Source organism: Vigna unguiculata, chromosome 2 (genome assembly GCF_004118075.2).
Source record: "Vigna unguiculata cultivar IT97K-499-35 chromosome 2, ASM411807v1, whole genome shotgun sequence".
NCBI classification, from domain to species: domain Eukaryota; kingdom Viridiplantae; phylum Streptophyta; class Magnoliopsida; order Fabales; family Fabaceae; genus Vigna; species Vigna unguiculata.
In genome coordinates, this window is record NC_040280.1 from 22484252 (window position 1) to 22611218 (window position 126967).

The window sequence follows — 126967 nt, forward strand, 5'->3', positions numbered from 1 at the left end:
AATTTATTGCAGATTTGATTTGTGGTCCTTGCTAGACAGTATGTTATAATTACTTATTTTTCCTTAATGATTGCAAAAAAAATCCTAAGGTAGGTTTACCTTGTTGTCTATTTTTGGTCCCAATCAGTCGAGATAGACTGTCTGATTTGGGTCTAATCATGACACATGAAGTGATATGCAATATTTTGGATGGTTGAAATGATGGAAACAGTGGGAGCTTTGATTATTACAAATTCTGGCCTATGGGAATTTCGTAAATGAGTTATTATATGGCCTTATTCAAAGGGATAAATATCACAAGAACAATAGTTACATTATGAATGAATATTACAATGGTAATAACTGTTACTGTTATCAAGAATTTCATAGGATTTCATTCTGCATGTTGGTTTCTTTGTTGGTTCTTGACATAGCAGACCCATACATATATGCAGTTATGGACCCATCCTAACTTGATGGATAGAATTTTGGCTTCTTCCCTACATGCTATTGTACTAATAGCGTAAGGTTCAAGACTCAGCCATTAAAATATCAACTAATAATTCATTATAGTTGATTTGAATCGAAATTATATTAGAGACTTTTTTTGATGCAGTTACATTATATTAGAGACTGAGTTGTTGATTCAAAGATTGCTTCTTTCAAGTTCCTATTCGTATAAACAATAAAAGGGTGATGGTTTTGTGACTTCATGCTGTTATATTTTGCACACATAGTCAAAAAGTAACTCTCTTGTATCTGTGATTGAGTTTTTTTAACAGAATGGAGAATCTGAGCCAAACCATTATCAGAATTTCTTGGTTCATAACACTTCAGTTAGAGCAAACCTTTCCTAAAATTCAGATCAGATGTCTGTAATGATCTGTTTTTGTGTTTATTTTCTTCTGCAGTAAAGAATTTTCATTTACTTTTCGATCAGAAAGCTGGACTTGATATGAATGGTACAATTATTGACCCCAACAAAAAATTACTAGAAAGTCAGCATAAATTTCGGAAAACCTCTATGAAAGTGTTTCAAATTTTGTCATGTTTAGTCCAAAGCTGACAATGTTTTTGACGTGCTATCTGTCCTTTGATGCTTGAGCCTAGAAACAAATAATGGAATATTTAAACTCCAATTTGAGCTTTGAGATATAATTTTAACCTGTCTTAAGTGGAAAACAGATATTGCGTGAGGTTTTTCTTGAGGATTATGCACATTATTGGTAAAACCTTTCACGGATATGTTGGTCACCAAGAGCGTCATAAAAAACTTGAATGTTGAAACGAAGATGTGGATGCTGTAACTATATCAATCAGAAAACTCACTTCTAAAAAATTTTTACATTGATTACTCTTCTATTCTTTTTCTTTTCGTGGTGGTGCTATACAAACATGTTACCACAGGAGCATGGTTTTGCAGTTGAGGGTATGATTGGCGATGAAAGAGAAATCTAGGTTGAAACGTGGTGATGAATTTTCATGCCCATGTAAGAATCAACTAGTAGGAACTTCTGACATTCTAGTGGCTATCATATAATACTCTATGAGCCACTATACATGTTTCAGCTTTTCAGTTTGCACCAATCAACTTGCTGATTCTGAAATACTCTGCAATGAAGGGCGCCAGGATTTTGACCTCACTACAGCAGGATTTGCTGAAGCCACCCTTGGCCTTTGTCTCTCTGCCCTCGTTCCCTGCAATTCATTACACTGTTCAGCATCGATGCAAATCAATGATGAGGATAAAAACTTCCAAAATCGGAGATAAAAGTTGTGTCTGCAGCTTAATTTCTAGTAAAATTATGTCTGTCATTGATCATTCATTCGCTTTTCACAGAGTTAAAACATCCAAGCCATGTTTTGCTAAGGATTGCATGACTAATGGCATAAATACATGCATAGTTTGTACAAAAAATATATATTATAGATAACAGTAGAGAGATTCAGCATCTATAGAACCTGTGCCATGTGGGTAGATAGATCAAAATGTTCAGTGGATTCACTATTGGGGTGGACTAAAGAAACAACCTACTAGAATATTCTTCATGGAATAACACTTAATTTAAAGGGAAAAGTGGAGAAGTAGTGTTGACATGAGACATACCTGGTGTGTGGAATCCCCTCCTGTGTGTGGCTCACTGGCTGAACTCTGCTTCTCCGGTTGTGCTGTGTGTGCCTTCTCAACTGTCTCAGCCTGTGGCTTCCTCGTCTTTGCATGCTTCTTTGCTTTCAAAACCTTCATAACCTCTAAAACCAGAAACAGAAGAAGTTCTTAGAATCACATGAAGTGATGAAACCACACAACACAAACACAGAAACCGACCCTTCATCACAAAGATCTGACAGCATCATATATATATATATATATATACCTTGAGTGGTGATGAGCCTGTAGGCATGGCCGAGGTTGAGAGTTTCATTAGGCCGGAGGAGCTTAACTCGGGTGAAACGCACCGTTTTCTGGTCTTGATTCTGGTCCTGTGGTGGCACAGGCAATGGTATTATCAAAGAGACATAGTGACCAGGGTTGGTCCTCATAACCTCACTTGCAGTGACTGGCCAATACAACCTCTCTATCTTCCCACAAGGGTGTTGGATCACAAGCACTGCAGCATCCACAGCTTGGCAATTTCCCATGTGTGAGAGTAGTTTGTGGCAAGAGAGATTGAAGAAGAAGAAGAAGAAGAAAATGGTAGAGATAAGGGAAAATGGATGAATGGATGAATGAATGAATGAAGAGAAGAAGGAAGTGAAGTAAGCAAAGGTCTCTATCTATACAGCTCCTTCTAGCACCCCACAAATATAGTAAAAACAGGTTCTAAGAAACTCTTGGCTCTTTAACCAGCCTCTTCCCAACTAACATGTTATTATTATTTATTATTATGTAGGGTGGTCAATTTAAGCCTAAGATATTTGGCCTTAAATTGCATAGGGGGGCATGACAAAAATATTGTGAAGGTTTTCGTTAATAATTGTGAATCTAGTAAGATAATGTTTGGACATAGTGGTTAATTATTTTAATATTGGGCAACCACTGATTGGCACCGGCACTGGCCTCTAGGAATGCTGCAAATGCCACGTGGAGAGATGAGAAGACGAAGAAAATTGGACGGATATGTTCGGCGATGTCGACGCGGTCAAGGATTAGATTTAAGGTAAGACAAATGCCTCTTACGTATTATCTATATGCTACTACTACATAACCAAAAATCAGAAAATACTAATAATTATTGTAACAATAAAATAAAAATATTATTGGGTACTCAAAGCGTGCGTTTGAACAAGATTCTTTTGAGTGGACGTTGGATAAAGGACACAGCACCATCTTATCCGGGTTTCAGAAACTCGCGTACCTTGTTTGTTTGGTTTCTATAAAATGTGAGCCAAAGAAGAGGTGAAGGTAGAAACTTCTAGGAATTAACATGTTTCAAATTTTCACTAATATTAAATGATATTGCCACATTGCACAACTTTTCTCGAATGCTTCTGAGTCCAATTCAAAGTGTAGCTAGCTTCAAAGTGACCTATAATAATTGATATTGGTTGATTGATGAATGTATAAAAAATATGAGTTTGTTCAAGCGAACTTTGCTTGGGTGCTTGCTAGGCCCTTGCAGCTTTATCCTTTGAGTGCTGTTGAAAGTGGGTTGGACCAAATCATTGTAAGCCATTTTGGTAATTTTTCAAAGTTTCAGTTTGAGATAAATAATTCTTTTCAGACGGCTGCAAGAGTCTTTGATCTCCAATGTGGAGAAACTTTAATTCAGGATGTGAAACGTGACTGGCCCCTAACTATTTTATGAACCATAAATGATAGATTTGAGAATCCTCTTTGATTCATGGAGCAAATTTTGTGCGTATCTTGAGTACTTTGACAACAAGGCACCAAAAGATGCTTTACAATCATAATTTCTCCCCATGATCCCAGTTACATGGCGATGAATACTCGTTAATTTTGAAATTACTAGAACTAATTCATATTTGCTTCTTACTGATTTAACATGGTTAAATATTTTCTGCACTTTCACTACTGCACATTAACCTTGCTTGGCCAACTGAAGCAAGCAAGTAACTATGACCTACGGGACCACCCCCTAGGAAGGGCCTCCATAGGTTGTCTTGTCTGGTTCTGTGTATGTGTATAACACCATATCACATATGGGGAAAAAGTGTTGACATGATATAATTAATTTGTATGTTTTGCTCAATAAATTGTCCATATCTTGGGATGAACAATGCCATGTTGAGCTAAGACAAGAGTGGTAATATTGGTGTAGATCCTTGACTCTTGTGAATCTGATATTGCTTAAACTATGATTGCCCCAAGGTTTGAAATTTTCTTGTTCTGATTCACATGTGTAAACATCTCTGCATAATGTCAGTGTGTGTAAGCCATGTGAGGTGCTGGGTGATTTTGGCTGAAATATTAAATGAGGAAAGGACTGTTTCTTGTTCAAACATGACTCTTGTAGGGGACTACACCTTTGCTATTATATAGTAAGAGTGTTAGCCCTATGTGGCCACCAATGTGGCCGCCATCAATTGTTATTTATTGGGGTCCGAATGCTCTTAATATTCTAATGTTAGGACATGTTTTAAATACAGTAGTTGATGGAATTCAATCTCAATAATGGTTCATATTTGCAACTTGTGGAGGGTACCATATTCAGGTTTTGTAGGGCTTTTCAACATTCTCTCTTTTATTTAAAACTTCCCACCATGCCTCTTATTTGTGGGGACTATTCCTTCTTTTGTTGCTGTGAAGGACATAAGCCAAGAGTTGCTTTCTCCACATTCTTCCCCCCATGATAAAAACAAAAACCAACCATCCAAAAAGCACTTAGTAATGAATTTATTATCTACGAGAAAAGTTCACTGAATCAAAATATCTGAGAGGGAGGAACTTAGGGGCAAAAGCATATGCCACCATGTTGTTTAGGAACAGTGAAGTACCCAACAATGTGCAGGGTTTTTGCAGTGCTTTGTCTCATACAAGTTCAGTATATTCTCATAAAGAAAATCTGCATGTGTCGTTGCATAACCTTTGGGGACACATTATAAAGATTGTGAAATGAAATCTGATATTTATACATTATATCTGTTTAGTGTCTCCAAATCATGTTTGGCTTTCCTTTTTCCTCTCTAAATTTTTTATTGATTCCAAAAAATCAAGGTGCAGGATACTGTCCTCTGTTCAAGGCTTCCTAAACATTGATCACATTGGTCTCACCATATCTGTTTCACACATTTCATCTGCTAACTGTTTGATATTTTATTCACAACATGTGGTTTGGTCATTAGTGTTTTGCCTTAACCAACAATTTATATCAAAAGGGTATGTGCTACGTGACACTCCGTTGTCCTTAAACCAAATGGTGCAACATTGCTTCATCGTAAGATTTTCTTTTCTCATCAATGTTAATATGAAACGTGACACGTGACATTGTTATGTTGTTCCTCATAAAAAAGATCCAAATCCTTGGTGAAAAGACTTGAAGAGAGAATCGGTTTTAATGCCAATGGGGATTTATGTTTGAAAGGGGACCTAACTTTTAGTGAAGAAAAAAATTAAAATATGGAAAATTTATTTTAGAATATGAATATTTTTATGGATTCATGCATGATTTTCTTAAATAACGACGGGAGCTAGTAGTAAATGATTCATTGTCATAAAGGGGTCAAACCTTAGGTTATGAGCTCGAGATAAAAACTTTAAAACAAGCCTTGTAATCATGAATAGGTTCTTTAAAGTTATGAACACACCCAATGGTCTTGTAGAAAGAAGGGGAAGGTTTTTTGGAGGGCCATGTCCATTTTGCAACAGCATTTTAATTAGCTCTTCCATAATGAATTGACCAATTCAAAGTACGGAATAATCATGCTTAACCTTAAAAGGCACCAATAACCAAAAACAAATTCTTCACTTTTAATTTTGAAGAGATTTTAGTGGAATTCAGCACCTATAAGGTGCTTGATGTAAAGCTAGATTTAATTGTATAGTTTATTATTATTATTTTATAAATTTTACCATTTAACTTTCATTATTTACTCATTTTACTGTCAAGTTTTCCAATTTTTATATATTTTAAAGATTCGTTAAATTTCTAACTAAGTAATCCACATGTCATAATTTAAATAAATAGGTCAGTTGTACTTTATTTGGAATTTGATACAAAAAAAATCGCTTGATACTTATACTCCAATTGAAATTCCGAATTGAAGAAACTTTAGTAATCCTTTTTTGCAAATTAGTTTATGTGTTTAAAATATAAAAGAAATATTTATTTTCTACATATGATGAACTTATTGATATTTGTTAAAACAGATTGAAGCAATGCTTATTACAAGTTAAAAGTCATATAAATAATTATTTATCTACAATTGACGCTGTAATTTAGACTAAACACTGGTAAAAGTTAAAATACAGCCTTTTATACTAGATTTTATATTTTTCCTACGAAATTAATTTTCTTGCATGTATTTCAATCAAAATTTTAATATATATATATATATATATATATATATATATATATATATATATATAGAGCATGATCCATTTCCCTTAATTCTCAAAACATAGATTTTCACACACACATATATATATATATATATATATATATATATATGAATGTGGCAATTAATCTCATATGGTGGTTGTACGTAACAATTTTGCTATTTGTTTAAATTATTTTTATTTTCATTTTCGTAGTAAAATATCAATTTAATTTTTTTATCTTTTTTATCTCAATTTTGTCTTTATTTTGAGTAATTTGATGCAATCAAGTCATTTATGTTAGTTGTGGAGTAACAGTAGTGTTAAAGGTGTCACGTGTCAGTTCCTAGATTTTTTATTTTTTATTTTTTTATTTATTTTATTAAAATTTTTAAAAAAATTTAAAAAAATTGGTCACATGTCAATCTAACGTCATGCAAGTTGTAGTAATAGTATGAAATGACAGTGACAGTGCTACGTGTCAATATTATGTCAGGTGTCACTTCCTCATTATCAATTTGGTTCCTGTATTTTTATTTTTATCTCAATTTAGTTGCAATTTTTGTAAAAATTGAGCAATTTTGTCACTCGCCAATTTGAAATCAAATTTAATTTTTATATAAATGTACACAAATACTCCTATCAAAATTGATATTTCTAGCAAATATTTTTAACAAGATTAAGTTTATTTAAATTTATATGTTACATTGAACTATATTTAATATTGTTTTAAAGTTGTTAATAGAAAATAATGCTAATAGAAAAAAATTCATAAATTATATTGATATTTTATTACATCATACTTTAATATTGTTTTTTTTATTTGAATATATATTTCAAATAATTGTATATTTTTAAATAGTGTAAAGTTCAATAATTTTTATACAAATGTTTGAGTTGGTGTAAAAATAAAAATTATATAAATTTAAAAAATAATTTTTAACTAGTTTATGTAACGATCCAAAACAAATAAATTTAATATTTGAAAACAATTTTAAGTAAAATTGAATGGGAAACACAAATTTAAATAAACTTAGTTTTGTTAAAAATATATAATAAAAAATCAATTTGAATAAAAATATCAAATTTAATAAAATTATTTGTATAACATTTATATAAAAATTAATTTTTGTTTCAATTGGGTGAGATACGGAATTACACAATTTTTACAAAAATTAAGACTAAATTGAGACAAAAATAAAAAAATACAGGGATCAAATTGAGAATGAAGAAATGACACCTGGCATAATAGTAACACGTGGCAGTGACAGTGTCACGTGACACGACGTCAGCTCGATACAGGAAAATTTTTAATGTTTAAAAATTCAAAAAAATTCAAAAATTTAAAAAAAAATCAAAAAATCTAGAAACTGACGCGTACCATCTTTTAATACTCTATACCAAGGATTTAATTGCATCAAATTCTCCGAAATAAAAATCAAATTAAGATAAAAAAAATAAAAGGACTAAATCGTATTTTGCTAAAAAATAAAGAAAAAATAAATAATTTAACCTGAAACTTAACTTTTTTTTTTCGTAAACATTTTATAAAATTTCATATTTATAGAAATGACAAGACTTCTCCCCAGGATTCCTGCACTTGGATGTGATTATGATTTAATATTGCAGTGGACAATTTACCTTTTTGATGGCTACATAACATGCATAGGTCAAAAACTAGTACCTATGATTAGAGTAAAAAAGTCATAAATATAACCAGATTTTTAATAACCAATAGTATTTTCTAAGTTTACTTCTTGTTTCATAAATTAAACCAGATTTTTAATAACCTAATTTATATTAAATATTTCCATGTGAAACTGTAAAATGTGGTTTACTTTTCATGATTTTTTTAATTAAAATAGTAAATTGAACGATCTGATTTATTATTACTAGTAAAAACTTCACATTTTTTATAATAATAAAAAATAATAAAATTATTATAAAATTAAAATAATTTTTATAATTTTATTGTAATTAGTAGCTTTTATTTATTTTGCAAGTAGTTCTATAATTAAAAAATAGTTGTTTAAAAAAATAGTCAAACAACAAAATAATTAAGTTTATAGAAATAGCTACAAAAAAGTAAAATTAATATAATAATTATTTTAACTAAAAATTGTTTATTTAAAAGACAAAATTGAAAGATGAAAATCAACACAAAAAACAAGACATCTTTATAAAGATATATATGTATAAATAAATGAGTAAAAATAAACGTTTTATTCATTAAAATATTTATTTTGTTCCCGCTATTTGATTTCTTTCTCGATATATATATTTCTAATATTTCAACTTTCATTTTAGTATTCAAAATTAATAAATTCACTTTAATTTGGTTAATGTATTATTTCTTCTCTTAATGCAAATGACACTAATATATCATTATTAAAAGTGAAGAGACGTGTAAAGAGGAAAGTAATAGCAACTAGAAAAGCATATTTTTCTTGTAGAACTACTCCAATGAATTCTACACCACAAATAAGAAATAAAAAAGTATTTTCATAAGTTAAATAAATTCATAGATACATAAATCATTTATGAAAATTCTCTTAAATACATTTATTTCTATTTCGAACGTAGGATTTAATATTTATTTAAACAATTTATTTCATTTGCAATTTTTTATATTGTTTATCCGTTCGGTTCTTTTATCGTTCTCTAGTTGTCCACAATTTCGGCTTGCTGGTTAAAGAAGTTCTAATGTTTAAATCAGCAATAATTCGATTGGTAATAACAATTAATATTGTAATAAATGTTAGAGAAAAAGTTTCAACAACCTTACACCTCTATTTATAGTTTTCTATGTAGACCTTTGACTATAATTAACATAATCAAGATCCAATTGCTTTTGAAACCTGATTAATGACCTGTTTAATCTTAACTGTCAATGAACCTGTTTATTTCTAATGGTCGAACATCGTTGTCTGACACATATCTACGTATATCCAGCATTGTAACTTGAACATCTGGCAAATCATTCGTGTAACGTTGTTGAGGCGGTTGGCCACTCGTTGACCTATATTTTTATATGATCAACAGTTGGACTCTAATGATCGGTATATTGTTCTCTTAGTGTCGCTAAGGTGGTTGGCTGCTCATTAGCATATTTTCATATGATCAATAATCGATCGTGACGATTGATGTATTGTTTGCTTGACGCCAATAGGACAGTCGATCACTCGCTGACACATATTTTCATTATTTCTGTAATGATTGACACGTCCAAAGAAAAATGACCGTGATAAACAAGATTTGTTATACAAGTACGTATCAATTCAAAGATAAACTAATTTAAAAAAAAAAAACTATTGTGTGCCGATCGACGATACAGCCAACTCATTTAGTATAACTCAACCTGGTTACTTTGAACGTCCATCAAGATTTAATTGGCCAAATAACCCATAGAGTATAATTTCCATTCTATTTTTAAAATATTATTTCCTTATTTATTGTTTCTCTGTGTTTCTTCTTTTATATCCAACAAAACGATAATAAGGGTGCTTTTAGTTTTATTTTATTTTTTTTTGTACTAATGTTACTGCTACAATACGACTATTCAACATGGATCTTGAAAGAGATATCACATTAATTTCAGAATCGATGTTGAAAGTTATCGTTGGAAATCGTGTTTGAATGTCGAATTGATTTGACAAGAGTTTACTTTGTATATTAATTATTTACATAACTCATGTTGAATTATGAAGAAAGTATGAATATAACCACCTTTTGTGACCACAGAACTGATTAAGAAAAAAAGAAGAAGAATTTTTGTGTAACTAAATTTTTCATTAGTTGGTAAATCTTCGGATAATATAACTTTTGACAAAGTGAAATATAAATGGTAATCTGGGTCAATCCTTTCTGAAAAAACACATCGTTGTTGGTTTGCTTGATTTTTCGAATCTACACAGTTCTATGACCATGTGCAAAGAACCATTGTTTGGTGTCTCAAACAAACATCAAAGATTCCATTAACCCACCACACGATTGATGTGATGCACTCGGTTGGTGAATAGTCTCACATGTTTTTCTAACAAGATTTTGAATAATAATATTAATGGGAGCACTGTTCCAATAATTAATGGATGAGAACAAAGCAACGTTTAACAAGACAAAAACTAGAAGCACTTTAGCGTAAAGTTGTGTTTGCCCTTTGATGTTTTATTCGACAAATTCATGCACGAATGGCAAAGATCGATCACTTTTCTTTTCCTTCACTTTTGCCAGTGATGATGATTTTAACTGTCTATTTGGTTCCTCACTAAGAAAGAGATAGGCACGAGGGAGTAAAACCATGTTAGAATTATTGGTGTGGCAAGAATATATAAAGTGATGCTAAAAAAGAGGTTGAAGAAGTGAGAAATCGACACCACGGTTTGTGGTGGTCACCTTGTCACCCACATCATTAGCTTAAATCAAATCCAGAATGGGTTTGTCACAGTTTGTGGGAACATTTTTAGGATCATAATGGGATAATTATGGGCATTTACACAAACATTTGTTGTTCGAGGGTCAATTTTTACGTCAAACCGGGTGACAAACTTTTGTCTTTTCCTTACCCTCCTTTTCTAATGAAATAGATTTGAGGAATCATATTACAAATCCTTCAGCGAAACTGCTTTCGGTAATTACTCACATCGTGTACCACCTTGCCAATTTCTGTTCTATTTTGATTAGCCACCACCTTGCCTTTCCAACTATATATCATAAACATTAATTCTTTAAAAAGATAAAGAATAATTTCGAGCTCTAATGGAGAATACATCAAAAATAAAATCAATTTAAAATATATAAAAAATGACAATTTTAACATTATAAATCAGTTTTGTAAACTAATTTAGTTTAAATTCATTTTTTAATATTAAAATATATCTTGAAGGTTTGTTAGATTTATCTTGTTATAAATTATTGGATCATTCATGAATATCTAATTATATCAAAATAATGAGTTAAGGTGGACTCACATTTTATTTCCACTATATTTATATTTCCTGTCAATCTTGTTTTGAAATTTTTTTATAAAAAATATTTATAAATTTTGTTATGAAAAAGTATTTACAAAAAATTGCTGCGAAATTTTTTACGAAATTATTATATAAAATATTTTTCACATCAAATTTTGTAAGAAATATTTATAAATTTTATAATTTTATAGGTAGTAATTACACACGAAGAAATTATCTACTAATTAAGATTTTTAAACAAAATAATAAAAAAAAATTCTTACAAATTTTGTCAACAAAATTATAAGAAAAAATCTCATGTAATATAAAAAATTTTAGTAGTGTTTTAAGGATTAATAATATTGTTTTTGTCACTATATTTTTAGTAAATAATTTAATATATTTTTTTCTATTTACGTTTTACTCTCTGTGATTCTTACATTTTTTTTAAAACGATTTAATATAGTATTTTTTATTATTATATCAATGTTAACATAGTTTAGAGATGATTAACTTGCATTTTTTGTGTGTGTTTATTATCTAACCTCGGAACAAAATGAAAGGATGAGAGAAAAAATAGAAAAAATATATATAAAAACCACCTTAAATTAAAATAAATATTAAATTATTCTAATTAATAAATGTATAGGAATTAAAATACTGTTAAGTCTGTTTTGATTTTAGAATTGGTACGAGAAATTAAAAGATGGAAAACTTTTGAGCATTAATTCTCTTAATAATGGATCTTGCTGTTTTCATGGATGGGATCTCTGGAGGCATAAATGCATCTCATATATGATGTTTTGGTATTCCATAAATGGTTCCGTACAAAAACATCTTCCACAGATAAAACATTGGTCATAGGATATTCCATACAAACACTCCCAGACATCTCAAATACTGACAAACAGATCAAACACACAACATTCATGCAATCCATCTCTCTGCCAGGATATTCAATTCATACATTCATTTATATATTAATTTAAAATCAAAACGTAAAAACATATGACCAAAATTTTATCACAAAAATATTATAATAAAAAAAATTCGTTTATAAATGTTACTGATGAGCTCTGATAACACAAAGCTTTCTTAGTTAACTGTTTTCTTTTTTCTTCTATATAAATATAGTTCCAGACTTTATTTAAATATCTTGTCCAATTTCATAATGTGTAAGTAAAAAGCGACAACGAATCACTTGTATATAGATAACCTGAAAATTTTTAATACCATTAATATGAATGTACTAATGTTAACAACAACAAAAAAAAAACATTCACTTCTTAATAATTATTTTATAATTTTACATTATTGTATCATTCTTGGTAAAAGTGGTAAAATATATTAGTTTGGCCCATTCAAAATGGAACATAAAAAGCTTGAATTCTTGACCAGTTTCATCAAAAGACGAGTCAATATGCTGATGGATAGTTCACCCTTTTTTTATTTTAATTTTTCTAAAATTTGTTTATAATATATATATATATATATATATATATATATATATATATATATATTAAAAACACAATTAATTATGTAAATATTTTGTAAGTTTTTGATTAACTTTGATATTTTTAATTACATAAATTAAAATATTATTAATTTATATTACATTATTTCATTATAATTAATGGTTAGAATTTAATTTGTTAATATTAATGATTTAGTTTATAATATTATTACATATTTACATCTTTAAATTATTTTATTTTAATTTATTATTAGAAAAAACAGTCTACCTAACCACCTTTAACAGATATAATGAATCATTTAAGTTATCTTTATTTTAATTTTTAGTTTTAAAAAAGCAGTCTGTTTAACCCACCTTTAACAAATATAATGAAACAAAGCGAATCGGTAGATTGAAAATATCAATCCAACTTATCAAATTTTAAGAGATATTCGGACTAACTTGGTGTCGAGGTGACTTTATCATCTTTATTTTCAATTATGCATCGTTAACGGTAGAAAATATAATTATTTTAATAGAAAATAACGTTTAATTATTGTAGTGTTGGTTGTTTGAACAATGGGCTAGTTATTGAACTTAGTAAAACAAGGGTGTTGAGAAGTACATCTAATCTAACATAGAAAAAAGGCTTAACATGGTCCAGTATTTATCATTGTATTTTACCCAGTTGAACTGGGCTTTGTAATTTACACCCAAATTTTCCTACAATTACTCCCAAAAATTCTAAATTTATGCCAAATCCTTGACCGAGGGTATTAAAGGAGCTTAAGTTCACAGTACAAGTATTTTTGTTGTGCTATGTTTATAAAAATTTGAAATAATTAAAATCTATGTATCTTAAACGAAATATTCAGTGAAAAATTATTTTCTTGTTACATGTGAATAAAGTAAAATAGAATGAATAGGTTCATATAATTCAAAGTGTAATATAACCATTCATTTTGAATCAATAATAATGCTCAGTTAGTTATGATGTAATAAATCAAATACAAAGTCATTACATTCTTACATGTAAGTTAAAAATAATTTATAGTTTAAATATTTCTCGAGAAAATCCAAGATAGTTTTGCATTTTGGTACAAACCAAATAGCACCGTATAGACAAACATGCGAGAAAATTTCATTCACAATATATAAAATCAATTTTGTATTTAATATGGGTCCCAATCTCGATATCAAACAAAAATAATAATAATCATTTTTTAATTATTATTTGGTTTTGGTTACTTTTATCGTTTTGATCTATGTTTTATTTTTACCTTTAGTTTGGAGAATGAGATGGTAAAAAATTTAAATTAAGGAGAAAGTGAAGAAAACGCATGTTACAACAGCTAAAACAATTAGCAGTAAAAAGAGAGTGTTGAATAGTGATGGGTTTATCAATAAAAAATTCACTAAGAAGAAACAAATTAATGAAATATGATTCAAATAATATAAGTAAATAATATTATTTTCGATTCTAAATCTTAAATAATAGTTTTATGAATTTTTTTATGTGATATTTAACATTTTTATTTCTGCTTACACTTAAATTTTCAATAAATAAATAATAATAAATTTAATATATAATATACATGAAAGATAATATTTAAGTGTATATATTAAGTCGTCTAATGTTAACTTTAAGACTTTTAATAATTTCTTAAGCTGATTTTGTATTACATTTAATGTAATTAATATAATATTTAATGTTATTATGTATTTGATAAATTAAATATGAATGATAAGAAAATAATAAATAAATGAAAGGTCGAACTTATCAATAAAAAATAAAGTTCATATTAATGTTTAAATCTATTATACTTGGTCAACCAAAGTCTGACAATAGTTATTAATAAAAATTAATTAATGTTTAAGTAAACTTAAGGACACTACACTACAAATAATGTGAGTCAAAATGTAAGTTTGGGTACAAATATTTACCCTACCGATACATATGCAATAATATTCATTTATAATCATTAAAATAAAATATGTAATGAAATATTAACTAGATATTCATTTGCGTTAAATGTAATAAATTTAATTTATTTCATCAGAATTTTCATTTGAATAATAATTTGTATATCTATAAAAAAATTTATTTAGAGCATTTACAATATCTGATTTCTTAACTTAAAATTTTGGAGGCTACAATAACATAAGTTTAAGAGCTATAAAAAATAACTTTAATATGAAAAAAAAAAACTAAAGTGTTTAACTAAATATTTCCATATTAAAAAACTTAACTTTTCCGTTATTTTCTCTAAATCAAATTAAAAGACAATTCTGTGTTTATGACTTTTAAGTTTATTTTCAAGTACAAGTTGAGTTAAATAAAGTAATTTAATGAAACAAGTTTCAAATATTCAACAGAGTAAAAACTGCACAAGATCAATATATTCTCTTTCATAAAGGCAACATCTATTTTTCTTTTAAAAGATAAAAATATAAATGCGTTTAAAATTATAATAAGTATGTTAAAAAATAAAGAAACAAATCCAAATTTTAGTACAATAGAGGTATATTTTAACCTTGATATTAGAATGAAGTAATTTATTTTTAAATGTATTTATTTTAAAAAACAAACTAATAGAAAAAACTCAGTATAAATATTTTATTCAGCTCACAAGATTCTCGAAATATTTTAACATGAAATTAATTTCTCCATATATAACAACACATGTAGACATTCACTCGATATTACACGGTATTTTGTATCATTTAAGATCATCAAATGTTTATCTAAACACTGTACTGTACTCAGTTTGAGTAATTACTCATTACACTCATTCAAAATGTTTCCTTTCCAAATGTCTCAGCATTCACATGCTGAGTGTCTCAGCATTCACATGCTGAGTGTCTCAGCGCTCAAGTTCAATGTTCTGCTTATGGATGAACAAAACTCAACAGCAATTTTTCAATGTCATAACAAATACTTGTTAATTCTGATTATGCTGCTTACAAGTTAACAAAACTCAAGAGCAACTTATTAATGTGATGACAAATACTTGGTAAGTCTGATTAGAAAGTTCATATTTGGTTACCCAAAACATCAAATAGAAAGAGCCTTATAGTGCTTGCTTTGAACTTTGAAGCATAACCACAAAATACCAAATTAAAAATCAATTAAAAGGTTAAGTCTTATACATAAAATGAGCCATTGAAGACAATAACTTTGCTATAATGGTCTGAAAAGTAAAACATATATGTCTTGAAAGAGAGCCTTTGAACTATGCACACCAGAACAGCAAAAAACCAAGTACAGTATGATAATGATGTTATGGCCTTTAGTTGGATATCAACACTTTCTGCATACTCCCAAGAACATTTGTACCTCAATGTTGTTTCTTTTGATGGCTACTGCTTTCAGCTTCTGCTTTCTTGGATGCCTTCAAGTTTCTGTACCCTGTGTCAGTTCCGAAAATCCTATACACAGAAAACAACAAAATTTTACACACCAACATCAGCGTTAAAAGTGAAACATACATCTGAAAAGAAAAGCTTGTTCAAGGAAATCATGTAAATGTGGGTTAGGCCATCTCAAATCTTAACCAAATTGTAGACAAATAATTAGAAAACAAAACATTATTTTTGTTTAAGGGTATGGATTACTCTTGTGCAAATAAAGTACAACTCATGCAACTTGATTGGCTAAGTAATAGAATATCTTCTATCTCCTATAACTTTATCTCTATTCTTATAACACCAAAAAGACTAATGCTTTCTTAACAAAATATGTGGAAGAAGACATACCAGTCCATGTATGTAAAGGTTGAGGAGTAGTTTCCAGATTTGGTGTACAGCAACCGGTGATGATAATCATGAAAATCAGCTCTGAAAATGAGGATGCAAAGTTTAACTATAAGAAGTATAATGGAATAAATCCAGTGCATGATGTCAAGGGAAAGGAGCATCACACTCACCCTCCATACAATGGAATGAAGTTTGAAAGACTCCATGGAAAATGGTAACCACAATGCACCTCAACTGTCTCCAGGACTCTCAAAATCATCCATGTCCAGAGAGTCATTAAGTGAGGACCAGTGAGAACAGGACCAATAATGGTAGCAAATCCAAGGAAAAGTATCTCAGCAGGATGAGCATATTCAGAAGTAAGTCCAAATGGTGTAGCATATCTTCACAACATGGAAAAAAAAAAAACCTCTTGGAACTGTGAGCAAAACCTTGAATGGAACAAATGAATATCAAAACCAGAATATGCAGACTACTTACTCATGGTGAACACTGTGCACACTTGTGTACAACCATTTTGTATGCAGTATCCTGTGTCCCCAGTAGAATACAAAATCCTCCAATATGAAGTAGAAGATTATTTGGGTTAAAATGATTTTCCTGCAAAACCAAAAACAAAATATTTTCATGTTTACTTACAAAAAATATATTAGAAATGTTCATATCAATAGCTTTCTGTCATGTAACTCCAAAATGTCTATATACTATTATTACTATTATTATTATGATCACTAAATCACTAAATGAATTCATGAAGTACCAAGATGGCAATGGAAGACTGATCTCCATACCCATGCGCTTAAGTAAAGGATAAGAAATGATCATAACAGGTAGATTGACACCAAAATGGTACAATATCAAACCAGTAATACATTTTTTCTGAGCTGCAGGGCTATTATTTTTTGCCTGCATGAAAGAAGCATTAGTAGTTATATATATTTAACAAACTGATCGCATGTGTGGAAGTGAATCAGGAATACCTATTTTCACATCAAAATGGACACTAGTAGTTCTAACTCCTACTTTTTTCAAATCAAAATAGTTCTAGCTTTTACATTTTTCACATTGAGGATGTGATTTATGGCTGTAGAAAGCTTTCCAATACACTATGAGATGGTTCGGCTTCAAATTGGTGGAAATACAAAAGAAAAAGATGAGACAAAAAAGTGTTATTATAAAACATAAAGAGCAAAGGGACCACATATTTTGAGGAAATGCTTTTTTTTTTTTCATTCTCTGTTTCAATAGTTAATTATACAACTATCTTCTTATTTTCAATTGGTTCTCAGTATTAATTTTATTACAAAAAAACAGCTGAATCCTGTACAATTATGCTGAACTCCGTACTTTTAGTACAAATTTATTAAAGCAAAACTCAGAGTCTTGTAATAAGAGTGAAAACAAAAAATGAAAAGAAAAGTGAAGAAACTCTAACTTTCTCCAAAGTAAATAATTAGATATATAAATATAACAGAAAAAATTGAGAAATGTTCTGTATGTAATGGCATTGGGGGAATTCAGTCCATGCAATAATTCAAACATAGCAGAAATCAATCTTGCATGTGCTGCAAGGGATTCTTTGAATCCTTTCCATTGAGGGCATAAAGACAAAGAAGAAAAGACATAAATGTGAATGGTCGGCCAGAGGGCATTTGGATCCTTTCCTGTTCTTGAACAACATATGATCCTGGTGAAGAGAAAAAAAAAAAAAAACTCATCTTTATCAAAAAAGGCCCACCTGGTAGGATCCACAGTGAAAATTGTATTTTTCTCTCAAACAAAATCACATCATGGTCAGGATCCAAAACCTTCAAAATCCTCATCATGCAGTACACAGAGACAAAGAAGATGAAGAGACATTGGGAAATCTGTTGCAACTCTCAAATAAAACCACATCAAGTGAATACAAAATTGATTTTCCAACCAATAAAAACAGCAAAGAAAAACAACATTTGATCCAGTGAAACATGTCCTGAAATCCAATTGTCAAAGACAGAAGAAGAATAAGGTGAAACCTGAATCTTATACTTGCTGAGCCACCCTGACCTCTCCAGCATCATATAAGGAAGTCCAGACAAAAAGAAAACACCTTCATGCAGAAAGAAAGTACCCACACAGGCCAGTTGAAATTCGCTGAAATGTGTGATCAAAAACTGCAATCACAAGAACATGCAAAGTGCCCAAGCATCAAACACCAGTTCAAAATTTGATTGTGAAACAAGATTGATAAAAGACCAACTTTTGAAGATAACTTGAAAAAGACACATTGTAAAAGCAATCAGAGATGAAACTGGAACAATGGGGTGAGATAGAACCTGCCAAGAAGATTGAACTAAGGAAGCCATGGATTATAGGAGGTACAAAACAACTTGAGAAATGTAAGAGAGTGAGAGAGTGTTTAGTGTGAAGACCAACACAAATAAAAACTAATATAAACCTGCAATGAGACAAACCAAACCAAGTGTGTTTTTCTAGGGGAGGGTCTTTCTTAAGCACCACTCTTATGACAAATGACAAATGTTCATGCATAATAAATTTTGTCCCACTTTTCAGTCTTTTAGTATGTAGTTTTATGATTTAAGTTTTATTTTAGTGCCAAAATTACCTTTTTTAAGAAAATTGTCATGCAGTAGTTTTATATAGTAAAAATATATAGTCATTTAACTATATTATGCAAAAATTATTTATTATATTTATAATTAATTAATTCAATGTAAAATATAAAATAATAGTTAACTTTGATTACATTTGAATATTTTTATAATTATAGCAACAGTAGTTAAAAAATAATGTGATTTATAAGGTTTTAAAAAAATATCATGTAATTTAAATAAAAAGATAATACAACACTTGTACTACTACCAACAATAATAAACATTTTATTTAATTAAAAAATAAATATAAAATTTCTATACTTTAAATGAAATGTGATATATTTTTAATTTATAAATTAATATTAAAGATAATTACATTTTGAAATATAAAAATCATGTTATACTTTATATTTTTATTAGTGTATAATTTATTAATAATATTATTAGTAAGAGTTTTAAAAATAATAAATTCTGAAAATAATAAAAAACTTAGAGCAAAAGCAAAAACTAATTACACTTTTTTTAATTTATTTTTCTCTTAATTCATCCATTTTATTCAAATTGAGAAAAAGTAAAACAAACTAAATTTTTTTATTATATTGAAATATATTGTTATGTCAATAGAATTAATTAATAATTAATAAATTTCTTTTAAATTTTATAATATTTTATCAAAACATAATAATACATTTATTTTATATTTTGTAACTATATTATTATATATGTATTTATAAATATTTAAAAAATAGAACTATAAATATGATAATAACTATAAAAGAATACAGCATAATTTTTATTTAAAAAATTATATTATTTTTTTAAATTACAATAATAATTTCAATTTTACATAAGCAAATAAAGACTTAAAACACTCCAAATTGGTACTATATTTAATATATTTATCCGTAAGAGTAATACTGTAAATTATTAAACATTTTTAATGACATTATGGCTAAAATAAATTAAGTAGTCTACTTGTTTTTTTATCTTTTATTTAGCAATGAAAATTTTCAATTTCCTTAATGACAAGTGTATATATAATTATAATTAACTTTGAGAAAATATAAATAAACATTAATTCTTGTCTGTTTAGATATGATTTGAGAATTTATATTCATTAATTTTTTTATTTATGTTGATTGATTTCATTATTAATTTAATATATTAAAGAGTGAATATCCTAAAATAATTAATTACATAAATTAACTAGTTATGTTTAATTAAGGTAGTACTAAAAAATGTATTTATATTGAATTGAAAGGAAAAAAAATAAATTAAAAATATTTATATTTATAAGATATTTAAAAATTACTTAATATTTTTAGTATAATTAAATTTGAAAGATAATATATAAAGTATACTATTTTTTTATAAAATATAAAAGATTTATACGTGAATTTTTTATTTTGTAATTTGATGATTAATTGATTTTATAGTAATATACTTTGTATTCAGATACTTACTTAATTCATTGGTTTTATATTAATATAGATTAATGGTTAACTCATATATTCTAAGTAAGTTTGAGCACTTGTTTTCCTTTTAAAAAGTATACACAATTTTTTATGTGATGTTTCACTTTAAATTATAATTATTCTATAAAAGATTCATAAGATCGCCAATTAATTTGTATTTAGTAGAAATTAACTTATGTTTAGTAGAAACTAACTTAGACGACTCTTTATGGTTTGATATAGATTAATGTGCATGGAATTGTTGGAGTTATATTAGTTATTTTGCGTTTCTCTTAAATGATCTTTAAAACATTGAAATGAAACTTAAATATGACAATAAAATTTGACAGTTTTTCCTTTTTTAATGTTTTACTTAAGACATTTTAAAGACAATTTATTGTTCCGAAACAAATAGATTACTATTGTACAAAAAGAAAAAAACAGACCTTAAATATAAAGCTTTAAAAACTTCAAAAATTCAAAGTAGATTACATGCGCTTATCTCAAAATTTAAATCATAATATTTTTAATATATCTATATCATTTTTATGCATTACTTTTTTACGTATATTATATAAATTAAGAATTTATAAATATATAAATATAGAAATCATGAATATTTAGGAAATAAAAATTAATTAAATATTTACAATTAAGATGATTACAATAAAAATAATACCACAAAATAATATACTTCAAATAATAGAATAATTTATAATACTTTTATATATAAACTATAATAAAATAATTTTTTTATTATAATAAAATATATAAGATCGAAATTAATTAAATGTCAGAATAATCAGGAAAGAAAAGAAAGGAGGAAGGGGTTCATATGCTATAATCCTAGTACTAAATTTCTTTTTGACTATGCTCATTTTGTTCGAATAGGTGTTATTACTAATTGAAAAAGACTTATTAATATTATATGTCTTTTCATCTCCCAAGAATCAATTTAGTGCATTATATATCTTCGTTCAAAGTATTTATTGCAATAAGATGGATAATAAATGTTATGTGAGATTTAATACAATAAGGATAGAAAAGAAACAAAATATGGAGAGCTTAATCCTCAAGTAACGAAACTAATAAAAGAAACTGAAAGAAAAAAAAAATATACAGTATTTTCTAACTGAATGTAATGATTACACATGTATTATAAATAGGAGTGGTGAATGAAAGGAGGAGGGGAAGCAGAGACAATAAGAACAAAAAATAGAAAAGGAATTTGTGAGTGCGAAAAGAGAAGAAGAAGGCAAAAACCTTCACAAAGTAACTACAAATTTTTTGGATATATCTTTCACAATAACTAATGAGATGTTCCGACTACTATATTAAAAAATTATTATTTGATAAAAAGATGAAATTAATTTTTTTTTGTACAATAAAATTTTCCTTTATAATACGCTAACAATAACATAACTTCATATATATATATATATATATATATATATATATATATATATATATATATATATATATATATATATATATATATATATCAATAGTTTACATTTGTGTAATTGTTCATGAAATATTACAAAAATATATATTTGTAAAATATTAAGAGTTCTAAATTAGAATAGAATATTATCTATATTTTTAATATCTCCTCAAGGTATTAATATACATTATTCACGAGTCAATCTTCAAAAGATCCATCAATAATATTCCGAACAACTTTCATGGATTTCCCTTTTACTCATGCAACTGGTACATATGAAAGAAAAAAATGAAAGGAGTGAGATCTTTATTAGTCTTAAATATCAATCTTAATAAACTCTAACAAATAATACAGACACTGAGAGCTTAAAATTGGACCTACAACCATAAAACTTGATCTTGTTTTACGAGACCTATGGATCCATATTCCACTTCTGATGATTCATTTTGAACATCAAAAGTTACTTTGGGAAGTGATTAGGTAGTTGAGTATTTCTCATAAAACATTGGTACAATCGTGATTATTTCTTTCTCCAGAATATTAGCCATTTATCAGCCCATAAAAGAGATATATACTCACTACCTAACATTGGCGATGTCGAGTAGGTATCAGATAGTCTCAAGTTTGACCTATGAATATCCTAATCCATCACGTTATTTTGAACTATCCAAATATTCACCTACTTGGTAAAACTTTCTTAGACCCCACCATGGTCCATGCCTTTCATCCCACAATGTACCAAACTGTGACTTCCCAAATACAAACGCTCTAACACTGGTTTAATATCAACTTATTGAAATCAGACTTAACTCTTACTTAATTGACATATAAAATGGGATGACTATTAAATCATGTCATTGTATAAACTATACACAAAGAATATAAAATAAAAATAATATATATATATATATATATGTGTAATTTTCTTCTATCCAAGCTCACTAAATAAAATAATATTTACTTTTACTTTATTTTTATTATTTTTTAATTATAAAATAATGATAAAATAAGAATCAAAGCCAGAACTTTAAATAAATAACTAGATAAGGATTAAAATGTTATAAATAAATATAATAACAAAAATATAAACTAAATAGGACAAGTGCGTAACTGAAGATATATTAAATGAAATAAATAAACATGGCCAGGGTGGGTAACTGGAGATAAATTAAATATTAACTAAATAAAAAAGACTAGTTCATAATTAGGGATAATTTAAATAAAATAAATGAACAAGATCAGTGCATAACTAGAGATGACTTAAATAAAATAAATAAACATGACTAGTACATAATTGTAGATAAATTATATAAAATAAATAAACAAGATGAGTGCATAAGTGGATATCGACTAATTAACTAAATAATATAAATATAAGAGGATAATAAATAAAAGTAAGTTAAATGGAAGTAAATAGAATAATATATGATTTAAAAATAAATAAAAGATTAATATAAAAGTAATTAGTTTATCAAGATTAATATAAAAAGAGTTTAACCTCACTCTCCCTTTACCTTATTGATTGAATGACACACTAATAATATTTAAAGATGACTAGGATCTCTTTGAATTTTTGCTCTAAACTTTCTTTCACTATTTTCTCTTTCTCTCTTTCCTTTCTTTCTCTTTATATATATATATATATATATATATATATATATATATATATATATATATATATATATATATATATATATATATATATATATATATATATATATATAAGCCACACATGTGCTTTTTTTTTCAAATCATCATTGCTTCCATTAATGAAAAAATAATGTTTATCTTTTTAGATTTTTTTTCTTTAATATTTTTTTCCTTCTTATCTTCTCCTTATCTTATCTATTTAGAAGGTTCTTTATTATTTTTAATACACACACTTATTTAATAATATTTTAATTAATATATTTGTACCTAATATTTTTTAATATATATATATAGTCATATTTTATTAGTTTTGTTTTCTTCTTATTGTTAATTTGAATAAGTAAAAACTACATCATGATAAAAATATATTTTTAATGTTTAAAATATATAATGATAAAATACGAAACATTAGTAAAAACACAAGATTTTCTAACTATTATATTTAAAATAAATAATACAGTTTATTAAAAGTAGGGATGCTACAACTAACGTAAGGGGATAGGACATTTATTACCTTATTCTTTTCATTATCTTTTCATCTATTTATAATTATTTTTATTTCTATATTTACCTAGTGAGGTGTCCCTAACTTCATTTTAATTTATATTTTACTTCCCATTTTTATTTATTTATTTATATTCATCTCCAGTTATGCACTAGTCCTATTTATTTAATTTATATTTACTCTCATTTATTTAGATTTATCTCGAGTCACGTACTGGTCCTCTTTATTTAGAAAATGTTTTATAACTAAATCCAGACAGCTAATTAGAGAGAGATAATCTCTTGATATTCTGTAACTAATTTATCGTTAATCTCTAGTTAAGCCCTCGCTAATTGAAATCATAAAATTTGATAACTTATAGCTAATTTGCAGTTACTTTCTCGTAATTTTGCTCTTATAAATTTGTAGATAATATTTGTCACAACACTACTCTCGCTAATGCGTAATTAATTTGTCACATTTTTGTTCTCACTAATCCGTAAATAATTTGTTACAATTCTATTCTTTCTTGCTAATTCGTAGTTAATTTCTTACAATTCTATTTTTTTTAATCCTTAGCTAATCGCTCACAAATATTATTTTGTTAATTACAACTACTTCATAGTTATTCACTCTCTAATACATGAATATATCAACAAAAAGTAGTATATCAACACAATTAAAATAGAAACAATGTTTTTTTATTCTTTTAGGCGCATCTTCATTCTTATTTATTTAAAGGAGACAACAATTCTCTCTTATAAAATTTCATTTGCACTTACATTTGTTTGTTTATAACTTCATTTGCGATTGCATTAATACTTGCATATCATTTTGTGTTTGCATTTGTGTAGCACCAAACACCTTATTAGATGTCAAATTAAAATTTTGCGTATCACATTGATCCAATGGTCTATATGAGTAATTTTTACCTTCTTCAATCTTCAAAATAGATATAATTGACTCAAAACATCCTTAGATAGTATCATTCGATCAATTTGATAACATTATAACTCGAATTTTAGAAATTTGCACATACAAAATAATCCCAAAGTCTCGATCAACATAGACCAAAAATGATCTCAATAAGATTTCATTAACATAATAATTACTCACCAATTATAAACAAAATAAGCCATTGCGTAACAAATCGCAAAACAACTGAGAAATCATTAAATTCAACCACTTCCACAAATCATAATAGATTACGACTTGACCAAAATAAAAATAATAGGCTTCCTTTACCTAGAGTAGGAGTAGAAACCCCTGACTCAAAGGTTACTCCTAAAACTCTAGTTCTTACGGGATACTCTAACTACACAAAGAAAAGTTCTATCAAATACAAGAACACGTCTTCATAATCACAAACAAACAAAGATTCACCTTAAGTTATTTTGAGTCACATGCATGTACCAAAGAGTCACATGCAACTCAAAACAATACACTAACTCAAAAAGAAGCAAAAAGTTAACTTACTCCCTTTTAAATTCTAACTAGTTGGATGTGTAGAGCTCTTTGCAGGGATTTCTCCTACAGTATCTGATCTTCTAACATATGAAGGATAGGGTAAAATATATAGAGACAAGGTAGAGAGAGATTTTAGAAAAAAGTTATAGAGAAACCATGGTTTTTATAGAATAAAATTCAATTAATAGAAAAATCTATTTGTATAACGTTTTAAATAATAAAATAATCAAGTGTTACCTTAGTACTAAAAAACTCATATTTCCTTTCAATTTTGTTTTGAAACTTTTTTCGTGGAAATTACTTACAAATTTTGTTGTAAAATAAATTGTAAGAAATTTCTACTAATTTTTTTGCAAAATATTTTGTATAAAATATTTTGTAAAAAATTTTGTAAGAAATACTAATGAATTTTATAATTTTATAAAAAGTAATTATTTACAAAGAAATTACTTGTCAATTAAAATTCTTAAAAAAATGACAAAAAAATAATTTTTTGCAAAATATTTTAATAAATGCAAGAAAAAATTCATGTAATATAAAAAAAATTTGTAATACCTCTTAAAAACTACTACTACTCTTTACTATTTTCTTAGTCTTTATACTAAAACATGTATGTAAAACACGAATTCTCGCGGTCAATATTAACTTACTTAAATAAAACACAGTCGAATAAATTGCTAAAATCAATATGAAATAAAATGAGAGAGTTAACAAAACAGAATATACAGCAAATGATAAGTTATCAAATAGAAAGAGTAATTATAAAAAAAAAAAAAAGAGTTATCAAATAGTCATTCCCTTTTCTTTATCTTCTTCTATCTCTTCTCTTCTTTAGTTTTATACAAATCGCAGCTTGTATTCACGTTTTTTCTTCCTTTTTTTTCCCTCTCCCTAAATCAATTATTCTATCAATGTTTTTGACTTCAATTCTGATCTTCATCTTCATAATCAGATTTTATATTGTAAATGATAGTGAGTTAAAGAGTAAATATATCTGATTGAATTTTAAAACATAGTAAATTTATTTTTCTTTATAATCTCTATTTTTTTTTATTAATTGCCATCAACTATTTGATGGAGAAATATTTGAGCTATTTTCAATCGTGTTTTGCCATTAATTGCTCCATCTAATATGTTTGGCAGCCTAACTTTTTAATCTATCAAATAATAACTTTAAGTGGCTTTCAAACAAGCCTTCCTCGCTTAAATTATAAGGTTAAAAATTTTTTTATTTTTTATTTTTTAATGTAAATTTGAAATTTTTTTCTTGTCCTTGATCCTTAAACATTAAAAATAAATAAATATTTTTTTTAATCCAATTATGTTAAATATTTTTTATATGTTAAACAAAATTTTAAATTGATATTTGAATTATTCCAATTCAAATATTAATCTATAATATCTTTTAACACTTACTTTTTTTTTCTGTATTCATTCAACTTTAAATTTAAGACAAAAATATATTAAAATTCAACAAGTTTATGGACACAAATATGTTTAAGTATCTTTGCAACATTTTTTTCCCTTCAATCTGACATTTTTCTCAGTTTTCAATGAGTCCAACAAAGAGTTTCACAATTTTACATTTCACCAGTAATTTGTTTATTAAATTATAATTATTTTATTTATAAATTAAGTAAAATATACAAATTAAGAGATTCATTTATACTTTTATTTTTCGAAATACTTTTTAATAATATAAGTACACAAAAAATGTTTAATGAATTTTTATATAATATTTATTTTGTAGGCGTGGTAAAGGTGAGGAATTTATATTTGGATTAATGGAAAGTTGAAAAATTGATATGAAATTAAAGTAGTGATTGAATTTGTTTGATTTGGTTACTTTAAGAGAATACAAATCAAAGAGAGATAGTGTAAGTAAATAAAATTGAATTAGAAAGAGTTTTTCAGAAACAAAAAGCGAAAAAAGATGAAAATTAGAAAGCTTGTGCGAGTAAAACAAAATGCAAGAATCCTACTTATATTAAATTTTTTTGTAGTGTTAAAAACACTATATGACGTTAAAAAAATACTAGATTTTAATTTATTTTATATTGTAAACATTTTTTAATTAAGAGAATATAAACAGTTACATTAAAAGTTTAGTATATTCTAATTTATTTTATATTTTTATGTAAAAAACCATAAGAACGTTAGCTTTAATAACCAACTGGTGCTTGATGATAAAAAGAAAATTATTGTTAATAATATAACATAACATATTACTATTTTAAATTAAAATAATTAAAATATTAATATAATTAGTTGTCTAAGCAGTAGTTTTTTTTTTTAATGAAAGGATGAGATATCAAATTTTGGGTTAAAAAAAAGCTCGAATGAGGTGGTCATGGGATCATTCACATCTATAGATCTTGTTGACCAACTTGCCTCCATTTCTCAAACCCACAATAACTTCAACACTCGCAGAAATTAAATTACAGCAACACTTATAACAATTATTTTAAAAAAATATACATTAATTGTTTATAAATTTTTGACAATATAAGAGCTTTTACTCTTCTAAATGTTTAAATAATATACTTTGTTTCTTAATAGTAGACAGCAAATGATTCAAATTGAAAGCTTGTCGTGAGTAAACAAAGCAAATGTGTTGCAGTAGTGCCCTTAACAAAACCCGCAGAAAGAAAGCTAATTAATTGTGCTCATTTGTTAAAAATAACAAAAAATTGTGTTCATTTTTCTCCGGAGTTGCTTTCACTCTGAGGAGTATACCCAAGCAAGCTAAGCAGCCACCAGTGCTCTTTCCTAGTATTTTAGTGAGAGGAAAAACTTTATCAGGCAAATGGCCTCATCACCTATTTCAATTGTGAGATAAAACATTCAAGACTAAAAGAATATCAACAAATCGATAAGAAGTAACAATTTATCCAGGATTGTCAGTGGATACCAGGTTATCTTCTCTGTCTCCATTGCCATTTACTCCATTCAATTCAAATGATTTTTATATCAAACAAACAACATTCATCTGCGTAAGGAGAAATTTGGGCATTATCAAGAATATTGGATCACCAATGGGAAACATCCCAAAATTGAAATCGCTGTCACTAATGAAGTTTTTTATAACAAGGCATGAATGTCCAGAAAAAGCCACCAGCACTTTGTAGACAAGACCAGCTAATACAATAATAACACAAGAACACATAAGGAATTGATAGGGCATTTTTCAAATATGCCCTGCAAATAAACTTTCTAATCATCCCCAGATATTCCCAAAAATTTTATTCTAATAGTTCTTTAGCTCACTACTGTCTTCAATTTGTGTGCTCTTCAATGCTTTCAACTTTCTGTAGCCTACATCAGTTCCAAATATCCTAATACGACAGCAAAAATGTCGTGTACCATCGTCAGTATGTCAGTTACCAAAATTTCAGGGCATTAGTGCATCACAATTTGTTAGCTAAGCCACTTTAGATTCTAACCATCATGAAACAAAAATAATTCTTTAAGAGCTACATGCTCAATACTTACCAGTCCATGTAAGTGAAAGTCGAAGAATAATTGCCAGACTTGGTGTACAGCAAACGGTGATGATAGTCGTGAAAATCAGCTCTGAAAGTGATGATACAAAGTTTAACAATAGGCAAAATAGCTGAATAAAGCAAATGGCTGGTGTGTAGTGCAGGAGAAAGAAAATTCCCACTCACCCCCCATACAACGGAAGGAAGTTCGAAAGACTCCATGGAAAATGATATCCACAATGAGCCTCAACTGTCTCGAGGACTCTCAGAACCATCCATAACCAGAGAGTTATCAAGTGGGGCCCGGTGATGGCAGGACCAAAAATGGTAGCAAACCCAAGGAAAAGTATCTCCGCAGGATGAGCATATTCAGAAGTAAGACCAAACGGTGTAGCATACCTTCACAATATTGCAAAACCCTATAGTAGTCTATGGATAAGAAATATAATAAAAGCTAAAATCCAATAACACAAAAATAAACTTACTCGTGATGGACACTGTGCACATGCTTGTATAGCCATTTTGTGTGCAATATTCTATGTCCCCAGTAGAATATAAAGTCCTCCAAAATGAAGTAAAAGATTATTTGAGTTAGAACTGTTTGCCTGCACAAAGAATCCAATCTTGGAAAATAAGCTTAATAGAAGCACATTCCAGACATATTTGCTTTTAAAGCTCCTAACACAGGACTCCTATGTTTAGAATAATGACAGTGCTCAAAAGAACCTGAATGTACCAGGACGGTAGGGGAAGACTACTCCGCATGCCCATGTATGTGAAGACGGGATATGAAAAAATCATAACAGGTAGATTGACACCAAAATGGTAAAGCAACAGGCGAACAATGCATTTCTCCTGAGCTGCAGGACTATTATTTTTTGCCTGCAAGAAAAGAAGATTAGTAACAGTAAATCTTACTCACTAATTGAACAAGGCCACAGGTACAGAAAAAAGGACCAAGAGAAAGAGGACTAATGAGAGTACTAAGTCCCATACAATAAAAGCAAGAAATTGATTGCATATAGAGACCAGGCAAAATTTAACTTCTGGTTTCTTTTCCTTAAATTATGCATATTTGCAGCTGATAAAAAAAATGTAGCTACATATTTAAAAGTGAAAATGGAAAAAAAATTATCATTTCTACCATTATCAGGGAGGTTCAATCAATACATCATCCAAATATAGCATGAACATGTCTAAGAAAATTATGTTACATATTTTGAATGAACATGTTTTGTATGAATCAGCCAATCCAACTGCGGGAGTCAACCCCAAAATGCATTGTTAGAACGTCAAAACATGTAAGACATACAAATAAGGAAAAAGAAATTGAAAACCGAAATCTCTAGGGACTTCTTCACTTGTAAAGACCTGGACAGCATTGTTCTGAGCACAAAGGAAACAATGTGAAGGGAATAATTGAAATGAATACAAGGTGCAAGGGAAGGAACACGTGTATCAAGTCAAAGCAAACAATAAACAATATCGGAGTAGTTTACTTCAGCCATGACTAATGCTCATTTTAAATAGAAAAGCAACAAAAGGCCATCTTGGAGAACAAAATGAAGAATCATCCAACACTGAGATAACAACAACCATCAACAAGAGCAGACCTGAATTTTGTAATTGCTCATCCACCCAGCCCTCTCAAGCCATATAAAGGGAAGTCCAGACAAGAAGAAAACACTCTCATGTAGAAAGAAACTTCCCAAACACGCCAGTTGAAAGTCACTGAAATGTGTGATCAAGTACTGCAGCACAAAGAGAGCGAGAGATTAAGAGAGAGAATGCTATTTCCCAAAAAGCGAAAAGGACCAGACATCAATTCTACTTTTGGTAAACAGTACAAACTATGTAACCATGCAATCTACAGGACAGCAGAGAGTCTAGAGCCAAAAGGCCAAAAAATCAACAATGCAAGAGAAATGACGTCCGTGAACATGCTAAATTATGTGTTCCAGCAAGGAAAGGTCCCTTCACTAACATTTGCTTTACACGCTAAATATTGAACATTGAAAAAATGCATTTTATATTCCAAACCTAACATGACAAGCAGGGGAATATTTCATAAGTATAAGCCGATTACCAAACTCTTTCAGTAATTAACACATACGCATCTAAAAATCAAACAGGGCACTGGATACGTCAACACAGTCCGCACAAACTCCAGGAATCTATTTCACGTGGCGATAACGAAGAGGCAACACAAATCAGGAGCAGTAAGTGAAAAGCATAATTTAAAAGATGAAATACTCTACAATGATCTACAGGAACAATTGAAGTTCCAAATACAGCAATGAGGCATCATTAGGCATAGTATCATGAACACAATCAATCAATAAATCAATCAATCAAGCAATAAAGCAACGTTTATGATTCCTAAATAAAGCCAATAATGTACATGCTCTCCTCATCTACATCAAGAAACAGAGAAGAAGCATGGATTAAATCAAAGGACGAATCCTTCGGTGGAATTGGAAAACTATCGGAAGCACAAAAAGCGGCGACAATTAAAGAGAATGAAAAGGGAGAACCTGCCAGCCAGATTCAAGAAGAGAAGCCATAGACGAGAGGCGATGAGAGAGAAAGCGAGAGAAAGCGAGAGATAGAGAGAGAAAGAGAGATTTGTGAGAAGGCAATGTCTGTGTGCGTGCTAGAAAGTGAAAGAGAGAGAGAGGGAGAGAGAGGGAGAGAGTGGGAAAGAGTGGATGCAGAGTTGCTTTGTGGTGTGTGAGGTTGCGGTGTGTGTATAAATGAGAAGAGAGAAAAAGGCCACAGAACAGAACCAAACAAGTGAAGACAGACTGTAATAACCAATAATCATGCCACCTTGTAAATTACATTTTTAATACTTTCTTTTTACACTTACACACTATTTATAAATTAGTTAATGTAAACATTAATTTTATCTTATTACAAAATTACACAGTATTTATAAATTAGTTAATGTAAACACTAATTTTATCTTATTAAAAAATTGATTTCATTTACCTATTTTTAAAAAAATGTTATAAAAGGTTTAAGAAAATTGTAATTGTGAGTTATGTTTTAAATTTGTAATAAAACAAATTATTTAATAAAAAAAATGAAATTATCAAAATATATGGACAGAAATTGAAAGAATGGTAGTTTAATATATCTTTATTGCCAATGACGAAGATAGTATGTGAAAAACATATCTTATTTCGGAAATATCTATATTAGTATGGGAAGTGAAAGTTTGACTATTGAACTTGTGTATTTTAGTTCAGTTATAATATGGTAGGAAAAAATAATTTTTTTTTCTTTATTAAGACATAAATATAATTATTTCTATTTCTCAATTGGATCTTATAAAGTTTAGTTTAAAGCTTATATATTTCTATTTCTCAATTGGATCTTATAAAGTTTAGTTTAAAGCTAATATTTAGATAAGTTGTCGAGATTAAAATTTATAGATAAATATGTGGGTTTATATATATATTTAAAGCTTGTTTTTGTTATTTATGTAGAAATATTATCTAATTTTAAATTTATAGTATGTGATTGATCGGTTTAAGGCTAAAATGAAAAAAGATTCATTAATATCATTAATATAAAAAATAATTATATAAGTAACCTTAAAAATTTATAAAAAGGAAATAGAAGGGTAATAAAGTTAACATTTTTAGACAGGCTTGATTAAATTAGTTATTATTTCTCTAATTTTATTATTTTTATCTTTCTTCAAAGTCTCAAGAACACTGAGAAAAAAAAATTAGAAAAAGTCAAAGACAATTTCTATAGGAGTGGAGGACACAAGAAAAGAAAATAGCATGAATGAAATGGTCAACAATTTATAGACCGTAGAATTAGGAGGATTATGGATAAAAGATTTGCAAAGTTTTAAGGAGATATTACTTGTAAAGTGGGAATAGAGATATGCAATAAAAAACGAAAGTTTGTGGTGTGAAAGAGTATAATAGAATTTAAATATGGAGATCGGAGAGAATTAAATCAACCCAAATATTAATGTGGAAGGATTTGAAAAAAACATTAGGGTTGCGGGTTCGAACATAGTTTGACAACAATATCACATGCAGTACATAGGAACGAAAACATTAACTAAATTCTGGCATATAGATGGAATACAAATACAAAATTATCCTTTGCTTAAAAGTAGGCTATAGAATACTTCAAATCTTAATATAACAACAATGTCAAATACTGGAATTTGGAATAATAGTGGAGGAGGGAATGACTTGAGTGAGAATTGCTTCAAGTTGAATTATTTAGGAATAAATTAATAAGGTATTTACCAAAAATACAATACCAAGACTATTGGATATAAAAAGGAGAAGACACAAATTTTTTAGTTACTATGGAGAATAAATTTCAACACCTAATGTAAAACACTTCATTTGATAATTATAGTACTAATCTAATAAATGGACAAGTCTCAAGACAGTTGAACATAATTATATCACACAAAATTTCATCTATTCTACATGCCTGGAATAATAATAATGGAAACATTCTTTGGAAAACCATGTGGATAATAATAAAGAGATACATATAGGACCATAGAAATAATGTGTTATTTGGGAATGCCATAATTGGTGGGAGAAAATATTCAAAATTGCTCAATTGAATGCCTGAACATTGATCAGAAACAAATATAAAAATGCTTTCTGACTGGTGTATTTATCCAATGACATGTATTATAAACATACAAAAGTGAAGGGTTGGATTGATGTGTTGCATTGATTTGATTTGATTCTAATATACAGAATTTATGGTGAAAGAGTATTGGTTGTTGCTGGTCTTTTATTTTTGATGTGCAGTATAAAAGGTTGTGGTCACACTCAACACATAAAATACAAGAAAGCAGAAAGATTTAAAATATCAATAGAGACAAAGAGAATGTTCAATTTTCTAATTCAATTTTTGTATATACTCAATTTTTAAGCTTTTTTAATAGAGTTATTTGGATAGACAAATGTAAGATTTTTTTGGATCAAATATCATCTTTATTTTTTATGTGTGGAGTTTTTTAAAGTACATTATTGTACTAATTTTTTTATATTCGGGTTGATGTGCCAAATACATATTTATATTTATAATAAAAAAAATTATAAGACAATTTTATTGAGTTACGTTAAGTACTAAAGTCAAATTCTAATAAATATTAAAAATAGTAACAATAAAATTATTTAAAACTCTTATAATAAAAATTCTATGAGAATTTAATTTTTTGAATAATTAGTAATTAAGAGAATAAATTTTTTATTTATTATAATTCAATTATTAAAACAAATTATAAATATATTGTTATCTTATCTCACAATTAATTCACCTGATAAAGTTTTTAATTTTATTAAAAATTAATATTTTGTAATGACATAAATTTATCATAAAACACTCCAAAATTATTCACAATATATCTGTCATTGAGAAAAAAATTTATAATGAAAAATATGATTTCATTATAAACAGTAAGGCCAAAATGTTTGGATGAAGGAGAGAAGGAGAAAAAATAAATGAAAGAAAGGAAGTGGAATGGAATACAGAGTTGCTTGGATTAAGAGCAAAAATGAGTAGAAAATTTGTAATAGATGTAATAAAATAAATTTTTAGTATATGTATAAACAATAATTTTTAAAATAAGTTTATAAAAATAATATGATATAAAAGTAATTTTCAAATATAAATTAGAGATATAATAAATTATAAGTTAAAATAGAAATTATTATTAAATTTGGTAAATAAAAAATAATAATTTAAAATAAAATAATTTTACAACTTATTAAAATTTAAATTAAATTTTTATTATTATTTTAATTAAATATTTAATTATAATTATTAATAAAATGTTAACATATAAATTGATTACAATTTTATTCATAATCAATTATATATAAATTCAACCACATTCCATTGATTTGTTCTAATTTTTAATGACTTGAACTCTCTTCCCTTTCCATATTTTCATGCTTAAAGTTGAATAAAAAAAAATAGAGTTTTGATATCTTAAGAATATAATGTAATAATCTTTCCAAGTAGTGAATTCTTATTGTTCAATTCTTTTTTTAATGTTACATTTTATTATTATTTTTCTTGTCTTAAATAAACCCGTTAGCCCATAGCATCTTGCATAACATGGCTTCATTTGGGCAAAGAGGAATAAGGAGTGTTTTTTTTCAAGAGAAAAGTATAATCATTTTGTTGTTACTTTTGTTATTATAAAATAAATTTTTCTATTAGTCAAAAGAGACATAAACATGACTCTACTGCATGCTTGAGTATTTGAACAAAAGTAAAATAAAGGGTTTAGTGTGGTTATATTGGACGCTTTAAAGAATTCTAAATAATGTTTTAACAATTATTAAACCTCATATTGCTTAACTTTTTTCCTCAAGACTATATTTGTTGAGTGAATTTATTTTATGTATAAATTTGATGGGATGAATTTATGGGTGCAGATGATGTTCTTATGCATTTATTTATGAGAGAACAAAGGAACAAATTTGCAGGATATCTTTAAAATCTCATCTCACAAAAATTGAAAAGATTGATAAATATTTAATATGTATTTTATATTACTGTTCATGATATATATATATATATATATATATATTAAATATAATATTAATAAAAATAATAGTGTACTAATTTTTACTATAAAATTAAAATAGTAATTTACATTTTAATTTATTAAAACTTTTTTTCATTATTATATTAATTATTTATAAATTTTTACATTTTTCATTCCTATCTATTAATTATTACATCTAAATCCCTTAAAAAATAATTACTAAACGAATTAATTCTCTCACTCTATCACTCCATCGTATCCATCTATTAGATGATAACACCTAGTGAATTTATTCTTCTTTCATTAAATTATCAATTCATTTAGGGTTATTAAATCAACATTAGATTTTGTGTCCTTCAGCTTGACAGTGACAGAGTGATAACTATTATTGATCAATATTATTATTTTATTAAAAAAAATATATAAATATTTTCTTAATTTTATTCAATTAGAGATAACGATAAAAAATAATAATTATGAAAAATACTTAAATAAAAGTAAATCATGTTTTAAATATTTAATACAGAACGAAATTTTTTAATAAAATTTTAATTAAAGATACACACATTAAAAATTCTTAAAATTTAATTAATTCTGAAAAAGTTAGTCAATTATTCAATTTTTTTCTTTTTAAGAGCGAGAATTTTGGTATAAGGTAATTGTCGTTATGAACCTTGTCTTAAGGTAGCTTTATATTGATTTTAATTAAAATAAATTATTTTAGATTAAATAAATAAATATTAAAATAATCTATTATCTTAACCAATTTAAAAATTAGTTTTTTATTAAATATGTTTTTGTCTTTAAATTAAATTATAAAATGTTTGTTCTTTATATTTCATGAAAAAATTGTAAAATATTATCTCAACAAAAACATTTAGAAGTTATATTATATAATTTACTATCGAAGTTTATTTATTATGTTAAAGACATTATAAATTTCTTTTATTGCCTACAAAAATACTCTACATTTCATTTGTTGGAGTAATGTTTTAAATGGTTTTTATTAAAAATAAAACACAATTTTTTATAATAATTTACAAAGTAAAAAATATATTTAATATTTTTAATTGAATAATATATGTGTGTCCTTTTGCCACCAATAAATATTCTCTAGTTTGTATCGACAACACAATGATTTGAAATTTTGTGACACATAAGCTCAGAATGACAGAGCATGCAGTGTGACAGTCACGGATGTACAGAAAAAATCTTAATAGTCTGAATGAGGAATCTTTTTATAAAGTTAATGAAATAAAACCTTTTTCATTTACAAATGCTAAAACAGGAGGCGATTTCATCCTCTTTCACCAACCTAATATATTCTCATCTGCTGGTTTGGTCATGTGTTCTTGAACATTAACTAAGCCAATTCAGTAATTTAATGTTCTTTCAATAATTAATTAATTAGGATATATAAGTTACAATACATCAGGTTGAATTAGCATACGTTGTGGTCTTGACCGGGTGTGACTTTAGTTTTAGACATTCTTTTCGTTCTAAGAGTCACGGATCTTTTATAATTATTTCAGGGGATAAGAATTTTATTTAGATGTATACATTTTTTTTGATAACGTATTTAAAAGTAATAGTTTAAATTATATATTAGTTTATATAAATATAAAAATTGAGATCTTATTTAATAATATATAAATATAAAAATATCAATAAGACATTTATAATCTTTTTGTAATTTTCAGTATGTTTTTTATAACTTTTATTTAAGAGTTATTTTATTTGTGTATTGTGAAATTAATGTTAGAATCATTCCCATAAAGAAGTTAAGCTATTTAAAAAAAATAATAAAGTTAGAATTAATTTACTTTATTTCTAATCTAAGTTTATCACATTGAAAAGCTCGTGATAAAAGAAAATTTTGCATTTGTCAAATTGATGCCAAATGGATGAAAGTAAAAATATATAATAACAAAATATATTAATTATATATTAATTTGTATAAGTATTAAAAAAAGTGGGGGGCCATCACCCCTCTGTTATGTAGAGAAAATCCGTCTTTGCATTTTAACCTCATACGGACAAAAAGAATTTATATACGGAAAAGATTAGGTTAAAATATCTTTTGTTCTACTTTTTGTTAAGTTTTATTAAATAATATTAATTTTGATTTTGTGTTCAAATAGGTTATAATTTTCGTCGATGTTATTCAATTGGGTTCTTTTTTGTTAACACCGTTTAAATATTATATGTCATAAATAGTGACTGTCACGTGTCACTTCGTAATTTTTTTGAATTTTTCTTTTGAATTTTTTTTTGAATTTCTTTTTGAATTTTCACGCGTCAACTCAGTAGCGTGTCATGTGTCAAAGTCAATGTTCTATATCCAATTTGGTCCCTATATTTGTTATTTTGGTTCAATTTAGTCCCAATTTTGTTTGAAATTGACCAATTTTGTCCCTATTGAAGATGTGACCAAATTTAATTTTTATATCAAAGTTACAATGATGTGAATTTTAATATATTATATAAAAATATTTAATAAAAAATGTGAATTTTAATATAAAAATTAAATTTGGTTTCGATTTGGAGAGGGACCAAATTGGTTCATGTTAACAAATATTAGAACTAAATTTAACAAAAATAACAAATATAGGGACCAAATTGAATATAGAACATTGACTTTGACACGTGGCACGTTGTTGGGTTGACATGTGGACATTTAAAAAATTTAAAAAAATTTAAAAAAATTCAAAGAATAAAAAAAAATTCAAAAAAATCACGAAGTGACACATGGCAGTCACTGTTTATGGTCGTTAATGATTTAAATAGTGTTAGCAAAAATTGACCCAATTGAACAAAATTGACAAAAATTAGGACCTATTTGAACACACAACCAAAATTAGAACTTATTTGACAAAAATTAACAAAAATTGGGACTAAAAAGATATTTTAACAAAAAGACTAAAATAGCAACAAAAGTCTGGTGAGAAGTTAAGATAGATAGCATTTGATCAAGCCCAACTTAAGTGGGTCACTCGGGTTGAGTTTGGCTCAAATTTTGTCCAAGTCAAACCATGGTTGATAGACATCATACCATGTTAAGTTGAATTGAGTCAGGTCCACAAAAGGTCGAGTGGAGTTGGATACATTTAGTGATGGAACTTGGACAAAAAATTGAGAGGTATTGAATTAGACTTTTTTACTTAAATTAGTTTTTTTAATTAAAAAAATCTTCATTTCGTCTACTCAAAATATACACATATGATAGCAGAATCCAAAAAGATATGACTATCATTCACTATCATATTATCATATATAAGGATAGTACGGGTAGTACCCCCTATCCTACTTGAAGAATAAATATTCGCCACGTACCTATCTCTATATTTGTGCCAAACAATTAGAAGAAATAAAAAATAAAAACCGTGTAGTAATTGAGGGTGACAATGTAGGTTTGGCCTAGCGGGTCAACCCATAGTTCTGCAAAAAAAAACACGGGACGGACTAGGATATTCAACCCGTTGGCCCACAGAAGCCCGCAACCCACGCAGGCCAACCCACATAAAATTAAAAAAAATTCATGAACGTTCCAAATTCTTGTATGACTAGAAAAAAAAGTATTATGTATTTTTGAATGTACTAGAATTTGAAGAATAAATCGTATATGTCAAAGTACGAATATGAATATTAAAAAAACAAAAGATGAGTCGCTTCGCAGACCCGCACTTATGCAGGACGAGCTAATCCGACTCGCATTTTACGGGCCAAGTGCGAGCCAAGCCTAAACGGATAGGACCAACCCGCATCATCAACCCTAGTAGTAATATATATATATATATATATATATATATATATATATATATATATATATAATATTACTTAATTAAGTATGAATATTTTAATAATTTAAACGAGGACAAATATTATGACAGGGACGAGGACAACGAATATGTATATCCCCATACTCGATTGAAAAAGTCGGAGATTTCCCATACCTATATCTGTGATGACAATTTTTTTTATATTTATTTATTTAATTATTATTATTTCTACAATATACTTATAAACATTTAGAGGTAAAATTATACATTGATACATAATTATACATAAAATATTCACATTTATATATATATATATATATATATATATATATATATATATATATATATATATATATATATATATATATATATATATATTTACAATATTTATGCATCTTATATCTACACTGCTTAGTACATCTTATATTTCCTATACTAGAAGGGGAAAAAATATTATTTATTTACAGTTTTTTCCCTCATATGCTGACTTTCAAACAGGTGGAGGGAAAATGTTATGGATATGGTTCACTTGGACTGTTGGAGGTAAATTAAAGGTAACTCCGATTTGTCATTCGATGACAATGGGCGCATTCGGAGCAGAGAGAAAAGTAATGGTAGAGTTTCCCATTTCCTGAAATGTTACAGAATGATTCAATGCATTGGTTTGCCATGCATTTCCCGAAAAAACAGCCACAATGTCGGCAAAGAAAGGACGATATGTTGGGAGCAACCATCTATGATATAGTTACAAATAAGGGTTGCACTTATTATGTACAACCTTATCACTCATATTTTTTTTAATAACGGTACAAACTAATAATTATGCTAAAATTTAACATATATACATATACAATGTTAATTCTTTATAACAGTGGAAACTTTGAAAATTATTTTTATAATTAAAATAATTGGTGCCTATTATTAAATGTGTAGTGTATATATATATATATATATATATATATATATATATATATATATATATATATATATATATATATAATGTTACTTTATCTTTGGATGTTACATACTCAATAAATACGGCGATTTTCTGTCGAAACGAAGATCGATTTAATCAATACCTATGAAGACGAGTTTATTTGTCATTCCTACTTTCTCACATTATTTTTTTAAATTTCGAAACAGTTCATTGAAAACATATGTATATTTTTTATTTTATTTATTCTGAATTAGGTAGTTTCAAATAAATTATAAAAATGCCAAAAAAAAAGAGATGAAAATAAATAACGAATAAAAATATTAAAAAATTAACACATGTATGTCTTATAAACAATTCGAGAAACTATTAAAAGAAATCGCACAAAGTAAAACGAATGTGTATTTAAGGATATAATAAGATGAAAAATACCTTAGACATCTAAGAACACTTTTCAAATATCAACATATATACTCAATGGTTGAGAAATAATTGTTTTAGCGAAACAAATGAGTTCTTCAAATGAAACAAAAATTAATAAAAATAAGTAAATAATTTTTTTTATATTACCTAGTAAATGAAATGTTTATGCTATTAAACACTTAAATTGAGAGTATTAAACATACTCATGTGAAAGAAAAATATACAATAAATAAAAATATTAAAAAATAATAGAAATATTCAAATATGAGATATAAATTTTTTTAATTGACATACATCATTTTAACATAATTACATAAATGTTATGATAAGATGAAAAATATATTGGAGATGCAAATAAGTTTCATGACAAACCAATTAATTAGAAGAAATAAAAAATTGAAAAAAAGAATTATATATATATATATATATATATATATATGATTACTTAATTAATTGTGAATATTTTAATAATTTAAATGATGACAGAAATATGGCGGAGACGGATATTATGGCGGAGATATGTACATCCCCATAACCATCCCCATATCCAATTGAAAAAGTCGGGGATTTCCCATACCCATATCCATACCCAGTCAATGCAGGGATTTTTCGGTCAAAACAGGGACGAATTCGGGCAATTCGCACGGGACAGGTTTATTTGTCGTCTCTACTCTTATATGATAATATTTAGCAACTTATATATTTAGTGAAAAATAAAATAATAATCTCGACTAACATTTAAATGTATGTGGTATATTACCAGTATCTAATACTTTGAAAGATAAATTCTAGATCCTTAAAGATTAAATATTATCATTTACTTAACATGAATTTTAAAGAAAAATAATAATTCAAAATTTTAGAAAGAGTATACATAAATTTTAAGAAAGATTAAAACTCAAACATTTATAGTTATGAAAATTACAATTTACTCATTTTATAAGATTGAAAATTAGCAATTTTAATGTTTAAAAGCGTCGATGATTTCAAACTCTTATACTTGGGAAAAAAAAATATTTAAATTCTACAATTTAAAACAATATATTTTAAAGTTACATATCCAAATAATATATTTAACTATAAAACATTTTATTTTTTTCTATAAAAATGAAGTACTCTCTGAAAAACCGTCTTCCAAACGTAACAACGTAATTTTATTTTTAAATACTCACACCTTTTTAAATACTTATACGTTTTTTCAACCACTTACTCTTTTTCAACACAACTATCAATATTTTTTATACCAAAAACAAGTTTGAAGAGTGGTTTTTTTAGACCGATGGAACATTTATTTTAGAACTAAAATGTTAAAAATTACTTATTTTATATTTTTATGTAAATTATTTCATAAAATAATTCCTCTTATTTTTCTTTTTAAGAATACGCAATTTTCTTAACACCACTAATGACCCAACGAAAGAAAAAAGCACTAATGTTTCATGATAGAATTAACTATTAGCTTCGCAAGAAAGAAGCCTGGGTTAAAAAGATGTTATTGCCGCTACATTGCTTATAGTTAAGAATGAAGAAATTGAAGATTTCTAAATTCGTTTTAGTTACCATGCAGTACCTACAATGAGTCATTGAAGGGTGCACAATTTTTTTACTTCATATTACTTCCTAGCAGCATGATCCAATCCAATCACACAGAGGGGAAGAACTTGTTTAGATTGAAAGGAAGTGAGTAAAACTCTTCACTTCTTGTATCAGTCTTGAACGAGCTGAATCTGTCCCACCAATGCATGCCTCTGTCTTTACGAGTTTGATTGTCTCTGTTGTGCAATGTGGCATCCAAGAACAGTGCCAATGAACCGGCAACAAATGCTTTTGATGAAAATGGGACATTGATCATGTCGTTGAACTGCAAAAAAGGAGATGACTTTAAGTTGGTAAGTACTATGATGTTTGAATAAAAATGCAAACTCAACAGTGAAAAATGAGAGAATGAGAGAAGCTGAATACCCATCTGGCATGGGTGTGCACTGGACCATAGTTCTTAAATGCTGTGTACTCGTTGAAGTATTGTGGTATAGAGAGGCCCATGAAAATAGAGAATCCCAAGATGAATTTAGTTCTGAAGCTGTTTAAATTGCAAAACTGAAGGAAACTGAGGCCTGCAGAACCTGTGTTGAAGGAAAAATATTTGATGATGATGATGATGATAATAGGAATTTGGATTCTCTGTTGGGTTTTTCTGTGTTATTTATCTGATAATAGCAAGTACTTAATGAAAATATGACAGAAAAACCAGATTCTTGAGTTGATCATACATACCCACATAGGCAAAGAAAAGGCAATATAAAGCTGCAACTATTGGTGCTGGGATTGAAGCAAACACAGCTCCAAATTTTCCTGTGCACTCACAAATACATTTAGTACTTACATTGGTTTATCAGGGAGAGAGAACATCAAAATTGCAAGCCTAACTAACCAAGTATGGAGAAAAAGATCATGAATCCTGCTGATATTTGAACAACCCTTCGGCTACCAACTCTTGTCAAAGCTAAGAGTCCAGCATTTTCTCTGGGAAAAAGCCAAGAATAATTCTTATAAGGATTCAGGAATAATATATATTCCTACAGTGAAAATGATACCTCCAGCACATGTAAGTTTGAATAAGAATCTTACACAGAAACTGATGATCCATTCCCTGTTCCGAATATGCCAGATAACAAAATTCCTACCCCCTAATTCATAAGAAGTAGCAACTAGTGATGATGGACAAACAATGAGAAAAAAGGTACATGAAAAATCTAGAGCAAACAGAAAACCAACAAGCCATGATCATGATACATGATAACATTCATTTTAAAACATGATTTTATAATTCATGTATTACATAAAGACAAGCTAACAAATTAGGCCGGGGGAAAATTTGGAATTCATAAACCGTGTTTACCTGCCAACCAACACCACGGCTAAGAACTGACGGTGGCAATGGAGTTGCACTTGCATACCTTGAAACAGCAATAAAAGCACCGGTTGACTGCAGAAAATTGAAATGCATGAGCAACCAACAAACATTATGTAAGTACGCAACATACTGCATAGCATGATTACATTAGTTTATTTTTTTGTTTATGCCAATTTGGATGAAGTGATGGCAAATTTCTTGAAGTAAAGCTCCTAATATCTTTGAATATCTACTTATGTTTTTACAATGTTAAACTGAGGATAGCAGATAGTCTAGAAGTCATTCAATTGTTAATTACAATAACAAAAAATATAAGTAGATTATTGAGAAAATGTGAAGGCATTGCTGTCTCAACATAAGTGCTATGAATATTATAAGATTAATGAGTCAAGTGCAACAGATTGCATGCAAAATAATTGCAGGAAAGTAGGCTAATCAAATCTAAACTACAGGCTTCTGCAGAAGGGTCAAAGTTTAAGATTTCCACTGCACTTGTTCAACAGCAACAAATGTAGTTCACATGCATAAAAATAAACGAACCTCTACTAGTGCAACAAATGAAGCAGCCATCGTAGCAAAAGCTTCCCCAGCATCAAATGTAGGAGCTCCCCATTGGAATGGATATGGGATTCTTATCCTGAATTTTTTATTTTAACAGCACCAAAACTTATGAGTTAGCCAAATTAAATCCATTTTTCCTCGTCATATTTACCCCAATAAGAAAACCTTAAAACAAGTCTCAAGCATTATCAGGGGATCCAAAATATAGAGCTAGATGAAGAAGAAACTGTTTATATTGTTAAAAATCACAACACCCTTACCAAGGTGCACCAGTTATAATGCCAGCACGATCAGTTCTGCAAGTATCCTGAGTTGCCTGTGGTACATGTTTATATGCTCCACCCACAGTTAGAAGATGAGCATAAATCCACACAATTGCTACTGAGAATATAACTGCAAATCGATCACAGATAGGCTTTTGTCCTTTCATCACATGAGGAATGTACTGGACAAAGGAACACCACCACTTTAGAATATAACACTTAAATTAGAGAAAACAAAGTAAAGCAAGAAATACCATAATTTCATCTTTGGTGTGTGTTAAGTACTCAAGGTTTTTTTAAATATGTTCCAAATGATGCAAGCTAATTTAACATCATGACAATTATAGATCACCTGTGAAAATACTAATAAGATTACAATTTCTGGCAGCCCAATCTCCACACATTTTGCAAGCTAGAATTCAAGAAGAAATAACCAAGAAAGTGTAAATCATACCAATTATATAATTCATAGATGAAGGAAAGAAATTAGAAATAGTTCTTGTTGCAAATATCAGTACCACAGGAAAGCCCAACTCATAAAGTCCAAAGCCTGACAGAGTAACCAGGGGAACTGCAGAGAGAGGGCTTAAGAACCTACAAAAGTACAGCAAATTGCTCACCAAAATTATTTGCAGAATGGAAAAATTCCTATCTATCAGTGTAATTGGAATTAATCATGATCACTAACTGGGAGTTATCAAATGAAGGAGGGATTAGTACACTTCTAAAAGAATTAGAGCTAGCCCTGGTCCCATACAAGTAAAATGGAAAAATCTTTTAACATCTGAAAGTATAGTATTGCATGGATAATCTCAAAAAGTTCAATGTGACCACAAGATGGAGGGAAAAACAATTCAAGGATCTAGACAGGAACCAACCTCACTACATTGCGCCAAAGTCCACTGAATCCAACAACAATTTGGAGGGTCGAAGCAACAATAAGCGCACCCTGCGTCCCACGCATTATCCTCTCAAATCTCTGCACATTTATCACTAATCAGATAAACATGGATGATTGATGACACAGCAAAAAGGGCATAACAGTGTACTGAACCAACCTCCTGAGGATTCAGAATGTCACTGTAGCGATTAGCCAAAATTATTGAAATGGTAGTAGGCACAAAGGTGTAGGATCCTCCAATAACTACAGGTAGACGAGTCCCAAACAGTGTTTGGAACAATGTGTTCACGCCAGCTACAAACAACAGAGTCTGGATCATTTTTGCTTTGTCTTCCTGTTGAAGCACAATTGAGAACTTAGTTAGACTCAGCAACCACACAACATCATTCAAAACCATTTACTTTTTACTCTTTCTTTCTTGTCAAGACTTACGTTTCCTCCTCCCATCTGAGTAACTAGAGAGCTTGGTATCAGAACAGTTGTGCCAAGCATCACCAGATAATGTTGAAAACCAAGCAGAATCGCCTCCGCTTCATTAACATCAAAATTAATCATCTCAATGACAATGAAGGCACACTCCATATCCCAGGAAACAAAAAGGTTTTAAAAAGTGTTTTTCCAAAATAATAAAATAAAAAGCCCCACCATCAACCTCATTAGCAATGTCCCCCCATAAAAAAATGAAGAAAAAAAAAAGATCAAGTTTTTACAAAACAAAAACAAAAAGGGTCAAAGAAACAGTGAACTCACGCCAAGGAGGAGGACTAGTGATGCAGTAAGAAACATTTGGAAGTTGATCTTTCACAGGGTGTGGCTGAAGCTCTTCCGGTTTGGGTGGTGGTGCAACTCCTGCCATGCTACTGCTGGAAAAAAAATTCACAACCAAAAGGAATAAAAAAAAGGCTCTAACAAAGTAACAAACTATACCAGTTAGCAGAAAACCAGAACTTTTTTCTCCCACAGACACACATATGCAAGATAATAAATGCTAATGGTGTGGAAAACAAGATGAACACTTTCCTCTAGGGAGTGGGGGAAATGCAGGAAAGGACAATGAACAAGTTCAGCGGTGACAGACACACCTTGTCAGAAACGTTATGCAATGCAGAAAATGCAGGGAGATTTCTTGGCCCAACAAATGCAGAATGTGGAAAAAAGCAAAATGAGTCAGACTCCTCCTTCACCCCTCCTAAAGCAACAACAACCAAAACCAAATTGCTCTCTCACCAAGTGACCATTGCTTTATATTTGTAATTATATTCCAATATTCTAATCTCAATTTTTTAAAAATTATTACTACTATTGCCAGTGTTTGCATTTAACAAGTGATGAAGTTTTGGAAAAAGCATAAGCAGCTTCCACCACCTTAACCTTTAATAACCCCTGATTTAATTTTTGTATTTATTGTTTGACCACAGCAGTTAATATTTTTTTGAAAGCTTTAACTAATTAATCAGAAACTCCTAAAAACAGTCTATCTCACGCGCTTCAGTAATATAATATAACCTTTTAAAGATGTTACTAGTCTAATCTTTTAATACCAATTTTCAACATTAAAAGCAAACTTTTATAATTTCATTCATTCAATGAACTGGGGCCAGTTCAGGAAGAAAAAAAAAAAAAACTCAACAAAACACGGTGAAAATATATATATTTTTGTACTGAGACTGTTACCACAAATTTTTATATATAATATGTATTTTTCATTAAATAAATTACATAAGAAATTTTCCCATTTGACCATACTTTTTGCTTCTCTCAGCCTATTGTACCATAGTTCTGACTAGTGACGCAAATGATCAAAAGCATTGTCTTTTTCCTTGACCCAGAATTTGAAACTTAAAGTTACTACTACCCTTTTGAAGAGAGTCATGAAAATTTTTAATTTTTATGAAAAAATATAAATAATTTAAGCTGAATTTTAACTTCTAAATGTAGATAAAGAAAGGGTGAAATGTTTTCTTTAAAAACTAAAAATGAACTGGAAGGTGCAGACTGAGTGTAAATTGTGACTTTTCATTGAGGTTGCAGGTTTTGTGCAACAGTTTAGTCCATTAATTTTTAGCATATTTTCAGATATTGGCACAGACCTCTCCGACATGTCTCTTTTGTTTGTTCATTGATGGTTTTTCATGTCACTTGCCTCTGAGTTGTCATTATTGGATGCTTTCCCTTCTTCTGCTCAATTAGGAAATCCTTTCTAATGTGACAGTGATCACACGCAGAATGCATCTGTGCCAACAAAAACGTACACAAAGTATAAAATCAGCATCATTCCAACCTCAATATTTGTCTCTCATATCAAATCTAAACACTATCAAGAGATAGCAAGTACTTTTTTGAGTTTGATTTTGTCAGATCATTAGAAATTGTTTTTGTTTATCTGTTCTTAATTTTTGCTGATTAGCTTATATCTTTTCTCTTCAATTTTCTTCAAAAATGTCATCCTGTTAAAGAAGTTCTTTCTTTAGATAATCTGATTTTTAGTTGTGCTTCAATATATTCAACTTTTTATGCATATCTATTTGTGAAGAGAACTTAGTTCAGTAACACAGACAAATTCTCCACCTTGGAATGAATATAGGGATTTGGTTTTTATTTTTGCATGATCACGGGAACAGGTATATATCCCAAGTTACAAGGATCACTGAAAGAACATTGATAGTACAGAGTTTTTCAGTGAGGAATAAATTCTGGCATCTTTTTATGTCAATGGCAATGGTTGCTTTTCATTTATTTGAAATTTCACTTTGCTTAAAAATTATACATTCATCAAAGTTAATGAGGGATTTTTTTTTTTACTGAAGTATTTTTTCCATTTTAAATTTCTATAATTTAAAATATATGAAATACACTTTGGTGCATGAATTATATCATTTTTATAATATTGGTAACTGTTTGCATCAATAGAGTATTCAATCTGCCACTTCATTGCTACATTTTCAGTAACTTTGAAACTTGAACTGTGAATTTTTATATTGTGAAAAACAAATTAACATGAGACTTGAAATTTGTAGAATATATTCTTGTCTTGAAACAAGCAGTGTTTTTTTTTTATATTATATTTTATTAGAAAGTTATTAACAGTTAGTTTTTTTTCTTTTCACAGTTTCACGCGCTGTATGAGATTGAAGTCAAAAACTTTTGCCAATCCTATTAAAGGGTTGACACGGTTTCTTCTAGTATTTATAAACACTTATTGTCTGAGTTATTGCTATAATTTAAATCAATTAACACAACAATAACATTTAATTAATTACGCTCCAACCCCACCAATCTCCTTTGCAATGAATGTATTAAGGATACTAAAAGAAATACAAAATATTTTCTTTGTCCTTAACTTTCTTTTCTTTCTGTTATTTAATTATTTATTGTAAATAAAAATATAATAAAACTTCTCAATTTTAATAAAATGTTTATTAATTCTTTTATTTCTAATTAAAATTAGGTAAAACTTAAAAGTATAAATGAGAAAAAAGTAATTAATATCACGGTGAACTTCAAAAATAACAAATATTTAGTAATCATAATAATTCTTTTAAAAAATGTATTTTTTGAAATGTTATTTTTTAGTTTAATTTTAGACTTTAAAATATAGTTTAGTAACTATAGTATTAGATAATTAAAGTAGCTTAATTTATTTTTAAATATAAAAGTAGACTAGTAAACTTAAATAAGTTAGTTCACTTGCACTTGGTGATCAAGTTTACTTGTTTAGTTTCATAGAATTATTTTATATATTTTTTTTATCAAATCAAACTACCAACAACCCATTTAGCATAGATACCATTAACATGTAATGTAAAATTTATAAATTACCAATTAAGAAATCCTTAAAAAAAAGGTCTTGATATATACTAATAAAATTATCCCTCTCTTAAAATAAATCAACAAAAGGCACACAAAAAATTAACAAACAAAATTAATATTGAGAGGAAATATAAACCAATGGCTAAAAGAATAAAATATTTTAACACTATAAAGTAATTATATTGTTAAAAGAATTTTTGTGATCAAAATTTAGTTGTCATATGATATTTTTTTCATGAGATTTAATGTGACTAACAACTACATCATTAAAAAGAATTTAAGGAGTATTAGTACTTGAATATAATGATGGCAATACTACAGAGTAGGTCATAAATTATATGAAAACCAATATGGTTAAGCATAAATAAGATGGAACATAATGGTACAAATTTATTATACTTATTTATGTGTCGATGTAAAAGTTATACAAATCTATATACACGTTTGAATGTATAAATTTTCATATTTTTTCTTTTAAAATGACACATATGACAATGTTTGTTGCTCTTGTAGTAATTTGGTAAGTGTACATTTGTTTTTTTTTTTATTGACATTTTTAGTCAATAGTTTTTATTCAGTCTCTAGGATATAATTCTTATTATCATGAAATATAACATATTCATGTAACATGATTCAAAGAATGTAACATGTAACATTTTTTTTCTTGTATATTCAAGTCCTTTGAAGTATGATTTATGTAAGAGTGGGAAAAAAGATTGGTTTACCCGATCTAGTCCAATTTTAAACTAAACCGGTTCATTTTAAAACTATTTTATAGATTCTACTTTCTACTTTATATCTATTTTTTATATATTTTTTAGATCAGATTTTTATTTTATTTTTATAGATTTTAAAATATGGGAATTTTAAATTTTAACGTTGGATCAAACTTTTATCCAAACTTATCTGAACCGTATCCTTTATTCCACGATTTCAATTCTCGGAACCCTAAATTTTTTCTCTTTTCTTTTGTTACTCTTGATTGATTCAAGGTATTTGAATCTCTTCTCTCTTCTCCATTCCAACAATGTTGCTCGTTTCTCCTCTGTTTTATCTAGTTTTAAATTTGATTCATTCATTTGTTTGATTTGGTTTTAGAGAACGAACCATACCGTTGTGTTTTGATTGACACTACTACGATTTGATCGAGATCGATACCAACATTGACGGGAACGTTGCTATCCCAGGTTTGTTTTCTCTTCCTTTCTTTCTGCACTTTCACGACTTAAGTTTGGTAGGACAACTTGGTCTAGACAAAACTTACTGAAAATAGGTAGAGCAATACTCTTTGCTTTATAATAAAAAAAAATTGAACATTTTTTAAATTGTTAAGTTGTGAGTTTGCAAGTGTAATGTACTTTCACCCTGTTCAAGAATAGTAAGGAGGCTATGATGATTCTGGTATTGTTAGGTTATCTCTATGAGAACGGGATAGACAAGTTTGTAGGGGATTTTGAAGAATGTTATAGGAAGTGTGTTGAAAGACAAAAGATTAAATATAAAGGTCATATTTGCTTGGATGTTGAAACAAGGTGGAATTCAACATATTTGATGTTAGATGCTGCTTTCAAGCATAAAATGGCATTTGTTGAGCTTGAGTTTTATGATACAAAATATGCTAATGAGTTAGGAAAGGGGATTGGATTGGCTTCTTATGAAGATTGGGAGTATGTTGGGTCTATTCTACCTTTCTTGAGAATTTTTTATGAAGCTACTTTGCGCATCTCAGGTAACTCTTATGTTACTAGTAATATCTACATGTTAGAAGTGGTAGGAATTTGGAATGGGATCAATCATCTCCTCAAGTCCAATGCTACAAGTAGTGCTACATATAAGATGGCTGAAAAAACGAGAAAAAAATATGAAAAATATTGGGGTGAACCTAACAAGTTCAATATATTGTTGTTAATTATTGTTGTCTTAGATCCTAGATACAAGATGGGTTATATGAATTGGGCAATTAATCAACTTTTTGATCCTGAAAAGACAAATGATGGATGGGTGTTAAAGTCACGACTAGATACTTCCTTAAAGTTGTTGTTTGATGAATATAGAAGTCAAAACAGGGGAGCTGAAAATGACACACAACAAACACATGTTGAAGTACCCAATTATAAGCATGATCCATATGGTCAGAATAAGTTTTTGCAAACAATAAGATTAACCTCTTTAAACAAATATGAACTTCAAAAGTATTTAGAGGAAGAGATTGGTGAAACAACTTTGAACATTCTTCATTGGTGGAAAATGAATTCATGTAGATTTCCAATCTTGTCAAACATAGCACAAGAGCTATTAGTTATGCCTGTTTCTACGATAGCATATGAGTATGCATTTAGCATGGGAGGAAGAGTGTTTGATCCATATCGAAGTTATTTATCACAACAAAAGGTGGAGGCACTTATTTGTACACAAGATTGGTTGAAAGACACACATTCACCATCATTGTTAGACTATTATTTTGAAGAGCTTTAATTTATTGACCAAGGTATGTTGATGTTTAAATTATGTAATAATATTATAATTAAATATGTATTAACTAATGATGTTTTTTTTTTCATTTCTGAAAGACTTGGTTTCTCAATAAGATGATGACCACAATATAATTTCTGAGTTAAAGCTCACGCACCATGCCTCTTGCAATTAGTAGGTAACGAATGGACTTCCCTTTTCATATGAATAACTTCTCTTTCTTTGTATTCTATTGTTTAATGATTTTCTTAAAATCTTAAGTTGTATTCTGACATGACACTTTGATGGAACAACATTTATAAGTCACAAAAAATGTGTTAGTTTTATTAAAATTGGTGGGTAGAGATAAAATGATTGAGTGATGCATTAACTTTTGTTGTTATTGCCTTGACATATGAATTTGTTATTATATTTATCATTGGAATAGATTATTTAAATTTCTTTAATAATTCGTTCATGTTTCAGATAAATCACAAGTCAAGTGGGTTGATGTCAACTCTAGTTGCTTCATATATAGATGGTTGTGAAGATATTGCTAATGAGTTTGAGTTAATGAGCCATGGAAGAGATTTTGAACTTTGTAATCGAATGGGTGCTAGTGCATTCTATTTGAAGAGACTTTAAAATTACCATGAACTCTAGAGTGTTTTGGATTTGTTATTTTTTAATGTTAATGATATTGTACGAGGATTAATGACTTTATAATATTTTCATTACCAAATATATAGATTATGGAAGTAGTAAAATTGGAAATTAAAAATACATTTTTTCTCAAAATTTATGCTTGTTTAAATAATATGCATTTTCTCTAATTAAGAAAAAAAAAACTTAGTTATATTAATTCATTAAAGTTAAATTCAAATTTAATTCTAACATCAAAATGCATAAGAAAGTTGAATTCTAACATCAAAATGCATGAGCAAATTGAATTCTAACAACCAATGTTCCTTGACAAGAGAATAGTCAAGATTTGATTTCATAGATTTAACAAACCTCATCGCATCATACTTTCTCACTCCAATATTTTTCTTATGCAATTTAAATGTTCATACTGTAAGTTCTTTAACAAAGATGCAATGTGATGTTTAATATATGAACCTATGTTGTTCAATGTTAGGATATAAGTTCCAAAACCATTTTTCAGTGCTAGAAAATCATCAAAGACATTGATGATCAAGCCATGAAGCATTAACTACATAGATAGAACAAAAGAATCATGGATAAATACATGTATTGAAATGATAAAGCCCATATAAAAGAGATTTATTGTACCCAATCCCAATATAAGAGGCCAATGATTGAACAACCTAAAGTTGGAAGTCCTCCTATATGTTCATAGCTCTAACAACAACAAAAAATCTACTTTTTGTTTCTCTATTAACAAATCATTTTCTCGTCAATTTTACTCTATTTTAACTTTATCCACAAAAATGCATTTTTGTTGGACAAATATACTTGTTGTTGGTCTAGGTCCAATATTGTAATCAATGCAAATCTTTAGTTATCCCTCAATGAGTATATTGTTGGCCCAATCAATATAAAGTTATTTTTATTTAGTGAAATCCTTAATCCTTGGAGGATAATATCTAGTGGTGACTTTTTCTATTTGAAATCTTTAAGTTTTTCCTTTTCTAAAAAAAAATGTGGAAAAGTAAGTAGTGATCCATTTTTGTAATCCTAAATATTTTAACCATGATTTTCAACATAAATTGAAAAGAGTTTATAACAAATATAAACATAAATACCTAAAATTTATTGGATTAATTCCAATAGCACTTTCTTATTATAAAAGTTCATTTTAAATATCTAAAAATAATTTGATCAAATTGTTTACGATTAATTAATTGATCCTTTAGAAAATGTTTGTTAGACTCTTTTATATATATATATATATATATATATATATATATATAATGTTAGTAGAAGTTTGTAACATTGTGAAAGCTTATTACTTTATATGGCATATAAGCATAAAAATAACATCGTTAGATAATTACAAACAATATAAGAATGTAAAATAATCAAATTCATAGCTTGGTCATATTTATTATCATTAAAGTGAGTATGTATTACTTTATTTTAAGTACGGTAGTCATTGTCTCTCTTTGAATTGAAACAACTATTACTTAAACCAACCATAAGCTTGTGTATGCAAATTTTTAATTTTGAGATTGGAATTTCTGTCACAATTTGAAACATAGAAGTGTTGAGAAAATTTTTTGGTATGTTATTATATTGTATTTGAGTGGTACATTTTTGGTAAAGGATTTAATACCAAACATTTTATGGAGAGGGAAGACTCCAATAAAAATGGTTATTTAAGTTTTCATACCAGTATTAATCATCTACAAATACTTCATACTAATAACATATTAGTAAAAAGAAATATTGTATTAGATACAAATAAAATAATAAAAAAATGACATCATAGTGTTGAGGTAAAAATGGTGACAACAATACAACATAAATGACAATAATAATGATATCAATGATGACATCAATAAATGGTTACAACAATCAAGATAATGATGATAGTTGTGTTCATGTTGACAACCAAAAGAGTGGTGACCAATAAATTCTTTGTATACTTACACATAGATCATTTATCTTACAATTTCCTTAAGTTTGCTTTAATCAAATTTGAGGTTAATCCAATCAATAAACTAAAAGTATATTTAATATTTATCATCTTGAGCATATTACTATAACTTATATTCTTCTTGTGAAAAAAAAAATAATGAATTGAAGAAATCAGTAGAAATGTTTTTGAAGGATGAATTGAGTTTTAAAGTCAAACTTATCATTCTTGAATAATAATGTTAAAGCTGAGTACGATAACTCAAAGGTTAAGTGTGAGAATTTTGAGACCAAGTGTAATTAGGTTTAGTGTGAGTCTTCTAAGACTCAATGTAGAAGATCTGATGTGGATTTAATAAGCTATTTTATAAATGATTTTGGGATCTATTGAGTGGAGGTTCAGACCTAAGTTTTGGAGAAAAAGAAGCTTCTCATGCAATGGGTGGACAAGTAAAAAGTTTCCTTTGTACTTTCATGGCTCTTAGATATGGTTTCTTCATTTTTGTATTATTTCTTCGTACTCTTTCTCAACCAAGTAGCTAAATCATTCTTTGTTAGGTTTAGATATGACAATGTTAAATCCTCTTGATATAAATAATTTTTTTTTTTGTTCTTGAATACTAGTTTTATTTTTATACTTCGTGTTTGCTGTGAGTTACCACCATAACTTTTTCTAGGAATTTCTTTGTTATTCAAATATACTTTTATTATCTTCCTTTGAGATAAATTACCCGATTAATTATCTTGCTAAGAATAGGTCATGATTTATTGATCATTATTTAATCATTAGGCTACATCAAGTTGTTTTCTTGAATTACAGAAGGCATTGGGGTTTATAAAAGGAATTTAGGTTCATTTCATCTAAGAAATTAAGGCTAAAGATAATTTTGATTATTGATACTAATGTTCGAAGTTAAATTATTTGTTTGAGTATTACATTGGAAAAGAGAGGTGCTTACTTTAGTTTAACTCTAACATCTTTATTCTTTTGCCCATATTCAACTTACTGGTTTATTTGTTTTTCACATTTTAGTATATTAGTGACTCATGGTCATTTTTACAACAAAATTTTATAACTTATTTTGTGTAGATAGTAAGAATTATGTATATTTCTTAATATTGTATAATTTTTTGGAAAAATGATATTTAAATTTTCCATTTTATTACTTGTTAAATTTGATAATTTTGTGATGTAACGATAGTCACAACAAACGTAAAAGAATGCTTTCATTATGAGAGTAAAAGTAGAGAAAGAAAATCTTTCTTATCCCATTATTTTCTATCACAACTTTAATAAAATAGAGATTCATTTGATATATATATATATATATATATATATATATATATATATATATATATATATATATATATATATATATATATATATATTATAATAGTATAAAAAATTACACTTTCATGCTACAATATTGTTAATATAGTATATTTCTTGTCCTGTTTTGGTTAAAAGATAATAGGATAAAATAATTTATTAGAAAATAGAATAAAATAATTTATTAGAAAATATGATAAAGTAATTTATTTCCCACTCTTTCGCCACCTATTTATATTACAACTACAATCATTATCAACACATTTATCATAATCAACTTTTGTGGTTTTAGGCTTAATTATTCTTGGTATTCACTTTAGTTGGAAAGTTTCAAATTGGTGTTCGTTTAAGTTTTTGTTTCAATTAAGTCATAAAATTTCAATTAAGTTTTTTTTAACAAAAATGTTAATGGCATTAACAAAATGTCACATGTCAATATAATAATTTTTTAAATTTTATTTTATTTTTTTAAAACAAAAAATCTTTTTTGCAAAAGTTTTTTTGTCCACATCAAGTCCTTGGTATGACACGTGCTATTGTTACTGTCACGTAACATGACAATGTCAAATGTCAATATGAGTTTCAAGTGTTATTGTTTTATTTTAACTTAGTTCCTATATGTTTATTTTTCATTCAATTTAGTTTCACTTTGTTTCAAAATGAAGCAATATTATCTCTTTCCAAATTTATATCAAATTTAATATTTGTATAATTTGAGACCAAATTGACATATGTCATTGTTCTATCACATGACACTTATAATATCACGTGTCACATTAAAGACTTGACAGGTGGACAACAAAAAATTTTGTAAAGAAAAAAAAAACACATATTAACACGTGACATGTTATTAACGTTTGTAATTTTTTTTAAAAGACATAATTTAAACATCATTTCAAAAGTTAGAACACAACTAAAACAAAAATAGACCAAACAAATAATTAAACTTTATTGTCATCAACACGGTAACTGCTACTATTTTCATAATTATTATTGTCACTATTTTCACCATCATTATTATTACTAAGATGAACAACAAATATATAAAATAAATTTATATTTATTAAAAATAGTAAAATAAATAGAAAAAAGAACAACAAATATTTTTTAATAAAAAACAACAACTATTAGAATAATTATATAGAAACCATATAAAAATAATTGTTAGTTTTTAAAAAATAAATAACTAATTACATTATAAAAAGTAAATTAAAAATAAGTAACTGTGAATAGGAAATCTTCTCTGTATAGTTATAGATTGTGCTTTTCTATCTTATATGTATAACCTCTATCATTATCTTCACTATTATCACAACAAACACCACTACATTATCATGACCATGCCTTCAAGATTATCATGACAATCACCACCATTTCTATTATTGTTATCAGGAATTTTGTCAATATTTTCACCTTCGTCAAGATCATTGGTGTTGTTTAATAAAGCAATATTACCATTATTTTGCAATTATTATTTTCATGTTATTATTACTTCATCTCCTAAGTATACTTAATTTTAGTTTTACCTATAATAATTTAATTACTAGATAAAAAAATCTTTTTCAATCATTTCAAACTTCTACCCCTTATTTTATTTGTATGGTTTATTTTTTTATTTAAATTTGTATGCTTGATTTAGCTAATTGTTTCTCTCTTTCAATCGATCTTTAATTTTATATTAAAATAATTTTCAAATGAATATATTAATAATTTTAAATAACATTATAGCATATAATAATTTTGTTTATTTAATTATAAATATTCTTTTAATTCACTGATCTCAAATAAGTTTTTATTAAAGTTTGTAATACAAAGAAAAAAAAAAGTAAAAAACTATTATGAAAATAAAGAGTTAGTCTGAATGTTGTGGCTACAACTGAATAAAATTCTTCGGTGTAAATTTGACTTAGATAATTGTGTTCGAAAAAGGTTTGTGATTTTATTCTTTTCAAAGTTGCATGAATGAACTTGTAATTTTATCACTGTAAAAGTTGTATTTAGAAAATTTGTAACTTTTTTTTATGAAAGTTACACTTTGAATAATAAAATGCTTTTATTGAATATTAATTTTGATTGTAGTTTAATTTTTTTCACAATAATGTTATTATTGGCTTAACAAATTTTCCTAGAAGATAATATTAAATTCAATATCGTCCATTCTATTGATGACTCCCATAATGTACGAGCATATTATATACATATAAATTTATTACTTTTTTTTTTATTTTCTTTATATTTAGAAAACCCCATTGGTCATTCTACGTTTTTAAAAGGTTGAATTTGATCCTATTTTTGTAAAAAAAAAAAAAAAAATCAATGATATCCTTTTCGTCTAAATCAACGTGCTGACAAAAAGAATGTGCTGAAATTACGTTCGAATCAAACGTACCCTCTTCCATGCTGGAATCACCTTGATTTGGACAGAAAACTAACGTTGATTTGTTAAGACATTAGGCACTAAATTAAATCCTTTTAAAATAAAGAGATAGTTAAGAAAATTAATTTTGAGCCTAATATAACTTCACAAATATACGTTTTTACGCTGGAATTAGCCTGGTTTAGACAGCAAAACTATCAGTTTCAAAGTTTAACCCCGTCTTACAAAATAAATTTAAATATATAATTATGATATAATATTAAAAAATAAATTTTAAATCTAATTCTCAATTTTATTAAATATATAAGATTTTAAAAAGAAATAAAAATATGTAATGTTGTAAGATATAATTTCCTATGCTTTCCCTTCAACGTAGGGGCACCCTAGATAGTTAAAATAGTTAAAAAAACGCTGAAAACCAAGCATTCTAATTATAAGGTCAATGCTGCTTCTGGTGAATTTTGTTCTGATATAGAACGTTGATTTTGCAGTATCCAAAAATTTATTAGAATACTACCGTAACTCAGCAAAAACATCATTTTGTAATAAACATAAAATGTATGACAGGAATTTAAAACCTTGAAACAATATATTTGTAAGTCTTTTTCTATATATTGTTTTCAAATTCATTCTTATTCAATATGTGATCAAACTTATATTTTAAATCCTAACACCAACAACTTACCATGATCCGCAAGTTTGGTTATACTTATAGTAAGAACTTCTACAACAGGACAAAAGGGGACAAAGTTCTCTCTGTCTCACTCCTCTTGAACAAGAGAAAAAAACATTTGGCCTACTATTAATCAAACGCAGAAAGGTTTTAGCAGATTTCAATGTTACATAAATGTAATTGCAGAATTTATCGTTGAAACCAAAAGGTTTGACTACTTGACTGAAAGCATGTGTTTGAAGCTTCAAGGTGAACTAGAAATAAGACAGAATTTCAGTACATAAATAAATGTTATAAGTCAATTTCATAACAAAAGCATGTAAGATGGCCACATTATTTTTTCCTAAAGTATTGCTGAGAGTCCAAAATAAATCAGAAAGGAACTTCCATATGACACTAAGCAGCACATCGAGTTGTTACATAAACAACAATAAGTTTGATTCAGATAGAAAAGATAGCTAAATTTTTCGCAAACTCTTGTTTTTAAATTCCAGATTTGGTAATATGGAATTAAAAACCGTTAGTAATTAAAACCACCATATTAGAATTGAAATCCAGATTTATCAATGTTGAGTTAAAAAGTGCAGGACTGCATCACTGATGGGTCTTTACACTTTGATAAATCTTTCGAAGAGACTTACAAGGAAGATACAATACACCTGGTTCAACCTCACAAAATCAATTTGTAAAATAAAATTGTATCTACTTGTATATTTTAGATTAGTTTCATTGTTAGTCCATGTGAGATTTCCAACATATTCTCTTATCTGTACGTGAAACTAAACACTAACGTAGTTTGAAAGTGACCTGACAGCAAGTGGAGCAATAGGTCCAACAAACATCGAATCTTCATCGAATCTTAAGAACCACACACATTCACACCAATGATGTCTCAAAAGTGGTGGTAAAGCAACCTCCTCCACCAAGTTTTGTCCCTCGAGAAAGTTTCCTGAGAAGCTGAGGTATAATCTATTTCAATTTGAGTCTATAATTCCTGACTGTGAAGAGACTGAGTAATAAAATCTGTCATATTGAAATTGTATTGCATCTACAATCTTATCTGTTCTTAAAAACAATCTTCAAAGCTTTAAGTTTGTTGGACAGAATGATATAGGGCATTTCAAAACAGGCATGTTCTGAATGAGAGACAAAACACTAATCTTCTGCAATTCACTTTCTAAGGGATTCAAAAGAAGAAAAATGAACAATTTCAAAAACAAGAATAGGAATGGTATGAATGGTTTCTGGTGAATGTACAACTAATTGCGATAACTGATTTCTACAGTCATCCTTGCAAATGGATCTTACTGATCTCCTTTTCTCTCTGAATACAAGACATTTATAACTAATTTATGCTAAGTTAGTTAATTTAATCACCTATTATCTTTATTTTGTTTGTAACGGTGATATATTTTTAAATTACCCTTAAATAGTTGGTCTAGACCTATATCTAAAAATATACATTTTTTAATGTTCACATCTTTTTTCCAGTTTTACTTTTTAAATAAATAAATTTTACATTAAAATTATTTTACCATTCAAATGATGGTTATCTTTTTAAATTTAATGACTTTCTCAATTTGATATTTTTTTAAATTTAATAATTTTTTAATTAAAAAGTTACCTACAAAATAAATAAAAAATTTTTATAATAAAATTATAAAAAATATTTACATTTAATTATAATAAAAATGTTATTATTAATTTTATTATTTTTTACTATCATAACAAAAATATACATAGCAATGCTATGTGTTTTCCTGGTGTATATAAAATGAATAATTATACAATTTTACTTTTTAAAACAAAAATCTTCACTTCTCCCAACTTTATACAAAATTTTAGTTAAGGATACTTTAGTAGAAAAAAAATAATTCAGACTCTTACAAAAAGGATAAAGAAATTTAAAATAACGAGTAATATTAGTTATTATATTTATTTATGTGATGTTTTATAATAATATTATTATAGTTATTAAATACGACTGAAAACACAAGTATTAAGCTAACACCCACATGTATGTTTATATTTTTTTTTATGATAAATAAAAATAATAAAATTATTATTATTGTCATAAAATAAAAATATTTTTTGTAAATTTATTATAAGTAGTTTTATGTGTTTTGTAATAAAATTATTAAGTTTGAAAAACATATCAAATAAAAAATATTGTTAAATTTAAAGAAACGCTAAGTTGGTAATAAAAAATTTATTTAAAAAATAAATATAACATAAAAATATGAGTATCCTTTATATAGATAATAATTGTAAAATTAAAATAATTTTGTAAATTTATTGTTTGTAGTTTTTATTTATTTTGTAATAAAATAGTCAAGTTTATAAAGATGGCCAAATATACATTTACAGACATTGTCATTCAAAAAATAAAATTGATAAAATAGTTATTTTAATTTGAAAAAAATATATTTATTTAAAAGGTAAAATTAGAAAACAAATGTGAACACTAAAATAAAGAATTTGCTTTATATACAAGTATATATATATAATTATTGAATTTAAAATTATTAATGTACGTTTATTTAACACATATGTTTTTATATATATATATATATATATATATATATATATATATATATATATATATATATATATATATATATATATATATTTAAGTAGTTATTCGATTCTAAAATTCATGATCTTTTCAATTTTGTATTCTCTAAGATCTCTTTGTGGTAGTTTCGTAAAAGTTTTTTTTTATTTGAAATGTATGTTAATAAATGGATGTGATTTTAAACTATCTTTGAATTACAATAATGTTATATTTAACTTAAAACTTTAGAACAATATATTTACGATTTTTCTTTTATATTTTGTTGATTTTTCTCTTTTTTATTCATTTTTATTTTTTTTAATTCACTTTTATTTAATGTAAGATTTTAATTTCATCTTAAATTCTTAATAGACGGTTTAATCTTTATGTATAGAATCAAATGGTTAAAATTTAAATTTTGCATGGCTGATTAAATTAAGGTGAGTAAATTTTTATATTTTGTTGTGTTTTTTGTTTTTATTTGACTTAGTTATTAATGACTAAATTATTTCTACTTTTTCTTGAAGATATGAGGCTAAGTTTCACTTTTAACCACAACAAAATTTGGGAACATTTTCTTCTACATCCCAAACATAAAATAAGCAAACAATCTTTATTAGTTAAAATAAGTTAAACATAAAATTTATCTCTGAATGGTTTTTTTCTTAAAACAAAAATTACTTCAATGACAACAAATTATCATGGATTGGAGTTTTCAAAATGCAATCTAATTCTAATCGAATAAAATATTGAGTGTAAAATTCAAATTTATTTTCACTATATCACACATCGATTTAGATTTTTTAAATCTAATTTAAATTGAATTGAATTGATATTATATTCATATTTTCAATCACATTAAATCCAATGTGGACTATTCTAATTGATCTAATATAGAATCAACTCAACGTAGTTTGATATAGTCATGGACTAATGTAAATTTAATGTATCCATCGAACATGAACACAATTTAACTTTGCTCAATTTGGAGCTAGACTAACTCAATTTGACTTGGATCTTAACTTATTCAGTTTGACTTGAGTTTGTCTTGATTAGGCTAGGCTCAACCTTGTCTTGATTGGGTGACGTCAGACTTGGTCTGAATTGGATAAGGGCAACCTTGGTCGTAATGGGGCAAACCCAAGCTGAATCTAAGCTCAAATCAGATGAATTTGGTTTCGTTCGACTCGAGTGAATATGAAATTACCTAAACTTGGCTTAATCTGGATCCATATCAGTTCATCTTGACACGAGTCAAGGTCGATTTGGCTCTACCTAGACTTGAATTGATTAAGTTCGACTTTGTTCCAAACCAACTTAATTTGACCTACACTCAAATCACTTGGTTTGACATTAACCTAGATAGATTCAACATGATCTTGCATGAGCTCAACTTAATTCTACCTTATTCAAGTTTGATCGCACTTAACATTTTGTAATTTAAAATGACATAGTTATACTTTAGTTTTGAATTTTCAAATCCAAAAAATATATTCAATCTATATACAATCCAAATCCAATTAAATAAATTAAATTTAAAAATTAAAAATATAAATTTGTTTAAAATTTAATTTAGATGATTATGAATTAGATTTGATAATTTAATTCTTTTTCTCACATCAGGAATCTATATACAAATTTTTCCTATGGTCGATTGAATAAAAAAGAAATTATTTTTTGTGATTCCAAAATTGTACACTTCAACGACCATGTGTTACACTGTGTTGGAAGTTTTTGGAAGTTTCTAGGATTCAAGTTAGAGATTTAGATTTTGATTAGGCATTTAAAAAGTGTGGGATTTGTGGATATTGGTAGGTAAAATTTACAAGAGATACAATTTTATTTATAATATATTTTATAATGTAATGTTATTTATAATATATTTTATAATATAATTTTATGTTAAAATCGAATTTATATTTTAAATAAGCATGTACTATCTTTTCTGAGTCGTGTCTTTACTCTACAGGACTATATTCAACAAATATGCATTTACATTATTAGACAATAATATTTTGTTGCAAGACCTTTACACAAAAAAATCACAACCATGATTGAAAGTTAGGAACTTTTGACAATGAAATGAGAAGCAATGTTGTGGAGCACATGAGAAGGGTCCCACAAAATAATGACCTACAATCCTAGCAACATGATTTATCACTGGCCCCACGAATTCAAGCTCTGGGACACTGCCCTATACTGGGGTACCAATTTTGATTTAGAAGGACAGTTTCCTTCAAACTCATGAAGTCTGGGCAACCAGAGAATGATGTGTGGTCATAGTTTGTACACTTAAGACTCTCGTCCCTAACCCCAACCGACAGCCAAAGAACCAACTTAAGAGACAACCAATATGCCAAATACTAATATTTCTTCCCTAATTTATACTTCATGTTTTAGTTTTCTAAAACTGTTTTAAATTATGCTTCTTGAAATATAATTTTGGAGAGGAGAAAGAAAATATGGAAGTGACAATATGGATGAAAAATAAATTTGTATACCGGACATTGGTGAAATTGCTTTTCAATGTTGATTAAAAACGTTCAGATTAATCAGTCATTAATATGAATATTTTACTTTTTTTTTTTAAATTATGGCCATGGATGAATATTTGTAATGTCTTTATTTTTAATTACTATAATATTTCTATTTTATTTGATATAATTTAAAACATTACTTCACTATATTTTTTTTGTTTTATTATTATATAAAAGACAATAGACGAAATTAATTCTTGATAGTATACAATTTTTTAAATATTTAATAAATATTTAAGGGAGATAAATTTGATATATGTTTCATGTTAGAGAAGGAAACAAGAACATAACCAATCAAATAAAAAAAATAAAGTAGATGAAAATGATTCTCCATTATTTTATTCATAAAAATTCAACTACACTTTTCATTTTATAAAAGTCATTCTTTCTAAAAAGTTTTCTTTGGTTTCTATCCACTTTTTATCTCATCTTTCATCTATTTGACAATCAGAGACTATTAATAATTTTATGATTGAAATGTTTACATCTCTGACCGATCGAAATCTAAAACAGTAATAAGTTTACCTTTTGTCCTATTTTTGAGTTAGTTTAGCATTTTGAGGCACATATGGTTCTAGGATCCATGCATGTGACTCAAATTAGTTCAAAGTGAATCTTTGTTTAGTTATAATCGTTATGATATGCTTAGATATGTGACATGATTTTGTGCAAGTAGTTAGAACATCATATGAAAACTATAACTCTATAAGAAACTTTGAGTTAGGGTTTTTTCTACATCAGGTAAGGGAAGCTAGTTTAGATTTAAATATTATTGCTATGTGATGGGATTGAGTTGAGTTATTGTGAAATCTGATGTTTTGTCATGTTGAAATCTAATTAAGTTGATTGAGTAAGTTGTATAAGTATGTGTTTTAAGCTAGTTTATTACTTATGGTAATTTTGATTGGTTATGTGACCCAGCTAGATTTGTTAGAGGCATAAGTAGAACTATAATATGTGTGTTTTCATCTAAAAAACGAGTGGAATGCCAAGAAAGATTGGTTAGGAGTACGACATTGAGCAAGAATGCAAAACTTGCATTTGGACGAGCTCATCAAGAATGGTGATAGGCGATACACTCACTAGGCGAAGTAAGGGAATGGTTGAGCAAAAAAAAAATGTCAAAAACCTGAGATCAAGGTGTGTGTTTGATCACTAGGTGAGAAAAACTTTGGATGGACGACTTTTTGAGGGACTTAGCCCTAATGCTCTCTCATTGAACGAGCATACACTTCATTAAGCAAAAATTCTATGTGGAAAACAAAGAGTTCCAGGGATATATTTTTGTTGGACAAGAAATGTAGTCATTGGGCGAGGCTTAGTCCAGTGTGGATTTGCTAAGCTAGACATGCATTCATTGAGTGAAAATATATACTATAACCTTGTAAAAATAGTCTTAAATTCAAGTATTATGTGGTGTTATTTGGTATTAATTATGTGTGATGTGAATGTAGTTAGTTCTAGGGTGAGAATACTACTATGTGGTGATGTGAAAAGTGTATTGATGATGGAGTCCATAATGAGATTATTTTGACTCTGCTAGTATTGGACTCATACAAAAATATTTCGTTGTTTGAGTCAAATGAGGTTTCGGAGCTTCAATAAGAGGTTGGATTTGGTAGATATAGAATTTACCATGTTAGAATCTTTGGTCAGGATGTGACCTGACTATGATATAGTTATAACTCCTAAGAGACAGGAGTGAGTGAGTCTTGACTATGACTATGATGTTATAATTCGGTTTGATTTGAGGAGCACTTCGCAATGGTCTCAGTTCCAACCTCTGTGTCAAAAAGGTGAGAAATTTAAATGTGAAGCAGGGAGAACAAGTTGTTTGAGAGTGGAGAAGGTCAGAGAGAAAGGGTAGAATAGTGGCTGGGAAGTGGAGAAAAGTTGAGAGAAAAAGGGTGGTGAGGAAGCTAAAGGGGGTTTGGGAGAGGGAGCTGGCTTTTGCCTTTTTCTTTTTACCGAAGCATAGATAATAATAAAAAAAAATTGGGGGTGTTACACTCTCTTCCTTACACCTATTTTAGACACAAACTCATTATTTCTGCTCATATCTCTCATAAAAAAATTAATTTTCTCTTGTCTCATTTGATAATAAAATACTAAGTTAATAGTTAACATTCTTTTTTATCTCACGAGTCTTCTGTATATTCATTTTTCATGAATATAGAAAAAATAATGTACAATGTGTTTTTCTTATAACCGATTCTTAATTGTGACTTTTATCATATATTTTTATTTTAGTAATTATATCTCTCAATTTTTTATTAAATTATGATAAATTATTTTTTAGTCTTAAACTTAAAAAAAATAGGTATATTGCATAATAAAATAGAAGATTAATTTTTTACTGACAGTATGGTTATTTACATTGAAAAAGAAAAAAAAAAACTAAAAATTTTAGTTATAATTCAATTATAGATGAATTCAAGAATTTGAAAAATAAAGTGCAATCCTTTATATATGTGTGATTTATGTTATAGTTATAGACTAATTATACTAAATTATGTATTCATTTTTATTTAATTATTGACAATAATTAAATATATAAATTTTCAATGTATTATTTTGACTCTCCAAAAATATTGATCAAGATCCCAACACAAATGTTCAAAAAATACAAAAACATTTCTAACTAAACAAAAAAGCAACTTTAAACACTTTAAATTTAAATAAAGAAAGGTAATACTTATTATTAAAAAAAAATCAAACTTTTAATGAAATGAGATATATTTAGGGATGTCAAAAAAATTCACACTCGCGAATATCCACATATAAAACCCGCTACGAGTATGAAATTGATATTGTAAATGGATACCCACGATAACGAATATGAGTATTTTTTATACCCGCATATTAATGGGACGAGTTCGGATATCATAGTATATGTACTTGTGGATACCCATACCCGCTATACTCTAATTTAAATTAAAAAAATTAATTAAATCTTATTAAAATATTAACACATTGATTTTGAATGACTTTTTTTTATCAATTGGTTTTAAAAAAATCCTCATTTCTTTATCTTTGTAAACTGTCATTCAACACTAATTAAATGGATTATTTGGATTTTAGTTAAAATTTATGAATGTTATGTATTGTATTTGAATTTATGGTTAAAATATGTTGTTGAATATTTTACTTTTTTTTAAATATTTGTGGATATTAAAAAAATATGTAGGTACACATTAGGAATACCCGCACACATATAAGAATAAATATTTATCCAACAAATAGAAAACAAAGAAACTACTACCCGTAACTTATCCGCTCTCTTAACTTCCCATGTATTCAAAGTTTTTCCTTATTCTCGATACTTAAATCAATTAGTTTATTCGTCCAATGATTTTTTATTAAAAGAATAAAGAAATCTTGACTTTTTTTCTTAACGAAATCTCCAAACACTTTCTCTAATTTTTCTCTAAAAATCCAAGCAACCACAAGTGGAAAAAGAAAACCATTTCATTAGTTCACTTTCAATACTCTTGTAAAATATGTTTAGGACATATCCTTCCCCAGCGCCTGATGATATAAAAGAAAATAAGTGTGGTAGAGCATATAGTTTTGTAACAAGGGTTGGTTTGTGAATGGTGGTTGGAAACGTTGAACTGTCACCATAAAGAACTTGCATTTGCCGATACTATTAATGTTTCTGCTCTGGAAGTTGTGCCCATACATACTAACCAGGCTCGGCATAAAAAATTTATTAGACATGTTTTGAATTTTGAACATGGTTTGAATATGTTACCATGTTTATCTTGCTTAGTTTATGATAAGTTCTATATTACAAAAAACAATTTAACAAACCTTATTTTATATATAATTATTTAATAAATTATTATAATAATATAATATTTTTAAAGTTGTTATACTAATTCAGATATTTATATTATTATAATTAGTTGTTCTGTTTTATTTTAAGATATTAAATTATATTAAAAAACCTCTAAAAACGAGTAAATGAAACTATTCACTTTTCATCTTAACCTTTTATTTTATTCTATATTCAAGCTGCACAACTATATATATTTTTATTTATTATACATTTATTTATAAAATTAAGTGATATTTTAAAGAATTAAATTTTAAATTATAAAAAATGAATTCAAATATAAATGAATATTATAAACATAATTTTAATTTTATTAAGTACGTTCAAATATATATAATTGTAACATTATTATAATTAAATATTAAAATAATTATAATGTAACTAATTTTAATATATATATATATATATATATATATATATATATATATATTTTGGCTTAGAGGTTTATACCATATCACTTTCTAATGTTAGATTATAAAGTTGAGTTAAACTTAAAATTCATTTTTTAACATGATATTAATGTTTGTTGGGTTTACTCTGTCACACACTATTGATATTTATTGCACAACTCATTAATATTTAGCCTCATGTTTGAAATGTATATATCTTAGTTTAAAGGAATGGATTGGAGATTTCATATTAACTAAAGATAAGACAAATTTATAATATATAAGTGGGTACACCTCACATTACAATCTAGTTTTGTAAGATTGAGATAAACTTAAAATCTACTTGGTAATCACTATATAAAAAAGTTAGAACTAAAAAGAAATAAAATCTTCTTGTGATATATGATCTATTTCGGGGGATAAATTTTAAAAGATAAATTTAAAGACTTATCAATAATATAAGAAGGTTTTACCTATCTACTACCAGAGAAAACTTTTGAAAATAACAGCAAAGTTGAAGAAAAAAAGTGCTTTTGAAATTAAAGAATGAAACAAAAAGTAATTTTGAGATTGCTGAAAGGACTTATGAATTTGTCCTTTACGACTTGTTTTCAAACAGGAAACCGTGATTGAAGTTCATGTCCTATTTACGAACTGGATATTTCTTTATTTTCACTACCGTTTGGATCCCGTGATCCTGTGTAAAATAAATGAAGGTGGTAACTATCTTATTATTGTGTTTGAAATTGATAGTTGCTACCACTTAAATATGAGTAAGATATGTGGGAAAATAAGTTTGTAATTATACTTCAATTACAATGAGATATAATGAAATATGATTGAAAATGTAATTGATTATGTCTTTTAATAATAATTACATTAAAATTTATTCATAAATCTTATTTTTATTTTCATTTGACACTCTTTTAGACGCCATTTGTAAGCATGCATGGCTTGCCTTTGTCAATTTTGAATATAAATTATCAATCCAATTTCACTTATTAAAATAATTTAATTCACCTTTATTTTTTTTATATTTTTACTGTTCAAATTGAACTTCTTTTATAATTCATTATATATAATTAAAATTTTAAATTAATTTATTTCAATATTCTACTACATTACGTAAGTAAATCACTTCAAAAATATATATTAGTGAAATTTATTTTATATTCATTCTGAATAAAATAATATCTAAAACAAATCAGTGATTTATTTTATAATAAAATTACTTATTTCAACAACGCAAATCATATTTATTATAAATTTTTTATTCAGTTTTTTACTTCTATTGAAGTAATATAATCTTTTTTACTTTTTTCTTCTTCTTTCCCTTTCTCTTATTTTCCATCCCAAATTCCCTCCGAACAAAGGTAACAAAAAAATTAATCACTAACGGTAGTTCGGGCTTTCCAAAACCGACAGAACGGTGAACCAATTCCACAAAAGATTCAAAAAGTGAAAAAAAAAAAACAGAGCATGGACCACACAATGAAGAGAAAAAGAAAAACAGGAACTGAAGAAGTAATAAAAAGAAAATTAACAGCAATTTATAATATTGTACACAACAACTTTAATTTATATAACAACGTTTATTGCATGTCCTGACCTTATCCTCTATCATCTCGGCATTAAACAAGGCTGGAACAATGACTGAATAGCAATCTGACGTGTGTAAAATGGCAAAACAAAAATTTTCAGACACAAGAAACTAGAATATCATGCTGCAGATCTAACGGTGCGTTTTATTTTCTCCTAAGTTATCTGAAAAAATTATCCTTATCAGGGTCCCTTTTCTTTCTCTGGCGACTTTCACAGAGTGAAGTTTTCTCTTCATTCTTCTCTACCGACAACACCAGAAACCAGTGATGAGGAGCTGAAGGAAGAAGGAGAGAGAAAAATGGGAAGCACTCTGTTGCTCAAAGATAAATTGGTTTCTTTCATAAAGAGATTTGCTTTCTCCATTTTCTATCTTATGCTTCCTGCAACTCTGCTTTGTACATACCTTTACCTTCTCTCACTTACTCATCATTCCACAACCACCACCGCCGCCGCCGCAACCACCTACCATCCTTCTTTTTCTTCCCTTCATCCTTCTCTGCCTCCATCATCTTCTTCTTTTTCTTCAGGTATGGGCATGAACTTCATTCTGTTAAAACTACAGAATTGCTTGTGGTTTTGTTTTGTTTATTTGATTTTGTCTTTCATCCCCTACCTAAATTGCACCAACATTATGGTTTTTTATTGTCACTCTATTCTGTTGCTTTAGGGGATGCTATTGTATTAAGAAGAAACAATTTTTTAATAGTTTTGAGTATTATTCTAGTTAGGCTAAGCACATAAAAAAACTTTTTTTTTCATATACCCACAAACTCTTCTTTAATCAGAATTCAACGTTGATTGAAAGGGAGAAAAAGAAAATAATATTAAAACATCGGACTTTTATATTTTATTTGTTGATATGGTTTAATTATTAATTAATGTACTATTATTTTACTTTTTTAAAAAATTAATGATTCATACTAAATTAAGTCTAAGTCAGAAAATAAATTATCAGAATTAAAAAAGAATTAAAAATGAGAGTCAAAATATAATTTTTTTAAAAAGATTTTTAAAGTGTCATATAAGAAGAGAAGAGTTTATTACGAAGACTTATTATGACCATGCCGTGTTTTTGTTATTGTTACATTATATTATGATTTTCATTTTTTACTTTTATTTTTTACTTCCTAACAATTTAACGAAGATTGTTGATTTTTAAAAGAAAATATATATATTGATACATTAATCATTAGTTCATAATAAAAGATATAGTAAAAAAATGAGAATGATACTGTTATTTTCTTTAAATAAGTAAATGACATCTTTAGAACAGGGAGGATTTTCATTTTAATTTTCTCATAATTGTAATTAGTCAGTTGGACTAGTGAGATGGTAGTTTACTATACTTTATTTTGTTTCATGTCTGGTTTTGGCAGAAAAGGACAAAGTTTACCGTGACGCATGTGACTACTCTAATGGTGAATGGGTTGATGACAGAAGTGGTCCTTTATACAATGTAACAACATGTGGCACAATCAAAGAGAGTGAGAAATGCATCTCTAATGGAAGACCAGACACGGGCTATCTGTATTGGAGATGGCAGCCCAAAGAGTGCAATCTTCCGAGGTTTGAACCTCTCACTTTTCTCCAACTGGTAGAGAACAAACACATAGCATTTGTAGGAGACTCTCTGGCTAGGAACCAACTCGAGTCTCTTCTATGCATGCTAGCCACTGTTTCAACCCCAAACCTTGTCTACAAAAGTCCCAACGACAACAAGTTTCGTCGTTGGCACTTCCCATCTCACAATGCAAACTTCTCCTTGTATTGGTCACCTTTTCTTGTGCAAGGGGTTGAAAGATCAAACGAAGGGCCTTATTACAACACCATGCATTTGGATCATGTTAATGAGAGATGGGCAAGGGACTTAGAGTGGTTTGACATGATTGTAGTCTCATTCGGGCATTGGTTTTTGCTTCCCTCTGTTTACTACGAGGGTGGTTCGGTTATTGGAAGCTTAAATTGTCCTGATCTTAATCATACCCAGATGGATTTTTACGTTCCGTTGAGGAAGGTTCTGAGGACTATTCTGAGTAGCATAATTGAGAGAAAGTGTGAGATTGATGTGATTGTGAAGACATTTTCACCTGCTCATTTTGAAGGTGATTGGGATAAGGCTGGAACATGTTTGAAGACTGAGCCTTATAAGAAGGGGGAGAAGGAAGTTGAAGGCATGGATGCTGAGATCAGAAAGATTGAGATTGAAGAAGTGGAGAATGCAAAGGCTAAAGCTAGTGGATTTGGAGGGTTTAGATTAGATATTGTTGATGTAACTAGATTGGCGTTGTTGAGACCTGATGGTCACCCTGGTCCTTATATGAACCCTTTCCCTTTTGCTAATGGTGTTCCTGAACGTGTGCAAAATGACTGTGTTCATTGGTGCTTGCCAGGGCCTATAGACACATGGAATGAGATTTTTCTACAGATCATCAAGAAGTGGGACAAAAGGTGATTGAATGAGGTATTAATATTCTTCGATATATTATACAGATTTTATACTTCTAATGATTTCACCATGCGGATGTTTATTGATCCTGTTTTTTTTTTTTTTTTTCTTTCTTTAATAAATGACGAATATATTTACGTTATATTATGTATCTTGATTCGGGTGTAGGGACCAAACTCCTACTAAAAATCACTCCAATTTTACTCTTTTCTCCTCAATTCCTCCTCTTCAAGTAATCTGCCAAGACTTCTTTACCACACAATCTTCTGCCTAGCTCGATCGGTTGAATAGACGATCGAGGTACCTGTTTAAAAGGCTCCAATTAGGGATGACAACGGGTCGGGTCGAACACGGATAGTGTCTACCCGCAACCCGACCCGTAAAAAAAAAATTCGCCTGTTACCCACCCATTTACTCGTTGGGTATCCGTTTAAAAAATACCTGTGGATATTTTCAAAAACCCGTGAGTACCCGTGGATACCCGATACCCGCAAATATTTTAAAAAAATTATTTTATAAATTGTTTAATATAGAATTATAAAAATAAAATATAAAATTAAATTAAATTTTAATTATAATTAAATTTGACATAATAAAATATACTGCTAATTTTAATTTGAATTAAATTTAACTTAATAAAATATAAATTAAATTTTAATTTTAATTTTTTTACGGGTAACGGGTACCCGCAGGTACGGATAGTATGATATCCGTACCTGACCCGTTTATAAGCGCGTATTAAAATACCCGCTACCCGCGAGTAATAAATATCTGCGGGTATTAACTATCTATCACGGATTTTATCCGCGAATATCTGTGGGCACGTGTATTTTTGCCATCCCTAGCTCCGATGCTTAAGTCAGTGTGGGAACCGATCGGTCGATAAGTATAGCTTTTGTAATAAATGCGAATTAAAGATCCTCACCAACCTACCTCTGGGCCCTATTTATAGTTTTCGGTGTGGGCCTGTAATTAGGACTCCTTAATCACGACCCAATGATCCCTTAATCTTGATTACTGACTTGTTTAATTTTAATTAATCTGGCTGACTGGTCCAGGTTTTCTGTTTGGCCGATCGACCGATAGTCGCTTAGCCCAGCGGGTTATCTTCTGAGTTAACAACTTCAAGTGATATGTGCTTAATCTGTGTGGTCGATCGATAGTCCTCTTCGTGGATTCACACGTGATTTGTCTGTGTGACCGATTGACCGATGGTCCTCTAAGGGGTAACACTTGATTTACCTGTGGGGTCGATCGACCAATGGTCATCTATGAGGTAACGCATGATTTATTTGTGGGATTGATCGACCGATGGTCCTTTATGAGGTAACACGTGATTTATTTGTGGGGCCGATCGACCGATGGTCCTTTATGAGGTAACACGTGATTTATCTGTGGGGCCGATCGACCGATGGTCCTCTATGGGTTCACATGTAGTTTATTTGAGTGAACGATCGACCGATGGTCCTGTTTCATATACAAGCCCTCCTAGCCTTGTTCGATGGACCGACGGGTTGTGCGTTGCCGATGGTCCTATGGGACATACAGTACATATGTATACAAGTAATTGTCTTTAAGAAAAAAACAGATTTAAGATAAAATATGTTGGTAATTACAAAAATATCTCAATAACTAAAAATTATCACAATTTAGGGTAAAATTTATTAATATTCACGATCAAAATTCATCTATAGTTATTCATTTATAACTACCGACAGTTTAAAATCTTTTTTGATAATATTTTATTGATAATTACTGACAAAATTAATAATTATATTTAAGAAAAATTGAACCAATTTTTGAATTGGAAAACCATAGTTATACTTAAAAAAAGTTGTCCATTCTTATAAAATTGCAAACAATACTGCTTAAGAAGAATGAAATCATAACAATATTGTAGCAGATCATAGCAATCATATACATAATATATGTTTTTACACACTATGAATCAATTTTCTTTTTCTGAATTATAAAGAAACCAAAGGTTACCCGTTGTTTCCGAGCTAGAACATATTGGAAATGTTTAAATAATATCAACAATATATATTAAAATGATGGCAGGAAATGTTAAATGACAAACTTAAATTCCACTGTTTTTATGATTGAGATGTATGTTCAAAAATATTTCATACGAATCTACGTATTTAAGGTTAGAGGTTTGCACAGTTAAAAATAAATAAAAAAATCCATCAGAAAGTTAGTAATTAATTCAAGAGAAATAGTACTTTGACACCTTGTTAAAATACATACATATGACAATCTTTTTAATAATACAATAATACATATTAAAATTTTAAATTACAAAATAATATAAATATAACTAAAATATTATTACATTGAATTATAATATAAGTGTATTTTGTTTTGTGGCATCAAAACATTATCACTCTAAACTTAAATTTCCTACAAACAAATATCAGTGTAAAGTCAGTTAGGTCCACTTTGGTTTGTTCTTTCTACACCTTTCTTTTTCTTTCTGCACCTCATAAAATCCAAAAATCTCAATTGTATCTTATTAAAACTATAATAAAAAGGTGAAATTATCTCTGCATTTCGTTCTTTTACTTAATTTTGAATTGTGTGGTTTAAAAGAAATTTCTAAATTCAGAAAGAAATAATGTATAATCCAAAATTTATTAAATAAATAATTGAAATGTGTATTCCAAATTTATCTTCTAAATTGCGCAATATAAATTACATTAAAAAAAAATTACATTAACTCCATCAAAGCCAAACAAATTTTCAGAACAAAAGTGAGAGTTTTGCTGTCAAATTCTACTCCTTTATTTTTAGGATAATGATACTTTAATCATTTTTTTTGACTCACTTTTAATCTACCACTTTATTCACCATTAGATCATCACATCACATCACTTAAAAGAATCAAAATAGATAATCTAATGGTGATTGAAGGAATGAGTTAAAAATGGATAAAAAAGGATGGGTTAAACTATCTTTATCCTTATTTTTATGCAATTCCTTAAATATCTCCAAAATTTGATGTAAGTCACCTCCAAAACTAGCAAACTCCATTAGAAAAGAATTCCACAAAAGGCAACTCCTTGAAAAACCCAGAAAGAAAACTTTTGCCACAAAAAGGTAATTCCAAGTAGAAAATAGTTTAAAATTTGTAAGTTTTAGCCTTGTGTAGAAAGAAACAGTCCACAGAATGTACCAAATGATCCTATGCTAAATGAGAAATTCAAATATTTAGTCTATTTTTCTTTTTTTCTGCATGCTGTTGAGAGACTGAGATAACTTACATAAATGGAAAATATTGGTTGTATATATACTTATATACAAATATTGCATTATATATATGCAATATTTAATAATATATTCTTTATCTGTACATTACATTTATTAAAAATTAGGTTAAAATATATTTTGATCTCAATTTTTGTCAAATTTTTTTAAATAAGTCATAATTTTGGTTTTGTATTCAAACAGGTCTCAATTTTCGTTAATTTTGTTCAATTGGATCATTTTTTGCTAACACCGTTTAAATCAATAACAACCATGAACAATGACTATCACATGTCACTTCGTGGTTTTTTTAAATTTTTTTATTTTTATTTTTATTTCTTTTTATTTCTTTTAATTTTTTTATAAAAATTTAATTTTTTTAAATGTACACGTGTCAACCTAGTAGCATGTCATGTGTCACTTCATGGTTTTTTTGAATTTTTTTTTAAATGTCCACATGTCAATCCATTAGCATGCCACATGTCAAAGTCAATGTTCTATATTCAATTTGGTCCCTTGTTATTTTTGTTCAATTTAGTTCTAATTTTTGTTAACATTAACCAATTTGGTATATCGAAGATCTGACCAAATTTAATTTTTATATCAAAGTTATAATGATGTGAATTTTAATATATTATAAAAATATTTAATAAAAAATGTAAATTTTAATATAAAAAATAAATTTGGTTTCAATTTGGAGAGGGACCAAATTGGTTAATGTTAACAAAAATTGGGACTAAATTGAACAAAAATAACAAATATAGGGACTAAATTGAATATAGAACATTGACTTTGACACGTGGACATTTAATTTTTTTTTTTAAAAAAAAAACCATGAAATCACATGTGACACACTATTGAGTTGACACATGTACATTTAAAAAAATAAAATAAAAATTCAAAAAATTTAAAAAAACCATAAAGTGACACGTGGCAGTCAATGTTCATGGCCATTAATGATTTAAACGGTGTTAGTAAAAAAGATCCAATTGAACAAAATTGACGAAAATTGGGACCTATTTGAACACGAAACTAAAATTAGGACTCATTTGAAAAAACTTGACTAAAATTAGGACAAAAAGGTATTTTAACCTAAATGCGTGGTGACAACCTATACATTTTTAGTCTATCATTTAATATATATATATATATTGCAAAATTCTAGAAAATGGTATTTTAGAAGTGATAGTAGTTTAAAAATAGTGAGACTCGATTATTTTAATATTAAAATATTTTAGTTTAAATAGAATCGTTATAAACAAGTTTCATTGTTTTAAAACACACCATCTCTCTAGAAATCACTCCTCTAGAGTTCTCTAATTTCTCTTTAAGAGTTCTATCTTTCTGGTCGTCTAATTGGAGAACCGAGACCGTATGATTGATCCTCTCAGTGAGCTCTTCAATTTGGACCGATTAGTTTCTCCGTTCGCATAGAGCATCTTGTGGAGTTAGAGACATTTGACGTTTATAAAGTTGTTTAAGCAGGATACCAGGTAAGAGAAGCTAATTTCTCTGTCTTAATTCGTAAACTTATTAAAATGCATATTTTATGTTTAATTTGTGATTGATTGATGTATATGATATGCATGATTGCTTGTGATGTTGAAAACTATGAATATGTGTGTTTTTCTTGTTAGTTGAGAATAACTGGTGGTTTAAATGTGTTGCATTTAATTGGTATGAATAATTACGTAGAATTGATGTTTGATAATTGAATGATCTCTACAATGGTTTTGGAGTGGAATGGACTAGCTGAAGATGCATAAAACGGATCAGATCAGTTTCTATATAATTTTGCAAAGTTGCACACTCACTCGGCGAGTAGTACTCACTAGGCGAGTGAGCTGATCTACAAAATTATGCAGAACATTGATTTGCAGAATTATGTAGATTCACAAACTCGCTTGGTGAATTTCCAAGTCAGGAACTTCCAGACTTGGGCCAGTGGTTGGGCGAGTGCTACTCGTTGGGCAAGCATGGGCAGTGGTTGAGTGTAGTGGCGGATCTTGACCAAAATTGTTGGGAGAGCCAAAATAATATACTTAAAATTTATATATTTAACATTATTGTCACTAATTCAATAAAAATGGATAGATAATTTAGTATAGCTATAACTATAAAAGAAACTACACATATCTAAAGGATTGTCCATTCTTTTTTCATATTCTTGGACTTATCAAATAATTCAATCATAATTAAATTTTTCAGCTATTTTTTTTTCAATATATATAACCATATTATCTACAAAATATTCATTTTTCATTTTACTAATGTGCATATCGATTCAAAAGTCATTACAAACATTTCATTTCATTGTTATGCGATGACCAACGATATTGTCCTGTTTTGATCTTCACTTTTCTTTTCTTTTATCAATTTTAAAAAATGAATTTTTGCTTTTTTTTCCATCAATATACCTATTTAAGAAACAAGTTTAAGACTAAAAATTATTTATCATAATCTAATAAAAACTTTAGAGATAACAAAAAATTATGATAATCAAGTCCACTTAAAAATTGTCTATAAAAACTCAAATAATACATTACTTACTCTTCTATATTCATAAAAAATAATATACAAAATGTCATAAGATAAAAAATAGTGCTAAATATTAAACAAGTATTTCAATACCAAGAGAGACAAGAGAAAATTATTTTTTTTTCTTTAAAAATGGAAGAAAGGATATAAAAAATGAGGGCAAAAATAATGAGTTTCTATCTAACTTTTTTTTTCTTCGATAACAAAAGAAATTAGGTGAGGGTGAGAGATGAGTACAACGTATGAAAAACTCAAAAGATAATGAGAAGAAAAAATGAAAATTATCTTAATAATTTTTTTCTTTATTATATTTGATTTTATATTTTATTATTTATTAACATTAAATATTGTACTTTATAAAAGAAATAAAAAGTACCTAATTTAATTTTCATTAATTTTTCAATATAATACTATCTAATTTAAAAAGATACATATAATTAAAAAAATTAAAAAGATACATAATTTAACAAATATTAAACACATATAATTTTAAAAAATTGAAAAAATAAAAAAAAAAATAGAAAAGTTTGGGGTCCATGGACCCCGCTTGCTCCATAAGAGCTCCACCGCTGGTTGGGCGAGTGCTACTCGTTGTGCGAGTATGTCATGACCTGCAACTTGCATTCTTAAGTGATTTTGAATGGTATTTTTGTGGTTATAGAAGTTAATTGGGATAATGATTGATTTAGATATGATTAATATATGCAATGTAATATGAGATTGTTTATATGAGATTGAGATGTGTTAAAACTAATTCAAGGAGAATTAGTTATGAATTGTGGTAGTGTATGCATTGAGGTAGAGATTGTCTTGACAGTTATCCTTACGCTCTAATAACCATTTAAATTCTCAAGTAGAGATGAATGAGGTATGTGGTGAGAGGAGTAGGAGGTCCTAGCTTATGGGTTTTTCCTTGACCATAGGTGTTAACAAACTGACTTTGTATGTAGTAGAGTTTTCACTCTTAACACTATTAGAAATACTGTAATTACCAATGGCAATAATCCGTCTGCAACGTCACAAAGTTACCACCCTCACTCAATGCTTCACTCACACCAAGAAATCTTCCAAAGAATGATATAATATCAAAATTAATTTGCAAAAGAAACAACAACACCAAATAGAAACAAGCAGTAGCAACAACACCAAATATGTGAGCACAAATCTGTAACCCTCCTTCTTAACAGAAACAACAATACCATAATTCATAACAACATAATGGAATGGCGAAAAGAAGAGAAAAAAATTCGTACTCACCAACAGCCTCACCGTCAACGTCGCGGCGACATGAAGATGGCAGTGGCGGTAGTGTAATTGAATCCTCATTGGAGACGGCGTGAGCAGTGGTGGCAGCAGTGACACCGTTGTTCTGGGCTCTCCAACGGCTGCGGGTGGCGTCGGGAGTGGGTCGCGGCCACTTTGGTTCGAATTAGGTTCGCGTCCTGGGCTCTCCAACGGTTGCGGGTGGCATCGGCAACGGGTCGCGGCGACAACGGTTCGAATTAGGTTCGCGTTCTGGCCTCTCCAACGATGCGGGTGTCGGTAGCGGCAGGTCACGACGATATTAGTTCAAATTTCGTTCGAAGGTTTGCAGCACCAGTGGGGAAAAATTTTGGGAAAACTGATTCAGGGGGGAAGCTGAGATGCTGATCTTTTTTAATCGACCAACATATCGACGACCTAATCTGTCGGTAAAGGTCAAAAGGATTTACTAACGACATTACCGACGAATTATTTGTTTGCCATGATTTAATGACGCACTACCGATGGATATATCTGTCGGTAAATTCAACTACATTATCCGTCGGTAAATCCGTCGATAATGACAAATTTGTGACAGACAAAAGTCCGTCGGTAATGATTTGCCGGTAAAGAACAATTTTCTTGTAGTGTAATTTGTCGCTATGCAGAGCATGAGATGTCACTACAAGTGCAAAACTGATTGGATCCAACCTCAATGCATGTATCTGGATTAGTTGAGGTATTTTATAAATATATGTATGTGAATATTTGCTTGTCTATAGTTGTTATATATATATATATATATATATATATATATATATATATATATATATATATATATATATATATATATATATATATATATCAATATTATATGGTTTGAAAAAATTCTTTAAAAGTCATTAGCTTATCCTTCTTCTATGTTTTTGTCTTGTGTTGTTTGTTTTCCTTTTGCGATGATCACCTATTTGGTGGGAGAAGTGGTGGTTGCAGTTTTAGAGTCACATCTAGAGGTTAAGGAGTCATCTTTTAGGTCGGAAGGAGGTGTTAGTGGAAAGCTGTTGTAAGTGGTTAGCTTGTGTTTAGAGTTAGAAATGTTTGGTATGTATAATTGATATATTTATATAATCCGATCAATTATAAGATTGTATTAATATACTCTATACATTTGTTGATCTGTTTTGAATACTAAGGTGAAATATCCTATTTTATTAGTATTAAGCTTATAAATTTATAATTTACATATATAACGAGAAATGATGAAACTATTCCTCGAACTATAAAAATCTAACTTTTTTGAATTAAAATAAAAATTTTAATAAAAAAAATATTAAGTTAATTTTATTTAATCATTTAATACATTAACAGTTAAACATTTTAATAAAATTAACGTATCAATTTTAGCTACAATTTTAATTTAACTAATCATATAAAATTTAGTTATTTCTACAACAATCGTAATTTTAAAAAATTAGGATGTCTAGATCTCAAAGGCATTTCCTACTAAAGTAATTCTAAAATAGTTATTTTTCATTTAAGAAAGATGAATGACAGAGATAACAATAAGGATTTTGAGTCTTTGTCAAAGTTTGTCAAAGTAATTCTTCTCTCTCCGCTTCTACATCTCCAGGTATATATACATTGCTGCATAATTTTATCTTGTTAAAACTACATTTGTACCATTTTTGGTTTCTACTCAGGCAATTTAAGTCACTATATTTTGTTTTTCTAATGGCAGTAGATGAGAAGCTATGTGATTACTCCAATGGCAAATGGGTTCGTACGAAAAGAGACCCTTTGTACAATGGTACCACCTGTGTTAAAATTCATAAAACCCAGAACTGTTTATCCAATGGAAGGCCTGATCCGGGGTTCCTTCACTGGAGATGGAAGCCAAGTGAGTGCGATCTTCCAAGGTTTGATCCAAACACTTTTCTCGATCTCATAAGCAACAAGCATGTGGCCTTTGTCGGGGATTCATTGTCCAGGAACCACCTAGACTCACTTCTTTGCATGTTGTCTACTGTTTCAAACCCAGAAAGTGTTCGCCACAAAGGTTCTCATTGGTGGCTGTTTCGTTCTCACAACGCAATCTTGTCCCGCTATTGGTCTCCGTTTCTTGTTGAAAGAAAAATCCCAGGACCACTTTATAACACCGTGTATTTGGATCGTGTTAATACGAGGTGGGCATTTTAGCTTGTGGTAGGCATTGTTAATCGCAATTCCACTTTGTGTCTATGTTTTCTCTTGGTCCTTACATTTTTGTGCAGATGTGAAAGGGCAAGACATTCATAACTGGAATCCTGAATCTTTTGCCAACTTTTGAAAATATTTGTATTCTCCTCCACCTTCACATTGTAGAATTTTGATCCCTTTTATTCAAGGATTTTCAGGCATACTTTTGAATTCAATGAAAACTGGTAGAGTTTCAGAGGATAAATCCAAGTATGGTACTAAAAGTATTAGAAGTTCGTAACACCTCATTTATATATTGTAAATTGGTTTTATCTTTAATCGATGTTAAATTTTCAAAAAAAAATCAATGGAATAAACATAGTATCTAAAACCGGAAGAATTTATTACACATTTGTATGGACTAAATCTAGAGGTTCCAAGACACAGTAGGGAAATTTTTAAAAGATATTACTACAGAGAAAGAATTCGGTAGTTCATTCTTAATAAGTTACATTAGTATTCGTTATCACTTAATTTTTCTGGAAGACGAGGTGATAGCATTAGAAAAGATTAAAAAAAATCTATTGAGCAAATATGTTAAAGATACTAGTGATTATTGACAAATTAAATTTCCACTCCACTTTAATTAATTTGCTAGAATTAAGTGAAATTAAACCTTGATCGTAAAATTAACTAAGTAACGAGAAAATAGGAAACATATGCAAAAGTTAATTAAGTTAACTAATAATTGAGATTTAAATTGTAAAATTGTAATATCATGCTATCTTACATGGTATTTATGAGTTAGATTTCACTCATAATTTTATTTTAACATACGAGGATCGGTATAATAATCCAATAAAATCATAAAATCATTGTTTTTTTGAGGGTTAAGTATGTTTTTAGTTCTTACTTTGATTCAAAATTGGAATTCGTTTATGTTCGAAACTTTGATACATTTGTTCCTAAATTTTAAAAATGAATGAATATACTCCTTTTAGCCCAATTACGTTAACTTATTTTGAGGTGTCGAACACATTTTTCAACATATATTGAAACGGGAATGTATCAAATGGTGTAACTTTAATAGTAACATGAAACACGTTCGACACGTACAACAATGTTAACATAAGTGGATTAAAAGGACTATATTTATTTATTGTTAAAGTTTAGGAACCAAAATGTATCGAAGTTTCAGACACATATAAATTTCAATTTTGGATCAAACTTCACAGACTAAAAACATACTTAATTATTTTCTTAAATTCATTTTGTACCACTTGTTCACCTTCTTGAGTAAGTGAATTCAACTTAAATAACTTAACTAAAAGTTAAAGTAATTAAAAATTTGCAATATTAGGTGTGTTGTCAATCACATAGTCTAATTATCAATTAATATAATTAAAATTTATTTTTCAATTAAAAATTTAATACAATTAAAATTTTCCTCTTGTTCTGCCAAAGTTTTGTATACACACCAAAATAAATTTTCTATTTATTAAATCCTGTATAAATAAATTTGCTATTTATTAATTCTTGGATAAAGAAACTATTAATGCTCTTTAACAATACAATGTTTCTTAAGAAGATGATGTGATTGTCATTCCACTACTAGAAGAGAGGATGTTTCTATTAATGTACTTCATGGAAAAGATAAAACTAATAAAGATCCTTTTGATTAGTTTTTTTTTTTTTTTTTTATAATTTGAATGATTTATATTAAATGAATTAAGTTTAACAAAATATTGAAAAATGATTAATTTTGTAAATTTAAATTTGAGTTTTTCAAAACTCAAATTAATTGTCTATAATGATATGATGTCATTGATAGCATGAGAGGTAGTTAATTGAACTAAAAAATATACTAAACACTTGATTTTGTTGTGATGATGCGAGTAAATGAATTGTTGAGTATATTCATTAGATTGAATGAATGAGAAATAAAAATGTATTCTTTGAACGAATGGTAAACATGTATAATTCTTTGAAGATTTTGTTTTTTAATAGCTTATGAGTATTGTTTTTTCACCTATGATGATAGTGTGTTGTAGAAAAGCAAATGACGATGACAGTGTCAACAAAAATAAACTCTGAAGAGTTAAGAAAGAAAAATTATTTTTTATTGTAATATATATATATATATATAATTTTATATCCCTTATGAAGAGAAAGTAATATTTCTGGTTCTAATGTGTGTGTGAGTTATTTTCATCTACAGTAACATTAAATTATTGGAGAAATTACAAATGATGTTTATGAGAGTTGGTTTTTCAATATTTAAAGTGTAAAAGTCTTGAAAGTAGGTGAACGACTAAAGTATCCAACATCTTTCCACAAATCATCCAATAAGTTACGCTTAATTATATATATTTATATCCCTTACCAAAAAGTTCAACACGCTACTGTTTTGGCCTTTTCTTTTCGTAGCACTCACAATAATCAAATTCTTTAAAACTGAACTGCCAAGATGCTCCGAGAGAAGGTAACAATGCTTTAAAACAAAAAAGGAAATTGCATTATGGACAAAGAAAACAAAAATATAACCAATTATTTTGACTGTTTTTTTGTAAAACTTAGACAAGAAAAAATTTAGAACAAACAATAAAACATTTTTTTTTCTGCAAACTACAATCAGTAGAATGTGTAAGTTAAAAAAAAATATATATAAATTTTTAAAATTCATAGAAAACTGTATTTAATTAAGTTTTGAATAATAACTTATAAAAATAAGTATTTGTAATTAATTTTTTATTAAAAAAATCCATTTTATTAAGTGCTGACAAATATCTTTTAATTTTAGTGGAATATTCTACCATTTAAATTTTGCCATAAAAGAATGATGTTATCATTATTTGTGTGATCAAATTAAGTAGAATGAAACATTTGCTCTATTCCAAATATAAATATAGATAAGATTAGTTCAACTAATTTGTCTATCAATAAATTTGATAGTAATTCCATTAAAGTAGCATTGACACAAATTTGTAGTAAGATTAGAAACAAAAAAGGAAAACAGAAAAAGCAATGAATTGATAGGTGAGTTCAAAGAGCTAGAAAATAAAAAGTGAATTAAAGACTAGGAAACAAAATCAATAATCACATCTTTCTAAAATAAATGTATCATATTCTTAAAACTTCAGAAAAAAAAATGGACTTTTACAAATTAATTAAACTTGTAATTATTTGATAAATTTGTTTAAATTTTTTATTTTTACTTTTAAAAGATTTTATGGAAAATTTTCCAAATATATCCATTTGCATTGGAAAAGTCTGATCCTATGACAATTTCAAAACATTAGTTAGTAAGGCAGAGAAATCATAGAGAGATCTTTCTACGTGTTTGTATAACCAAATACCCCATGAAACCTGCTTCTCTCAGTCTCTATCCTCCTTTTGACTTTCACTTCACATGATCACTGCAACAAACAAAAACTACACTGTTTTTCTTCGTTCTTCTCTGCTGAAAACACCAGAAGGAGAAGGGGAAAAGCATAAAGCAAGAAGAAAGGGTTTGAACATGGGAACTATCGACTTATTCAACAGAGACAAATCCCTTTTCCTCATGAAGAAGCTTCTTCCATGGACTCTCTGTGTCCTCCTTCCCGTTTCATTCTTTTACCCTTTACCCTTTTCTCCATCTCCTAATCCTCATCTTCCTCTTTCCACCAACAACACCATCACGTACCCTTCTTCTCTTTCTGCTTCTGCTTCTGCTTCTCCACCTTCTTCTGCAGGTATTTCCATGCACACTTTCTTCTTAATCATAAGATTGTAAAGTTCTCGCCTTTTCTTGTTGTATATGTCATATATTCATTCAAATTTTCGTCTTTCGGTCTAACTATGTATATGTATGTGTAGTAAGTTACATAAAAATAGTTAGACTGGCACCAAGTTTAGGACATGTTTGTTTCTGTTTTTAATTTCTGGTTTTGCTTTTAATTCAGAAAACTGTTATCCTGTTTTGAATTACTTTTTCCGTTTTCATAGGTTTGCATAGAAAAAATCAAGAATAACAAGGGAAAGTTTAAAAATTTAGTGATAAAACTCAATTGATGAGTTAATGGGTGGGAAAAAAAGAAGCACCATGGAACTTGACTCTAATTAAAATTATGTGTTTGTGCATTGAATTGTGACATGTGTTACAAGACTTTATTGTTCTTCATTGCAGAAAGGGAAAAAGCTAATGAGACAAGATGTGACTATTTCAATGGTGAATGGGTGAGTGACAGTAGGGGTCCTTTGTACAATGATACAACATGTGGTACTATCAAAGAGGGAAGGAACTGCATAACACATGGAAGGACTGACATGGAATATCTAAAATGGAGATGGAAACCAGTTGAGTGCAATCTTCCAAGGTTTGAGCCTCAAACTTTTCTCCAACTAATTAAGAACAAGCATGTAGCTTTTGTGGGGGATTCTATGGCAAGGAACCAATTAGAGTCCCTTCTTTGCATGTTAGCCACTGCTTCAATTCCTAAACTTGTCTACAGCAATAAAACTGGAAAGGAAAACCAGTTCAGCAGGTGGCACTTTCCCTCATTCAAAGCAACAATTTCCTTGTATTGGTCCCCTTTTCTTGTGCATGGCATTGAAAAATCAAGCACTGACCCTAATAACAACTTGTACTTGGATCATGTGGATGAGAGATGGGCAAGGGACATGGATGAAATGGACTTGATTGTGTTATCATTTGGGCACTGGTTTTTGATTCCAGCAGTGTACCATGAGGGAGATTCAGTCTTAGGTTGTCATTACTGTCCTGGTCTTAATCACACAGAGATTGGTTTCTATGATGTGTTGAGAAAAGCCCTGAGGACCACCTTTAACAGCATTGTTGATAGAGGAACTAGAGGCAGAGGAATTGATGTGATTGTGACAACATTTACACCACACCATTTTGAAGGAGAGTGGGATAAGGCTGGTGCTTGTCCAAAGACTAAGCCTTATAGGAATGAGGAGAAGCAACTTGAAGGAATGAATGCTGAGATGAGAAAGATTGAGATTGAAGAAGTGGAAGAAGCCAAGGCAAAAGCCAGAAAAAGGTTAAGGTTGGAGGCATTGGATGTGACCAAGTTAGCATTTTTGAGACCAGATGGGCATCCAGGTCCTTATATGAACCCTTCACCATTTGTTAATGGGAATGCAAGGCATGTGCAGAATGATTGTGTTCATTGGTGCTTGCCTGGACCTATAGACACATGGAATGAGATTCTTCTGGAGATGATGAAGAACTGGGAAAATCAATTAAGGAGTCAAGACTGAGATATTTCTTATATCTTGGAATTTGAATTCTCTGGTAAATTTTTGTGTTGGTTTCGGTCTTCAAAATATACTGATGATCACTTATCACTGATGTTTTGAAATATGTTAGAAACTTTTTTAATATACTTTTCAAAGTTCACTAGAAGAATAACACAAAAAAACTCATCTGGAATGGTATCTTGTTGGTTGATTATATTTTGGTTTTTCCATCACAGGTGATGGAAATTGCATTGGATGACAGCAAGGGAGGATTGAATTTTGTTTATTCTTTTCTTTCAAAATGGATAGGGAAATGTCACAAACACTATATAACAATTTTTTTCTTTAAATTCTGAATAACTTAACACTCTGATTTCTGATGCAGAAAATTTGATGCATCCTCTCTGTCTCTCTCTCAGTGTGACTAACTATAATATTCATCAAACTTATTCATATCTAAAGAGAAAAAGATGATTTTTCTTATGATTAAAGAAAAATGTCTTAAATATATCTATTGGAATATTATTTTCTCAAATAGATTTATTGGAAAAAAAATTTAAACTCAATATTCTAAATCACTTTTCCAATTTTTAATTATTTTTGTTCTTTCTCTCCATTTTAGAAGACGAAAAAAAAAGTAGAAAACTCTACAGAAATCCATCTTGAAAAATAATGTTTCAGTGGATCTATTTAAGAAAATTTTCTGTAGTATTATTTTTGAGAAAATAAAATATAAAGCTACTAATTTTTATTTTGATATTAATTTTAGTTACTATCGATTTAGTAATACTTATGATGATAATCTTTTAAGAATAGGATTACTTTTGACTTAACTATACTAATTTTAATAAATATTAAAAATAAATTAAATTAGTATATACTCATAAGTTAATATTTTAAATGTTTTTTATTTTTTTGATTGGAGAGAAATAATGTCTCTGAACCATGAGGTGTTAATGGATACGTATATTTTTTAGTGTTGATAATTGAGTAATATAATAAAATTATAAAAGGTTTAAAGTTAAATAAAATATATAACAACATTAATAATAGTAATAATAATTTATCACTGACTCTCACAATTTCATTTTTGTAACTTGATTGATTAAAAACACATTTGGTTTAATAGAAGTTGCAGAAAACGAAAAGTCAACCTACTGATTCAAATTCATTTGGAATCTTCCATTAACTTCTCCACCACTTTTATTGGTTACTATTTTTATAAAGACGTAATCAAATTAAGGCAGCTTCTTCCGTCATTTCCACGTATAAAAAATTATTTTTTTCCCCTTTTGAATTATGTAATTTAGAAATTAGAAATAATTTTTGGACTATACAATTTGAAAGTGAAAAATAATTTATAGATTATGCAATTCAGAATTTAAATGATTTCTGAAAGTTATTTTTCCTTTTTAAACCTTTTTCGATTTTTGAAAGTTAAAAGTATCTTTTAGATTGAGTAGTTTAATTTTTTTTTCAGATTATAAAATCTATAAAAATTTTGGATCATATAATTTGAAAGTAACTTTTTACTTTAAAATTGTATAATGAAAGAAACAAAATGAAAATTTTCTTTATATAAAAGTGTAGAAAGAAATATATGGAAGTACAGGTCCAAATTAATAACTGTTTATAGGCTTTTGCTTTCTTCACCCTATCATTTTCTCGTTGCACCCAATCATTTTCTAAAATGCCGTTTTTACGCTTGTGGTTTTTATTTGTCTCTAGAAGGAGACAATAATGGTTGCACTGTGTGGCCGGTTGGTGTAACAACATTTATTTCCTATGTTTTGATGTTGTGGTTGAGTAGTGGTAGTCATTTGAAGAGTGAGGCAAGGCATAACAGGTAATGTTGAGGTTTGTAGTGTTTTTTCGTGGAGCATTTTTGTTGCAACATCGATTGAGTTTACCGGAAATCAAAATCTAAAGCATCTTTCCGGAAAATTTCATCCGAAATAGGTGGGGAGGTGGGAGATTTATTCCGGAATGTTGTTTCCAGAATATTATTTCCAATGGTAGCTAGAGGAAGTATTAAAATGCAAAATTAGACATATCTCAGGTTTTCACAGATGTCTATTATATTCCTGAGTTAAAAAGTAATTTACTTAGTATAGACTAATTATAAGAAAAAGGTTGACTATTCAAATTTCTGGTGACATATGCGAAGTTCAACACTCCATCAGAGGATTGATTATGCATACAAATGAGTGGAAATAGTATGTTCAAACAACCAGCATGCTTGCACACAACGTCAAAAAATTAGGTTTATTTGTGGCACTACAGTTTTGGACATCTCATATAAGGACCTGAATATACTGGCCTGTAGGAAGAAGGTGGTTTGGACTGCCAAAATTGGATTTTCAGAGCAGAACATGTCCTATATGTCTCAGAGGGAAACAAACCAGAAATTCTCTTTCCTGTCACAACACGTGGAACGCATCCAGATCACTTCAATTAATTTACTCAGATTAGTCAAACACACCGAGATATTTTTCAATTTTATTGATGACTTTATTTGTAGATAATAATATTTTAACTTATTTTTTTTATTTATTTTTAATTTATCATTTTTAGATTATTTATTTTAATTTTTTTAATGATGTGATGTGATGATCTAAAAATAATGAAAATAATAAATTAAAAGTGAGTCAAAAAAAGTGGATTAAAGTATCATTATTATTACTCGTAAGACATGCATATATTTTTTACATAAGAAATCAAAAGCTTTTGACATGTTTAAAACGTTTAAAATTAGAACTGAAAAGGAGACGGGCATGCATAATAAAACATATCGGGAGGAGAATTTTTGTAAAAAAAGGATACGTATGTAATTTGTTATTTTTACACCAATTCAAATATTTATATAGAAATTATTAAATTTTATACGGTTTAATAATATATAATTATTTATATTTAAATAAAAAAATATTAAAGTATGATGTAATAAAATAAAAATAATTATTTGAATTTTTTTATTAGTATTATTTTTTATTATCAATTTTAAAATAATTTTAAATAAAGTTCAATAAAAAATATAAATTTAAATAAACTTAATCTTGTTAAAAATATTTGTATACCATTTATATAAAAATTAAATTTGATTTTAATTTGAAGAGAGACAAAATTACTTCATTGATTACAAAAATTGAGATTAAATTGAGACAAAATTAATAAAAGAACAAAATTGAGAAGGAGAAAATGACACCTAACGTAATAGTGGCATGTGACACTCCCACTCTCACATTACATTATCAATGTCACATGGCGCGATATCAGTTTGACATGTGATAATTTTTTTATTTTTTAAAAGAATTATAAAAGAACCACAAACAAACTAACATGTGATATCTCTTTAACAGTGTTAGTATATAATAATGGAAAAGATTTGACTGCATTAAACTTTATTAAAATAGAAACCAAATTGAGATAAATAAAAATAAAGGAATCAAATTAATATTTTCTTATAATAATGGAGACCAAAAACATAATTTAACCTTAAATATATCTAACATAGATTTCAGTGATGACATAACCAAAAGTTCATGAAATGTGATACTTTCTTTCCCACACATTCTTTTTTTCTTTTTTTTAGATGAAAATGTTGAAAGGGGGAGCCTTTCATCCATAAATGAAGAACAATTTTGATGATGTCTACTGATCTGGGATAAAACATAGCTTGGTCCAGTTAGGATATGCATTAGGATATTAGCTTCTCTTATCAATTGTATTTCAGGCTTGCTGTGTAACTCTGTATATGATTAGCTCCTTGACTAATTGATTAGCTATGAGTATTGTACTAAGTAAGTGAAAATATACTCACGATAATCGATTAGGTAAATGGCTAATTGAATTAGTGACAGCAAAAACCTTGTATAAAAGCTGTTTTGTAATCTGTTTTAGGTCTGGATTTTTGGAGAGAGATCACGCAGTCTTCATCTGAGAAAAAGCAATCTGAGAGACAAAAGAGCTTCAGAAGATTCTGCAATAACCCAAGCACAGATCCAAGAATGATTGATGGTTGACTCTACCATGAAGGATCTTGCTTGATTCAAGGAGCATCAAGTCAAATCTGCACAACTTAGGTGTTTTCGTTTCTTGTTTTGTTTTCTGTGTCTTTGATTACAGTAGCTTCAGTGGTTGAAGTGTGGACCTAGGTGCAATTGTGTGGATGCATTGCTCCTAGGGGAAGTTCTTGATTGTTGAATCAAGTTCTTGGGTTTTGGGGGTTAGAATTACATAGGTGTGCTTATAATTCTTGGAACCTTTCTGTTTAATGGAATCCTCCTAAGTGTGTTACTTAGGAGAAGACTGGATGTAGATTCTTTTTGAATCGAACCAGTATAAATTGAGTGTCTTGCTTCTTTCTTCTCTCTTTTAATTCTCCTTGATTGTTTTAAAACAGTCCATTAACCCAGAACTGTGTGATTAATTAACTAAGCTTTAAACCTTAAAGACTCCTTCAAAATACACTTTAAACAAGTGAGAAACTCATTAATCAACACAGATCCCTTTGTGGTTAAGAGTATTAGAAAGATCTATTTTTAACAGAAAATTCATCATATTTTCAAAGTTGTGATTCACCTTACAAAGATAAATATATACCTCCATTTCAATGATAAAAATACATATATACCTCCATTTCATTTACATCTATTAATTTATTTTTTCTTTTTCTTGTTATATGATATATTAAAATCGTAACTTTTGTTTTTTCTCTAAACATATATTATATTAGTTGTTAATCAATATTTTGAGCATAGATAAATCATTTTCCGCAATTAGTGTGCTAAAAAAGTTGTAGGTTGTGATGCTACTCTAATCATACAATATAAACCTTTTGGAACAAAAATATTAGTGTGATGATGATAAATTAACAAGTGATAATCTGCACTCTTGGCTTTTCATCATCTCCAGCAAGATCTCATTCCACGAATCTATAGGTCCTGGCAAGCACCAATGAACACAATCATTCTGCACATGCCCAGGACCAAATGGAAAATGATTCATATAAGCTCCTGGATGCCCATCTGGTCTCAACCATGATAATTTTGTTACATCAAGTGCCTCCAAACTAAACCCTCCAAACTCTTTCGCTTTTACCTTAGCATTTTCCACTTCTTCCATCTCAATCCTTCTTATCTCTTCATCCACTTCTCCAACTTTCATCTCCTTCATGTAAGGTCTGGTCTTTGAACAAGTACCCTCCTTATCCCAATCACCATCAAAATGGGAAGGTGAGAATGTTCTCACAATCACATTAACACCATTTCCTTTACCACCTTTCTTCTCTATTATGCTACTAAGAGTAGCCCTCAGAGCCTTTCTTAGTGGACCATAAAATCCAATATCAGTGTACCCAAGACCTTCACAGTTTAAGCAACCTAAAACCTTACCACCCTCATAGAAAACTGAAGGAACCAAAAACCAATTTCCAACTGATAGCACAATCAAGTCCATTTCATGCACATCCTTTGCCCACTTCTCGTTACGATCCAAATGGACTATGTTATGAAGTGGCCCTGTGTTTGATCTTTGAACTCCTTGCACAAGAAATGGGGACCAATAGAGGGACACGCTTGCATTGTGAGAAGCAAAGTACCACCGCCGAGACCCTTTGTGGTGGACACGTTTGGGTGCTGAAACGGTGGATAACAAGCAAAGAAGGGACTCTATTTGGTTCCTAGCCAGAGAGTCCCCAACAAAAGCAAGATGCTTGTTGACAATGAGTTGAAGAAAAGTGTTGGGCTCAAACCTTGGAAGATGACATTGATTTGGTTTCCATCTCCAGTAAAGGTAGCTAGAGTCTTGCCTCCCATTGATGATGCAATTCTGGCTTTCTTTGATTGTCGCACAGGTTGTGCCATTATACAAAGGGTCTCTCTTGTCGCGGACCCATCTGCCATTAGAGTAGTCACATGGAGTATCACAAACATAGCCCTTCTCTGCCAAGATTACAAAACAAGAATGAACTAATATATTTGCACTACCTTGTTGCTAATTTAGAAGACAAAAACAAAGTTGCAATAATATGGTTTAATAAAACAAAATCATGCATGCATACATATATATATATATATATATATATATATATATATATATATATATATATACCTGCAGAAGGGAGAAGAGGAGTGAAGGTAGAAGAAGGAGGAGAAAGCTTAGTTGGTGGAGATGAAGGAAGAGAAAAAGGGTAAAAGTAAAGAGAGAGTAGAATTATAGGTAGCAGAGGTATGGGGAGTAAAATATGGAGTGTACAAGGAAGTAGTCTCTTGATGAGGGATTGATCTTTGATTGAGTTTGCACCTCTCATGTTGAAAGCATTCCTTATTGCGTATCCTTTCTGCTTTATTTTATGCTGCTCCTACTTTGGTGTGGACCACCAGGATTTTCAACTTTCACCAACCATGGTCAAAACTTCATCTTACTGAATGAATGCACATAAATAATTTATGCACCCTCAAATTGAACATTGAAGTGTGGACCATATAGTGCACAAGGTTCTATTTTGTGTTGAAATTCCTGCATTGAGAAGAACGAGGATAACAATAAATCTGGGGGGTCCTGATAGAGAAATACTAGAATTTCCTCTGATATAATATATATATATATATATATATATATATATATATATATATATATATATATATATATATATATATATATATTGGATTGCTATAGAAATATTGTGAATGCAGTAAATGAAAAGGCATACAAAAAATATTAAACTTTTATGTAATACATATATTTTCAGCGTCTTTTTGTGTATAGCTGCATTGTGATGGAAAATATATGAAAGCACCAAAACAGATCTGTTAGCTGGCCTTGAGGTGATCCACGCAGTAAATTAATAAAATTATCAAAGTAACGTGGTTGATACGATCATCAAATAAACATAAAAATTAATCTTTTGACTTCTTAATTGAAAAAAAAACTTTGTAATATATTCTTCCCAAGTCAAAAATGATTTTCAAAATTGTAGAATTCAAAAATGAAAAAAAAAAAACTTTTTGATTATACAATAAAGAAGTGAATAATTATTTCTCAATTGTAGGCCATGTAAATTATACAAAACATCTTAACAGAAAACTATGTATTACTGATTTTCAATGCAACTTGAAAGATTTTGAAGTCACTGCGTTGAACAAAACGAAAACCTCATGAAAAAAAAAAAAAAAATTGATAAAGGTTATACAGTTCTCTCTAGATTCAGCGTTACCATGACTTGATTCAAAACTGCGAAAACAATGCAAAACCTACAAAACCAGCAATTACAATTTCAAAACTATTGTCATCATTCATTATCATCTTTGAACAAAAATCAATGCAAAGACAGAAGAAACCTTGGTACGCACCACCTTTCAGAGTTTTTCCATCGTATCACATTTCAATTTACATAGCTCTAACTACAGATTCGACTATATCGCGGTGGACACCTTGACGGAACCACCGTGAGCCACGACCTGGTCCCTGAGGGCCGGGAAGGGTGTAACGGAGAGTGGCTCGCTTCGAACCCAGGGAGGAGACCCCACCAGGGTCGGGCTAAAATTGAAAGAGGAATGGGAGATGAACACCAGAGGGGGACATGTCTTGCGGAGAGAAATTATTTTTAGGTTATTATTTTTATATTATACAGTTTTAAAATAAAATAAAAAACAATTTATTGAATTAAATATGTTTTTCTAAATTATTTGTTAAAATGTATTTTATCTTTAAATTTAATATATTATTATCTTCTTTTTTAATTTTATAAAAATTATGTAACATTATTTTTAGCAAATATTATAAAAATGTGATAGATAGAATTTTACACTGAATTTATGTACTGTTTGTTAAAATATATGTTTTATAACTTTCATAAATTAAAAAAAGAAATAAATATATATTTAATTTAAAAACAAAACATAATTCTCAAAAAAAAAATTCATGAATATAAAATTCATATTTTATTTAGACTTTGTCTATTTGTCTAATCTAAAAAATAATTCATCAATATAAAATTCAGATATTTTACTTTTATATTACACACTTTAAAAGTGATAAAATTGAAATTTTGATATTTATAATATGAAGGACAAAAATATGAAAATATATATATAAAAAAACAATTAGCCCAACAAACGGCCCTATAGGCCCAGAAAGATCGCACGCCAGAGGGACTTCATTAATTACAGGTAAGCCTCCCATGACAATAAATGTTAACAACGACATAGGGAACAATTCTTTAACTTTCCTTTTTATCGTAAAAATGTCTAAGAAAAATATATAAAATTGGATATAAAAGAAATAGTTCTAACAATATTTTTTTTTTAAATTTAATTTCTTTCTCTATTTTGTTTGAACGTGTGTTTAGGAATTTTAATAACCATTTTTAAATAACAGAAAAACAGGTAAACAATTGACCTGTAGAAAAGTTCGAAAAGAGAAGAAAAGAAATATGTATCCATAAATTTATTAACCATTTTTAATGTTCCTATTTTGACTTTATCATTAGAAATAAACAAAATTTATATATAAAATTGAATTAATATTTAGAAATAGTTCAATCGGGCAAAGTATAGTTACTTAAAGAAACTGAATTAAACTACATTAAAACTAATTTGGGTGAATTAAACTAAGTTAAATTATTGTTATCTTTTTTTAATGACTTAAGTAGTTAAATTTATAAGCAATTTAATTAAAACATATATAAAAGAGAAATTCACTTTAATGCTTTTTAAATAATTTGTCTATTTTTTTTAAGAAAATGCACTTCAAATACAATTACTTTTAAAAATTTAGATATACACCCTGATTTAAAAGTATGAATTAGCCTCTCTCTCCTTAGAAGAAAACCATTAAAAAACATGAGTCCATGACGGTGTGTATAATTTAACTTTCCTAAAAAAAAAAGTATGTGTCCTTTTTTAGTAGGACCCCTTGACCTTGGTCCTTGGTAAAGTTCTTCCTGTCTAGACGATTATATCCTTGCAACACATAAATTTGTATTCTTTCACACACCCTCTTCAAAATAAAGTTAAAAAGCATAAACAAATTCATGGTCAAGAAGAAAAGTTGTTCTAAGGAGAATATATGAAAAAACAATTACTTAAATAGTATAATGATATATTAACAAGAGTCAATAATCACTGTTTTCCTTTATTTACACAACAATGGTAGGGAATGAGGACAAGATTGGAATAGCAATATTCTAAGATCATTATTAGAATCCAAGACAATTAGAGACATCATGAGATCCAACTATGTTTTTTATTATTATTTTCTCTGATGAATTGTATGAAGCCCAAGAACCTGCTTCTCTGTCTTCAACTCTCAACTTTCTCTGAGAATTGATTCATTTCAGCTAAGAACAGTAGAAAGAGAAGAAGGAAGGTTAGCAGAAACAAGGGATAGGCTTTGAAGATGGGAATCACAAGCCCATTCAAAGACCAATCCTTGTCCATAACCAAGAGACTTCTTCCATGGACCCTTTATGCTCTTCTTCCCATAGCTCTGCTTCGCTTATACTTCTACCCTCTACCCTTCCCTGCATCTCCAGAAACTGAGCTTCCCAGCTCCACCCCAATCACCATCATCTCCCACTCTTCTCTTTCTGCTTCTGCACCTTCTTCTCCAGGTACTTGTGTGTTTAATTTCATTTTGTCAAACCTATGTAGTTGCTAGCTTGTCTTGATTTATGATGGACAAAACTTGAATGAAGTTCTTTACAATATGTGAGTACTGTTATTCAAGTTTTGTATTTTGTGTAATGAAGATTTGCATTAAGTGTGAACATAGATTATTGAAATGAAACTTTAATTCTGATTGGACAACAAGGTGAAAACATGAATGGGATTGAATCTAAGTTTCATGGAACTGTAATTGGCAACTTGGGATGTTGGATTTGTTGATTCATTAGATTTGGTTACATGTTCTTTATTGGCAGAAAAGGAGAAAACTTATGAGACCCCATGTGATTTCTTTGATGGCAAATGGATCCGTGACAAGAGAGGTCCTTTGTACAACGGTACAACTTGTGGTACAATCAAAGAAGGCCAGAATTGCATAGCACATGGAAGACCTGACTCTGGCTATCTTTACTGGAGATGGAAACCAAGTCAATGCAAACTTCCAAGGTTTGAGCCTCAAACTTTTCTCCAACTTATTAAGAACAAGCATGTAGCTTTTGTGGGGGACTCTATGGCAAGGAACCAATTAGAGTCCCTTCTTTGCATGTTGGCCACTGCTTCAACCCCTAACCTTGTCTACCGGAATGGTGAGGATAACAAATTTCGGAAGTGGCATTTTCCTTCTCACAATGTGAGTGTCTCATTGTACTGGTCCCCATTTCTTGTGCAAGGTGTTGAAAAGTCAAACACAGGGCCAAATCATAATAAGTTGTATTTGGATCATGTTGATGAGAGGTGGGCAAGGGATATGGATCAAATGGACCTGATTGTGTTGTCAATTGGGCACTGGTTTTTGCACCCTGCAGTGTACTATGAGGGGAGTTCAGTCCTAGGTTGTCATTACTGTCCTGGCCTAAACCACACTGAAATTGGGTTTTATGATGTGTTAAGAAAAGCCCTAAGGACTACCCTCAATAGCATAATTGATAGGAGAGGAAGTAAGGGCTATGGAACTGATATAATTGTGACAACATTTTCACCTGCACATTTTGAAGGTGAATGGGATAAGGCTGGTGCTTGTCCAAAGACAAAGCCTTATAGAAAAGGGGAGAAGCAAGTTGAAGGGATGGATTCTGATATGAGAAGGATTGAGATTGAAGAAGTGGAAGATGCCAAGACAAAAGCTAATAACTTTGGAGGGGTTATTAGGTTGGAGGCATTGGATGTAACAAAATTAGCACTATTGAGACCAGATGGCCACCCTGGTCCCTATATGTATCCCTTTCCATTTGCTAATGGGCATCAAGAGCGTGTGCAGAATGATTGTGTTCACTGGTGCTTGCCAGGGCCTATTGACACATGGAATGAGATTTTTCTGGAGTTTATGAAGAAGTGGGGGGAAGAACCTAGGATTGAAGAGTGAGGTATTCTTCATGTCTTGTCAAATTCATATTGGTTTAATTGCTCATTTGATCATTATATTTACAGAAGCTTTCTTGTCTAGTTCCTATACTCAACAACATTCAGTTTTTACACGTTGTTTTGAATCCCTACTCATACCATAACAGATCAAAAGTATATGTTTCAGAACATAGGAACTAGAAGGAAAATTTTTATAATTACAAAGACTACATGAGTAATTAAGTCATGCTTATGTTTTACAACACTTGGTGGATATTGCATTGAAAAGGATCATTTTTTATTCTGGTAGAATAGAAAGAGAGCAACTTTTTGAGAGGGTGGGAACACAGTTTCATTGGGAGATTATTGGTTGCTGTTTTTCTTGCTGGGGCTGCATAATGGAAAAGGAAATAGATAGAATAGTAGTACATGTTGTATTGATGAGGGAGGATGGAGTGGAAAATTATAGGTACGATGAACAATGATGTTTCTGGAATGTGCTAAAAATTGTAGGGTAAGAGTTTAAGCCATTTGGACATGCTATGATTTGGGGTACAAAAGTGTTTAGACGTGTATTTGTGGAGGAATTCATAACACATGTGCAAGTCTTTTTCTGTTTGGTCTGTTTGGTAGCCATCAATTTTGTCTGGTGGGGTATTTCAATTCGGAAGTTTCCTTTTGCTTTGATTTCTTCCGTTGTGTTGTTTTCCTCAGTTCCTTGGAAAATGTTTAGCAAGTTAAACGCTTTGAAAATGACCATGATCCTTGATTATGGCGTAATAAAATGCACCGGTTATGCAGAAACATGCTCAAAAAGTCAATTTGAGACTGCATGATTATTTGAATGCATGATTGCAAAAACGTTTCCACCTAACCACATTTAATTGACACTCGTTGTGGTTGGGAAATATAATGAAGGAAAGTTAACGAAGTTAAGACACCATTTAAGACGTTATTTAATGTATACTTTTTATTCTTAGTTAAAATGCTCTTGGATTTTAGTTATAGAACCTATTCTCATTGAACATAATGGTGGTGAAGTGTAATTTGTATCATGGTTTGGTGTCATTCTCTATGCTTTGTATTTTTTTTTAATAAATTTGTATGTGATTACCATTGATAGATTTTGGAATGAAAATATAATGAAAATGTCCACGTTTATAGTAATGTCTAACAATTTTATTTGAAACATAATGGTGCGAATAAACTAATTAGTGGCTTATTTGATTAGTTTATCAACATAAAAAATGTTTGGTAAATTATTTCGATCAAATTTATTATAGAAATTTCTATTTTACAAGTTATTTGCTAGTTTTTAGTTTCTAAGGTTGAGATCGATGCATAATCTTTATATTTAGTTCATGAACCTAAAAGTTACTTGTTTTACTCATTCTTTAATATACTTTTTCTTTTTATCATCTCAAATTATAAGAACTAAAATGAGTTGTAAACATACAATTAAAGGGTTTAAAACAAGCTAATAAATGTATGTTTAAGAATTAAAACGAGTAGTTTCTAGTTACAAAATGAACGAACTAAATAAGAAATTAAGGATGAATTTTTAAGATTAAAAAAAAGGTTATTCATCTATATTTTTTAGAGTTTGAAAAGAAAACTCCAATTTATGTTTGTTTATAATCATATATTTTTTAAAAGAAAAAGAAAAAGAAACATTTGGGCTTATCCAATAATTATTTATAGATTCTGGTTTTAACAAGTTCACACATTTCGGGGGAAGAAACACAACGTAATATGGTCTTAAAAGCCATTCATGCTTGTATTATTTTGACAAACAACGTGGTTTTTTTAATGTCTCAACATTGTTGGCACCTTTGACAACTTGTCAATAATGTTTTTCTTAAACTTGAATTTATATGACTTTTCCTCCTAATTTCACCACCATTAAACCAAACAAAGTGTTCAATTAAATAAGTGTCAACCAAGTCCGCAAATTCATTAAGTTATATATGGCTAAAACAAGCCAATAGATAATGATTTGCTAGCTTTTTACTTTAATTCATTGGTTTCATTTCATCCAAGTTTGTTAAATATGTATAAGTTATGTGAAGGAAAAATATGCATAAAAGGTTTTTTATGTAAAACAACTAAAATATAATTTCGAGATTGATCTATTTGAAATTTGTTTAATATATAAAGTACAATATCTTATAATATAACGAAAAATATAAAATCTAACATATCATCATAATACACGAATATTTAATAATAATACAAGAGAATCAAATATATGATATCTCCATGAATAAAATTAAAATTAGGAGATATATGATATCTCTAACACTCCTTCTCAAAATGGGGAGCATGAAGCTTATGAAGACCTAACTTGAAAGTAACAAAGCCGAGAACTTTGAGATTTTTTTATTGTTGATAATTGTTATACAAGAACAAGTGGATCGTTTTCTCTAAGATGAATAAATAAAGGGTGAGGATAGACATGTCAAAGTGAGTCAACCCGGTTCACCACGAGCCGGGTTGGAAATGAGTGAATCCAACCCGACTCACTTTATGGTGAGCTAGAAATTTTGCAACCCGGCTCAACCCACCACAGGTTGGTGGGTTAAGTGGGTTGACTCACCAACCCTTTTTTTATCACAATGTTCTGCCACATGATACTAATTCTTATACAAGACTTATTGGACAATTGCTCAACCTCACCAACATATGACTGAACATTTGGTTTAGTGTGTTGAGTCAATGTTATAGATTCCAACCATCGATCACTACCAATCTACTCAACGAATATTAAAGTACATTAAATCAACACCAAGGCAAGGGTTTTTTTTTTCTTTCTCTAACTTTGCTCTTCAACTCAAAGGATTCAATGACTTTGATTATCATGTCCTAATACTCAAATACTCAATATTGCTTTTTTTTTTTCTGGGATACTCTTTTGTCTCTTAGAAGTCAAAGAAATAAGTAATTGTATCTCAATAACCATCAAAAGAATGAGTATTGTTCTTGCTAGACCAAGATGTACCTAGAAGCACACAAGTCTTCTTACTAGACCAAGGTGTATCAGGAAACTGAAGTGTCCACTTTAATGCTAATGTCGATGTGTCTTCTATCGATGGAGACCGTATGATCTTGCCAGGGAAGCTTACAAAGATACTTCGACGTTCAAGTCAGTTATTGCAAGTAAAATAGTAAGATTGTAATAAGTCATTCTACTAACATTCAATATTATGGTCAAACCATCTCCCTTTTTGACTTTTCTCACATGTCTTGCTTAAGTCCTTCCACCACCTAGATGTATATTGTTTTCTAATGTCACCATTTAAGCCTCTCCAAGATCCATATTTAGATTTAAGGATATCCTTCCATAATCCTTACTCTCCTATACCTAATCTCCATTTCCATTTAGCTAATAAGGCTTTATTGAACATTTCAATGTCTTTTATTCCAACAACCCCTTATTGTTTATGTTTACATAAGTTTTCATGTCTTACCCAAACTATCTTTATACCTTCATGTTGTAGAAAGAAAAGTAATAAAGAGGTAAGGTAGTAATAATTGATTTTATTAAGCATATATGTCCTGCAAATGAAAGAAACTTTCCATTCCATCTTGACAATTTATTTCTAATTTTACTAATCACAAGTTGTCAAAAGGATTGTATACTCAGGCCACCTCCTAAGGTCATTCCCAATTATTAAAATGGTATTTCCATTGTGTTACAATTCAAAGCATATGAGAATCTCAATAAAACATTTTTATCCACACCCAATGCTCCTATTTTAATTTTATGGAAGTTAACCCTAAGACCTGAAGTCATCTCAAAGAATCTAAGCATATTCTTTTTTGGCCAAAATATTTTGAAGATTTGCTTTACACAAAAAGAAAGTGTCATCAACAAGTTGTAGTAGATTAACATTGACACTAATTTTTCCTACTTTGATTCATGTGTACAATTGTTTTCTAGCAATCTGATTTACCATTCCCAATAGTCCTTGTGCCACATTTAAAAATAGAAAAGGTATTATAGGGTCATCTTGTCTCAACCCTCTTGTAGGGTTAAATTGTTTAGTTAGACTTCCATTTATTAATATTGAGATGGTAGATGACTTTAAGCACTCCATAATCCATCTAATCAAGCGGTTACACAAACCTAATCTACTTATCATGTAATAATGAAAATCCCAACTTATAGAATCATGTGCCTTTTGATAGTCCATCTTAATTACTACCCCACTTTTCCTTTTTTCATTTTATCTCTTCCATTACCTCATTAGCAACTAGGTCACTATCCAATAACCCTATTTTAGAAATGAATGCAGATTGTGATGCATCAATTACCTTAGGTAGAACTTTCTTCATTTGTATTATATGATCTTGGATATTATCTCATATATGCATCCTACTAATGAAATACGTCTGTACTTATTCGGCCCAATTGGATTATCCGATTTAGGCACTAAAGTGATGAAGATACATTACTAAATAGGGACGGGAGCACGAAGAGATCACATTTGTTTGTTTTGATAGTTGAGAAATTCCTAATTGGTTTTGTGCTTGTGTCGAGATGTCTTTATTATTTGGCAAGCCGATGTTTCCTCGACCTCCTTATGTATGCTATTGGAATGTCTTCATCATTTGGTAGGTCAAGGTGTCCTCAACCTCCCTATGTACAAGTATCGTACCTTGACCACCACTAACTACAAACTACATCGCAACTTTCATATTCACACATTATTTTCAATTACTCTCTATTGCAATAGCCAATCTGTTAGACACATAGCTTCAAACTTCTCCTTCCATGAATGGATAAAATACATTGATATTGATTGTTTATGTGGTTTATAATAAACTCCAAACATACTTGTTTTCATTTTTTTCTTACAAAAATAACTTACCCATTTGGAGATATTTTTACTAAACTTTTGGATTATAATATCAATTGGAAATTCCACGTCAACCGAAAATAAAACTAGTTAAATAAAAGTATGTGAGAGTAAATTTTACTTTACACGTTAGTTTTATAAAAATAAGTTAAATTTAAATTTGTTTTCTATTAACCTCTTTTCTCCATTGTTTGTATGCTAGGAGTTTTAAATATGTTAAGAGTTTTAAATACACTCTCGAGCTTTGAAGGGAATTTAAAGCCTCGTGATTTTTTGCATTTCATATTTTCCAAAGAGTGTGGGTTGTGTTAATATATCCTTTTCTTGGTCAACTTCTTGGTCTCCATTTTTTTTCATTATAAAAGTTGACAATCTCATTCGCAACATACTATCGCGATACCATAACTTGTTCCAACTCTTTAAATTGGAGTCTGAAATATTCAAAAACTGGAAATATTTGATCATATGCTGAAAGGGCTTCTAAGAATTCACATTCGAACCATGAAATATACCGTCATTCTTTAAGATGCTTAAACCGTATATAACTTTTTTATAGTGTGATATTGAACCTAAAAGTTATGAATCATATTTCATCAAAAGTGCCTCCATCTTTGATGTAGACAGAGTCTGTGAAACTCTAATGCTATGATGGGTTGGAATGATTTAGAAGAAAAAAAAAACACACACACACACACACACCTAATTATCAAGTCCAATAATCTCGTCATGACCTAATTATATCTATTTTTCATTTTACACTAAGTTATATCTAGGATTCATTTTTTTTTTGTCTACATTTTTTTTTTCAATTTATCCATTAAATGATTTTTTTTTAAATTTAGTCATTTTCTTTATTTGAATATTTTTTGGAAACTTAACAATTTTTAAAATTAACTAAATAAAAATGACCTATAAAATAAATATAAGTTAAATTTATCTACCATCAAATTTAAAAATCATTTATAAATATTTTTATAATTATAATTTTATTCTTTTTATGATCATAAAAGAAAGTGAACTACATGTATATCTACTAGTTTTAATAATAAAAAAATTTTATCAGTCAAAATCTCAAATTGTTATCAGAGATATAATTGGAAAAATAATAAATTAAAAAAAAAAGTGAATCCAAAATTTGTTTTCAATTGATACCAATAGGGACAGAGCAGTAATTATAGGTTTGTTTTTGTCCACTTTATTCCTGACTTCACTTGACCCCTCTTTATGGAGTGATAGGTTTAAGAATCTTAATAACTCTTCTATCTCTCTCTAACACTGAGTGAAACACAGAACCACCACCACCCAAACACACCCTTTTCTCACTAACTTCGAAGTTCTAATTCCGCCATGGCAGTTCCATCGTCACTGTTTTCCCTCTCATTCCCCTTCGACCCTCAAATCCAAATCCAAAACCTCTCTTTCTCTCTCTCTCTGCCTTCGCACTTCTCTCTCTTCTCCTCCACCAAACCCCGTTTCCCCGCTTTCAAACTCTCCTCTTCCCACTCTTCCTCCTCCCCTCTCACCACCACCTTCCTCACCGACGACGACCTCCGCCGCCTCAACTCCCTCGAATCCTTCCTCTACCGCCGCGAACTCCCCTCCGGCTCCCTCTCCGTCCGCCTCATGCGCCCCCACGAGACCCGTTCCACCGTTCTCCTCCTCGCCCACTCCTTCGCCGAGTCCTTGCTCATTCCCGCCGCTTACGTCAACCTCCTCGCTTTCCTCATCAACCAGTACCTCATCCAACGCCTGACGCTCCTGCCCAACACCGCCACGCTCGTCGCTTTCTACACTCAAACACCATCGCCACCTACTGCTGATTCTAAAGAAGACGAGGAAGAACCACTACAAGAAGACGAAGGAGCGCCCTTGGCTGGAACTGTCGAGATCTGTTTCAACAAAAGAGGCGCCAATGCTTCCGTTCCCACGCCCACCCCTCCGAGGGATTCGCCCTACATTTGTAACATGGCCGTGGAAAAGTCTCTCAGGAGGTATCTGCACTCTTACAATTACTTAAAACAACATGTTTATCTTTCTATATATTGTCACTTTATATTGTTCGAACTGAAGCATTTCTATTCATTCAAGAAATTGAGTCTTGAGTTGGAAGGTTCAATAGGGTGGAAACTTGAATTGGAGCTTGTGTTTTTGATTCATGTTGTGGAACAAATGTGTCTATAAATAGTATAAAAGACTTAACTGGTTCTTGCCAATAATGAAAAGTTCTTGATATGGGCTTTATTCTCAAACTATGTGAAAATTGTGAATGTCTCCCTCTAGTGTAATCTAATTATAAAGAAAGATGTCTTGGTTATGAATAACTTAATGAAATTGTGAAACTATGAGACGAGGTGATTCTTATTGAGGAAGTTAATTGTGTGTTGTCTCTCCATTCTAGTTAGGCAGGAGATAAATGTACTTTTTATATTTTATATGCAATTTTTGCTTCTTTCACAAGGCAATTTGAGTAGGGAAAACCCGCAATTAGGTTTAAATAATTAAGCATTTCGGCTACCTTCTTTACCATGAAAGATTTGCAATATTATATTTAAATATTTAATTTACATCTGTTGACTACGGCCAGAGATTGACATCATCCTGGCAATTGCAGCTGTATTCTTGTTTCCAAGCATAATTCGGCAAGTATACAATGCCATTATCAATTTTAAAATTTTGTGGTCTACCTTTCGTCAATGAATGCATGACTGTTGCAAAGCCTCTACTAGTTGCTTTGAGCATCAGAGTTCATTGTCAAATTATCCAATCTGGCATATATTGTTAATCCTAAATTCCCATGTCTTAGCTAACATTTTAAAACTTTGACTGTTAAACTACCTGAATGTAACTAACCTTCTGAGTGTATGTTTCTGATTCTATTCAGGAGGGGCATTGGCTGGCATCTTCTAAAGGCAAGTGAGGAATTAATTTCTCAGATGAGTTCCTCAAAAGAGGTTTACTTGCATTGCAGAATGATTGATGAAGCTCCATTTAAAATGTACACAAAAGCAGATTACAAAGTTGTAAAGACAGATAGTATTTTAGTCCTGCTGATGTTGCAGAGACGCAAGCACTTGATGTGCAAGGAACTCCCTCTTTCAAGTATGACTTCAGAATCAGATCTGTCAGAGTATGATGAACAAAAGACTATATGAATGTGTATATGGGTTGCAAAATATTTGTCAAGGTAATGTTGTCTTTGTCTCATTTTCCTTGAAAGCTTGTGTCTGTATATGGTGTGTGTTTCCACACAACCTTATACTCAAATACATGTTCTAAGGTAAAGTTTCTTAGTTGTAATTTTGGAATATCTGTTTCAGCATTGATAGCAAGATGGACATGGTGGTTTTAAGTTTGACCGGAGAATAGAGATTGGTATCATGCATCCTTACTTATTTCTCTTATCTTTAGGACAGGGACTGAATGTTACAGGTAAAGTACAGCATACTGTTTTCTAAAGTTTTTATTTCCTTGTCTGGCTTAGACAGTCACGTAATAATGGATAAGATTGTGAAGCTGGTAATGGTAACATAACATGTGATAAAATATACCAAGTCAGTACATGGTTCTTTATTGAAGAACCAGACATTAGATGCATGAAAATTACAAATCTTTATTAACTGTGTTTCTTCAATATAATTAAAACAACGATTTATATGTGTATGGCCATTCTTGGAATTTGAAGGTGACATATGGAACAAGTTGAACCATACCAATCGTATGCCCAAATAAAATATTAATGTTAGAAAGTTGGGTAACATTTTCTGGGGAAGTGGTTTATTTTGTTGAGTTCTCTTACGCACTTGTGTCATGTGACCAAAAGGGGTGCGAGTGACATGAGCGCACGAGTGGTGGTGGAGAAGAGAAAATGGAAATGCTCTTTCTGCCTTGCCCATGAAGGATTGAATTCCTCATCTCCTAAAATCAGCCAAGTTATTATGCTTTGTACTGATCACATTAATCTGTTTGGCGTATATCTGAATGGAAGAACTGTTGGAGTTCACTTTTTATTATCATCAAGAAATCATCATAATTCTGGTGTCTAAACTGTGATTTCACTAGATCATTCTCAAAGTATGCATAACCATACCCAAGCCTTTTGAATTTGTATAGATAATCGTTAGGAGTTCTTTTACACATTCTGCCATTGACGGTCTCTCATTACTCTCAGTTCGAACACATCTTGATGCCAGATTGGCAAACATGACTATAGACTGAATGGTGTAAGAATTTCGAGCCATCTCTGGATCTATCACCTTACGAAGCTTCTTGCGGTCATTCAGTATGTTCCTCACCTGCATAGGAATGATAATGAATTAAAGTCTTCCAGTTTTCTGAATCTAGTGATTCTCAATGATAAGGCTCTATATAACAGAACAATAAAAACAGGGATATTAACTAGGATTCCAAGGTTTTCTCTCTAGAAAAGTAGAACAGCATGGAAAGAAAATCTAGAAACATTTACCGACAGGGTCCCAAATGCCAAGGGAACACGCAACCTGTCCCAAGTCACTCAAAAAATTTCATAAACCTCTCATATCTCCTCTTCCTCACGTTTATTTCACATTCTTGTCAAGAGTTTCTTCTTTTTCTCTGCATGGTATGCTGTTCCTTCCCCTCTTCATTTCCCCTTTCCTCTTCATGCGTCCCAGTTTGTTTCCGAGGTTCATTCCTTTCTGTTAAGGACACACAGCCCATGTTGTTTCTTATTCGTACTTTAAACTTAGGCTATGCGTCCCAGTTTGTTCCCGAGGTTCATTTCGCTACTAGTAGTGTTCAAATATACTTGGTAGTGGTTGTTGGATGAATCTACAATTCTTGAACATGTATGTGAATGCGTGACTGGGGGTGGGGGTATTTCAAGTGAAAATACTATCTTGTTAAGAAGGGAGCTAAGATTGGGCATTGAATGTCCCATCCCCATGGATGGTGAACATTAGAAGTTTTCTAAAACTAAAGTCAGATCACTCTTACGATAACTATTTCTCTCACTTTATACACACAACTATTTCTATTAAGAAAGTTACTTTTTTGAGAGAGGGGCAAACCTGAGGCGTACAGTACAACCGTTCATAGATAATCAAGACTACAAGGTTTTTATGACATGTATTTTAATATTGACTATTTTTGTGACTCACATTAAACAAGAGTTCTCACTTGATTTGTTTTTTTAATGCATCAATGACAACAACCTAGCCTTTTCCCACCTATCAGTGGCATTAATCAAACAGTTCTATGATGTGTTTTGATCATGTCCATAGAAAACTATTGATCATTGCATCTTCTTTAAGGTTTTGCTTGTAGTTTCTCTCTGTCTTCCTCTGCCTCCTATGATTGAACTATCCCCTATCTGATGTACTCTCGTCACTAAGGCTTTCTACCAATACCACCTTTTTTTTATTTTTCTCAAGTGCATTATTATTACTATTATTTTAAAAAATAATAGCGCCTGGTAACCTTTTAATGAAATATAAAAAATATAGCAGTAAGTTTCGGGGGCTTATATGTTGCTTTTACATTCATAAGGATCGATGCTGAAAGTGTGTGAGCACATGTGTTGGTACATGTCCTACCTGTAGTACAAGGTTTTGATCGTTGGGACCTTGGTTTAGATCCACTGCCCGGCGTCCAGTCAAAAGCTCCAAAAGAACAACACCAAAAGCATAAACATCACTTTGTAGAGTGAGTTTTCCAGTCTGTTGTCAAATGAAATATTTAATAATGTTAGTGTAAGAACACGTATTTAGCATTCCACGGCCACTAGATATAAGATTGCAAGATAGCATTCTGGGATAGACACATCTGATTTGAGAATTAAAACTGTTTATTCTTATGCTGCATTCTTAGATGGAGTGAATGATTTACTAGGCAATATAATTTAGGTAATAATATTTGGTTGTAAGTATCTCAGGCTGAATTGAATCATGCTAATTTATGGTAATAATTCCGTTAGCAGCATCAAAAAGCCGCGTTCTATAACTGTTATGAGAAAATGCAAAGGTTGTCATATAAGAATTTGGGAATTTAGGTAAAGACAGAAAAACAATTTTAAGAACTTGTAAAGACACCGCTATGAAAGTCCTCCAGGCTGGAAATGTTGATCAGGACTGAGGGCACAAATTTCTTTGGGTGGTATGAGTTTAGCTCACGAAACCACTTGATCTAAAAGCATGGGCTGTTATAAAAACGCCTCTTCCTATGGCTAGACAACCGTTAAAATTAAGATGACTTATTAAGTCTCATGTTGGGCTTCTGGTTATAACAAAAAATTCTCTAAATCATTTAATAGTAAATAACCTAATAAGCCATATAAGAAAGCTGAAGACTTCTTTGGGCCTTAGGCTTCTAATGCAAATTAAAATTTCAAGGGTTATACTGTTTTTCTTCCTATGTTGAATTTGCTGACATAATTTGCATGGGTAATTTATTTTTTGGTGGCCTACTGCTAACAGGTAACTAGTATGTACTGCTTTGGTGTTGTTCAACCATTGATATACCTGCTCAGGATTAAGATCTCCATATTCACATATGGTTGAATAAGTATGCATGAGATGAAAGGCAGTTGAAAATTTGGGTATATTGTGCAAATGACCTACTTTGTAGCAATAGCAATAGTATCTTGTGCACATTATACTGGAATAATTGCACAATAAATTACATTTACCCTTGCTGCAAAGCAAAATTTCGTTTTACCTTAAGGGGCGGAAAATTGAAAAAATGAAGTAGTTTTTTTCTTAAAAATCTTGATGGTATAGACGCATACCGATGTATACTCAGGATCAAAATAGCCAAAGGTACCAAGTACTCTGGCAGTCACATGTGTTTCTTGTCCTTCTGGCATTAACTTGGCGAGACCAAAATCAGATATCTACGAAAGATGTAAATTTTATCTCTGTAAATATGTTTGTGAGAATGAAATGTTGAAGACACTATAGGGAGTCTATTTACCTTTGCTTCAAAGTTGTCATCTAAGAGAATATTGGTCGATTTGAAATCCCTATGAACAATTGGAATTCCAACATCAGAACTTGAATGAAGATAAGCAAGCCCTTTTGCAGCTCCCAGTGCAACTTGGAGTCTTCGAGGCCAATCCATGTTTCTTTCCCCAATTCCTAAAATTAGATGTTAATTAATAAAATCTCGAGTTAAAAATCATGCCAATAGTGTATACATTTTGGGTACATAACAAACCATTCAAATGATCTTGCAGGTTTCCATTACGCATATATTCATATACTAGGAATCTATGCTTTCCATCAGCACAGTAGCCTATCAAAGAAACAAGATTTGGGTGGTCAAGTCTGCTTAAGATGTCAACTTCGACTCGGAACTCACGCTCCCCCTCTGCTGCTTTAATTGCTGGCAACTCCATTTTCTTGATTGCTACAACCTTCAGAAGGAGACTTGTATTATTAGTATGTATTCATCTGTATCAAATTCACTGGTTTTGAGCATTTTATAAGAAACATGGTTTCTGTATGGAAGCTATAACCGACATAACAAAGTGCTGTGAACTATGATGAATTCGAGTTCTAAGGGCAATAAACTTCTGTGTAGAGTGTGTTACCTCTCCCGACCGCAATGTGCCTCGGTAGACTTTGCCGAATCCTCCTTTTCCAAGCAGATTCTCATCACTGAATGAACATGTTGCCTCTTCCATCTCCTTGAGTGTGAAAACAGATGATCCATGTAGCCTTTTTGTAGGTCGTGGTGTCTGATCTTCAAGTTGCCAAAGCTGTGCAGGTTTGTAAACCCCTGAATATAAAAGTTTTTAAGTATTACTGTTTGGTTATGCAATAAAAACAGTACTAAATTACAGGCTTAAACCATGAGGGAAAAACATAATAAAGAGCCATTACAGGGATCTGTGTGCTCTTGAGATTTGCTTCTCCGGCGCTTGTTCCAGGCTGAGACCAAACCAAATGGCATGATTGATTGCTCTATCTTATCTGTTCTGTGTTTGAGAAATGAATTGAAAATACAATTGCATATAAATGTTACACACACAGGTGGTTCTGTGAAGAACCTTGAAGTAAACTACTGAGTAATTAGTGAGTCTAGAATAGCTGGCATGTGCCTGAGAAAGCTATATTCCCATATAAACAGCAGTTTGATAGAATGGAAAAGCTGTATGTATGGGGAGTACGTGTGGATGAAGTGAAGCTAGATTAGAATAGTTGATTGAACATCTTCCAACAACAGCAGAAGGAGAGAGACAAAAAGATGTGCTTTAACGCAAAGAGAGAACTGATAAAAGTAGGTATGGCTTACCTATGGTTGAGATGTGATAGTAAGGGTGGGCCGGGCTTGCTTTGATGGTGAAATGGAAACTGATGCCTCATTCACCAAGTTCTTCATGTTACCGTTTGCATTTTGAAAATCAGTGGCGGTTGCAATGCCCCTTTCACTTGTTCTCTTCATTGCAAAATTTGTTATCTTGTTTCCAAATCTTTCTCTCATATGGTGTAACCGTCATTGTTGTTATTAAAGCGTGTCATCATCATCATTTGAATTAGCTTTTCTTTGGCACCAATAATAATCCATGACCATCTATGTGGGTACCAAAGCCATTAAATACGTTTTGTCGGCTATCATTCATAGCCTGAAAATATGTGGAAAGGAGGATTTGATCATTTTCAGGTGAGGACAAATAAGAATAAGTAAGGTCATGTAATTCTAATTGTTATTTTTCATTAACAGATGAAATTATTTATTTATTATTTAAATTTAAATGCATTTAGCTGTTCATTTTAGAGTAATTGGATTCGAGTACAGTTGGGTGGATGATGCAGGGAGTTCCATGGCAAGTTCTAATCTCAATCTGATCACAGTATAAAGCAAAATAACAGTATTTTGGATTTTACTGTGATCATTGCATATAAAAACCATAAAATTTTTGACTTCAAAGGAGTAGTAAGTTGAGTTTTACCTTTTGACCTGGGGATTACTGAAATTGACAAGCTTGAATTTGAAATCGCATATATAATTTAAAAACTAATAATTAGAAGTCAATATATTTATTTATTAGATGTTATAAAAGAAATATTTTCACGTAAGAAAATGCATGCACGTCAAATCACCACATTATTTTTTTTCCCACTGAAACTCAGATAAATGATTTAAGTATTTATTTTATTGATTAAGAAAACCCAATATATTTAATTACAATTTTTAACAACAATTAAGGTGTGTATCATTAATCAATTGATTGGATTAATCAACAAATATATTTAATATTAAATAATCATAATTTTTTTTTAATTCCATGCAATTAATGTGTGCATATTTCCTGATTCTATTAACTAACTATCAGTTAACATATCAAGTCAAAAATAAATATTGATTTTATAATTTGATTTTTTTATCTATAAAATAGGGTTTTGTCACATGGTATCAGCACATAATTTTCTCTCACTGATATGCCAATGAATTATTTAAAACAAAGCCGTATATTTAATTATATTATTTTATAATGATTAGGTTTCTATAATATGTATCCTGATTGATTGAATTAATCTATAAATATATTCGATCTTGAATAGTTTTTAAGTTTTTGTATTTCGTATAATTAAGGTGTGCATATTTTCTAATTTATTAATTAATCAATCAATAAATAATCGATCTTGATTTTATCGTTGGGTTGAATTGAACCTGATTCATTTAATTCATGGGTTAAACGGTTCGAGTCGGGTTGAAGATGGATTGACCCACTTAATTTATCAATAACTTTAAATATTATATTGTTATTTAATAATATTTGAATAGTTTGAATGTTTGATTAATTTGTTACTCAAGTTATATACATTGATAATTTAATCTTTAATTATTATCTTTATAATCATATTTTGATAATTAGGTAACAATTTTGATTTCACTATTATAAATTAAGTCAATTTACTTTCATTGTAATGCAATAAATATATAAAATAAATTACAAAAGAAAAAAAATTGTAAGTGAGTTAACTCACTAACCCATCAATCCGTGATAAGTTGAGTCGGGTTACAAAATTTTTGCCTTACCAAAAAGTGAATTGGGTTGAACTGATTTTTTTTTAGCTCGATCTTTGATGAATTAACCCAGCTAAATTAATTCACTTCAATATCTCTAATTATTCGGTTAAATCTGTCATTATTGAAGATTATTTATTTACTAAATTAAAATCAGATTAAAGCATTATACATAAAAACAAACATAATTATCACAATTGTTAAATCAACCCATGCTTCACATAGCATTATAAATTATTTATTATCAAAACGAAAAAGGTTTTGTTTAATAGGTAGATAGAACTAGTCTAATATTCGGTTAAATGCTGTCTTTCTAGGTAGATAGGATTTCTACAAAACTTAGAACTAGTCTAATATTCTACTCAATCCTTCATCAAGGATAAACAATTTTTTTCTCTTCAGACCCTCCCTCCTCGTGAATAGAGATGACAAATAAATCCGTCCCCATTTTGACGGGAAATTCCCACATTGACTGGGTATGAGTATGGGTATGGAGAATCCCCGACTTTTTCAATTGGGTATGAGGTATGAGGATGTACATATCCCCGCCATAATATTTATCCCCGATTTCACAATTAATTAAGTAATCATATATATATATATATATATATATATATATATATATATATATATATATACTTTTATTTATTTCTTCTAATTATTTGGTTTGTAATGGAGCTCATTCGCATCTCCATTATATTTTTCATTTTATATAACATTTGTAATTATGTTAAAAGGATGTATGTCAATTAAAAAAAATTTATGTCTCACATTTGAATATTTATATTATTTTTTAATATTTTAATTTATTATATATTTTCCTTTCATATGAGAAATTTTAATACTCTCAATTTATGTATTTAATAGCACAAACATTTCGTTTACTAGGTAATATAAAAAAGTTCTTTACTTATCATTATTAGTTTTTTTTTTCATTTGAAAAACTTTTTTGTTTTGCTAAAACAGTTTTTGGTATTTCTGTATATATGTTGATTTTTGAAAAGTTTTCTTAGATCTCTAAGGTATTTTTCATCTTATCATATTCTTAATTATACATTTATTTTCCTTTGTACGATTTCTTTCCATGGTCTCTCAAATTGTTTATAAACATTTTGTTAATTTTTTAATATTTTTATTTGTTGTTTATTTTCATTATGTAGAACTAGTGTAAACATAGGCGCTATCGCGCCTGTGTGTACGAGTTTTTTGAATTATATTAATAATTGATGATATTGTAATGTTATTAATTTAATAAACAAAATAAAAGTATATTTATAAAAAATAAAATAAAATGTACGGAGAAAATAAGAGAAAAATAACTATTGATGAATAGTAAGAGAAAAAAAGAAAAAAGAGATAAGTAAATAATTTTATAAAAACTTGTAAAAATAACCGTTAATTTTTAAAAATTTAATAAATAATTAAATTATAAAGGGTAAAGTTGGAATTATGAAATGTGGACACAAAAGAGGGAATCCCCTTTATATATAGTTATAGATACTATTTCAATATATTTTATCTAATTATTTTTTATTTTCTAACTCATTACCAATCATACAGTAATTTTTTCACTATAATTGTATAAATAACTTTTATTTCTGCAATATAAAAATTTAATGTAATTGTCATGAATATTTTTTTATCACCATCCAACATAATTGAAGTTCAAAAGATACAATATCTATGTTAAAATTTTATTATTATGATTATTATTTATTCTTTGTATCATTTTGATCAAGTGGTGTATTATAACTTTTAGGTTAAATTATTCCTTTTGTATCCATTTTGGTAGCAAAATATCAATTTGGTCCCTCAATTTTTTTTTATCTCAATTTGGTCCCTAGTTTAGAAAAATTGATGCAATCAAGTCCTTTCCGTTAGTGGTGTAGTAATGGTGTTAGATGAGGTGTCATGTCTCAGTTTTTGGATTTTTTGGATTTTTTGAATTTTATTTATTTATTTATTATTTATTTTTTGATTTTTTTTATTTATTTTTTAAAAATTTTTAAAAGAATTAAAAAATTTGTCACGTGTCAAGCTGACATCGTGCCACGTGGCAGTAATAGTACCACATGTCACTATTATGTTAGGTGTCATTTAACTATTCTGAATTTGGTTCGAGTATTTTAATTTTTGTCTCAATTTAATCCCATTTTTTTTAAAAATTATGCAATTTTGTCCCTCTCCAAATTTAAACACAATTTAATTTCTATATAAATGTGCACAAATATTTCTATAACAATTGATATTTCAAGTAAATATTTTTAACAAGATTAAGTTTATTTTAATTTATATTTTACATTAAACTTTATTTAAAATTGTTTTAAAGTTGTTAATAGAGAATAATGCTAATAACAAAAAAAATCATAAATTATATTGATATTTTATTATATCATACTTTAATATTATTTTTTATTTGAATTTATATTTTAAATAATTGCATATTTTTAAAATGTGTAAAATTCAATAACTTTTATACAAATGTTTTAGTTGGTGTAAAAAGAATAATTATATAAATTTAAGAAAAATTAACTAGTTTATGTAACAATAAAAAATAAATAAATTTAAAATTTGAAAACAATTTCAAGTAAAATTGAATATTGAACAAATTTAAATAAACTTTGTTTGTTGAAAATATATATTAAAAATATTAATTTGAATAAAATAATTAAACTTAATAAAAATATTTGTATAACATTTATATAAAAGTTAATTTTTGTTTCAATTTGGAGGGGATGAAATTGCACAATTTTTACAAAAAATAGGACTAAATTGAGACAAAAATTAAAATACAGGGACCAAATTGAGAATGAGAAAATGACACCTTGTGACATGTGGCACTATCACGACCATGTGGCACGATGTCAGCTTGACACATGGCAAATTTTTAATTTTTTTTTTAAAAATTAAAAAATAAAATAAAAATAAAAAATAAAAAAAATAAATAAAAAATTTAAAAATCCAGAAACTGCACGTGGATCCCATTTAACACCGTTACTACACTACTAACGGAAAGGACTTGATTGCATCAAATTTCCCAAAATAGAGACCAAATTGAGATAAAAAAATGGTTTAATTATGCCTTTGGTCCCTATTTTGGAGTCAAAATCTCAAAATGGTACCCAAATTTTTAAAAGTCTCAAGTTGGTCCCTTTTTTTTGTTAAAACGTCTCACGTTTGCCATTTCTGTTAAGCCAAGGTTGACGCCGTTAGAGGGAGTGCCACGTGCCAGTTCCTCGATTTTTTGAATTTATTATTATTATTTTTTTTGAATTTTTTTATTATTATTTTTTTTGAAATTTTTTAAAAAAATCAAAAAATTGTCACGTGCCAAGCTGTCATCGTGCCACGTGGCAGTGACAGTGACACGTGTCAGTATTACGCCAGGTGTCATTTTCTTAGTCTCAATTTGGTCCCTTTATTTTAATTTGTCTCAATTTAGTCCCAATTTTTGTAAAAATGAGCAATTTTGTCCCTCTCCAAATTGAAATCAAATTTAATTTTTATATAAATGTACACAAATATTTTCATCAAAATTTATATTTCAAGTAAATATTTTTAACCAAATTAAGTTCATTTAATTAATATTTTACATTGAACTTTATTTAAAATGGTTTAAAAGTTGTTACCAAATTAGAAATCGAACTTTAAAAGGTGAATTATGGGTACCTTAGCTCCCATAGAGGAAGCCGTTACCCCCCAACATCATGGTACACTGACCCCTCTTTCTTCCACCTTGAGCTCGATCGCGTCTTCTATAGTGGGTCAATTTTATTTTGCCCAAAGATTCAACCTTTTCCGCCTTCTTTTCTTGGCTATTTTCGTTTTTGCTTTCTTGACCCCTTGACGAAAACAAATTGTAGATGTAGAATTTCAATCCGATAAATAGTTTCGATGATTGAAAAGAACAAAATGGTTTTAATTTTTATGCAAACCATTATCTCTTGTTGCACAAATATGAAATGTGATCCTCACCCTTTTGGGAGTAAGACAACAAACAAACTTATCTGTTTAAGAGAAAAAGATTAGAAGCAAAAGAGAAATAAGTTAAAAGTAATTTTATATGACAATTTAGATTGTTTGATGTAAATCAATAATAAAGAGAAATATTTGTTTTCTTGCAAATTTTAGTTGTATATATACAAATAAATTGTATGTAATGCTTATACTATAGTTCTAATTTAAATTTAAAAGAACTGTGTTAAAATATTATAAACGTAAGTTGAAGCAGTCAACATTGTAGGCTAAATATCAATTGATGGTTTTGTTTTTAGAGAAATTTATTAAATGGAGATCATGTAAGTGTGACCTAAGTTTAATTTATACCACTTTTAACCAAATTTTTTAAAGCATGGATTTACATTGAACTTTATTTAAAATGGTTTAAAAGTTGTTAATAGAAAAAAATTCATAAATTAACTAGTTCATGTAACAATAAAACACATATAAATTTAAAATTTGAAAACAATTTGAAGTAAAGTTGAATGTGAAATATAATTTTAAATAAACTTAGTTATGTTAAAAATATATAATAAAAATATTAATTTGAATAAAAATATTTGTATAACATTTATATAAAATTAATTTTTGTTTCAATTTGAAGAGGGACAAAATTGCTGATTTTTACAAAAATTGGGACTAAATTGAGACAAATTAAAATAAAGGGACCAAATTGAGACTAAGGAAATGACACCTGGTGTGACACGTGTCACTGTCACTGCCACGTCACTCTATCACTGCCACATGGCACAATGACAGCTTGACATGTGGCAATTTTTTGATTTTTTTAAAAAATTCAAAAAAAAAATTAAAAATAAAAAAAAATTCAAAAAAAAAATAATAATAAAAAAATTCAAAAAATCGAGGAACTGACACGTGACACTCCCTCTAACGGCGTCAACCTTGACTTAACGGAAAGAGTAAACGTGAAACGTTTTAACAAAAAAGGGGACCAACTTGAGACTTTTAAAAATTTGGGTACCATTTTGAGATTTTGACTCCAAAAGGGGGACTAAAGGCATAATTAAACCTAAAAAAATTGAGGAACGAAATTGATATGTTGCTACGAAAATGGAAACCAAAGGAATAATTTAACCTAACTTTTATTAGTGTATAAAAAAAAGATTCATTAGAATTTAAAATACTGAAGTAAACAAACATTTAAAATATATTTTAAGTTGAATATTTGTTTTCTGTTTATATTTTTTAAAAATTATTTTTAAATTTTATCAACTAGGTTTCATTAATGTTTGCAAATTTAATAAATGTTTTGGTTCTCATGAAATTTTATTTGGTATTATAATCTAAAATGTAAATAATTATAATTTATTTTAAACTTTTATTATGATTATTATTTGTTATTTGTATCATTTTGATCAAATGATGTATTATAACTTTTATTAATGTATACAAAAAATATTCATTAGAATGTAAAAGATTGAAGTAAACAAACATTTAAAATATATTTTAATTTGAATATTTATTTTCCTTTTACATATTTTCTTTAAAATATTTTTAAATTTTATTAACTATGTTTCATTAATATTTGCATATTTAATAAATATTTTGGTTCGCATGAAGTTTTATTTGATATTATAATCTAAAATGTAAACAATTATAATTTATTTTAAAGTATTTGATATTGAAGAAACAAACAACCATCCTTCTAATATTGAATATTTGATAATATTATGTTTCTCTTACCATAATTTTTTATTATTTTATAAAAATTAATTAAAATTAATATTGAAGTAGTAAGAAAACGGGTATGGGTATGAGATTATACCCGTTATCCGGTGGGGATGGGGATGTGACAAAAGTTTGATACCCGTTGGGTTTGAGTATAGGGATGGGGATGAATTTTTTTTACGAAAATAGGTATGGAATAGCGAAACCCGTCTTCGTCCTACCCACCCCGATGCCATCCCTACTCGTGAATACCTCATCTAAGAACATTCAGACACTTAAGTTATAGTTATTATGTAAACAATAAATGTGGAATAAATGTTTCTTTTCACATTAAATTTAAACTAGTGTCTCCTTTCATACAATTTTATTTATCAAAATCTCAGTGCTAAAAATGAATATGTCTATCAACATTTCAAATATGCTAACACTTCAAAGCACATTTATTATTGTACTAATAATTATTGTACTAACACTTCAAAGCAAAAAATAAATAATATGAGTTTGATAAATTGAGAAAATTTTAAATAGTATACTGTTTTATTTTCCAATATTATTTTAGATTTTTTTTTCATAATAGATATCAACTTCAAATATAAATGAGAGCTTAGCTTTAGTTTAAAGTTTGCCATCATAGATTCAATTTGACCCATAATTCTTTATTTTGTATACAAGGATAATTCTTTTTCTTAAACACATAATATGAAAAAGTTTCTTTAAAGTATCAGCAATGGTGAATCTTAACTAATATTTTCGGAAAGCCAAAATAATATATTTAAAATTTATATTTTCAGTTATTGTCATTAATACACTAAAAAAGAATATATAATTTAATATAATGATAATTATAAAATCACAAATGATTATGAATATATAATTTAGTATAATGATAAATATAAAAGAAATCATATATATTTAAATGATGGTATTTTGTTCTTTGAGATTTTTAAACTTATCAATAATTAGAACTAAAATTTTCTGTTGTTTCTCTCTTGATGTAAATAATCATTGTTAGTAATAAAACTTAAAAAGCTCAATTGAATCACTAGTGTTATAATTCAGAATATGTGAATATGTTGAATATGTCTCGTTTTCATCTTCACAACTAACTTATCTTTTGTCACTTTAAAAAATATGATTCTATTTTTTATTCTTCATCAATATACTTATTTTTTAAAAAAAAGTTTAAGATTATAAAATAATTTATCATAATTTAATCAAAAATTGAGAGATATAAATACTAAAAGAAAAATCTATAATAATCAACCCACAATTAAAAATCTATTATGGAAAAAAAACATAGTACATTATTTTTTCTTTTATATTCATACAAAATGAATATACAAAGACTAATGAGATAAAAAATAATGTTATTTATTAAATTAATATTTCACGCGAGGCAAGAGAGAGTTACCTTTCTTTTTTTTTTCTTCAAGAATGGAAGAGAACAAATGAGAAATGAGAGCAATAATAATGAGTACTTTTCTATTCAAAAAACAAAAGAAAACAGTTGAGAGTGAAAGACGAGAAAATATGTGAAAAACTAAGAAGACAATAGGAAACAAAATAAAAAATACCTTAATAAATTTTTTTATTCTTTATTATATTTGATTTTGTACTTTTTTATTTATTAACATTAAATATTATGTTTTATAAAAGAAATAAAAAGATATTTAATGTAATTTTCATCAATTTCAAATATACTACATATAATTTAAAAAATTAAAATTTGTTGGCTTTATATAATTTAAAAAAATTAAATTTTTTTACCACTATATATAATTCAAAATCATTTAAAAATTTTATGCTACAAAAGATTTTTAAAAAAATTCAAAATTTTTGGGAGACCATGGCTCCTCCCGGTCCCTCTTAACATCTACCCATGACTATCAGTGTTGGTTACTAGCGATTCAAATAAATCTTTGGAGTTTCACCTTTATCCCTCATGTTGAATTTTGAAAGAAATTATATCTCATTCAATTATATCTCTAGAACTTCTACAATGAGTATTAATTTAATTGAATCTCTATTTTATCTATTAAAATTATTAATTTATTTAAATCCTAAGATTGACCAAGTCTTAAAAACATTAAAAATATAACATAGTCACAAAGAGGAAAGAAAAATGAAAATTTATTAATTTGGTAGAACTTCTGATAGAGGACTATTCGTGAAACTCATACAAGAAGAACTCAAAGAGGAATCATGGCAATTCGAGAGGTCTATGATGAGGTCAAGAAATCAAAGAATAATACAACAAATATTTTCAAGACTCATGATGATACAAGAAGCTGATAATCTTCAGAACATCAACATCATACCTTATAGTTCACTTTTAGCATAAATCGTTGGACCTTTATAGTTAGGCTTATTTTTTTAGCACCACTTTTAATTCTGTTTATATTTTCTTAAGTTGGTTGTTGGAATTTTATATTTGGGCCTATTTTTTTATTTTTTATCTTTTATTTTTTTTATTTTTTATCTTTATAGTCTTAGGAAAGTCTATTTATACGCATTTTTGTTAGAACTTTTGTAATCACTTCGGTACTTAATGAAATTGTTTCTTTGGTAGAGAATTCTCTTTTCTTGGATGAGAACACCTTAGTTTCTTATCAATGATTAATATCTTTGTGGCAAATCTTCTTTTACTTATCGATCTTGATTGTAGTGTCTTGATTTTTATCAATCTTGGATTGGATTGAATTATGGTGTCTTGACTTATCAATCTTTTGAGTGTGAAGTCTACCCTTTGATTCTTATCATAAATGACTTGTTGTGGCGAATCTTCCTTTGCTTCATATCAGTCGTATTTCATGTGTGCTTCATATTGTAAAAATTGTGGTTTTAATATATTGCAAAATATATGACCGTTGATGCAATGCCTTTATCACTTGCATCAATTTCGATTTTGGCCATTAACTTTTGTATGATAGTTGCTTTTTTTATATTTTCACAAAGCACTTAGAACATCTTTTGATTGTGGTGGAGCTGTTACAATTATCCTTGTTGGCCATGAGATTTTTTAGCCCATCAAAACCCTTATTTGTACCTATAAATAAGTGGTATAGTACTCCTAAAATATACCTTCTCAATTCTCTTGACTCTCTTTTCTCTCTTTTTATTTTTTTATATCGTCCTGGGTTATTTGACTTGCGCAATACATCGTAAATAAGTTCTTAAGGACAGTAAATCTACACTCCTTAAAAGATACTCTAATTATATTAATTATTTTTAGAAGAAATTCAAAGTAAAAAAAATCGTCATCTTCCGCTTAGAATCATATTAACTTCACATATTACATTGAAATGTACATAACTCTAAGAAAAGAGGGCTTTTATATATATATATATATATATATATATATATATATATATATATATATATATATATATATATATATATATAACTACCACAAATAGATAAAAAAATAAAATAAAGGAAAACTGCATACATCATTGAAGGGACTTTTTTCCACTATTATTGCTGCCAACTGTCCGAAGTTCTCATATTTTCCCTTTCAATCCTTTTCAATATGGTCCAAATGTCCAACATGAACAAAATGTTCAAAGTCTTTCTTGCTTTAGAGAGCTATTTCTTGTTCTTGATACCTATAATTAAAATACCAAAATATAAAAGTTTCTATTTAAACTCAACAAAAAATAAAATAAAACAACAATATCTTCTTTAGTATTTTCGTTTCCTCAATGAGAAACCAAACTAAAATGTAAAACAAATATTTACTTTATTCCCTTTAAACTAACAGGTAAAATGAAATACTGAAAAGATCATCACAATCTACATCAAATCAAATTTTGAACTTACCTGTTATACCCTATTTTGTAATAAAGGAAGATTATGACACGATGATTCCAAGTTTTCAACCTTTTTCTCATCATTGTTCTCCTCTCTGGATTTTCCCCACAGAACAGCATAAAACCCTACCACGATTATAACCCCACCAATCAAACTGCAAACAATTCATTGAAACAAAAATTAATGTAATACGAAACGAAATTTGTTCCTTTGACAGAAACAACCAATTTAGCAAAACTTAGAGTTTTTTTTTCTTTGTTATTTATGTGGTTTTTTAGTTTTGAAAATTTACCTTCCAAGGCCAAGATTCTCCCCAAGAAAAATTGCACTCATGATTGCTGTGAAGATGATTCCCACAGGCTTGAACATAGCACAAAACAAAGGTCCTTCCCTGTGGACACACCACGTGCATAGCACGTAACGTAGCATGGTCGCACCTATTGCCTATTCATCATGGTCACACTCATTTTACCAAGGACACTACCAAAGGATAGGGATGAAAAAAAATCAAATAAATTAAAAATGCACCAATTTATCTTATATAAATAAAACAATTTTCATTTTATAAAGGATAAGTTAAACTTAAATTCATTACCTAACACGTTATCAAAATCCATATTAAAGAGATTTATTTATTGTAAGACTTATTTCTGCCCATCCACAAATATCAATTCTCATGTACGAAATATAAAGAACAAAAATTTAATAAAAAGCTAAGGATTTTTATAAAAAAAGAAATACACACTATTTCATAATGTTTTAAAACTTAGTAATAACATTTTAAGAATATTTTTTATTAGCTAATCAAAATTTAATCATTTTTTTAAATTTATAATTTCTAGATAAAATGATTATTGGATGTAAGAAAATTTCTTATCTAACCAACTCCTTTAAATGTATTTGAGTAGTACTGCATTTTTAGCCATTTATTGGTTACAAAATTTTCAACAGTAGCTGGCAATTTGAAATTGAGAAACAAGACAGTGATGTATTACCTGATACAAAACGACACTCAACCCTGCGTCGAAGCTGAGCTTCCATTCAGTTGGGTCTCTCACAGAAATTAAAGCAAATATTCCACAAGGAATGGTTGAAAACAAGAACTGGAAGAACAGTATCACTGTTACAGCAGGGTATTTCTTTGCTACCGAAGCCTGAAAAGTTTAGTACCAAACGCAAAATCCAATTTAAGTTTACTATTCCATTTTCAATTTTGATTCTGTGTAAATGTGTAGAAATGATGTAAAATTAATTAGAATTAATTTTTTAAAGTAGAATTAGAATTAATATGTGTTTGATTTTCAAAATCAATTAAATAGTAAAATATTAACGTTGAATCTCTTGTTTCTTTTTTGCTTCTGTATCGAAGAATTGTTGTATTGTCCCATCTTTCTATTTTTTATGCTTTTTTTTTATTGTTATACTTTATATGTGTCTCACTCATTGTTGTAATTATCCAGCATTTTGTTGTGTCCTACATTGTGTTGAAAGAGTGTCTGAGTGAATCATGCACCTTTAGGGATAATTCTCTAGGTTGTTCCACTTATAATTAATAAAGATAATTAAGTAACGTTGTGTCCTTTTATAGATTTACCGTCATGTTTTAATTTGTAATTATTTAGGTTATTTATAATTTGATCTAATACTATGTTGCTTTAGGTTGCAACTATAATTTTATTCAGTTTTATGTAAACTATTCTTTAATTTTTTGTTGTGAAAGACTTTGTAGGAGTGATCATTTAAATTTATATTATTTCTATTGATTTTTTTGTTTCAACATACTATATTAAAAGTAGGAGAATTAAGATAAGACATGAGGTAAAATTAAACCTAACCTGATATATGTACCACATAGAAGTAAATAAAGAATCGGCAACGCAGCATATCCCTCCCAAGATCCAATTTAATTGTGTCGAAAACTGAACTTTCATCCCAATGGGTGGACCCTTGTAAAGTATTACAACAAAAGCTCCACTAATTGAGACTACTGTTCCTAACACTTTAGCTTCACTGCTAAAATTTCTCCACTCTACTTTTTCCATCCTAAAAAAATTATAAAGAAATATATCATAAACAAAGACTAGCAAAAAATAGTGTTTAGATATATCAGGATATTGCCTCATTGCATCTAACTTTCAAAACAAAGAATTTTAGGTAGTATGCTTAAAGTTTAAGGATCTCATTCGAATTTTGTCAATAGACAAACATCCTCAAAATCCTGATGTTTTTTCTGAGTTGTTAATGATTTGGAATTCTCAATCAGCACAGGAAAAAAAATGTGGAACCTGAAAATGAGGGCAAGTACAAAAGTGAAAGCTGGAACAAGGTTAAGTATTGCTGATGCAAGAGTTGGAGAGCTTAGTTCTATGCCAATATAAGACATTATCTGTGCTGAACTCCTGCACAGTAAAAAAAACAAATCAGACAATTTGCACATTTCCCAAAGCAGAAACCACCTGAACGAATACAAAAACAAAAAAAGAAAGGGTATGCTAACAAACAGAACATTAACCATAATAACTTCAAACACAAAACACAGAACATTCTTGTTAATTGGAAAATGCGGAAGCATGGTGCAAGGTAGAAAGGAATACTAACACAAAGAGAGCAAGCAAAAGGAAGCTACAGAGTGCAGAGAATGTGAGAGGAGGACCTTCTGACCTACTCAATGTAAAAGGGTAAATTGTTAGAACAATAATATCTGTGTTAGAAACTTTGAGAGAAAGAAGATTTATGTAAGAAAAAGAAAACCTGTGTTGAAACAAGGCAAAGGGAAGAAGGAAGAAGGAGGAGAGAGCCATAGAATAAACAACCATAACATATTTGTTGATACCATCAGTCATGGCAAATTTTATGACCACCATGCTTCCACTTTGAGTTAGCATAGCCAACAACATCCCCAAAAATGGCAGTAATTTTCCTCTTCCACCGTTCACCCATCTCACCATTTCTTTGCGACCTTCTCTCTCACTCTCTTTACCTCATGAAAAAATCTTCTTTTTAATGCTTTCTATTTGAGATTACTGTTTCTCTTCATGTTTTGTCTTATATTTCTGACTCTTTATACGTAAGACTAATTGTGGTATATTTAAAACAAGAAAAAAATTCTTTTGACACTACCTGACAAACCATTTCACAACTCTTATAAAAGTAATACCATAAAATAATATATTTTATGAACAATAATTTCACTTCAAATCTACCATTTTCATTGTTATTGTTGTACGAGTAAAACGAGTTTGACTTATAAATATTAACATCTCCGACCATTAATACAATTTATGATTAGGTGGACGATTACACATTTAAACATTAAATAAATATAAGTACGACATATATCCAAGCTACTCTCTTACAGTAGGATATATAAATTCAAAATATTGTTCATTTATTATCATATTTAGATTTTAAAAGAAAACTAGAAGAAAAGGCATCCCAAAAGATAAAACACAAAGAAAAAGACATTTATCTTGAAAATCATCTATTCCATCAAAGGAAAATTATATCATGAATATATGATCATTATATTTAAATATGAATATTTACGAGAGAAAAATTATCGACCGTTGAAAACCGTAAAATATCTCAAGTTTGCGAAAAAAAAATCAAAAGATTAAAGCATTATGAATTTCGAAATGATAAAGTAACACTTTTCAAAACAGTATATCATATTATTTTTTCATAAACCTCACATCCAAAATGTCGGACAATTTGTCAATAATTTGAGCTACTCAACTAAAGTCATCTATGTCGGGTTGATTAAACAAGCAAGCAACCACGGTTTTATATATATATATATATATATATATATATATATATATATAACTAAACGTGTAATAGAATTATACGAATGAGAAGATATAAATAAAATAATGATATGATGTAAGAGGATACCTATAATTGGACAACACGCCTGAGAGTTTATTTATTTCTAAATATAGATCACACTTTTCAATGTCATTTTTGTATGCTTTTAATAATTCATAATTTTTCACAGTTGTTTTTTTTTTTTAAATAAAGAATAAGCTATACCTAATTTTGTTATATATTTGTTTAATTTTCTGTATATATGCGTCATGAAGTTTTTTCAAAAGTTGCAACAGTTATGCCATTATATGGTGGGGGAGAAAATGATTGTATGTGTTCGTGAGACGTGATTGAACAAATGAATCTACTTTTTGTTATGTTAAAGAATGTTATTAAAAGGTGAAGATAATACTTTAAGATTTAATTGGTTAATGGTGGTGTAAGTGGTAAGAATTAAATAATATATGTAATTGATATGTCAATATTGAAAAAAGTAAAACAAAATATGATAGTACTGAGTAGTTATAATTTATGTTGTAATCAGTGGCGACATAAGTAAGTGGTTGGTTTTTGAGAAGATCTTATGATTCATAATGAGAATGCAAATGAAACCTCAGTTGTTCATGGATTCAATGTTTTTTGAGGTTGATTATACATACATAAATTAGGGTTGTGTGAGAGATGATTATGAGTACAATAGAATTGAAGACATTATGTTATTTTTTAATTTCTCAACAATACGAAATGAAATTAGTGTTTTGAGTTAGGTCTTTATGGATTAAATTTAAACCATTAGTCCTACCAATAGTTCTCTAATTACTTTCATAAAAGTGGTTCTTAATTGGATAATTGGTGGTACTAAAGCAAGAAGGGCTGCACATAGCAGGGATTGTCACAAAAAGAGGTACATGTGGCTCCTTCCAACACCTTTTAATGCCCCTTTGTTCAGATAGAAAATTCAGTTCGATTTCAAACCAAAATTAGAACTTTTTGTGACTCTGAGCTAAACTGAACCCCTTTGTTGAATGCATGTATAAACTACTGTACATGACTGCTTGAAAAAACTAGTTGCACAAGGAAGATCTCCCTTGTACAAACAAGTTTGTTAAGTAATGACTGATGAGGTTATTTTATGCTCTCTCATTTCCGATGGATGTATTTGATATCATATTCTTGCATTTTTCTTGTGAATGAAGACGAGGGTAGTCG

At 28.8% G+C, this 126967-nt stretch overlaps 13 protein-coding genes across 23 annotated transcripts; 6 read left to right on the forward strand and 7 right to left on the reverse strand.

Moving 5' to 3' along the window:
- Positions 1-1106: 1106 nt before the first annotated feature.
- LOC114172009 lies at positions 1107-2843 on the reverse strand. Its single transcript, XM_028056754.1, has 3 exons — positions 2355-2843; positions 2087-2229; positions 1107-1677 (listed from the first exon to the last, which is right to left on the reverse strand). Exons 1-3 carry the CDS (start codon positions 2617-2619, stop codon positions 1567-1569), a joined length of 519 nt encoding a protein of 172 aa, XP_027912555.1. The 5' UTR covers positions 2620-2843; the 3' UTR covers positions 1107-1566.
- Positions 2844-15965: 13122 nt separating this feature from the next.
- Positions 15966-19076, reverse strand: LOC114173059 (methylsterol monooxygenase 2-2-like). Of its 2 annotated transcripts, none has more exons than XM_028057265.1 (7): positions 18946-19076; positions 18646-18783; positions 17391-17536; positions 17111-17230; positions 16801-17013; positions 16631-16711; positions 15966-16303 (listed from the first exon to the last, which is right to left on the reverse strand). In XM_028057265.1, the coding sequence occupies exons 1-7, from the start codon at positions 18973-18975 to the stop codon at positions 16213-16215; spliced, it is 819 nt and encodes a 272-aa protein (XP_027913066.1). In that variant the 5' UTR covers positions 18976-19076; the 3' UTR covers positions 15966-16212. The 2 variants fall into 2 exon arrangements, with proteins under 2 accessions (XP_027913066.1, XP_027913067.1); XM_028057266.1 differs by lacking the exon at positions 18946-19076 and adding an exon at positions 18870-18937.
- Positions 19077-28745: 9669 nt separating this feature from the next.
- LOC114170147 (methylsterol monooxygenase 2-2) lies at positions 28746-31955 on the reverse strand. Its single transcript, XM_028055634.1, has 7 exons — positions 31740-31955; positions 30819-30956; positions 29942-30087; positions 29691-29810; positions 29392-29604; positions 29216-29296; positions 28746-29058 (listed from the first exon to the last, which is right to left on the reverse strand). Exons 1-7 carry the CDS (start codon positions 31767-31769, stop codon positions 28971-28973), a joined length of 816 nt encoding a protein of 271 aa, XP_027911435.1. The 5' UTR covers positions 31770-31955; the 3' UTR covers positions 28746-28970.
- Positions 31956-42430: 10475 nt separating this feature from the next.
- Positions 42431-46863, reverse strand: LOC114173173 (nucleobase-ascorbate transporter 7-like). Of its 2 annotated transcripts, none has more exons than XM_028057423.1 (15): positions 46616-46863; positions 46284-46393; positions 45966-46063; positions 45691-45867; positions 45511-45611; positions 45151-45226; positions 44985-45044; positions 44630-44814; positions 44349-44445; positions 43794-43880; positions 43523-43581; positions 43326-43417; positions 43169-43246; positions 42857-43017; positions 42431-42755 (listed from the first exon to the last, which is right to left on the reverse strand). In XM_028057423.1, the coding sequence occupies exons 2-15, from the start codon at positions 46387-46389 to the stop codon at positions 42537-42539; spliced, it is 1596 nt and encodes a 531-aa protein (XP_027913224.1). In that variant the 5' UTR covers positions 46390-46393; positions 46616-46863; the 3' UTR covers positions 42431-42536. The 2 variants fall into 2 exon arrangements, with proteins under 2 accessions (XP_027913224.1, XP_027913225.1); XM_028057424.1 differs by having other exon boundaries at positions 46284-46396; positions 46616-46820.
- A 3872-nt stretch (positions 46864-50735) lies between these two features.
- On the forward strand, positions 50736-51818 carry LOC114174573 (zinc finger BED domain-containing protein RICESLEEPER 2-like). Its single transcript, XM_028059408.1, has one exon. The coding sequence runs from the start codon at positions 50736-50738 to the stop codon at positions 51816-51818; it is 1083 nt and encodes a 360-aa protein (XP_027915209.1).
- An 18040-nt stretch (positions 51819-69858) lies between these two features.
- On the forward strand, positions 69859-72326 carry LOC114173227 (protein ALTERED XYLOGLUCAN 4-like). The gene is made up of 2 exons (XM_028057495.1): positions 69859-70219; positions 71069-72326. Exons 1-2 carry the CDS (start codon positions 69991-69993, stop codon positions 72142-72144), a joined length of 1305 nt encoding a protein of 434 aa, XP_027913296.1. The 5' UTR covers positions 69859-69990; the 3' UTR covers positions 72145-72326.
- Positions 72327-80120: 7794 nt separating this feature from the next.
- Positions 80121-81533, forward strand: LOC114174575 (protein ALTERED XYLOGLUCAN 4-like). Its single transcript, XM_028059409.1, has 2 exons — positions 80121-80227; positions 80865-81533. Exons 1-2 carry the CDS (start codon positions 80121-80123, stop codon positions 81358-81360), a joined length of 603 nt encoding a protein of 200 aa, XP_027915210.1. The 3' UTR covers positions 81361-81533.
- Positions 81534-84633: 3100 nt separating this feature from the next.
- On the forward strand, positions 84634-86972 carry LOC114169684 (protein ALTERED XYLOGLUCAN 4-like). Its single transcript, XM_028054949.1, has 3 exons — positions 84634-85073; positions 85508-86638; positions 86820-86972. The coding sequence occupies exons 1-2, from the start codon at positions 84749-84751 to the stop codon at positions 86602-86604; spliced, it is 1422 nt and encodes a 473-aa protein (XP_027910750.1). The 5' UTR covers positions 84634-84748; the 3' UTR covers positions 86605-86638; positions 86820-86972.
- Positions 86973-91341: 4369 nt separating this feature from the next.
- On the reverse strand, positions 91342-94109 carry LOC114174325 (protein ALTERED XYLOGLUCAN 4-like). 3 transcript variants are annotated; one of them, XM_028059159.1, is made up of 4 exons: positions 93936-94109; positions 93800-93836; positions 92887-93102; positions 91342-92525 (listed from the first exon to the last, which is right to left on the reverse strand). In XM_028059159.1, exons 3-4 carry the CDS (start codon positions 92891-92893, stop codon positions 91435-91437), a joined length of 1098 nt encoding a protein of 365 aa, XP_027914960.1. In that variant the 5' UTR covers positions 92894-93102; positions 93800-93836; positions 93936-94109; the 3' UTR covers positions 91342-91434. The 3 variants fall into 3 exon arrangements, with proteins under 3 accessions (XP_027914960.1, XP_027914957.1, XP_027914958.1); XM_028059156.1 differs by having other exon boundaries at positions 92695-93102; XM_028059157.1 differs by lacking the exon at positions 93800-93836 and having other exon boundaries at positions 92695-93102.
- A 1695-nt stretch (positions 94110-95804) lies between these two features.
- On the forward strand, positions 95805-102309 carry LOC114173764 (protein ALTERED XYLOGLUCAN 4-like). 2 transcript variants are annotated; one of them, XM_028058352.1, is made up of 3 exons: positions 95805-96196; positions 96506-97612; positions 102019-102309. In XM_028058352.1, the coding sequence occupies exons 1-2, from the start codon at positions 95983-95985 to the stop codon at positions 97609-97611; spliced, it is 1320 nt and encodes a 439-aa protein (XP_027914153.1). In that variant the 5' UTR covers positions 95805-95982; the 3' UTR covers position 97612; positions 102019-102309. The 2 variants fall into 2 exon arrangements, with proteins under 2 accessions (XP_027914153.1, XP_027914152.1); XM_028058351.1 differs by lacking the exon at positions 102019-102309 and adding an exon at positions 97900-98389.
- A 1376-nt stretch (positions 102310-103685) lies between these two features.
- LOC114173356 lies at positions 103686-111181 on the forward strand. 5 transcript variants are annotated; one of them, XM_028057687.1, is made up of 6 exons: positions 103686-104439; positions 105330-105632; positions 105766-105877; positions 109656-109860; positions 110003-110188; positions 110265-111181. In XM_028057687.1, the coding sequence occupies exons 1-2, from the start codon at positions 103796-103798 to the stop codon at positions 105598-105600; spliced, it is 915 nt and encodes a 304-aa protein (XP_027913488.1). In that variant the 5' UTR covers positions 103686-103795; the 3' UTR covers positions 105601-105632; positions 105766-105877; positions 109656-109860; positions 110003-110188; positions 110265-111181. The 5 variants fall into 5 exon arrangements, with proteins under 5 accessions (XP_027913488.1, XP_027913486.1, XP_027913489.1 ...); XM_028057685.1 differs by having other exon boundaries at positions 109656-110188; XM_028057688.1 differs by having other exon boundaries at positions 109656-110188; positions 110307-111181.
- Positions 105884-110562, reverse strand: LOC114173355 (probable serine/threonine-protein kinase PBL28). Its single transcript, XM_028057683.1, has 7 exons — positions 110305-110562; positions 110013-110200; positions 109637-109835; positions 109394-109557; positions 109209-109313; positions 108019-108141; positions 105884-106740 (listed from the first exon to the last, which is right to left on the reverse strand). The coding sequence occupies exons 1-7, from the start codon at positions 110372-110374 to the stop codon at positions 106504-106506; spliced, it is 1086 nt and encodes a 361-aa protein (XP_027913484.1). The 5' UTR covers positions 110375-110562; the 3' UTR covers positions 105884-106503.
- Positions 111182-121662: 10481 nt separating the features above from the next.
- Positions 121663-124991, reverse strand: LOC114173382 (WAT1-related protein At5g40210-like). 2 transcript variants are annotated; one of them, XM_028057740.1, is made up of 8 exons: positions 124703-124991; positions 124550-124612; positions 124237-124350; positions 123787-123994; positions 122947-123054; positions 122244-122395; positions 121961-122105; positions 121663-121746 (listed from the first exon to the last, which is right to left on the reverse strand). In XM_028057740.1, the coding sequence occupies exons 1-7, from the start codon at positions 124897-124899 to the stop codon at positions 121964-121966; spliced, it is 984 nt and encodes a 327-aa protein (XP_027913541.1). In that variant the 5' UTR covers positions 124900-124991; the 3' UTR covers positions 121663-121746; positions 121961-121963. The 2 variants fall into 2 exon arrangements, with proteins under 2 accessions (XP_027913541.1, XP_027913540.1); XM_028057739.1 differs by having other exon boundaries at positions 122947-123105; positions 124703-124989.
- Positions 124992-126967: the final 1976 nt, after the last annotated feature.

Excerpts from the sequence above, each read along its gene's own strand:
- LOC114173356 (XM_028057684.1), top strand. The coding sequence starts at position 103,796 with ATGGCAGTTCCATCGTCACTGTTTTCCCTCTCATTCCCCTTCGACCCT. Across the intron at positions 104,440-105,329 it reads GTGGAAAAGTCTCTCAGGAG|GAGGGGCATTGGCTGGCATC; the intron begins GTATCTGCACTC and ends GATTCTATTCAG.
- LOC114174325 (XM_028059157.1), bottom strand. The coding sequence starts at position 92,893 with ATGAGAGGTGCAAACTCAATCAAAGATCAATCCCTCATCAAGAGACTA. Across the intron at positions 92,526-92,694 it reads TCCTCTTCTCCCTTCTGCAG|AGAAGGGCTATGTTTGTGAT; the intron begins GTATATATATAT and ends TAATCTTGGCAG.
- LOC114174573 (XM_028059408.1), top strand. The coding sequence starts at position 50,736 with ATGATTCTGGTATTGTTAGGTTATCTCTATGAGAACGGGATAGACAAG.
- LOC114173059 (XM_028057265.1), bottom strand. The coding sequence starts at position 18,975 with ATGGCTTCCTTAGTTCAATCTTCTTGGCAG. Across the intron at positions 17,014-17,110 it reads GTGCACAGTGTTCACCATGA|ATATGCTACACCATTTGGAC; the intron begins GTAAGTAGTCTG and ends CATGTTGTGAAG. Across the intron at positions 16,712-16,800 it reads TTCATTCCATTGTATGGAGG|AGCTGATTTTCATGATTATC; the intron begins GTGAGTGTGATG and ends CCTCATTTTCAG.
- LOC114173382 (XM_028057739.1), bottom strand. The coding sequence starts at position 124,899 with ATGGTGAGATGGGTGAACGGTGGAAGAGGAAAATTACTGCCATTTTTG. Across the intron at positions 123,995-124,236 it reads GTACTTGCCCTCATTTTCAG|GATGGAAAAAGTAGAGTGGA; the intron begins GTTCCACATTTT and ends TAATTTTTTTAG. Across the intron at positions 122,396-122,946 it reads TGAGTGTCGTTTTGTATCAG|GCAATAGGTGCGACCATGCT; the intron begins GTAATACATCAC and ends CATGATGAATAG.
- LOC114170147 (XM_028055634.1), bottom strand. The coding sequence starts at position 31,769 with ATGGCTTCTCTTCTTGAATCTGGCTGGCAG. Across the intron at positions 30,957-31,739 it reads TTCTTGAATCTGGCTGGCAG|TACTTGATCACACATTTCAG; the intron begins GTTCTCCCTTTT and ends TTTGTGCTGCAG. Across the intron at positions 29,605-29,690 it reads GTGCACAGTGTCCATCACGA|GTATGCTACACCGTTTGGTC; the intron begins GTAAGTTTATTT and ends AATATTGTGAAG.
- LOC114174575 (XM_028059409.1), top strand. The coding sequence starts at position 80,121 with ATGATCACCTATTTGGTGGGAGAAGTGGTGGTTGCAGTTTTAGAGTCA. Across the intron at positions 80,228-80,864 it reads GGTGTTAGTGGAAAGCTGTT|GCAATTTAAGTCACTATATT; the intron begins GTAAGTGGTTAG and ends GTTTCTACTCAG.
- LOC114169684 (XM_028054949.1), top strand. The coding sequence starts at position 84,749 with ATGATCACTGCAACAAACAAAAACTACACTGTTTTTCTTCGTTCTTCT. Across the intron at positions 85,074-85,507 it reads TTCTCCACCTTCTTCTGCAG|AAAGGGAAAAAGCTAATGAG; the intron begins GTATTTCCATGC and ends TCTTCATTGCAG.
- LOC114172009 (XM_028056754.1), bottom strand. The coding sequence starts at position 2,619 with ATGGGAAATTGCCAAGCTGTGGATGCTGCAGTGCTTGTGATCCAACAC. Across the intron at positions 2,230-2,354 it reads CAGGCTCATCACCACTCAAG|AGGTTATGAAGGTTTTGAAA; the intron begins GTATATATATAT and ends TTCTGGTTTTAG. Across the intron at positions 1,678-2,086 it reads GAGGGGATTCCACACACCAG|GGAACGAGGGCAGAGAGACA; the intron begins GTATGTCTCATG and ends AATGAATTGCAG.
- LOC114173764 (XM_028058352.1), top strand. The coding sequence starts at position 95,983 with ATGGGAATCACAAGCCCATTCAAAGACCAATCCTTGTCCATAACCAAG. Across the intron at positions 96,197-96,505 it reads TTCTGCACCTTCTTCTCCAG|AAAAGGAGAAAACTTATGAG; the intron begins GTACTTGTGTGT and ends CTTTATTGGCAG.
- LOC114173355 (XM_028057683.1), bottom strand. The coding sequence starts at position 110,374 with ATGCCATTTGGTTTGGTCTCAGCCTGGAACAAGCGCCGGAGAAGCAAA. Across the intron at positions 110,201-110,304 it reads TCAAGAGCACACAGATCCCT|GGGTTTACAAACCTGCACAG; the intron begins GTAATGGCTCTT and ends TTTTATATTCAG. Across the intron at positions 109,836-110,012 it reads GCACATTGCGGTCGGGAGAG|GTTGTAGCAATCAAGAAAAT; the intron begins GTAACACACTCT and ends CTCCTTCTGAAG.
- LOC114173227 (XM_028057495.1), top strand. The coding sequence starts at position 69,991 with ATGGGAAGCACTCTGTTGCTCAAAGATAAATTGGTTTCTTTCATAAAG. Across the intron at positions 70,220-71,068 it reads ATCTTCTTCTTTTTCTTCAG|AAAAGGACAAAGTTTACCGT; the intron begins GTATGGGCATGA and ends TGGTTTTGGCAG.
- LOC114173173 (XM_028057423.1), bottom strand. The coding sequence starts at position 46,389 with ATGGCAGGAGTTGCACCACCACCCAAACCGGAAGAGCTTCAGCCACAC. Across the intron at positions 43,881-44,348 it reads CATTTGTTGCACTAGTAGAG|TCAACCGGTGCTTTTATTGC; the intron begins GTTCGTTTATTT and ends AATTTTCTGCAG. Across the intron at positions 43,582-43,793 it reads GCCGTGGTGTTGGTTGGCAG|GGGGTAGGAATTTTGTTATC; the intron begins GTAAACACGGTT and ends CTTATGAATTAG.